We start from the raw sequence: 141,589 nt of genomic DNA on the forward strand, positions 1-141,589 counted from the left end.
CGGCGGGGCGTGAAGGGGGCCGGAGGCTGCTGGGCGACGAGGCCTCGGACCTCTGATGAGGACCGGCTTTTCCTTTTTAAAACGTGCAGATGGTGTGGATTCTGGTTTGTTTTTTTGCCAGTAGCTTTGTATCTGTTACGAGTGTACTTGTCTACAGGTAACAGAATAATGTAATCTGAGTGACTCACACAAATAGGAGTTGATTTTTCTCAGTAACAGGTGTCAGATGGTGGGCCTCGGGCACCGATCCAGTGTGGTCGAGCAAGCCCAGCCTCTGACCCGGTCCTCGTCCTGGCAGGGCAGCTCCTGCAACCAAGAGGGGGTGGGGCAGGAAGCAGAGGCGCTGAGCAAGTCTGTCCCTCTCCTGGGGAGGTAGAGCCCCACCCGCTTCCTCCCAGGCCTCATTGGTCATTTTCTTGGTCACCAGGTACCTCCCCAGTTGCAAAGGAGGCTGGGAAGGCCGGGACAGGACTGGCTGTACCAGGGTTTCCCAGTCCTGGCGCGAGCGACATTGGGCCTGCCCTGTGCACCTTGGGACGCATAGCAGCATCCCAGCCTCCCCCAGGCCAGGCTGAGGGGCTCCCCTAGTGTGACAGCCAGCGTGCCTGCAGACCTTGCCCCAGGGCCTCGCCTCCAGCAGAGAAACCCGCTCAGCCCACTCAGGATGTATCTCCTGGGCTGGGCCATCACAGCCCTGAACAGACTGGGCTTTGTTAGCAGGGGAGGGGAGGGCCAGTGTCTCACAGGGTCCCCTGTGGGGACTGGACGGGTGCTGTGCTCTCGGGATAGAACCGTTTCTCCCCTCCGCCTCCCAGCAGCCTCCCAGGAGGTTCGCCTGGAGTCACTCAGCTACCAGTGGCAGGGCCGGGCTTAGAGCGAGCCTGTGACCGGCACCCCCTGCTCCTGACCAAAGGGCGAGGCCGGCAGCACCACCTGGTCCCACCTGGTCGGACCCGCCCCAGGCCGCCAGGATCTGTCTCGCTGGGTCACCCAGGGTTCTGGCACATCTGTCGTTTGCCCTGGCACCAGTTTTGCTGGCCCGGAAACAGCACGCTGTGAACTCACACCGAGGACAGGACTCTGGTTTCTGCTGTGGGTCCCACGTGGGGCTGGCAAGGTGGAGCCTGGCTCCTGCCCGGAAGGAGGGAGGCCAGAAACCTGGGCGGTGCGGCGTGCTGATGTCTGTGCCGTCCCTGCGCCAGTGTCCGCCATGAGTGCCGCTGGGCTTCCCGTCCCAGCCTCGCCACCTCCCAGCCGCGACCTGGGGAAAGGCAGCTCACCGAGCCTCATTTCCTAATCTGAGAAGCGGGCCTCGTGGTCCCTGCCTCAGGGGGCCCTGAGGTCCGGTGGGGGCAGCGGCCGTGGCACAGGCAGCCGACCTGCCCTGTGGAGTGGAGGGGGAGCCACAGACGGCCATTTCCTGGGCAGTCTGGGCCCTGGCAGCCTAATTTCCAGCCCTGAGGCTCTGGCGGGCCCTGGGGGTAGGAACAGGACGGTGCGTCTCCCCATCTGGAGGGAGAGGAGTGCCGTCTGCCGGCCCCGAGCGCCTGGCACCGACTGTTCCAGGCCGGGGCCCTCAGTGCTTCCGAAGAGAAGGGCAGCAGGTGGCCCGCCAGCCGCCGTCTCACGTCTACAGGCACCTCCGGGGCAGTAAGCGGCACCTCCACTCCTGCTTCACGCTGTCTAAACAGAGCCTGTCAGGGTGTTGGAAAGGGGCTGCCCCCCTGGGTTCGCCCAAGGCTGGCAGGAGTCTCTCCCCCCTCCAGGCACAGCGATCGATGGGTTCAGAAGAGCCGCATTCTCAGGGCTTTTGCCGGGACGCTGTGGAGGAAGACCTATGAACCAGGAGGTTCTGTTTGATTCCTGGTCAGGGCTCGATGCCCACCCAGGCTTGGGCATGCAGGAGGCAGTCGATCAAGGGTTCTCTTTCATTGGTGCTCTTCCTCTTTCTCCCTCTCCCTTCCTCTCTAAAATCAATAAAATAAAATAAAAAAGGAGCTTCCAGCTGTGGCTGCTGAGCTGAGGGAGGAGCCGGGTGGCGGGGAGAGTGGCAGGTGGAGAGAACCTGTGTGAGAGGGACGTCCACACAGAAGGACGTAGAGTCAGCAGCTGGAGAAACCACCAGATCTGGGTGAGCCCCTGGGCTTTTATTACAAGAGCCCATGTGTCCCCCTCCCCCCTTTTCTTTGTTAATCCTCACCCGAGGATATTTGTTCCATTGAGTTTTAGAGAGTGGGAGGGAGGGGGAGAAAGATAGAGAGAGAAACATGGATGTGAGAAAGACACATCGATTGGCTGCCTCACACACATGCCCCGGCGGGTTGGGGACCAAACCTGCAACCAAGATACGTGCCTTTGACTGGAATCGAACCCAGGAACCTTCAGTCTGTGGGCCGATGCTCCAACCACTGATCCACACCAGCCATGGCCCATGCGTTAAATCAGTTCAGATGAACTTGTGGCCAAAGGAGCTAGATACGTGTTGCTCTACGTGCCCCACAGCAGCAGATGAGACAATAAGCATGAACGCCCGCAGGCCCTGCCATGCCCACTGGCAGCAAGAGGATGAGGCGGGGTCTTCCTTCCTCGCTTACTAGAATAGTAGCGATCCTGGGTACCTTTCTTTACCCCTCTGAGTCTCAACTTATTTACCTGGAAGATGAGAATTAAATGAGATGAGACTTATAAAGTTCTTGGCCTGGCGCCTGGCATGTGGTAAGAGCTTGATACAATACAACCACTGCTTGATAGCGAATGATAGTAGCGAGTGTGGTGACAGCAACCACTATACCAATAGTGTAAGTAGTCATAGCAGCAAACATGGCAATTACTAAGAGCTGCGACTCCAGCCTGCAGACGCCAGGCTTTCCCCAGGCCCTCCCTCCCCAGCCCCGGCAGTGCTGCCCGGCCAGAGAGGCTCCAAGGTGCCACCTGGGATCCTGAGTCGGAGGCCAAGGCCCCAGGTGTTAGGCCAGCAGCTGGGCCGGGCCCTGGGCGCCAGGCTGTGGCCAGCGCTCCTCCCCGCGCCAGCGGTGACAGGCCGGCAGCGCCAGCCGTCACTCCTGCCAGATCCATTCTCCTTCGGTAACAGCTCCCTGACCTCTGTGTGGGGAGCCGCAAAGGTTGCCATATTTAGCAATCAAAACTACAGGATGTGAGCAGTTACATTTGAATTTCAGGAAAACCAGTGAGTTATTAGTATAATATATCCCAAATATTAAATAGACATATTTCTACTAAAAAATGAACTCGTGGTTTACCTGACATTCATATTTCACTTGGCTGCCTGTATTTTATCCGCACCCGTGACTCCCTGGGGCCAGCGGGCCTCAGGTGTGGGCAGGTCTGAGCGATTCAAGCAGCCTCTGCAGCTGGCCGCACCGGTGGCCAAAGGCAGGCATGTGACCAGCAGCGGCCAGTGAGAGGCAGCCTGGAGCGGTGGCTGCTGGGGAGAAGGCGCTCTCCCAACTGCTGGCACCCTTGGCGTGGCCTGTGGGCTGCACTGTGAGCACAGCCTCTGGAAAGCAGAGACCGGGCAGTCTCTGGAGCTGCTGGAGCCGAGCCAGCTGCGTGGTCCCCTCCCCTGCTCTGTCCTTATAACCCTCGCGATGACTTGGGTGGTATTAAAGAAGTCCCCAGGCCGCTGCTTCGGGGACAGCTGGAAAGGGACTTCAAAGGCCACCTGCTGGGGGCCTCTCCTTGGCCAGGCCCTGCTCTCCGGCCGCAGGATGTCCTTCCGCTCCCGAGATGTGTCCGATGCTTCCACTGCCCCATCCGACGAAGAACACAGCTCCACGCGGTGTTTTCTACTTTTATTTTCTAGAATAAAACACGTGCCACCTGGCAGCCAGCCCAACCCCCGCCTGATGCTCTCCTGCTCTGCACAGCCACTGCCCTCACCGATCCCACCCCGGAGGCCAGCCACCGGGAAGGAAAGGCTGCAGGTTCTGGGGGTGGCCCGGCTCTCGAGCAGATGCCGACTGGTTGGAGGGAAGCGCCGGCCCCCGGGGAAGGTGTCCTCGGGTCTCTGGAGCCTGGCTCCAGGTTGGGGATGCGCAGAAACCAACTGAGCACACAATTCCCCACTCCCGACAGCACCGAAAGCCTATGGCGCCCTCAGCCTGGGGCTGGGACTGCTGGTCTCTCTGCAAGAGACAGACTCGACCGGACACCTGTCGGCCCTTTGGAGAGGGCACGATGGAATGAGGCCTTGGGCCCTGGTCTCGGCTCCTCAGGTCCGAGTTCTTGGGCTTCCCAGGGTGGGCAGGGGCAGGGGCAGGAGCAGGGGCAGGGGCAGGGGCAGGGGCAGGGGCAAGGCCTAGATGGCATCACCCTCACTGTCAGACTCAATGACGTCCAGTGGCTGCAGACGCAGGGAGTCATAGTTGGGGGGCGGGGTGCCCGGGATGGGCAGGGTCTGCTCATCGGGGTAGGCCCCAGGGTTGGCCGTGTCAGGCTGGAAGGCAAAGTTGGTGTGAGCCTCCACCAGCTCGGCCACGGTGGGCGGGGGGCCGGCATAGCGAGCCTGGGCCCGCCTCTGCCGCAGGCTCTTGCAGAAGGCCACCAGCCTGATGACGGTGATCCACAGGAAGTCGATGACGATCTCCGCGAACTCGATGAGGCACAGCACCGAGCCCCCCATCCAGAAGCCAAACTGGCCGCCCAGATTCGAGAGCAGCCAGACGATCTGTGGGGGGCAAGGGGCTGAGAGCCTAGCGGAGGGGGACAGGCCACAAGGCCCTGCCTGGACCCCAGCCTCCTGAGTCCTGTGAGCTGGGCGGTGACTGGGAAGGGGCAGGGGGACCATCTCAGCCCAGGGAAACAAGTGCTTAGAGACCTTCCTTCCTAACGCCTCTGTGGGCGGGGGACCCTCCTGACCAGCAGGGTGCAGGGCAGAGGGGTCAGGAGCCCAAACTCACGTTATTAGCTGCTGACTCCTCAATGGTACGATAGTTGAATTCTTGGAAGTAGATGTTGAGTTTGACAATTCCCTTCCTGCAGGAGGCAACAAGGACTGGTGCCCTTTCCCGGACACACACACACACACACACACCCGCCCAGCCCTCCGCTGCTTGAGCTTGGCACAGGCCAGTCCCATGAGTGGCCCCTCTGAGCCCGAGTCACAAAAGGCATCTCTGCCCAGCGCCCATCCTGTGGGCCCATTTCTGAACCAGCTTCCTAAGGGATACTCTGGCCCAAGATAGCCCCTGAGACCTCCCCTCTCCCACCCCCAGGGCGGCCCAGCCCACATACAGGAGATGCTGCAGAGAGTCCGCCCTAACCCTTGCCCCTGTTAGGAAACCTGGGGCAGAGAAGGGTGGCCAAATGGGCTCCGCCCTTACACCCGGTGGCCCTTGGAAAGGCTGAGCTTGCCCACGTCCAGCCCTTACTTTTCTGAACAATTTTTACTCCTCCTTGGAGGGTTAGCTCCAGCACCACCCCCCTATACAGACCTCCCTTATCTCTCCTGGCAGATGGAGGCTCCTTCCCACTGTGCTCCCACAGGGAGAAGCTCTGCTCGCATCAGTCTGTCCTCTAGATTCAGGTTTCCTGATATATGCACCTCGTGTCTTTTCTGTGCTCAGTGCATGTTTGTGTTGTATGAATGGAAAGATGGGTGGATGGATGGAGGATGGGTGAGTGGAATAATGGAAGGATGGATGATGGATGATGGATGGATGGGAGGATGGATGGAAGGATGAATGGATGGATGGATTGGTAGATGGGTAGAAGACTGGAAGGATGGAGGATGGATGGATGTATGGATGGATGGGTGGGTGGGTAGAAGACTGGAAGGATGGAGAATGGATGGATGGATGGATGGAAGGATGGATGGATGGATGGATGGATGGGTGGGTAGGAGTGTGGATGGATGGGTGGATGGAAGGATGGATGGAAGGATGGATGGATGGATGGATGGATGGATGGATGGATGGATGGAAGGATGGATGGATGGAAGGATGGATGGATGGATGGATGGAAGGATGGATGGATGGAAGGATGGATGGTTGGAAGGATGGATGGATGGATGGATGGAAGGATGGAAGGATGGATGGATGGATGGATGGATGGATGGAAGGATGGATGGATGGAAGGATGGATGGAAGGATGGATGGATGGATGGATGGATGGGTAGAAGACTGGAAGGATGGAGGGTGGATAGATGGATGGATGCGTGGATGGGTGTATGAACAGGTGGCAGAAGGAGGAACAGGCTCTCCTTTGAGAGTGGTCCACTCTGAGGCCCCTTGGCTGGCTCTCTCACTCCCAATGCTGCCTCCTCCAGGCTTACTCCCAGGTCTGAGCAGTGTGAGAAGGGGTCTGAGGAGCTGCCCTGTGTCCAGACCCCTCTCCTGAGGCCCTTTTCTGCCTACCCAGCCCTGCCCATATGCCAGGCTTACCTGCTCAAGGTGATATTGGTACTTTGGTCCCGCTCCTGAGACAAGACATGGAAAATCCAGTCCTGCAACCCAAGGAAGCAGCTGAAAAAAATGGGGCCTGCAGCACTCCCTCCCAACGAGGGGCCCTGCTTCCTGTGGCGGGGGGGGGGGGGGGGGGGGGGGGGGGGCGGCGGCACCGCTGCACCTGCTGAAGCTCCCTGGGGACATGCGTTGGGTCAGGGAGAGCGGGGAGGGAGGGAATAGTGCGCGATGTGGCTGCTGTTGTGGGGAGGAGGCACTCAGGTCTCCAGACTCTTCCCCCAGAGGCTCAGCCATCCTCTGCCGGCCTTGCCCACCTCTGGCCCCGGCACTTGCTGCCCCTCTGCCCGGTCCTGCTTCCCGGCCCTGCCCAGGGCTGGCTCAGCTTCATCCTCTGCTCCATCACCTTTTTAGGGAGCCCTTCCCTGACCGCCATCTAAAGAGGCTTTCCCCATCTCTCTCATCATCCGGCTTCCTGGCTACAATCATCACCCTACTCTGCATGGTCTTATTTTTGTGGGCTGACCCTCTGGCCAGAATGCAAGCACTGCAAGGACACAGGACTCTGTCGTGGCTCACTGCACAGTGGCTGGGAGTGGAAGAAAGGGGGGGAGGGGAGAAGAAGCTCCCTCTCCAAAGCTCCAAGCAGCCTGCAGGCCCCACCCTCTCACCTCAGAGGCCTCAGAAGGCCAGTCGGCCATGGAGATGGTCATCTTGTACTGGGTGTCACTGGAAGAGAGAAGGCATCCCCGTGGCTGTCCCGCCCGCAGCACCCGCACTGCCCTGCCCGCCGTGGACACACCTGCATCGCACTCACTTGCAGGACTCCTTGCACATCCGGATGCAGGTCTCCCTCTGGCCCAGGCTCTGGCGCAGCTGCGAGTAGCAGTAGACTGAGCAGGGAGAGGGCGGACTCTGAGCGGCCTTCCCGCTACTCTCCTCTCCCCTGGGAGCCCCGGGCTGCCCTCTACCCTCTGGGCCCTGGGCCTAAGGTCTGGGACTGGGGGGAGGCCTCTCCTCAGGGAGCAGGGGCAGGGCAGCTCCCTCTGCGATCACCTCACTCCCGTGGGGCCAGGGTGCAGGGCTGTGTAGAGGGACACAAGTCTCCCCGCTTGTTCCCACACTGCACTGGCTTCAAGAGGTGGTGGGACTCTGCCTGCCGTCGGCTCCCCCTTTGGTGTTGGGACCCTGGGCCATAAGGATCCAGTTCAGGGCTGGGCTCCTCCTCTCCTGCGGCCTCAGCTTTCAGACCTGGGAGCCCCCCCCCCCCCCCCCCCCCGCCTCCTCGCCCACACCCCACAGAGAGCCCAGGGAGCTGCCCTGACAGGACAGTGCTGAGGCTGGCGCACATGGAGGCAGGAACCAGTGCGCTAGCGCAGACCGAGCGCAGGCTGCTGTGCCAACACGCTGGCTGCTGGCACCACAGGACACAACACACCACTGCCCTTCACACGTGCGTGGGGAACACGAATAGCACACGTGTGCATGCGCCACAGTGGCACGCCAGGCTCACACGTGTGAGGGTGTGTATGTGGCACAGATAGCACACAGACGGCGTCGCTCCCAACACAGTCAAGTGTAGGAGCCGTGGGCGAAGTACGGAGGGGAGCGGTGGCCCGGGAGGGGTGCTGGGCAGGGGCTGAGCAAGCCGGGTACACTGGGTCCTGCTGAGGGCATGGACCTGCGCCTCCCTGGCATCAGAGCCTTTGTGGACAGGGCCCAGAGGGCTCGGTGCCCATGGCTGGGCCCACTCACCCCAGTCGGGGAACTCCTGGTTGTTGCAGAACTTCTGCCCCCGGGGCAGGGGGTACAGGTAGTGGCCGCAGCTGCAGTTCTGGATCATGTGGTCTTGGAAGCACGAACGAATACAGGCCTGGGGAGGGGACAGGAGGCTGCGATGACCAGTGGTGTCCCCACTGCAGCCCGCGGGACGGGCCCGGGGAGCTGGGAGTCAGGGGAGGCGTCCCCCCTGCGAAGTGGTGGTGAGGTGGCCGAGCTGCAGAGGGATGGGGCCACTCCCCGAGGTGCTGGGCCCAGAGCACAGGGGACCAGCGGCTGCTCCACATGCGGATGCTGACACTTGGCTGCAGCTCTTGTTACAGGCCCAGCGGCCTTCCGAGCCCTTTACACAGGCGGCCCAGGAGCAGGAGCAGCTCTGAGGGGACGGCGGGCTGCCTCCTGCGCTGGGGGACCGCTCAGGGGTGGCCAGCTGAGAGGGCGGGGAGCCTGGGCTGCCAGGCCCGGCGGGATGTGAAGACTCTCCAGGGTCGGCGCATTCCACCCATTGGCATCCCCTCAGAGACCCGCTGTGTCTGCAGCAGCGATTCCCGCCCTCGGAGCCTCGGTTTACTTGTGGGTGAAGCAGGGTGGCAGTCACCTGTGGGCTGAGGGGGAGGGCCGGGCCTGGCCTACTCCCTGGTCTGGAGCAGGAAATGGGGGGCAGGCGGTGAGCAGCCTGGGGGAGGAGCAGGGTGGTGAGGGGCTCTGGCTTTGGGAAGCAGGTGGTGTCTCCAGCCCCATGACGGAGCTGGGGTTGGCACAGGTGCCCGGGGTCTTTGCCAAGGTCTCTGGCCAGAGGTGCTATTGCATTGAAAGGAGCAAGAGGTTTCCTGGAAAGAGGTCTCGTGGGCGGAGCTAATGCCTCCGTGGCCTCCTACACTCTCCCTGTCTCCCGGGGGCTGCCCCTGCTGAGGGGACCAAGCCTGCTGGGCCGAGTGTGGGATGGAGGGGGCCAGCTGCACGGGCAGGCGGGCAGGTGGCCACGGGGGAGGTCAGCTTCCTGTGAGCACGCCAAAGGGAAGACCACCCCTGCTTGGAGCGCTCAGACATGGAGGCGGCACTGGGCTTCCCCCTTGCTGTGCCTCAGTTTCCTTATCTGCCAGGGCAGACTGGGCAGGGAGAGGAAGTGTCGGCCAGTGGTTACTTTTGTCACCTTTGCAAAGATTGAGTCTGTCCCCTTCACTGGGATGGGCTGGGGTCAGCCTCCTGGGCTGCAGCACGGGGGTTTAGGCCAGAGGCGGAGAGGGGCTCGCCGGTAAACTGACGAGACGTGGACTCACTCCAGCCTGAGGCTCTTAATTATCGCCGCTGCACTGGGGTTGTTGGGTGGATTAAGTGATCGAACATGGGAAGTACTTGGCAGAGTGTCGCCTAGCACACGATCAGCCTGCTATTAGCACTTAATTCACAGTGATAATAACTAAATAGCATATATAATAATTAACAACTGCTGTTAGTGTATTATTCCCTCTTGGGTGTTGAAAGAATCAAATGATGACGTAACACATGCAAAACCTTAGCTCATACACACACGGGTTCTGCTTAGGGCCCCAGAGTGAGACCCTTACAACCCAGGGCATCCCCACGGGCACCCTGCTTGCCGAGGGGGATGGCAGGGGGGCAACCTGGTGAGAACCCGGGGACTGGACAGGCTCTACAGCCCCAAGTATCACTACATCCACAGAACCACCCAACGTGCCACAAACCCCAGCACAGCCGGCCCTGCCAGGCCAGCCAGCCCAGCGGTCCCAGAGCCTTAGGCCTCGGGCCGGGTGACCGGACGGCCCAGGGCCAGGAGGCAGTGCCGCCGCTACCTGGATGGAGTAGGTGGTGTTGTAGTCACTGTAGAGGTTGCGGATGGGGACGTCGGAGCCGTTCACTGTGCACTGGCTGTAGGGCTTGCCCTTTCGCTCCAGCTTGTCCTGAGTCAGAGAGGTTGTTCGTGGGGACCCTGCTCAGCCCAGGAGGCCCCTGCACCTGCCTGCCACTCAGCAGGTGGCTCTCAGGCTCTGCAAGGGCTTGGAGAGCTGTGGCCCAGCAGCTGCCGGCAGTGCTGTCTTCCCCAGAGCGAGGCTGCCCTGGGGCCGAGCTGAGGGCAAGCAGGGGGGACCGCGAGGGAAGGCCAGGCTGGAAGAGGCCCCGGGAGTGGGGGCTAGGCGGGCGGGCTGCCACCCTCACCCCTCAGGCACCCCTGGGGCCGCGGCCGTACCACCAGCACCCCGATGGATGTCTCCGTCCCCGACATGGCGTAGATGCCCTCCTCTTTGACGAAGGGGTACGACCTTTGCTCGTGGAGCAGCAGCCGGGCGCCGGCCGTGGACGTGAGGAAGGGCACATAGTCCTCCTGGCCCAGGTCCAGGATCAGCTTCAGGCCTGTGGGGGAGGGGCCGAGGGCTGCTGCAGGGAGCCCGCCACCCACATGTCCATGCCCCCCAGCAAGGGGGCCTCCCCGGCCTGCCCAGGAGGCCGGCTCCGCTTTGTGAAAGTCCAGCCTCCTGTCTTCTCTAGGCCCATCCTAGTCCCCGCTGCCGTTCTCTCCTCCTGGGCTCCTCTTGCTCCCCCACCCACATGGCAGGCCGACCGAGGGCACCGCGGCTCCACCTCGCCTCACAGTCAGCCCGGCTCAGCCCCGTGCTCCTTCCTGGTGCCAGGCCTTCGGAATGCTGTGTCTCCCCCGCCCCCGCCCCTAGAAGACCCGCTCTCCCTGCAGGTCTCAGCCCAGGTCACTTCCTCCAGCCTTCATGGGAACATGGGATCCCACGGGCCAGGGCCGGAGCGCTTCCCATTTAGCCCTTATTCTGCTCATTAGCAAAATGGAAGTGGTGTGGCTGCCCCAGGGGTCACGGCGTGGGGTAGGGAACTGCCGGCGGAGCCCCTTGACCGGCCCACGTCCCCCCCTCTCCCCAGGAGGCCACTCTTCCTCAGGCCCCAGCTGCCTGCCCAGATCCTGCCCTTCAACGCTTGATGGCCACCTGGTCTTTCGGCCCCGCACGGTGGGAGGGTAAAGCCTCATGGGTCTGGCCCGGAGGAGCCTAGACTTACCGAACTCCACTCCGGGGTTGGACGAGGGGAGCGCTCGCTCGGCCATGCCCCAGTTGAAGATGAAGCAGTTGCCGTATTCAGGGTGGAAGAGGGAGGTGAAGTTCCTGAAAGAAACAGCAGCAGCTGGAGCGCAGCCCGCCCGGTGCCCGGTGCCCGGTGCCCGGTGCCCGGTGCCCGCCCGGCTGCTGTGCAGGCTGGCAGCCCAGGGCCCAGGCAGGGAGCGAGCGGCAGGCTGTCCCGCAGCCCCGGTGCCGAGCACAGCGAAGAGACACCCGGATGCCCTCGGAAAGAGGGGAGGGGAGTCTCGGGTGGACTTAGGCTTAGCCATGAGCGAGGAGCGTCCTTCACGCTTTCACCTCTCGCCCTGGAGGGAGCCGGCCCTGCAACACCTTGATTTCAGACCTCTGGCCTCCCCCCTGAAGAAATAAATTCTGTCGTTTAAGTCACTCTCCAGAGAGGTGGACTGGACACCTGGGCCATTCGGATAAAGAGGGAAGTGGGTGGAGCCGGGGGGCCAGGCGGGCTGTGGGTCAGCAGGGGCCAGGCGGGGCTGTGGGTCAGCAGGGGCCAGGCGGGCTGTGGGTCAGTAGGGGCCAGGCGGGCTGTGGGTCAGCAGGGGCCAGGCTGGCTGTGGGTCAGCAGGGGTCCGTGTGGGCTGTGGGTCAGCAGGGGCCAGGTGGGCTGTGGGTCAGCAGGGGCCAGGCGGGCTGTGGGTCAGCAGGGGTCCGTGTGGGCTGTGGGTCAGCAGGGGCCAGGTGGGCTGTGGGTCAGCAGGGGCCAGGCGGGCTGTGGGTCAGCAGGGGCCAGGCGGGGCTGTGGGTCAGCAGGGGCCAGGCGGGCTGTGGGTCAGTAGGGGCCAGGCGGGCTGTGGGTCAGTAGGGGCCAGGCGGGCTGTGGGTCAGCAGGGGCCAGGCGGGCTGTGGGTCAGTAGGGGCCAGGCGGGCTGTGGGTCAGCAGGGGCCAGGCGGGCTGTGGGTCAGCAGGGGCCAGGCTGGCTGTGGGTCAGCAGGGGCCAGGCGGGCTGTGGGTCAGCAGGGGTCCGTGTGGGCTGTGGGTCAGCAGGGGCCAGGTGGGCTGTGGGTCAGCAGGGGCCAGGCGGGCTGTGGGTCAGCAGGGGTCCGTGTGGGGCTGTGGAAGGAAAGAGCCCCCCACAACCAGACAGGACCCTCCACGGTCCTGTGTCAGGTCAGAGAGCTTCCTACGGAAATAATCCGACAAGAAATGTTCCCGTAAAGGTGCTCACGGAGTAGAGACAGAGTCACACGGTTCCAAAGGGTTTTGTGAAACATGTCTTTGCTATGGAACATTTCAAACATAAGAAAGTACAGAGACGCAGCCCACCCAGCGTCACAGTCGGCACCTGGCGGCTCACCTCCCGTCTGCCCGCCCCTCTCCCTCCACGTGACCCTGGAGCAGACCTCAGACATCACACTGCTATTTGTAAGCATTTCACATGCATCTCTAAAAGAAGGAACTAAAAGTCAATGCTACGATCATGTTAAAAACAACTAACAAAAATTTCTTCACATTACGAAATATTCAGTTCAAAGCCCCAGTTGTCTCATAAATGTCTCATACATTTTGTTTCTCAGTTTATTTAAATTGGGATCCACATGATGTTAACGTGATTGGCTGATACGAGTTTAAGTCTCTCTTTGAAAAAAAAATACACACACATATATGTTAATTGGCCTTAGAGAGAGAGGAAAGGAGAGGGAGAAAGAAAAACATCCATCAAACCCCCACCGGGCACGTGCCCTGACCAAACAGTGACCTCCCGGTGCAGCGACCACGCTCAGTCACCGGAGCCACCGCTATGGCTTTTAAGTGTCTCCTAACCTTGCCTTGCAATGCAGCTGTGCCGAGGGCCTGGTGGGGCCGGCCCTAGCGGAGGGCGTGACCCAGCTGGGCGGCTTCGCACCCTGAGCCAGGCTCCGGCCGGCACAGGCTGAAAGCCAGGCTTTGCCCAGCCCCACTGAGCAGGACCGAGCGTCTGTACCACTGGCCACAGACAGACGTCAACCTACGAAACCCAGGCTGTGGGGCTGAGCGAGGAAATAACCCAGTTTCTCCAACAAACCAGGGGTGAGAGAAGGAGAGGGAGCGGCCGCCGGGAGGGACACTGGGAAGAGGCCCAGGTGGGGCTGCAGCTGGAGCCTGACCCAAAGCAGCGAACGAAGAAAGAGGCATGGCGTTCGCGGGGTGAGCACCACTGACAACCGATGGTATTGAGGAATTATTGACGATTTGCTTCCGGGTGGGACAATGGTATTGTGGTTCGGTTACAGAGCCACCCTGAAGGCTAGACGCAGCCTGCGGTGCGCAGGGGGCGGGCGGGCCGGGCTCACTGGGGTCTGGGTGGCGGCCAGGCGAACTCCCATACTCCTCCGGTCCTCCTGCACCTCCTCCGTCTCCACAGAGGGTAGAAATAGCTTTACAAAGGTCTTTGGATGCTCTCATAGTTCTTTCTTATTTTATTCAAAGCAGGAGGGGCTGGGCTCGGGGCATCCGATGCCCGGAGGGTCACCTGAAGTGCGTGGTCCCATCTTCCGTTCCACACAGACACCCCCACCGCCCGCCTCCTCACAGCAGGCACCCAAGTCCCAAACCACGTCCACCGCGGACCCGCTTGCTGCAGCCGCCCCCCGCTGCACACGTGCCGTGAGGAGTGTCGTGTCTGTCTTGGCAAAGAAAGAACCTGGGGGCTGAGAGCCCGCCAGGAGCCAGCCTGCCTGAATTCATGCCCGCTCTGCCCCTGCCTGGCTGGGAGCGTGGGGAAGGCGCCTCACATCCGTGCCCGCGCTCCCCGCAGCCGGGGTAACGCAGCACCCACCCCAGGACCGAGGCGAGGCCGGATGCCGAGCATACTGCCGACGGCAGGGTCAGACACTCGGTAAATATTTGTTAGCATCGGAAACTGGCACACGTGATAGGGCATCCACAGAGATAAGCGGGCATGGTCGCCACCTAACGCCCTGGGAGGGGGCTGGGGGGTGGGTCAGGGAAGGTGAAGTCCGAGATGGGAGGCTCAACCTGGGCGTGGAAAGGGCGCCCAGGAGGGAGCCCAGCAAGGCGAAGGCCTGGAGGGCACACACAGCATTGGGCGGGCACTGTGCAGTCTGCTTCCTGCGTGGGCTCAGGGCTGTGCCACCGGAGAGGAACGGCGGTGCAAACCAGCTACAGCGGGCACTGCTCCGGAGGGCAGCCCCGCCCAGGGGCGCAGGCACACACTGCTGTTCCCAGCACAGCATCTCGGACATCCGCAGCTGGTCCTCTCCGCCCGGGCTGCGCTCCCGGTCTCCCCGCACCTGCTTGCCGACCATTTGCTGGTTGATACCCTTCCCAGAGAGGCGGCTCCTAATACTGGCCACCTCCAGCCGCAGACACAGTGGCTCTTTCCGAGCCTTTCCTGGGACAGGCCAGGCGTGCAGACAGACATCACAGGCCCCCAGGGCACCAGGAGATAGAGAATCCTGGCAGGAAGCAGTAAAACCACGCCGAGCCAGGGGTGGGGGTCAGGGGTCAGGGCAGGCTTCCCAGGGCGGAAGCTAGCTGGCCAATCCCTGATGTTGCAGCGGCGGTAGGATAACAACAGACTAATGATGGTGATGATGACCATCTATGCCAGGTCTCTCTCCAGTGAAAGGAACAGGGTCCTGAGAGCAGTGCTGGTTCCAGGCCCTGGCACCTCGTAGGGCAGACAGTAAGGAGCATAAACAGTGAATAGACACATGAACACTGGACAGGGCATGGCAAAGGGCGGAGAGAGTTTCCGTGGGCACAGAGGGTCTGTAATGAAACTGACAAGTCCAGTGATGCAGTCACCTCAGGGTGGTCTGACCATACATGCCTAGCTGGGCGCGTCCTGGTGGTGGTCACGCCCCGACACATGGCTTCTTTAGTGGAAGGTTTGCTTTGCCTGAAGCAAGCCCTGCCCACTGCTCCCGCGCACCCAGTGAGCACACCTGTGACAGACCCTCAGAGGAGCCACATCGTCTCCTTGACCATCCTGCCTTCCTCCCACCCCGTCCATGCCATCGTCCTCACGTTCCCGCCTTCATTCCAAATGCATCAGAGAAGCTGCCAGCTGCCCCTGTGCAGAGCATCTGAGCTCTTCCCAGCATTGCGGGCAGTTTGGCTCCAACAAACAAAAATTCTCTTGGGGTTTGGACGTTCTTACATGGACACGCCCAGTGACCAAAGCTGGACGAACCTGAGCGGAGGATGAATAACTTGGCCCAAATGCACACGAGCCCCACTGGGGGAATACGCCACCCACAGGCGCACACCAAGAACCGGCCAACCTGCCTCCGGGAGGGCTCCCGGGAGCACAGGTCCCCCCCCGCCCCGCCCCCACCAGGGCGGCCTGTGACTCGCCTCCACCGCACGCCGTGGGGCCGTGGGGCAGCCTGACCGCGTGAGGGCCCCTGGCGTGATGTGCCGAGGGCGCCTCGCCTGGTGTCTTCTTCCCCAACCCCCTCACCTCACAGACGCAGGGGAGCGCTGTGACCTGGCGCTCCGGTCACAGTCCTCCACCAGGACATCTGAGAAGCCGCCCGCAGCCCAGAGAGCACGGAGCGGAGCGGAGTGTGGCCTCGGGTGGAATTCGGGAACAGAAAAAGGCACCAGGAAAACCCAGCAAAATCGGAACAAAACGCTGTGTTTAGCTAGTAGCACCGCGCCGATGTCGGTTTCCCGGTTGTGACCAGTGACCGTGCTGTGTCAGACTGCGGCGGTGGAGGAAGCGGGTGAGGAGGGGAACTGACTGTCTACAAACTTGGCAACTCTCCTATGAATCCAGAACGATTCCGCAATAAACAGGTGACCTGAGATGCTTGGCTAATTCTTTCCAGGCGCCGCCAAGACGCGTGGCCTGAGACCCCGAGCGCAGGCCCTGGGTGCGGCAGCTGGGAGCTGCGGGGGCCGGCGGCCTCGCTCACCTGTAGCTGCAGGGCTCAGCCCCGAACAGGCAGGCCAGGATCAGCTGCTCGCCCGAGTAGCCCATCTTCATCAGCTCCAGGGTTGGCACCTGGGAGAAGATGTTGGTGGCCTGCAAGGTGTACCACTCTGTCACGGCCTGGGTGGCGCTGATGAATTTTCGGAAGGTGCACACGGTCCCGTTGCGGCAGCACTGCGGAGACCGAGGGTTCCTGTGGGTGCAGGGCTGCGGGCCGGCCCATCGCTGCCCCAAGGGCATGGGCCGAGAGTGCCCCGCCGGCTGTCCCTGCCCGGGCCGCATCCTGGGCCCCGGGCTGCCCCTCATCCACGGCTGCTCCGCCACAAGGACTTACACAGCCTCCACCTGCATGGCGCCTTCAGCTCGAGTGAACACACACACACCCACACCCTTACATGCACACACACAGGCACACACACACACCGGGATAGGCGCCACTTTCTGACATTCCAGCCACATGATGCCATGGTCACAACTATGCACACACATATCCCTGCTACCCCGCTCACATACGTGAGTTCCTGTGCAGACAGACACTCACGCCCTCTGACCCCCTGGCTCCTTTCCCAGCCCAGCCTGGGCTCCCAGAGACAGCGCGGAGCGGGGCCCACGAAGACCCTGGGCTGCCCCTGGGCTGAGGAGGGGCTGGCCTCTCAGCCTGAGCCTGGTGAGGCCCTCTGCTCGCCTCATCCCATGGCCGCCCTCCTCCTGACCCCGACACCGGAGGGCCTTCCATGCGGGGCCAGCCCTTCAGGCCGGCTGCGCGTGGCCTCAGCGGCTGCGCGTGGCCTCCGAGCCCCCCTGGGGAGTAATCCTCCCACTCACTCAGGCCAGGCGCCGCCTCAGGCTTTACTTTATGATCCCATTCAGTTTTCACAGCAACCCCACCACCATGAAGAACCCGCAGCCCAGAGAGGTTAATAAGGTGTGGCAGCAGCAGACCTCACCTACAGTGTATGTGTGCACACATGCAACACACACACACACACACACACACACACACACACTGGTACGGCCACCAGGGACACGCCTGCCTTGCCGATGAGGACATGGACACGGGCAGCCAGGCCACTGACCGAAAGCAGCTGGGCACTGTGTTCAAGCTGGCAGCGGGCCCTGCGAGCTTCGTGCTAGGTGCTGGTTTGTGTGGAGATGTGGGCGAGCCCTGGCCATGTGGTGGCACGGGAGGCAGTGGCCTCTCTCTGGGGAGTGTGTGCCCCGGCCTGGGTCCCCAAGCTTTAGGGGTATTATCAGAACCACCAGGGAGCTTGTTGATGTACGACTCCCGGGCTCTGTGCCAGAGCGACCAGTCAGATTCTGCAGAGTGGGGCCCGGGGTCGCACGGCACAGGCCTCGGGGCAGCTCCAGGCAGTGCAGGCGCCTCCCCGTGCAGCGGTGCTCCCGAGTCCGCTGTATGCACGGCTGCGGTCTCACACCTGCCTAATGTTTATGTCCCTGTCTCTCTGTTGTTGTTAATCCTTACCCACAGATATTTTCCCACTGATTTTTAGAGTGGAAGGGAGAGGGAGAGACAGAGAGAGAGAAACATTGATGTGAGAGAGACACATCGATTGGCTGCCTCCTGCATGCGCCCTGGCCAGGGCTGGGAATTGAGCCTGCAACCAAGGTGTGTGCCCTTGACCAGAATCGAACCTGGGATCCTTCAGTCCGAGGGCTGATGCTCTCTCTATCTACTGAGCCAAACCAGCTAGGGCTGTACCCCTATCTATTGGTAATAAGACTGAATTCGTCCTTCAGGAAGCCACCCCTCCCCTCTTGCTCCTGATGCATGTGGTCTGGCCAGGAGAGCCCACCTCCAGCCCACGTGATTGGTTTGGGGCTGAGCATGTGACCTGATGATCAGGCCCAGGACTTTTGCCGTGGTCACTGGAAAGGAGGGGTATTCTGGGGAGAGTGCTGAGCTGGGGGATGTGTGTCTGGCATGGTCTCGGCCCTCAAGTGGAGAGAGCCGACCAGAGAGTGAAGTCAACTGAGAACAGTGCAGGTGACTGCTATCAGGGTGTACACCTGAAACTTATGTACTGTTATTGAGCAATGTCACCCCAATAAATTCAACAAAACATGGTGAACCAAGACAAAACCCTGGTGACAGCATCTGAACACCTGGATCCAACCACCCCTGAACCCAATGTACCTGTGGGCTTCCTAGTACGTGAGCCAGTGAATCAGTTTCGCTTAAGCTAGTTTGAGCTGGGCCACTTGCATCCAAGATGCCTTGACTAACACACCAGCTATTTCTATGTTTAAAACAGCTTGGCGAACGCACAGAACAGGCTCCGCCTCTCCCCCAGCAAGGCCCCGGCTATTAGAGGAAAGAACGCCCACCAACCTCCCTGGGTAGGGCCCTTGGTGGACGTGGGCCTGGGCCCACTTACCAGCCTCATGGCTACTTTGCACTGCTGGGCATTGCAGGCCCTCCCGGGTGCTGGGCTGCCGCTTGCCGAGACATTGTGATTGTCTGCAAAGAGGTCGAGGACCACAGGGTGGTGGGGGTTCCGCTCGTCAATAAGGACCAGGGGCGTATGGTTCCAGAGGGTGAAGTTCAGGGCCCTGGTGGCGTTGGAAAGGGGTTGCTCGGGAGCCACGATCCTCTCCAGGACGGCTTCCATCAGTTGATCCAGGTCCTTCAGCAAATGCTTGACTTTAGAATTCCTGGGTGGGGAGAGGACTGGTCAGGGGAGCGGGGCAGCAGGAACAGCCACTGTAGCCCGGGACCCCCTCGTGCTCCAGCACAGCTGCCACCGTGTGCGAGAATGCCTTGCCCAAGCACGCACTTCTCCACCCACCTGCCCATGCATGTGCCCACTCACCCCTGTATGCGTGCACCGAGTATTTAGTGAGCACCTACTACGCGCCAGGCACTGTGAAGGTGCAGAGGACAACGCAGATCTGAGGCTGTGGGAGTTGCTGTGACTCTTCCAGCTCACCCACTGACACGGACGCTGCCTGCCCCTGGCCGTGAACTGGCCCCTGGGGCCCGCAGGAGGGGCTTGGGAAGGTGGAAGGTGCGCCGTGGCGGCGAGGGCTGCTGCTACCGCCTCGCTGTCCCCCGCTGCTGTCGAGCTGGGTGGGTCCTGGCCTGGACTGTGGTTCAAATCCACTTACTATCTGGGTGGCCTTGGGCAAATGAACCTCTCTGAGGCGCTGTTCTCTCATCTACAAACTCGGGGAAACAATATTAATCACAGAGGCTGCTGGGAGGAGCAGGGAGTGAGGCTCATGAAGCACTCGGGACAGAGCCTGGACGGAGGCTGTGTTATGTAATCACCCAGGGTCCTCCCCTATGACTACAAAGGGGTTTCCTGTAACTGCAGATGCAACCGGCGTGTGCACCCCCTTCGAGGACCTGCTTGTGGAGGAGAGTGCTCTCCGTGACTCAGCCGCGCCGGCCCTTCTTTCAGGTCTCTGAATGCACCAAACTCCGTCTCACGCTGGCCCCTGGCACATGCTGTGCCCTCCACTCGAGTGCTCTCCGCGCCCGACCAGGTTGGCTAACTGTACTCATTCCTCAGGGCATTTTTCTCTGACTGACCCGCCGCCTCTCCTCAACCCTGGCTAGGGTGGGTCCCCTTGTGTGTCCCCCTCATGGGCCTTGCCATCAAGTGCTTAAACGGTGGCAGCTCTGGATCAGATCAGGCCCGAGTTCAAATGCCACCGTTGCCCACTGTGTGTCTCTGGACAGGCTCCCTGACCTCTCTGAGTCTCCATTTCCTGGCCCGTAACTTGGGGCTCTGACAGGAGTGACCCTCGCAGTCGTGTGGATTAGAATTACATGAGTTACCCAAGAACACTCAACACACTGCCTGGCATTTCACAAGCCCTCGATGCACGGCTGCTGTACATATATATATATATTTTTATCATCACTTTATAATTATTGAACTATTATGATTAATTTAATATTTCAGGAAAAAAAGATTGATGTCTGTTTTTTTTGGTAGGCTGTGAAGAAGGCAGGGACTCCTAATCACTGATGTATTCCCAGTGCCCATAGCAGTGCCTGGCACATAGTAGGTGCGCTAAACACACATACTGAAGCAATCAGTAGGCACTGGTGTGCCTGAAGACAGGGACTGCTAGATACTTCCCAGGCTCTCTTTAAGCCTAGGATGTTTATGAATATTGACTCTTACTTGCTGCAAAGGGATGAAAGCAAATAGGGAAAGAAAGAAAGAAGGGAAGGAAAAGGAAAGCTGGGAGGAAGCGGGGAGGAGGGGGAGAAAAAGGCACAGGGAGGCGGCCTAGCGCTCCAGGGACCACCTACTGGAAGGGGCTGGCATTGCAGATGGTGACGGCGGGGAAGTCCATGGTCTTGAAGCCCACGGAGAGCGAGACGCTGACCTCCCAGCTCAGGTAGGTCCTGATGAAGACGCCCCACTGCCAGAAGACGATGGAGGCGAAGAGCAGCGTGAGCACGAACCACATGGCCTTCTTCTTGGGCCCCTCGCAGATGATGCGCTTGGGGCCGTGGGTGTTGGTGTTGTCGCAGTACCACACCAGCAGCTCCTTGTAGGTGTAGCCGGGGCCCTTCTGCAGCCGGTGCAGGCACTTGACCAGGTACTTCTTCACCTGCATCGTGGCACCTGCAGAGACACGCAGGCCGTGCAGCTAGGACACCCGCCTCGCGCCGAGGACGTCCCGGCTTGGCCACAGCACCCAACCCATGGGAGACGGGCAGCCCAGGTTGCATATGCACTCCTCCCCCCACTCCCTCCCTCCCTCCCTCCCCTTTTCCTTCCTTTTTGCCATCTCTCATCATCCATCCACTCCTCCATCCAACCAAAAAGCATTTATTGAGTGCCTACTGTATGCCAGGCACTGGATTAGTCCCTTTGGACTCACTACTGAGCAAACGAACACATTTCTGCCCTCCGGGAGTTTCCAGCCTAGCAGCCAAGTCACTTAAACCCGCAGCCTCGGGCTCACTGTCTGTAAAAGGGGGGTGGCGGAGCCTAGTTTAGAGGCCTCCCGAGAGGGTGAAGTAGGGGATCCCTGAAGAGTGCTCAGCACAGGGCCTGGCGCAGGCTAAGTGCTCCGTGTGGTTAGCTACCATCACGACAAGCTGTTAGCAAGTGGGGCGAACGCTGAGGAAATAGTCCATCAGAAATGCCTGGTTACAGGATGCGATCAGGATGCGGAGCCTGAGTTCTGAGCTCCCAGAGGCAGGAAGGGTGGCGGTTAAGAACCAGGACCCTGGCCCTGGCCGGTTTGGTTCAGTGGCTGGGGCCGACCAAAGGGTTGCAGGTTCGATTCCTTGGTTGCGGGTTCCATCCCCGTCCCACTTGGGGCTTGTGTGGGAGGCAACGAATCTCTCTCTCTCTCTCTCTCTCTCTCTCTCTCCTCCCTCTTCCACTCTCTCCAAAAATCAATGGGGGGGGGGGGGGGGGGGAATCCTCAGGTGAGGATTACGAGAATGAAGACTCTAGAGCTGAAATGTCTGGCTTTGAATTTAGCTCTGCCACTTTCCAGCTGTGACTTTGAGTAAATCATTGCTCAGTGCCTCAGTTGCCTCATCTGTACAATGGGAACAATAATATCCTCTACCTCAGAGGCTTGTTGTGCAGACAATGAAATACGGAATGTGGATCACTGTCTGGCTCCTGTCAGCTGCTGTTATTACAGCTGCTCACACACCCCAGGCTGAGGGTACCTGGAGGAGGTCACAGCAAGGTTCCCTGGGGAAGCAGAGTCAGAGGGGAGGGGACAGCAGGAGCAAAGGAGCCTGGAAGGGGAGCAGGGCCCTGTGGGCCAGCTAAGGATTTGGGTTTCAATCCCAAGAGAGCTGAACCTTTGGAGGCGTGATGCCCTCAAATCTGCCGTCTGAACAGCGCGCTGGGCTGCCTGCGGACAGGGTTGGAAGCGGGGGGGCGGGGGGGGGGGGGTCCGAGCAGGGTGCGGGCACGGGTGGCTGAGGACTGCCTGACCTTCTGATTGTTTCCCAGCTGCGTGGGGAGGCTGCTTCTTAGGGAGATTAACCAAGACCTGGGAGCAGGCAGGGGGAGCTTGTGTCCTCCTCCTCCTCCTCCTCCTCCTCCTCCTCCTCCTCCCCGGTACCGATACCGAGGGGCACCTGCGGCAGGAGCACCTGGGCCCCTCGCCCAGCTGGCTGCAGGCCGCCTCCTCATGAAGCCTTCAACTCCCTGGCTGAAATGCCCCTCGCCCTCCTCTGAGAGCCCCTGAGGTTGGGGCATGGCGGTGGGCAGCCAGGTGCCTGCTCCAGCATCCTCTCCCCTTGCTCTGGCGTCCCCGCAGGTGAACTGCCCCTCCCCCAGCCAAAGCTGGGTGAGTGGCCAGATTGACGTCCACCCCAGCTTGGACCCCTGGGACTCACTTCCGTGACTTTATGCTGGAATAACTGCGGAAGGGACTCCCTTCCAGCTAAGATGACTACGTCGGTGGTACTTGGCACCGCCTGTGGGGAGACGACCCTAGAGTAAAGCGAACACACAGGAGCCACAGGATGGAGAGAGATTTCTGACACCATTTAACACCTGGATCCAGCCATTCCATCAGATATGGGAACCAATACATTTTCTCTCTTGCTTTTGCTGATCCAAATTGGGTGTCTGTCATTTGCAACTATTAGAATCTTAAGGAAAAAGAAATTCCCCTTTTCTACCCTGTGACAGCTTCTGCCCCCGAGGCTCCTCTGATGCCCACTCCTCCACGTTCACGAAGCCACTCCGTCAGGCCCTCCGCACCCTGTAAGCCCCCGCCGATGGCCCCGCTTAACCAGGAGCCTCAGGCTCACGGCTCATCAGGCAACAGCATCTGGTTAGAATGAACAACATGCTGTTTTCCTTGGGTCTATTTTTAATGGGATCTTCTGTTTATGACGAGATACACTATGTAAAAAACAAGCACAATATTCAGTAACCAATAGCAGAGCAGACAGCAAAGACGGCGACAATGACAGGCACGCAGAAGCCGGTAGCGGCCGGGCTGGTCTCCTAACTGGTTTGGCCCCTGGGAGAGGAGCTAAGTAAGAATCAATAAATGCTACAAGGCCAGCTTTCACCTCCAAGGTGACAGATGGTCTGTGTTTGGAGTGTATACACAGCTTGTGCAGAGAGTTGTTTAAATCTGTTTACAGCTTAAACCGACCCAAAGCCGCTCAGTGGAGATGGAGTCCCTTAACCCGAGGCAGGGAGAGCGGAGGCCGCGTGCCCGAACCGTCCCAGAGGGATGCCGACATCCCGGCCCGCGCGGCCAGCGTTTCTGGCAGCAAGTTCAGAAACGGTGAATGGTGTGTGCGCCCGTTTCCGTTTTCTTCTAAGAGAAAACGTCCACTCACTGTCAGAGACAAAGGTCCCTGAGATTGGACTCAGCCCCTGGCGGAAGGGAGCTGGGAAGCCGCGGGTGTCACCAGCGATTCTGACCACACGCACCTGAGGGCTATTCATTAGGTCAGATCTGAGCCTCCGGACGACAGGTTGCATGTGGACTGCCAGGAGCTGCACTGGGTTTGCAAAAGCTCCGCCTCTCGCCCCCCCACCCCCCGCCCCGTATTAAAAAATCCCCTTTTGCCCCGGCTGGTGGCTCAGTTCGTTGGAGCGTGTCCTGTGCACCAAAAAGGCTATGGGTCCCATTCCCCGTTGGGGCATCTACGAGAGGCAACCGATCAATGTTCCTCTCTCACAGCAATGTTTCTTCCTCCCCCTTCCTCTCTCTAAAATCAATAAAAACATATCGTTGGATGAGGATTTTTTAAAAATCCCTTTTTAAAATAACAGCTTTATTAAAATGTAATTCACATATCATAGAATTCATCCATTTAAAGCGTAGAATTCAGTGGATTTTGGTATATCCACAGAATTGTTCAACCATCAATCACCACAACAAGTTTTAAACCATTTTTGTCTTCCCCCAAAAGAAACTCTATCCCTCCCTCCACCCTCCCCAACCCCAGGCAGCCACTAATGTATTTTCTGTTTCTGTAGATTCACCCATTCTGGACATTTCATATGAATGCAACCATATATTCTGTAGCCCTTTGTGAGTGGTTTCTTCCACTTCTCATAATGTTTTCAAGGCTCACCCAGGTTGTAGCCTGTAGCAGCGTTTTTTAACTGTCAAATAATATTCCCTATTATGGATAGGTCACATTTTATTTATCCATTCATCAAGTAGTGGACAGCTGGCCGTTATGCTACTATAAACATATGTGTTCAAGTTTTGGTGTGGACATGTTTTCATTTCTCTTGGGTCTATACCCCAGAGTGGACATGCCCCCTGGATCAGACGGGAGTCTCTCTCTGCCTAACCTTTCACAGAGCTTCCACAAGTGCATGAGGGTTCCAATTCCTCCACCTCTTCTTCCAGCTTTGCCATTGGCCATTAAAAAAGTTACTACAGCCATCCCAGTGGGTGTGAAGTGGTGCTTGTTCTGTTCTTTATTTGCATTTTTCTGATGACTCATGTTGTTGACCATCTTTTCATGTGTTATTGGCCAATATAGTCATTAAAGGGCCAATAAATCTTAGGAGAAATATGTATGCTGATCCTTTGCTCATGTACTTTAATTGGTCTCTTTGTCTTTTTTATTGCTAAGTTCTAAGAGTTATTTATATTTTCCATAGAAGTTCCTTATCAGATGTAGGATTTGCAAAAATGTTCTATTCTGTGGGTTATCTTTTCACTTTCTTGACAGTGTCCTTTGAAGCACAAAACTTTTTATATTTGATGAAAATCAATTTGTCTATGTTTCTTTTGTTGCTTGTGCTTTGATACTGTTTTAAGAATCGATTGCCTAATCCAAAGTCATAAAGACTTATTCCTATTATCTAATCTAAGAGTTTTAAGATTTTAGCTCTTATATTTAGGTCTTTGGTCCAGTTCGAATTAATTTTTGTATGTGGTGTGAGGTAGGGGTTCAACTTCAGTATTTTGCATGCAGATATCCACTTGTCCTAACACCAAGACTATTCTTTCCCCACGTAATTGTTTTGGCACCCTTAGTGGTTATTTTTTAAAATTATGTATATTAAAGAAAACCTAAATAAATGGCAAGATACACCACATTCATGGGTCAGCAGCCTCAATATTGTTAACATGTCAATTAACCCCAAATTAATGAATCTTAATCAAAATCCCAGCAGACTTTTTGCAGAAATCAATAAGCTGATTCTAAAATTCATATGGAAAAGCAAAATAACTAAAATAGAAAAAAAAACACACTTTGGAAAAGAAGAACAAAGTTGAAAGACATATACCATCCGAATCAAGACTTACTATAAGTTGTAATAATCAGAGCATGTGATATTGGTGTAATGATAGACCTATTGGTCAATGGAATAGGAAAGAGGGTCCAGAACGAGGTGCCAAGGTAATTAAATGTAGGAAGGACAGTCTTTTCAACAAGATGCTGAAACAAATGGATGCCATAGAAGAAAAGGTGAAATTCAACCCCTACCCCACACTATATACAAACATTAACTTAAAATGGATCAGAGACTGAAACACAAGAGCTTAAATTGTGGGCCACCTCGAAGGAGTACAGGGGAAATCTGTGCATGTTGGGGTGGGCAGCGCTGTTGAAAGCAGGTCACCAAATCATGAATCAGAAAAGGGACTTCAAAAATACAACTAAAAGACAAAATGGACATCATCCAGAACCAAAGGAAGGCTGGCTGAGTGAAAATTCTACAACTAGAAGGAAAGAGAAAAGCACACTGAGACTCAGAGGAGGTGTGGAAGTAAAGTGCAGAGGTACTGAGGCGCACGCAGAAAGGGCTGGCAACGGAGGACGCCGGTGTCTTTTTCAATCGGGAGGGAGTCACAAGTTCCCGACGGCTCTGAACTCCAGTTCTGGATGAGTCTCTGGGGACCCAGACCCATACGGGGAGAAATTGGACTGTCTGGCAGCAGGCAGAACTCGAGGGCGGCTTTCTCTCAGAGGTGCCTGCAGCGATTACCGCGGGACACTGAGACGAGACACTGAGACCCGGGGGCCTCTTAGGGCAGGGCTGTGGATCAGCCATAGCTGTTTGCTCCACCCTGTTGATTTCCTGAGACGGTGCCCTACCCAAGCTGCTAGCAGAGGCTTTTGCATATGAATGGGCTGGCCCTTTGCAATCTGAAAATTACCTAACAAACTGCAGCTGGGTCAGAGAGACCCAGAACATCCAAAAGAAGGCCCAAGGCCCCACCGCAGCTTGCATTGCTTCACAGCTGGGCCTCATCTGGGCACCTCCAAACCCCAAACAAAGAAGAGGAATCTGCAGATCTCTCCATAACTCCTGCTGGGTAGTCTCAGGCAGAGGCTAGATTAGCACCTCCTTAGAGATCCAAGAGCCAGTGTACCCAGTGGTCAGAGTGGGACCAACCAGATTACAACTCCTCAGATCCATAAGGGACACACTCAGGGGGCAGACTCAGTGAGCACCAAAGCCCCACTGAAGCAAGTCTTGCCCCAGAAGGGTGTCTCCTGCACAGAAGTTCTCCCACCGTAGACACAGCTGATTCTCACAGCCAATTGGCCTGGAGGTCAATTCCTCCCAGTGATATCTACAACAATCAATGCTTAACTACAACAAGACTGTGGACAAAGCCCACAAAGGGGTGCACCAAGAGTGTCCACCTCAGGTAATTGGGGAGGCTGAGCCACTGGGCCCTATAGGACACCTAGCACACAAAACCACTCTATCAATCCAGGGAAGCAGCCAAAATGTGGAGAAAAAGAAACAGATCACAAATGACAGAAATGGAGGAAAGCAAACTACTGGATATAGAGTTTAACACCAAGGTTATAAAGTTTTTCAAGAATTTTCTAGAAACCGCCGATAAATTTAATGAGACCCTCGAGGATATGGAAAAGGACCCACTAGAAATTAAGCATACATTGACTGAAATAAAGAATATCATACAGAGATCCAACAGCAGACCAGAGGATCCCAAGAATCAAGTCAAAGATTTGAAATACGAAGAAGCAAAAAACACCCAACTGGAAAAACAAAAAGAAAAAAGAATCCAAAAATATGAAGATAGTGTAAGGAGCCTCTGGGACAACTTCAAGCGTACCAACATCCAAATTATAGAGGTGCCAGAAGAAGAGAGAGCAAGATATTGAAAACCTATTTGAAGAAATCATGACAGAAAACTTCCCCTGCCTGGTGAGAGAAATAGACTTACAAGTCCAGGAAGCACAGAGAACCCCAAACAAAAGGAATCCAAAGAGGACCACACCAAGACACATCATAATTAAAATGCCAAGGGCAAAAGACAAAGAGAGAATCTTAAAAGCAGCAAGAAAAAAAAAGTCAGTTACCTACAAGGAAGTACCCATACAATTGTCAGCTGATTTCTCAACAGAAACTATGCAGGCCAGAAGGGAGTGGCAAGAAATATTCAAAGTGATTAATAGCAAGAACCTACAACCAAGATTACTTTACCCTGCAAAGCTATCATTCAGAATTGAAGGTCAGATAAAGAGCTTCACAGATAAGGAAAAGCTAAAGGAGTTCATCACCACCAAACCACTATTATATGAAATGCTGAAAGGTATCCTTTAAGAAGAGGAAGAAGAAAAAGGTAAAGATAAAAATTATGAACAACAAATACATATCTATCAACAAGTGAATCTAAAAATCAAGTGAATAAAAAATCTGATGAACAAAAAATACTAGAGGAATCCAAAGGCAACAAAATCTCAGACATATGCCGAAGCAATTTCTTCACTGATACAGATCCTAGGGCATTGGAAACTAAAGAGAAAATAAACAAATGGGACTATATCGAATTAAAAAGCTTCTGCACAGCAAAAGAAACCATTAACAAAACAACAAGAAAGCCCATTGCATGGGAGAACATATTCACCAATGTTATCACCGATAAGGGGTTAATCTCCAACATTTATAGGGAACTCATACAACTTAACAAAAGAAAGATAAATGATCCAATCAAAAAATGGGCAAAGGACCTAAATAGACACTTTTCAAAAGAGGGCATTCAGAAAGCCAAGAGACATATGAAAACATGCTCAAAGTCACTAATCATCTGAGAATGCAAATCAAAACAACAATGAGGTATCATCTCACACTTGTCAGGCTGGCTATCATCAACAAATCAACAAACGACAAGTGCTGGAGAGGATGTGGAGAAAAAGGAACCCTCGTGCACTGCTGGTGGGAATGCAGACTGGTGCAGCCACTATGGAAGACAGCATGGAGTTTCCTCAAAAAGTTAAAAATGGAACTCCCATTTGACCTAGTAATCCCACTTCTAGGAATATATCCCAAGAAACCAGAAACACCAATCAGAAAGGATATATGCACCCCTATGTTCATAGCAGCACAATTCACCATAGCGAAGATCTGGAAACAGCCTAAGTGCCCATCAGTAGATGAATGGATTAGAAAACTGTGGTACATCTACACAATGGAATACTATGCTGCTGTAAAAAAGAAGGAACTCTTACCATTTGCAACGGCATGGATGGAACTGGAGAGCATTATGCTAAGTGAAATAAGCCAGTCAATGAAAGAAAAATACCACATGACCTCACTCATTTATGGATAATAAAGACCATTATAAACTGATGAACAAAAATAGATACAGAGGCAGAGCAGCCGAACAGACTGTCAAACTACAGTGGGAAGGCTGGGGAGGGTTGGGGGGCGGGAGAGGGGGTAAGAGATCAACCGAAGGACTTGTATGCATGCATATAAGCATAACCAATGGACACAAGACACTGGGGGGTAGGGGAGGCCGGGGGAATGTCAAGGGGGAAAAAAGGGAGACATGTGTAATACTCTTTGTAATACTTTAAGCAATAAAACAAAATAAAAAAAATAAAAAATCTGATGAACAGAAAAAAAAAGGAAAAAAACCTATAAGGTGTACTTAGTTAAAATAAAATCTTATCTTCAAAAGACACTGTTAAGAACATGAAAGAGAAAACCCCTGGGAGAAAACATTTGTAATAACATGTCTGACAAAGAATCTGTGTGAAGAATACATAAATAGTCCTGAGAACTCAATAAGAAAGCAAGAGGCCCAACAAAAACGGACAAAAGATTTGAAAATACAGGCAGAAGATGACATGTGAATGGCCCCTAAGGACATGAGAAGATGCTTCACCTCATTCCTCACTGGGGACATGCAAATCCGAAGCACAGGGAGAGGCCACCTCCCGCCCACCAGGTGTGACGGCACCAGGGCCGGCGAGTGTGTGGAGCAATCGGAACTCTCCGACATGACTGGCAGGAACAAAAAATGGTACAGTCACTTTGGAAAACAGTTTGGCAGTTACTCATAAAGTTAAAAGGACGCTTATCATATGACCTAGCAATTCCACTTTTATTTACCCCAGAAAACTAAAAATATGCTCAACCAAAGACTTTTATATATACATTTATAGCAGCCTTATGCATTAATAATCCCAAGCTAAAAAGCCAAATGTCGACCAATAGTGAATAAATAAACAAAATGGGGCATATCCAGACCATAAAGAACTCTTTAGCGATGAAAAGGAACCGAATATTGGCACATACACAATGTGGATGGGCATTAACAGATCATTGCTGAGTAACCGAAGCTGGGCACAAAAGAATTCCTGCTCTACGATTCCATTTCTACGAAGCCCTGGAAAAGACAGACTCATCTACAGGGACAGGAGACAGGCCAGTGAGTCCCTGGGCCTGGCTGAGCAGTGGGTTGACTAGAAAGATGCATAAAGGAAGCTCTTGGAGGTGATGAAAATATTCTACATATTGAGTGAGATGTTTAATTGGGTGCAAATGTTTGTAAAAACTCATCAAACACTGTACTTAAAATGGAGGTATGTTATTGTATATAAATTATATCTGAATAAGGTTTTAACCAAATACTTAAATCCATTGCCATTTTGAAATTGAGATTTCACATTTAAAAAAAAAAATCTAGATTTTCTTCCACTTCTGAAAAAATCAGAATGACTTGACGACTGTCCCATGTGGCAATATTCTGCTGGGGCTTCGCAGCAGCTGCCCCGACACGGAGCCTGTGCGCCCATCACCCCGCATCTCCCGGTCCCCATCTTCTCACACGCAGCCCACTCTGCTCGTTCTCTATCCCCTGTGTTGGTGTATAGGGACATGTGACCTAGCGACCCCTGTCAATCACAGGTTAGATGCTTTCATTAAAATCCCCTGTACTTACTGTTGCACTGAAACCTCAGTTATCCAAGGTTATCAGGGAATAAGTGTGTGGGTAGCTGGATTTTTGTAGTTAATTGAAGGTTCGCTGGAAAATGGATGTGACTCTGGTTATTAAGAAGTCGTTCATGTTTCTGCGCTGCTAGGGCAGCTCTAGAACAGGAAGGCCGGAGCCCAGATGGCGCTCGCTGTTCCGACTGCAGGACAACGTCAGGAGAGGGGCCGGGATCTCTCGTCATTTCCATTGATAAAGGCAAATACAGTGGGGCCTTGACTTATGAGTGTCCCGACTAATGAGTTTTTTGAGATACCAGCTGTCTCTCAGCCTATTTTTTGCATTGAGTTGATAGAGTAATTTGAGTTAACGAGCTCGGTCTCAGAACGAATTAAACTTGTAAGTCAAGGCCCCACTGTATGTGCATTGTAGGCACCCAGATTCTGGTCTCTGTATGCCATTCCTGACCAAAAAAACCTAGGGCTTCTTAGAAGAATGGCTTATGCCTCTTTTAGTGCAGGAAATGTACAGGAGGAGCCTGCATGACTTGATCTTAGTAGAAAGCAGAGGAGGCACCAAGCACTCCTGGGGCCACTCGAAGGACCCCTTGAAGGGGCTCTTAGTGCCAAAGGCGGGACAATTTGAGCATCTTTACAAAAACCTGCAATAAATCGTAACATTAAATGCATAAAAAGTCTGTGAGCTCAGAATAATACTGAGAAAGGAGAACATGAATGTTACTGATCAGTAAATGTCATTAACAAAGGGGTCCCACTCCGGCTGCTTTTCCTGTATTTGGGGCACGAGCAGCTATTACGCTCAGTAAGCTGCTTCCCTTACTGCAAGGGCGGCAACGTTCAGCTCGAACCGTAGCCCAAGGCCTGTTTTTGGACAGCCCTTGAGCTAAGAATGGTTTTTATTGATTTATTTTTCTTTTATTTAAAAACATTATTTTCTTTTATTTTCCCCCATCTCCTTTTATCCGCTCCGTGAAGGGGTGTAGAGGGAGGACTGTGGCGCGACAGAGGCACATGGGGCCCGCAAAGCCGACCCTAGGCTCCTGGCCCTCCACGGGCACGTGTGCTGGCACCTGACCTGCTGCGCCTGCGGATCTGCAGTAAATAGAGAGAAGTCTTTAAAATGGGGTTTCACCTCAGTCTCTGTAAGCTTATGTTATCTCCCTCCCAGTACCTGCTAATTCAGCGTTTCCCAACATCAGCGGTTTGCGTGCCACCTTCACTGTTTTTGCTGAATCCCTACAGCACTGGTATCATTATTTACTTAACAGAAAACCTCATCTCGACTCACTTTTCTGCTTTAAAAAATTCAGCCTTGTCCTGAGTAACACTCCGAATGCTGAGCAGTGCTGTGCCTGTGAAATAGGCTTGCTATGCTAAACCACTTTTTGTAATGCCCATGAAATAGTTTCACTATGTGAAAAGGGTTCTTCTGTGTAGCACGAAGGTCACCTCGCTCACCGCCCTTCAGGGAATTCTCTGGTGATTACTTTCTACCTGGCTGACGCGTGCGCTGCCCAAAGACATGCCACCTCTGCCCAGCGTGTCCTCCTACGTCTCCCTGCCCTCCTTGGCATCCGGGGCGGCCTAGTTATGCCCATTTCACAGAGCGCTGACGAGCGCACAGCGGGACTTACCCACGACTCAGTGAGTCACAGGTGGATATGGAAACAGCCAGCAGGTCCCCTGGCTCCTGGCCACTCCTCGGGGTGAGACACCCGACCTCTTGCACGCGCTCTGGTGGGTGTCGGGGAGTCTGCAGTGTGGCAATAGAGCCGCCACCTCCGACTGTGCTCACCCAGGGCAGCGCTCACCATAAACTCAAACCCGTGGGACCGAGGGAGGCGACGAGGAAGGTGGCTCCCTCCGAGGCCTCCGGGAGGGGGGACCAGGGGCCTTATCTGAGCTGATGAGAGAAGGAGGATTCGGCCAGGGTGTGTGGTTAAGTGGAAGAAAGAAAGGGCAGATCAGCATATGCAGCCGGAACGCATTTGTGTAGACAAGAGAGATCGTTACCTCTCAGGGGAGACACCAGAAAGTGGTCATAGGAGCGGCTGGGGGCAGGCAGGGAGGAGACTTGAAAGCAAGTTACTCCTTATGCACCTTTTGTATTTTGGACCATATCAATGTTTTTTAAAAATTCGACTTATTGGTGTAACATTAGTTAATACATATCAAGGTTTAATCTGTTCATTTATTCAATCAGTCACTGTTAAGCACTGACTGTGTGCTCAGCACTGTTGTAGGCACCAAGCATCCATCGATACACAGTAAAGACATGAACCCCTGGCCGGCCAGTGTGGCTCAGTGGTAGAGCGTCGACCCAGGAACCAGGAGGTCACAGTTTGGTTCCGGGTCAGAGCACATGCCCGGGTTGTGGGCTCCATCCCCAGAAGGGGGTGTGCCGGAGGCAGCCGATTGATGATGCTTCTCCCTCGTCGATGTTTCTATTTTTTCTATCCCTCTCCCACTCGCTCTTAAAATCAATAAAAACATTAAAAAAAAAAAGATGTGAGCCCAGGCTTCAATGAGGTAATGCTTGGGAAGCGCTTTGCACAGGGCCTGCACATGGGCCAGCGGTAGCTGCTTCTACTGCTGTTGTGTCATGCAAGGAGCAGAGTCCTCCAATGGCCCCTTCTTCACCCTGGGTCGTTAGGACTGTCACTCAGGGGAGATGGCCAGCGGGAGACGTGGCTCCCAGGCTCTGCCCCTTGTGGGACTGGTCCTTCCCTGGCAAGCAAATCCCACGGTCCCAATGTCCCCAGTGGCCCCCAAGGCCCCCTGGCCGGCAATGGGCTTTCCCAGGCCACTCCTGTGAGCAGCTATCCCTACACCCGGCTCCTGGCACCGGCAGCCGTGGATGCGGCCTGTGGGTGCTGGCCTCCAAAAGAGCACTTCCTACACTTGTCCCAGCGGAAGGGAGACCGGTGAGGGGTGGAACGGAGGCCCCCCCCCTCCCCACCGCCCCGCAGGCGCCTGGCCCTGCGCATCTCTGCCAGGTGCGAGGCTGGGAGAGCGAAGCGCTGAGCTGCTGGCCGACCTGTGGAGCCCTTCCTGTGGCCCACGCCTCACGGAGGTTCATCCACGCCTCACGGAGCAGCAGCGCCCGGCCCAGATCCAGCCCTTCCTCCTGGGCTAATGCTCAGCTCCTGGGAGAGGAGTGGGGCTCCTGCTGAAGGCGCTGCATCAGCGGGGCAGGGCCCACCCCGCTCTCTCCTCTGCTACCTTCTCTAAAGCCTGGGGTGTGTGGTCGCTGCTCCGGTGCCATCAGGCGCCCTTTGTCCCCATCTTCCCTGAGAGCCGTTATGGCTGAGCTTTGCAACTGGGGTGTTGGGAGAGGATGGGAGCCCGTTAGGCCAATTGCCGGCACGGAGTACGGTCAAGGAGAGCTGAGAACTCAGTGACCAGGACAGGAGCCAGCAGGGGGCAGTGAGCGGGCGGGGCTGCCCCCATCTCCACCCCAACCGACCAGCCAGCCTCCATCCTGCCAGTGCCCCTCTGGCTGGTCCCATGGAAGATGAGGGATGGTGTCAGGGAAGTGCTCAGAGCTGCTGCTGGGGCAGCACTGGCCAAGCCCTGCGGGGAGTGGGGCAGGCGCCAGGGCCTGGGGAGCCGGCCTGCTCTCTGGGTGTGACCCGCCCGGCCCGCCTCGACAGTAGGCTCAGCCGGGAGCTCAGCGCACCACACACCCTCGCCCCTCGGGCACCACGCGAAAAGAGGGCCGCAGGGTCCCCACGAGACAGGCACTTGGAGGGATCGCTCAGCCAACACTTCTCGGTGGACTGGTGCTCCTGCTGGGGACAAGGCCTCACTCCCGGTTTCGGGCTCCATCCCTGTGGGGTGTACAGGGGGCAGCCGATGGCTGTTTCGCTTTCACATCGATGATTCTCTCTCTCCCCCCTTTCCCTTACTCTAAAAAAATCAATTAAAATAAGTCTCACTTCAAACATCAATGCTCAAGTTACGGTGAAGGTGGTGAACCGAGGCCCACAGTTGAGAGGCGTTTGCCACAAGGTTGCAGGAGTGGCGGCCTGGCCCAGCGTCCCGGTTTTGGGAACTCCGATAATGCACCTGCGCTGGCTGCTTGTTTCCCGTTCCCTTGGGACCCTTGACCAGCTCCCACCGCCAGGCGAAGGCCAAGGAGCTGCCGCTGAAGGGCCTCTGGCCTTGAGGGCAGGTCAAGGCTGGCGCTGACGGCGGCACCGGCCTTGTGCTCTTAGGGGCTAGCGCTTGGCAGCCTGCTTGATCTGGGCTGCAGCTGGGCACCAGTGATACTCTCCTGGACTCAATATCGTCCTTTCTGTTGACTCACTCTTGTTTTTACCTAAAGACCTGCTTGAGCTCTGTCCTAAGCAACGATGCCCGCAAAATCACAGGTTCCAGGTCACTAATTACGTACGTTTTCTAATACAGGCAATTACCAGTGAGATGAAGGGCTTGTCAGCGCACCATCTCCGCCTGCCACGCTGCGCGGGAGACAGAGTCAGCCGCGGTCCTCCCGCCTCCTAGACGCACCAGGTTAGACAAACACCTCGCCACCCGCGGCTCCAGGGCCGCCGCGGTGTGGACCCCTCGCCCCCAGTGCTGTGCCAGGCTGTGTGCTGACAAAACCCGTTCTGTCGGTTTTTCTACTACAGCCCAAGATTACATCAGCCTCCATCCCAGGAGGAGTCTGACACATGACCTGCCACCCAGCCCACAGCCCCTAAACCCCAGGACGGCAGGTGTGGCCAGAGCTGCCGGAAAAACCCCTTGCGTTGGAATGGCCTCTTCACGGGGCAGCAGCACCCGTCTGGCCTCTGGCCAGCAGGCCACGCCTCGGAGCAGCCGTCCTGTCGGGAGGCCAGCGGGCTCCTGCTCGTCACTTCCTTGTTCGACTGGTGGCCAAGCGCCACACGCAGGTTTGGAAGATGACCACACCTCGTGCCGATGAAACCCTCGCCGCTGTCTTCTCTGGTGGACACCGACGCCATGGCGACAGGGCGGCAGGATGCGGCCAACTGTGCGCGGGCACGTGCACGCCCGGGCCCGAGAAGGGCGGTTAACTGTTTCTGTTTAAAAAACTGGATTTGTGTGCACGGGGTTAAACAGACGGTCATACGGCTTATCTTGGTGGGGAAGGCTCTGTGGCTATTTAAAAAATGCTTTTAGTTTATCTGTGGTTTGCAATTTCCTACAACGAACAGATATTGCTAGTATGATTAAGAAGTAATAAAGGAGAAAGTTATTTTTTATATCAACACGGAAAAAAGTGAGCTTATAGCTTTATGGGAAAATGGGTTGTCAGGAAAGGTGGTTGTTAGGCACCTGAAACCGATATAATTGTATTAACCAACGTCACCCCAATTAATTCAATTAAAAAAATAAGTGTAGGGATCTTAGAATTTAGCTGCGACTTTAGGGGAAGGGGCGGGGCGATGCTGGATGGGTTGGGATCAAATGTCTACAGGGGCTTCCGGAGAAGTTCAGATTAGACTTACTCTTCAACCTGGGTTCTAGTATTTGCGACAGTTTTCCAAAACTCGTTACTTTTATAAAATGTTTAAAAGCCTCAAAGGGCGGGGGAGGCGGGGGGTGCCAAGTCAGCTCGGAAACTCGGCCTGGGCCCCTTGCAGCTGGACAGCGCTCCCCCATGGAGGCAGGTGGGCCCTTCCTTGCTCCTGGGCACAGGGTGAGCCCTAGGTGGCTTCCCATGGAGGCGCAGCCTCGGAATGCGCATTTCCTGGGTGGCTCCTGTCTCCAAACCCTTGTTGACAGAGTCTTGAAGCTGTTTGCTTCCTTGTTGCCGGGACGAGGCTGCACCGGGCTATGTGCTGTACGATTACGTTTATGTGGGGAGACAGCTCACCCCCCTGGCACAATGCCATCGCATCCTAATGGGCAGACGACTTGGGGGTGCCAACGGTGAGCACACAAGCCCACGGCCCTCCCCTCCCCGGCCATGCAAGCGGCCACTTGCCCAGGGTGGGTGGTGTGTGTTGACAGCTGGTGGGGCGGAATGCGGCCAGTTTCATGTGCTCCCTCCCGCCCTCCTTCCTGCTAAGGCTGGAGGCAACCTGAAGGGGAAAGTGCCTGCCAAGCCTCAGTGGGCGGGGAGAAGGGGTGGAGGATGGCGATGGTAACTCCACTGGGAAGAAAAGGCCGTGTCCCCACGAGAGTCAGAAAAATAAGCTCAACCTGACAAAATGGTGAGGCTCACACAATAGGTCCAGCTCCATAGCGTCTCTATTTTCCATCAGGAAACACGAATTATTCTGTTATTATTCAAAATGTGAGCTTTAGAGTCAGAGCTGAGTGGAGTCTCAGACCATCACAACGGCTCCCGCCCCCCACCCCGCGCCCCCCTTGCCCCGCCCCAGGCCTGCATTTTCAGGACGGCTGAAAGGGGATGGTGCCCGCAAAGCGCTGGGCATGGCGTGGAGTCGGTGCTGGCTGTCGTCCTTGCTGGGGAAAGGGGTGGGACAGTGCAGGTGGCCGCTGGGCGTGCACACTCACCTGCGAGGCGGCCTCAGAGAGGATGGTGCTGGCAGGGGAGGTTCCCAGCTCACAGATGAAAGCTTCGAGCCCCGCACTGCACTCCCCGAGGCCCAGCTGGCCCGGGTCACACTTCTGTCAGAAACTTTCAAGGGCACCCCTGTGTCTGCAGAATAAAGGAGAAGCCCTTAGCTGGTTCAGTGCGGCCCCAACCTGCATGTCTCCTTTTAGCCTTCTCATTCCCCTTTAAAACAGGGTAGTGCTTAAGAGCGTGGGTTTAAATCCCAGCTGTCACTCACTGTGTGACTGTGGAATGGACTTACCCTCTCTGTGCCCTGGTTTCCCCATCTGTCACGTTAGGGGAAAACAGTACCTACTTCATTTCCAGTCCCCCCCGAATGGAAGTCACCTGGTCATCCTCCTTCTCGCCCCGCCCTCGCCCTGTGGACCAACTCCTTCTATTTTATTTGCTTCCCTCTGTCTCAGATCATCGCTATTTATATCCCTCTCTAATCCGTGCTACTGGGTGGGGAGGTCCCTAGATTTCCCAATGCTTGAGTTTGGAACTTGCACACAGTAGGTGTTCAATAAGTACGCCTGGCCTTCAGGGCTGGGTGGGGGCAGGGCTGCCATTCAGCTGGTATCCGAGGTGTGGTTTCGAGGGTTGATTATGTCTGGAAACCTTTCCTGGTGGAAGGGCCTTTTACGTAAACATTCCGAATCTGATCACTGCTCTGTGTGTAGGGGTGGGGGCACCTGCTCTCCTTCCATCCACCTGCCAGTTGCAGCTCAACTGCGTCCCCCAAATTCATATGTTGAAGCCCTAACCCCCAGGACCTCAGAAGTGACTGCTCGTTGGGGTCTTTAAAGAGATGCTACAGTCAAATGGGGCCAACGGGATGGCCCGAGTCCAACCCGACCGCCTCCTCAGGAGAGAGGCCATTTGGACACCCAAAGAGACACCTGGGTGCCCTCTCAGAGGAGAGACCTTGTGAGGACACAACCAGAGGCGGCAGCTGCAGCACAGAGGCCTCAGGAGGCGCCTGGACCTTGGACTTTCAGCCCCAGACTGTGAGAGAAGTTTTTGTTGCTTAAGCCGCCAGCCCGGGTATCACAGCAGCCTGATTGACTAATGAAAGCTGTAATGAGAGACGAACCAAGAGGCTGAGCCGGGGGTGAGGAGAGCCCTCCCATGTCTAGTTTCGAGGCCAGGCGGGTCAGGAAGCCCCCCGGGCCCCGCAGAATGGTTTCTGCTCAGGGGTGAGTCTATTCTTCCTCCAGACCAACAGATTCCATGCCCTTCTGTGGAGACACACTCCATATTTAACCACCCGCCCTGCAAGTCCTTCCCCATTACCAGATTAAAGGCAATAATACATGGCATCTTAAACCTATTATTATTATTACTAGAGGCTTGGTGCATGAAATTCGTGCATGGAGAGGTCCCTCTGCCTGGCCTGCACCCTCTTGCAATCCAGGACTGCTGGCTGCTCACCGCTTGCCTGCCTGCCTGATCGTCCCTAACCACTCACCTGCCTGCCTGACCACCCCTAACTGCCTCTGCGTGCCTGCCTGATCACCCCTAACTGCCTCTGCCTGCCTGCCTGACTGCCCCTAACCGCTCTGCCTGCCTGCCTGATCACCCCTAACCGCCTCTGCCTGCCTGCCTCATCGCCCCAACCACTCACCTGCCTGTCTGATTGCCCCAACCACTCACCTGACTGCCTGATCGCCCCTAACTTTTCTGTCTGCCTGCCTGATTGCCCCTAACCACTCACCTGCCTGCCTGATCACCCCAACTACACTGCCTGCCTGCCTGATTGTCCCTAACCGCCTCTGCCTGCCTGCCTCATCACCCCAACCACTTGCCTGCCTGCCTGAATACCCCTAATCGCCTCTGCCTGCCTGCCTCATCACCCCAACCACTCGCCTGCCTGCCTGATCGCCCCTAACTACCTCTACTTGCCTGCCTGATCACACCGAACCACTTGTTTGCCTGCCTGATTGCCTCTAACCACTCTGCCTGCCTGCCTGATCACCCCTAACCACTTGCCTGTCTGCCTCATCGCCCCTAACCACTCACCTGCCTGCCTGATCACACCTAACCACACTGCCTGCCTGCCTGATTGTCCCTAACCGCCTCTGCCTGAATGAATACCCCTAACTGCCTCTGCCTGCCTGCCTCATCACCCCACCACTCGCCTGCCTGCCTGACCACCCCTAACTGCCTCTGCCTGCCTGCCTCATCGCTCCAAACCACTCGCCTGCCTGCCTAATCACCCCTAACTGCTCCCTGGGGGGTGGGGACAGCCGAGGCGAGGGGTGGTGGTGTTCTGGTGTCTGGTTGTTCTGGTCATTCCACTATTTCAGTCGCTGGGCTTTTATTATATAGGATTTGCCTTAGACAAAGAGTGAGAGTCCAAATTTTTTTGTCCAGAAGACCTTGCATTTTGCTGCGACGAGTCCAGCAACAGCTTCCCACCCCACTTGGAGTAAAACCCAAACTCCTTCCCACTGCCTGCAGGGTCTGGCTGCCCCCTCCTGCTCTGCCCTCCCCTCTGCTCCCAGTTTCCAAGATTGTTTCTTGCTGTTCCCGTGTAGAGCAGTGGCCCCTGGACCGCTGATCCCCAGCCCCTGCCACAGCTCCAGGCTGTGCATCAGGATCAAACACGCATGCGTGCGCGTGCGCGCGCACGCGCGCGCGCACACACACACACACACACACACACACACTCATGCACACATGGACGCATGCGTGCGTGCACACATTGGGCCTCGCACACAGCTGCTCTGGCTCTGCAGGTTGAGTTGGGTTTGGTGTCTCTCTCTCTATATTTTTTAAACTAGAAATCTTTTAAAAAAGTGATTATTGATTTCAAAGAGGAAGGGGGGAGAGAGAGATAGAAACATCAATGATGAGAAAGAATATTTGACCAGCTGCCTCCTGCACGCCCCCTACTGGGGATGAGCCCGAAAACAGGGCTTGTGCCCTGACTGGGAATTGAATCCTGAACTCCTGGCTCATAGGTCTATGCCAGGGGTGGGCAAACTTTTTGACTCGAGGGCCACAATGGGTTCTTAAACTGGACCGGAGGGCCGGAACAAAAGCATGGATGGAGTGTTTGTGTGAACTAATATAAATTCAAAGTAAACATCATTACATAAAAGGGTACGGTCTTTTTTTTTTTTAGTTTTATTCATTTCAAACGGGCCGGATCCAGCCCGCGGGCCGTAGTTTGCCCACGGCTGGTCTATGCTCAGCCACTGAGCCCCGCTGGCCGGGCTGTGTATATATTTTTAAACTTCAGCACAGAGTCTGGTGCATGGGCAGCACTGAGGCGCAGCACCGTAGGTCTTCATGGAGCTGCTGCTTCTTTCAAGCCTCAGCTCCAGGGCCATCTCTCCGAGGGGCCCACCCTGACCCCCAGGCCCCCAGAACTCCCTAGCCCATGGCCCTACTTATTTTCTCTGGAGACCTGACTCCATCAGAGACCATCTGATCTATTCATGTTTCCTGTCTGTCCCCTCCACCAGACTTTAAACTCCCCATGGTGTGCTCTGGCTTCTCGTCCCAGCAGCACCCCAAATCCCACAGCACACCAGAGCACCTCAGCAGCAACCCAGGGCACGCAGAGAACCCAGAGCACCCAGGGAACCCAGGGAACCCAGAGGACCCAGGGCACCCAGAGCACCCAGAGAGCCCAGAGGACCCAGGGAACCCAGGGGACCCAGAGCACCCAGGGCACCCAGGGCACCCAGAGCACCCAGGGGACCCAGAGCACCCAGGGCACCCAGGGCACCCAGAGCACCCAGGGGACCCAGAGCACCCAGAGCACCCAGGGAACCCAGGGGACCCAGAGCACCCAGGGCACCCAGAGCACCCAGGGGACCCAGGGCACCCAGGGGACCCACAGCACCCAGGGCACCCAGAGCACCCAGGGGACACAGAGCACCCAGAGGACCCAGGGGACCCAGGGCACCCAGAGCACCCAGGGGACACAGAGCACCCAGGGGACCCAGGGCACCCAGGGGACCCAGAGCACCCAGGGCACCCAGAGCACCCAGGGGACCCAGAGCACCCAGGGGACCCAGAGCACCGAGAGGACACAGAGCACCCAGGGGACCCTGGGGACCCCAGAAGCAGACCCTCTCTGTCCAGCACAGGAGCCACTGCTCACATGTGTCCACCGTCAGTGCTGGCCCCGCCACTGGGGGCTGAGCTGTGTCCTCGGTGTCAGACCTCAGAGAAGTGGTGAAAGAGATGGGCGATATGGTGAGTTCGGGGAGGTACAGTGCTGCGGGCGGCAAGGCTGTGAGTGTGCTCGGTGCCACTGAACTGTGCACTTAGAAATGGTTCGGATGGTAAATTCTGTTGTTTTTTAAACTGTGTTTACCCCAATTAAGAAATTTAAAAGGATGTGCCCACCGTAAAAAATCTGGCTGGTTTGTCTCAGTGGACAGAGCATCAGCCTGCGGACTAAGGGGTCTCGGGTTCGATTCCCTGCCAAGGGTGCGTGCCTCGCTTGCAGGTTCGTTCCGGCCCCTCTTTTGGGCACTTGTGGGAGGGACCAATGGTGTGTCTCTCTCATGACGATGTTTCTCTCTCTTTCTCTTCCCTCCTCTCCCTCCCTTCCCCTCTCCCTAAAAAAAAATCAGTGGAAAAAAGTCCCCAGGTGAGGATTAAAAAATCTCAATAACTTTTAATATTGGTGACATGCTCAAGTAATGATATTTTGAATATAGGGGTTCCATAAAATATATTATTACAATTAATTTCACCTGATTCTTTTCTCTCTCTCATACACACACACACACACACACACACACACACATATTGATTTCAGAGAGGAAGGGAGAGGGAGATAGAAACTTCAATGATGAGAGAGAATCACTGATTGGCTGCCTCCTGCACGCCCCCTACTGGGATTGTGCCCTGGGCCAGAATTAAACCCGGGACCCTCCAGTCCGCAGGCCGACGCTCTATCCACTGAGCCAAACCGGCTAGGGCTCCTTTCACTTTTTAAAAATGTAAAGTTGCTTATGTGGGTGAGACTTGGGGCTTGTGCTATATTTATATTGAATGGCACTGGCCTAGAGCCATGGCCGGTACACAGTAGGCACTTAAATAGGAGTTGAATATCAGAGTGAATACAGTGGCTGCCAAATAGGTGCGGTTCTGTCTGCCAGGCTGCACGAGAAGGGGAGGGAGTCTGCGGCAGAGCAGTTCCCATCACTAAGGAATCGTAACTAACATCTGCTCTATGCTGCTAGGAGAGCTGCTTGCTGGGCGTCCAGCCTGTGCCTGCCTCTGCACTTCCCTTGCACCCTCTCGCCTAACCCTCGTCAGTCCTGCACGGCCCCACCAACACTGCCGCCGCCCAAGGTCACCAACACTGCTGCCGCCCAAGGTCACCATGGCAGGTGGAGAGCCAGGGCTTGCCAAAGGCTGCCAGGCCTCCCCATATGCCTGCCCACCCAGTCTGTCACGTGGGGCTGCCTGGGACCGACAGTGGCAGGGGCTTCTGAGCCAAGGAAGAGGCCTGCGAGGCAGCCAGTCCTTGCCCCGAAGGCCCAGGAAGAGAATTAAGTAATTCACAATCTCTGATCAACGCAAGTTCACCCATCCAGACCCAGCCGCCAGCCCTCTCAGGTTCAAGGACTCCAGGGAACCGGTCCTGGCCTGGGAGGTCATTCTAGTTCTAGGCAGTTGTGGCGGATGGCGCTGGGCCCAGCTGACCCCGCGAGGCCCCGCCAGAGTTCCCGCAGCCCAGCGCGAGCTCTCTTCCTTCAGGGGGCGCCCTCTCCCCTCCAGGCTGTGGCTGCCGGCCTGGGTCCGCCAACACCCCATGTCTGGCTCAGATCTGCTGGAGCCGGGCCCCTGTGGTATCTAAGGGGAGCCCTCCCCGGAGGACGCCTCTGTGGGAGGACGCAGGGATCAGAACCTGCCGGAGTGGGGCAGAGCTATGCGACGCCTGGCAGGACAGCTGCGCTTTGTCTGTAAACTGTGGCTCTGAGAGTGAGGAAGCTGCTTGGACCTGGACAGAGAGACAGTTGACACCAAGAAGCCAAGAAAGCCCTGATTCCCTCGGCAACAGCTACCTGGGCATGTGAGGCCGGAGGGAATAAAGACCCCGCTGTGGGGGGCTCTCGCCGTCCCCACCCCAGGTGTGAGGCGGAGGGTGAAGCGCAGGCTGCCCAGCCTAGAGCCGAGCTTCTCAGCGCCTGGCTGCAGTGGTGGCACCGGGGGGCTTGCTGAAAGGCTAGTCCTCAGTCCCCCCAGGCCTCCGGAATCAGAAACTGCGTTTTCACAGCCCCCAGGAGACTCTGGGCCGCACGCAAGTTTGAGAACCCAGGCCGACAGCCTCACTACCAGGCACCAGCTCACCAGGTCGCATCGTCTAGCAGCTCGACCTCCTGAATCGGAACCTAGACAGCGCGGACGTGTGTGCGTGTTAGAGCTTGAGATGTGCTGGGCTAGACTTCCTTACCATGAAGTCAGGGCCCTCAAACTCAAATGCTTTCAGGGCTTTTAGCAGGTGATGCTAAAGAATGAAGCCACGGCAGGTCCAGCGGCCACTGCCACTTGGAAATAAGACCCATGGGGCCAGCTGGCAACCCTGCCCACAGGCCGGGGCAGAAAAGGCGCCTAAACTCTGGCAAGCTTGCTGAGCGTGGGACAGCCCTCCCAGGTGTGGCAGGAGGCGCACAGTAGGGACTGGGACAGGGGTTCCCAAACTCAGCGGCACAGTGGCCCTGGCTCCACCCCGGACAGTCTGACTGACTTGGTCTGGGCATCACCTGAGCATCAAGCTTTCCAAAGCCCCCGGTCCCCCAAGCAGCCTGGCCTGGCGCCACGGCTGGAGCAGGTCAGCAAACCCTTCAGTGAAGGGCCGAGCAGGGACGGTTTAGAATGTGGGCCTCATGGTCTTGGTGGCAGCTGCATGCTGCCACAGCCGTTCAAAAGCAGCCATAGCTAATATCAAGTGATGGAGCGTGGTTGTGTTTCCATAACACTGAATTTTGAACTTCATGTCATTTGCATGTATCATGAAATATTATTTTCCTCTTTTTTTTTTTTTTTTTTTTTTACCAAACATGGAAAAACATTCTTAGCTCACAGGCTGCACAAAAACAGGTGGTGGACTGAACTTGGCCTTGGGGCTGTCGGCTGCTGACCTCTGGGAATGAACCGGGGGCTGGACGCCTGCACTGCAGTTATTTTCCTGGCGTTTGCCCGCACCACCTCCCCTGCACAGTCTCCGGGACTTTAGAAGCACCTGATTATGGAAAGCCATGTTAACAAGTCCTGATCAGGTGTTGGCTTGATCTGGCTCTGGGCCAAAGACTTCAGTGTGGGCCCCCAATCATTCGGTGCCCTGGCGGGATTTCAGGGAGCCGCCTTCCAATGGGCCACTCTGAGCCCCACCGCCCCACCTGGTGATGTCACTGACCCTTACCGTGCAGTGACCGTGTAACTAGGTGGCGGACACTACGCTTAGAGCTATACCTGCATCACTGTTACTTCTCACGGGCACTCGCCAGGGAGGGAGGATTGGGATACACCCGCGTGCATTATTAAATACCCATGTTTTAGACGAGAAAACCAGGCACAGCGAGGTTAGGTGATCTGCCCAGCCGCACAGTCGAGCAGAATTGAACCCACGTCTGTCTGACTCCAGGATCTGCTCTGATAACCACGTTGCCATATTGTCTCTCAATAATCTATGTCAAGGACAATCTGGAAGAGATCGAAGATGGCGGCATAGGTGAGCACCGGAGATTGCCGCCGTAAACAGCCACTTCGAAAGTGCAGCTAAGGGTCGAAACGGACATCAACCAGAACCACAGGAAGGCTGGCTGAGGAGAGACTCTTCAACTGGAAGCAAAAACAACAGAATTCCGACGCTCAGCGGAGACGCAGTGTGGAAAATTTAAAGGCACGGCGGTGCGGTGGTGAGGTGGTGCGCGCGCAAAGCGGGCTGGCGGCTGAGGGCGCGGTTGTCGTTTTCAATCAGGAGTGAGTCTCAGACTCTGGGCTACAGATCCGGGCGAGTCTCTAGGGACCCAGACTCAAACGGGAGAAGCGGGACTGTCTGGCTACGGCCCCTCTGAGGTTTGCAGCGGTTGCTGGGACAGAGAGGCAGAACCCCTGGGGACGGACTGAGAGCGGCCATAGCTGCTCCCTCCCCCCGCCCTGTTGATCCCGCCCGCCCAAGCCCTGCGCACAGCCATTTGCCGATCGCCTCAGGCAAAGGCTGGATTAGCGCCTCCCCAGAAGACAGACGTTTTCGGCACAGCTGATTCCTACAGCCGGTCGGCCTGGTGGTCGAGTCCCTCTAGTGTTAACTACAACAATTGGGGCTTGGCTGGAACAGGACTGCGCACGGAGACCACGGGGGGGGGAGCACCAGGAAAGCGTGGAAGATGCGGAGACAGGGGAGCATGACAGAAATGGGGGATGTGGAGCTGAGAATCGCAATTTTGAGGGCTTGCCATGGATTTGTGCAGAGCCTCACGAAAACTAATGAGACCCTCGATGCTACGATAAAGAAATTAGAAAGTAAGCATACACGGACTGAAATAAAGAATATTATACCCAATGGCAGACCAGAGGAGCTCAAGAATCAAACCAAAGATTCGACAAAAAACACCCAATTGGAAAAGCAAAATGAAAAAAGAATCCGAAAGTGTGAAGATAGTGTAAGGAGCCTCTGGGACAGCTTTAAGCGGTCTAATATCAGAATTATTGGAGTGCCAGAAGATGAGAGACAGCAAGATATTGAAAACCTATTTGAAGAAATAATGGCAGAAAACTTCCCCCACCTGGAGAAAGAAATGGACTTACAGGTTCAAGAAGCGCAGAGAACCCCAAACAAAAGGAATCCAAAGAGGACCACACCAAGACACATCATCATTAAAATGCCAAGAGCAAAAGACAAAGAGAAAATCTTAAAAGCAGCAAGAGAAAGAGGCTCAATTACCTACAAGGGAATACCCATACGACTGTCAGCTGATTTCTCAACAGAAACTTTGCAGGCCAGAAGGGAATGGCAAGAAATATTCAAAGTGCTGAATACCAAGAACCTACAACCAAGATTACTTTATCCAGCAAAGCTATCATTCAGAATTGAAGGTCAGATAAAGAGCTTCACAGATAAGGAAAAGCTAAAGGAGTTCATCACCGCCAAACCAGTATTATATGAAATGCTGAAAGGTATCCTTTAAGAAGAGGAAGAAGAAGAAAAAGGTAAAGATACAAATTATGAACAACAAATATGCATCTATCAACAAATGAATCTAAGAATCAAGTGAATAAATAACCTGATGTACAGAATGAACTGGTGATTATAATAGAATCAGGGACATAGAAAGGGAATGGACTAACTATTCTTGGGGGGAAAAGGGGTGTGGGAGATGCGGGAAGTGACTGGACAAAAATCATGCACCTATGGATGAACACAGTGGGTGGGGAGTGAGGGTGGAGGGTGGGGTGGGAGCTGGAAGGAGGGGAGTTATGGGGGGAAAAAAGAGGAACAAATGTAATAATCTGAACAATAAAGATTTAAAAAAAAAATCAACAATATCTTATGCAACAATAGTTAGGTAACCTCAATATTAACCAAATAAATCTGATTACTGTTAACTGTTGTGGGCAAAAAAAAAAAAAAAAAAAAAATAATGCAATGGGGATGGGGAGGGGAATGAATGGGGGTTACATGAAACGGAGTTAGTCGTATGCTGATAAGTGTTGACATGAGTAAGCGCTACATGGGTAAGGGGTTTCATTACACTGTTCTACTTTTATGTTTTCAAAATTTTCCATAATAAAGAGTTAAAAATCAAAGTGAAAAAAAAAAAAAAAAAGGACAATCTGTAATCCATCCCCATCCCCATCCCCGGTCGCCTCAACGCCCAGGCACCACCTTCTCAAGGACAAGCCTGGGGCAGAGAGCCTCGCTGCGTCTGGAGTGGCATCCAGACCCTGCTCATCGGCCTTGAACTGCAGCCAGACCTGGGCACCCAAGATAGATTCTGTACCCTCTGCCGGAGGGGCTCGCAGAGCTGCCCCGCACGGCACAAGCCTGGGGGGCATCATTCACATCATTCACATGTATTCTGCGTGAACACCACCCTGGAGCCGTGGAGCACACAGCTGCACAGCTGTTGGTGGCAGCCCTGGGGGCTGGAGGTGGCTAGGACTGACCGTACTGCAATTCAGAAGCACATCATTGAGAGGGGGACGGCCGGAAGGAAATGGCACCGGGGATGGGGGAGGTCGGCGCTGGCAGCTTCTGGGGCCCTTTGGGTCAGGATCGGGGAGCGGCTGGCTCTTGCTGGAACCTCCTCCGTCCAGCGGAAAAGGACCCCGCTCCCCGGCCCCCCCAAACCGGGCGGATCACAGCTCCGGCTCTGAGTTCTTAGCCCTGTTCCGGCGAGAGCCGCCCTTCTCATCCCTCCGCACCCTGGCCTCTTAGGAAGAAAGAAGGGCCCTTGAGTGGTCTCCCCAGTCCTGCTGCCAGGCGCTCTGCGCTGGCCCTCAGTGCTGTGCTCATGCTGGCTGCGCAGCACCTGCCCCTGGATATTCAGAGCTGCCGGCAGCGCCCAACCAAACACCCGAGCGCTCCCCTTCACTGCCGCTCCCCTTGCCAGACTGCTCCCTTGTGTTTGTTCTGCTTTTACGGTTTGAGCCAGGCCCAGTGCTTTATATGCACCTGCTCACGTGACCCTCATCACCACCCTCTGAGGCAGGAACTGTGATCAGCCCCATTTTACAGACAAGGGCTCTGAGGTTCAGAGAAGTTATGTCACTTGCCCAAAGTCACACAGCTAGAAAGTGCCACAACAGAGTCAAATTTGGGTCTTTCAGACTTTAGAGCCCAAACTCTTAGCAGATGGCAGGGCCATGTTTTCTGGGTCTGTTTTTCCATCTGCTGGTTGGACCTTGGGTCTGGGAAATCACGTGGGTGTCCATGATATTGCTGCTGGGGATGATGGGGATGATGGGATGGCAGTGATGATGGTGATGGTGATAATGGTGATGATGGTGGTGAAGGTGGTGATGGTGATGGTGATGAAGGTGATGGTGATGATGGTGGTGAAGATGATGATGGTGGTGGTGGTGATGATGGTGATGGTGAGTGTGATGAAGGTGATGGTGGTGATGGAGGTGAAGATGATGATGGGATGGCAGTGATGATGGTGATGGTGATAATGGTGATGATGGTGGTGGTGATAATGGTGATGGTGGTGGTGGTGGTGATGGTGATGGTGGTGATGATGGTGGTGGTGGTGATGGTGGTGGTGGTGATGATGGTGATGGTGGTGATGATGGTGGTGGTGGTGATGATGGTGATGGTGGTGATGATGGTGGTGGTGGTGATGGTGATGGTGGTGGTGGTGATGATGGTGGTGGTGGTGATGATGGTGATGGTGAGTGTGATGAAGGTGATGGTGGTGATGGTGGTGAAGATGATGATGGTGGTGGAGGTGATGATGGTGATGATGATGCTGATCATGTACCTACTTGATAGGGTTATTGTGCAGATTAAATGAGATCACTCATGCAAAGCATTGATCACCATGCCCGTTCTATAGTAAGGACTCCATTAGTATTGGCTCAGCTGGGCTCCCAGTGCCCTAGGCCTCCAGAGGGGGTTCCACTGCCTTGGAGTTTGTTAAATAAACCTTCCTGTTTAAACACGGAGTGAAAGTGTGGATCAGAGACAAGGAAAGGAAAGGGTGGTGTTTTTCTCCTTTGACTCCTCCTGCTTTCGGCTAAGTCTCCATTTCCTGCCAGCCTCGGCCCCAGCCTCGGCCCCAACCTTGGCCCCAGCCTCAGATCCAGCCTCAGCCCCAGCCTTGGCCCCAGCCTTGGACCGCAGCAACGGGCCCCAGCCTCGGACCCAGGCTCTGTGGACGGCCCGCTCCCAGCCTTAGGGAGATGTGGAGGCTGGGAATCTGATCTCGGAAGGTGAGGGGCTCTGCCCACAGCCATATGCAAGCTGGGCTCTGTCCTGTCCTGTACGATTAGGGTCTTCACCTACACAGCGACTTGGCACATCTGAGGGAGTGACCTGCTGGCACCTTACAGGGGAGCCCAGGCCTCCGAGAGCCCTGTCACGGAGCGAAACTCCCCACTCCTCTCGCGGTCCCCTTTCAGATGACCCCCGCAATGAGTGGCGGGAGCAGAGTGGGCCCGGGTCGGACTGCGTGGGTTAGAACGTGTGCCCGGGGCAAGCTGCTTACCCTCGCTGAGCCCGGCTCTCATCCGAAGAATGCAGACAATGCGCAGCTGTTCCACGGAACTGTCGGAGGGAGACAGACTCGGGGAGAGCGCGCTTTCTCCGCATGTGAGCTGGGGAGGGTGTTTGTAGCCAACCTTCCCGATTGCAGGAAGAATCCCATGAAATAGCCCATCTGCCTGCCAGGCGCCTAAACGTAAACGGCCGCTGATGGTTATTATTGTTATTATTACTGTGAAGGAGAAAGCCGCGGCCCGTCAGCATTTATTTGCTGAGCTGTATCGGACGCTGAGAGAAACCGAGGCCACGCATCGCTGTGTGTGAGCAAACAAAGCAGCAGGCAGTGGCCACACCTCCTCGAAGGAAGGCGCGGTGGCAGCGAGAGGCCTTCAGTGTAGCCAACTGACCCCAAGGTTCAACAGGACACAGCTCCCCACCTCAGGCCGGGACCCCTGGGGGCCCAGTGGGCGTTCAGGAGTGGAACGGGGTGGAGAGTGGGTCTCAGGGTGGGCGCTGAGAGCTGGGGCTGGCTCACCACTTGTCTCAGCGCCCAGCCCACTGCTGGCACTCATCCATCCATCCATCCATCCATCATTCATTCATTCATTCACTCACTCACTCATACAACAAAGATTCGCTCAGCGTTGTCAGGAGGTGGTGGGGCTGCAGAGTGCAGCAGTGAGCTCAGCAGAAGGGTCCGCCTCTAGCAGTTTCCCTTCCTGGGAACTGGAGCCGCAGCCTCCGGGAAACTCCCTAAGTAACCCTACTGCTGGGGAGTGTGCCCAGGCCCCTCCAGGTTCTGTGCTTAATGCCCAGTCATCCCCTGGCCAGGGTGTCATCTGTCATCTGGTGTCGGAGGGGTTGGACGGGCTTCTGCTCCAACAGGCAGCAAGGTGCAAACCAGTGCGCTCTCCACTTGCCTGACCATCATCGCCCCGGACACACGCCAGGCCCTGACTGCAATCTTTCAACTCCCCCTGAACTCTACAGGTGGAGGTGATGGTGTCTTTCCAGCCCGGGCTCCCTCCCACGCCCCACCCTCATCCTTCCCCCAGCGGGCAAGAACATTCCGCAGTTAATCAGAGCAGTGAGGAGGGGGGCCAGGGACTGGGGGTGAGTTACCTGCGGCCAGGAGCTCAGGTGCTGTGCCCTGAGCTTGCTGATACCTCACCAGGCCCCCGAGGGAGGGACCAGCACTGTCCCCAGTCCACAGTTGGGGCTCAGAGGTTCAGCGTCCCTGTCAGTCACACAGAGCTGAGCTCCAACTCCAACCTGTCTGACTCCCAAACCGCCTGTCGAGGAAAATTACGGAATCTGGGGATTACTAATAAAACCCCTCACCTTGGCAGTAGTTCTTTGGGGACCAGACTTGTTTCCCCAGGGACCCCCTGGCCCAGTAAATGGCCCCTTCTTCCATTAAGGAGCACGGGCCCTGTGCCAGGCACACTTCTAAACATTTCACCCCTCCCCCCCTCAATGTCTAAACAGTCCTTCAAGGGAAGTTCAGGTCCACAGCCTCAGGCCCTGAAGGTTCCCGGGGCCTCTCTCACTGACCAGCTTCCCCGAAACCTCCCTCCAAATTCTCACTCCCAAGCAAACCTCGGAGAAAGGTGATCCCTCCTAAGCCGGTGGTGGCGCTCTCAGCCAGGAAAATCAACCAAGTCCTCAGCCAGAGGTGGGAGAGCCACAGCAGAATTTCAGGAATCAACTTGGGGCGAGAGGAGCTTGTTTGGGGCGGTTGCAGCCCAGCCCCTGCTCAGACCCTGATGGAGCAGATCAGACGCAGCTCCTGGAGGAGGGACCGTAGCCCTCCTTCCAGACCTCGGCTGGGGCGTGAGTCCCTGACCATCAGGAGCAAGTGAGGCTGCCTGAATGTCCTGGGGGTCTGCAATTCAGGGCCCGCGAGGCCCCAGCCTCCAAACCCTCAGTTAGGGAGGCACAGGGGAGGCGGGGGAAGTGGGGGCTGAATTCACATTCTATTATTATAACTGTGTGAGTTATAACAATATGACTCACAAGCCCACGAACCCCTCAGAGCCTCCATCTCTTACTGCCCCTATCAGCCGGGCACCCCTTACCTTACTTCAGCCTCCCCAAACCACCTCCCCAGGGAACGCCTCCAGGTTCAGCTCGGCTCCATGACTATGTCTTGTTTTCCTTACGGTAAAAAAGAAATTCCTTTTTTAAAAAACACAATTGCTAAGACTTTCAGGCTTATTTCAAGTTAATTTAACAAACATTTATTCAGAACTTGCCGTGTGCCAGGCACTGTTCTAAGCACTTGACACATTTATAACACCCCTAATGAGGCGAGAATTTGTATCACCTCGAGTTTACAGATTAAAAAAAAACACAAGCACAGAGAGGTTAAGTAATTTGCCTGCGGTCACACAGCTAAGTGACAGCCAGGATTCAATCGCCCTGTAGGATAGCAGGCTCCAGGTTAAGAATTGCCACACCTTTTGTGTATTCCCAACAGCCAAGAAATTTTTGTCTGACACTACATTTTGTAATTTACATTATGGAAACACATAGTGTTTTAATTTTGCAGATACAAAGTGATATAAAAATACAGATGATGCATTTACAAACTCCCTTGACACCTGCCTCACCTGAATCTGCTGGTCTTAATATTTGGTCCTGTGGCTATTCCAGCCTCCCTCCTCCCCTAATCCCGACTCTTAGAACAATCCCAGGACGCAGAGCAGGGCTTCGCATGGACCAAGTGACAGTCCTTGCAGGATCCCGTGCGCCAGGCGTCTCTCCCAGCCCCGCCTGCAGTGGGAATACAGGCTTAGAGAAGGGCGCACACTTGCTCAAAAGTACACACAGCTGGGAAGTGGCAGGGCCCACGACCAGACCAGACAATCTGATATCACAGCCCCTACTTTCTCTTTTTTTAAAAAAATCATCCCTGAATGTTTCCATTGTGGCAAAATATACAACATAGCATTTTCCACTTAAACCATTTTAAGTGTACTTTTCAGTGGTACTGAGCGCATTCACACTGTTGTGCAACCATCACCGCCACCCATCTCCAGAACTTCATCTTCCCCGACACAATGAAACGCCGCACCCATTAAACACGAGCCCCCGGTGCCCCCTTCCCCAGCCCCTGGTCACCTCTATTCCACCGTTTCTCTGAATCTGCCTCGTCTAGGTCCCTCATGTAAGTGGCATCACAAAATATTTGTTCTTTTGTGCCTTCCTTTTAAAAAATTTAGTTCATTTTTGAAAACATAATATGTAATCTGGGTGGTGATCTTATCTCTAACTTTATGATTGTCTTGAATAAAGCAAAAGAGGATGAGTGTGGCTAGATGATGTAGCTGTAACATAATAAACGTGTGGATGAAAAATACTGAAAGAGCACCCAATTGCATGCGGTGAAAGCAGCCCTCCTTGTCACTTCAGATCAGTAACTTCCCTCCCCAAAGGCAACCACTCTCAGCAGCTTCCAGGCTGTCCCCCAGCTTCTAATGTGCACACATAAATGTATACATTATACATGCCTGTGGAGGCCCTTTTCCACACACACAACACACACACACACACAGCACAGCTGGGAGAGGATTTCACATCTGTTCTTCAGAACCGTTGCTCTCCTGCAAGGGGCCGAGTCTCCTTCTCCCATGTGGCTGTGCCCACGGTGCCGGTTCTTCTGGTGGACGTGTGGAAGCGTGTCATTGCTTGCTCTTACATACGTGCCACCTGGTCCTGGCACGCTGCGCTCAGCCCTGGAGGTGGAAGGGCAGTGTCCCGAGGACGCCTCGAGGTTGCCGGGTTGGTGCTCCCGCCGCAGGGCTGGAGCCTGGCTTCCCCGCACGGCCGCCTGTGCCCGGGCGGCGGGAGACAGTTCCAGGTGGTTCTGAGCGTTTCTTGTTTTCATCCGTTTGTACTCAGTTTGTCTTCTTTCTAAGTGAACAGCCAAATCCTACCCTTTACTCTCTTCTTCTTCTCTTTCGGATGGGGTGGCTGGTCTTTGCCAGAGCTCTTTACCCATGGCATTGGCTCTTTGTCGTAAGAGAGGCAAATATTTGGATCCGTTTGATGTGCCTGGGTTTATGGTGCTTTTGGTTTTGGTGGTGCAGAAAACATTAATTTTCATGTCGGCAGACTAGCGACTTTGACCATGCACGTCCCCGTGGGGCTGTGCAGCTCCTCGCTCCCGACAGCTCTGAGGGGCCGGCTTCTCCCCGGAGGTCTTCTGGCAGCTGCGACTGTCCCAGCCGGACGCGCCTCCTCGCACTTGACCCGGGACCTCCTCAGTGTCCTCAGTCCAGAGCCACGGGCGCACCCCCTGCCCAGGACTAGCCTGGACACGCATCCTCATGGGAGTCAGGGGAGAAGAGGCTGCCCCAAAGCCCCAGCTGGACAGCCCCTAATAACAAGCTTTTTGCGGGGCGATGAGTCCTCAGAAATCTCAAGATGGGCGAATGGGGGCTGCAGGAGGAGGAGCCCCCGCGACCTTCCGTCTGTACGAACCGGTCCTGTGCAGCCTCCGGAGCAGGGGGCTTGGCTGAGCACAGAATTCTCCCATCCACCCGCCCTTCTAGGGAGGTGGATGCGGGCCAGAGATCGCACGTGAAGTCCTCTAGGCCAGTGACTACAATGTCAGGGAGCACGAGACCCGCCTGGAGGGCAGGTCCCGGGGCAGGTTGCTGGGCCCACCCCCACGCCTCTGCGACCTGCATGTCTAACAAGCTCAGGGTGACAGCTGACGGAAGCTGAGGCTGCTGACCCAGGGGCCACCCTCAGAGACCCCTGCCCCTCCCCCGTCTGAGGCCGGGCAGAGGTGTGAGAGGCTGAGGGGCCTCATTCCAGTCAAAATCACCACAGCGACCACTACGTCCAGGGGCTGAGCTTGGCTGTGCACGTCATTCGCGCATCTGGTGCTCACAGCCAACCTCTCAGGCGGTTCCACTGGCCCTGTCTCCACTTTACACTGAGAAAACGGAGGCTCAGAGAGGGGCCCAGCCTTAGAATCACACAGCTCTGCCACTGACCCACTGTGTGGGCTCTTGGGCAAGCCACTCACCCTCCCTGAGCCTTCGTCTAACTCGAAATTGGGGATCACAAAACCCGATTCCCAGGGGCATCTGAGGACACGGGGTGGTGATTATGAGCACCTGCACACAATAAGTGCACAAGAAATGTGCACCCCCTTTTTTATTTCAGAGAGGAAGGGAGAGGGTGAGGGAGAGAGAAACATCAATGATGAGAATCATCAATCGGCTGCCTCCTGCATGCTCCACACTGGGAATTGAGCCCAAAACCCAGGCATGTGCCCTTGACCGGAATCCAACCGTGTCCTCCTGATTCATAGGTCAACGCTCAACCACTGAGCGTCGCCGGCCGGCTGTGCATCCTTTTTCCTGCCAGAAGCCCATCATGATTTCAGCCCCTCTCTGTCTGCCCAGACACGTCTTCCTGCCTCTCCCGACACACTGGGTACCTTACCTCACCACTGCACTGGGCTGCTTGGCACCCCTAAACACGCGTCGCCTGGCCACGCCTCCAGGCCTTTGTAAAGCTTGTTATTTCTGGGTGCAAATGCCATTTTCACTCTACTGCTCCACAGAAACTCATATTCACCATTCAAAACCCACTTTAGAAGTCCCCTCCTCTTTGTAGCTTTCCTTGAAATGTCCTCTTCCTGTCCTTGGGCAGAAAAAGACCGAGGATTGCAGCCTCCGATTTGAAGAAGGAGCTCAAAGTGTCACTTTCCCTCCCTCCCTTCTTTCTTCCTTTACTTGTGTTTCCACAGCATTTTATGTGGAGCACAATTTGGAGTCCACATGATCAGGCAGCCGGCACTGCCATTATTAGCACCAGGTCCGCACTGAGCGCGGCCCATGCACCGGGCACCCTCTCAGAGGGTTGGGTTGCTGACTTACATAATGCCTACAATAACCCCTTGAGACATGCTACTTATTACCCATATTTTACATATAAGGAAACGGAGTCACAAAAATGCTAAGTAATTTGCCTGAGACCATACAACTGTGTGCCAGAGCTGGGGTGCAGAGCTGGCGGTGGTCTGGGTGCAGAGCTGGCGGTGGTCTGGGTGCTGACTTTCACACTGTGCTGCTCTTTAGGAATGAGGGGTGGGCCCGTGGGGACGAGGGCACCCTGGAGGGCGCCTGCCCATCCAAGGGGGAAGCCACATGTGGGGCCTGGAGTTGTCAGCTTTTCTGATTCTCTTTTTTCAAGAGGATCCAGAAACATGGAGTTTTATGTGACATCTCCTACTTTTTAAAATCTTGGGAGTAAGCAAAAGTTTTTAAAGGAGCATAGGCCTCATAAAAGCTCCCCACAGGTCTCCTTTGAGACGGCTACCATTTCCTGCATCTCACAGGCGGGACCCCGGCTGCGTCTCTGCAGCCTCGCTCAGCGCGGACCTACGGTAGGTGCCCTGATGCTTCTGGACTGCACGGAGCCAGGCTGGGCTCTCCACAAGCCAATCCTCACCCTCAGGGCCACTCAGCACTCAGGATTCCCTGCCTGCCCGGTGTGGACAAGGCCCCGCATGCTGGGTCTGCGCGTCACCACCCCAGGGCCATCTCTGGGCCGGCCCTGCCCAGGCCGAGGTTTCCTGCTCGCTGAGTGCCCACAGTGCTCTGCACTCCGCGTTTCTTCCTCCCACAGACCCCTCCACAGTTCCTATGTCGCCACCCGTGTCACAGATGAGAAAGCTAGGGCTGACCAGGCGTCATGACCCAGGTGTCGCCTGGGTCCGTGCCCCGGTGTCGCCAGGTCACCCTCCTGGGTCACCCGCGTCACAGATGAGAAAGCTGGGGCTGAGGCAGGGAAGGGAATTGCCCCAGCTGGGGAGGGGCGGGGCGGGGCTGGGATTGTGATCCAAGCATCTCCGATTGCAGCTTTTCTCCCCCGGCTGTCATGCCAGCCCATGTCTGATGCCCTGGCACCCACTCCAGGGCATCAGGCTCTCCTCACAGCCTGGACCGGTAGGTCTGGGTACACCAGCAGGACCCTGGACATTCCTGTCTGTGGCCACGGTGCTCAACTCCTCTGTCTGCCCTTGGGGAGTGGGGGTGACACGGGGAGCCTCTAAGGAGAAGCCCTGAACCCACCCCTATGGGGACTGCCCACTGGGGCCTGGACAGGCAGAGCTTGTGGCCTGGCTGTCTCAGGTCTTTGGGCTCAGCAGGGGCCACAGCTGGAGGGGTGTCCTTGTCCACAGCTTGACAGGTGTACATATGTGCACCTGTGCATGTGCAGTGCACACATGTATGAACATGTGCATGCGTATGTGCATAGGCCAGGTGCACACACATGCATGTGTTATGCACGTGTGCATACATGTGTGTGTGTGCAATGAGATGAGGAGACTTTGAACCCCAAATTCAGATCCTGTGAAGTTAGTTTAGGACAAAGAGCAAAGAACTCTTATTCAACCCAGAGGTATCATTTATACAAAAGGCTGAAATAAAAATAAAAACCAGTCCCTCCATTTCTGTGACCTAAACGGCCACCAGGACACATAGCAGGTGGAAGCCTCTGCAGGTTGAGATAAATAAGCCAGATTGGCGCAGCACGGACCCTCTCAAGGAAGTGCTTGCGGGTACGACGGGGAAGAACAGTCGCCAAGTGCTGTGGGTGATGGCACGGCCGCCCACACACCGCGCAGCTCACACACCAAGTCCTGGAGCTGTTCCCCTCGGGGGCAGGGGGGCGGCGGGGGGGGGGGGGCAGGTTACAGATAAAGGAGGAGGTTGGACCCAGGCATTCCTCGTGGACTCAGTCGGTGGGAAGGCTGGGACACAGGATGCCTAGGTCTGGGGGCGCCTTCACACCCCCCCTCACCTGAGGGCTCCTTGGCAGGGATGGAGTGGGGTGCTGCGAGGCTTCCCACGGACGGCAGAAGTTCTGCGTCTCCCCTGCACTTCTCCGTGCCTCAGTTTCCCGCTGCGCCACAGGGGAAGGTCCCCGCTCCACGCTGCGCGCACCCTCTGTTCCCAACTTCTCCCAGGCCCCCAAGTCACAGCGATGTGACGCTCTGAACCAGCCGTGGGCAAACTACGGCCCGCAGGCCGGATCCAGCCCGTTTGAAATGAATAAAACTAAAAAAAGAAAAAGACCGTACCCTTTTATGTAATGATATTTACTTTGAATTTATATTATTCACACAAACACTCCATCCATGCTTTTGTTCCGGCCCTCCCGTCCAGTTTAAGAACCCATTGTGGCCCTCGAGTCAAAAAGTTTGCCCACCCCTGCAACAGACCCCGCCTCCGCCCAGCCCTCCCGGGCACCCGGAGAGCACACCCGCTCCCAGCGGCTCGCCGGCGGGCTCGGGGGCTTCCCGGTTCAAAGCTGGGCAGTGGGGTCCCGCGGCTCTGCCCCTCCGCCCTCCGCCCTCCGCCCTCCGCCGCGCAGCGCTCCCCGAGACCGCGGCCAAGAAGGGGAGCCGCTCACCCCCACACATCCGCGCTTCACCCCACACACCCGCGCTTCACCCCACACATCCGCGCTTCACTCCACACACCCGCGCTTCACTCCACACACCCGCGCTTCACCCCACACACCCGCGCTTCACCCCACACATCCGCGCTTCACCCCACACACCCGCGCTTCACCCCACACATCCGCGCTTCACCCCACACATCCGCGCTCCGCCGCGCCCGGCCCGTGCCCCGGTGTCGCCTGGTCACCCTCCTGAACCACGCGCCCCGCGCCGCGCACTCGCGGGGCTCGTCTCAGCCCGCAGGGCTACCCTGCCCCGAGGCGGGGTCCCCAGTGCCCCGGCGCCCCGGCTGAGAAACTGCGGCCGGGACCGCGGAGGGCGCGGGGGGCGTGGGGTGGGGGGGCCGTCCTACCTGTCGGCCTCGCGGCGGCTGGCGGCTGGCGGCTGGCGGCGGCGGAGTGGGGCCGGAGCGCCGGGACGGGCGCAGGGCAGGCGCGGGGCGGGGAAGCCGGGAGCGCCCGCGGGCGGAGCTTGGCGGCGCCCAGGCCCGGCCACCGGCACCGGCCCGCCTCCCGGCCGCCTCCCGCCGGCCCTCTTTCCCCTCCCTCCCTCCCATTAAGCTCCGTCCCGCACGCCACATCCACGAACACCCCACACCCGCCTCGTACGCGCAGCGCACACATCCATTCTGCCTCCGCAGCCGGACACCCACGCGTGCCACAGCGATGCACACAAAGACCCTCCCCCGCGCGTCCCCAGAGACCCGGTCCCACAGTCCCCTGAGGCTCATCACAGCCGCCTGCAGCGCTCCAACCCCCGGCGAGCCCTGGAGGCGCACCCCTGTGCGACCGGACCGCGCCGTCACGCACAGCCCAGCCCAGCCCGCACAGCCTGGTCGGCAGGCAGGCGGGTGCCTCGGAACCGGCGCCTGCAGCTGACTCCCGAGAAGTGTCCCCGTGTCTCCCCCCACCCCTGAGTTGGCTCACCGCTGCTTTCCCGTGACCTCCTTCCCTCTGCCTCAGCCACCCCTCCAAGTCACTCTCAGACCCTGTCATCCCCAAAGCCCCACCTCTGTGTTAGGAACTCAGCCCTGGGCCCTCCAGAGCCCCGCCTCAGTCCCTGCTGCCGGCCCCCCTCCCCTCTGTCTCACTTCTCCCTTCCCTTTGTTAGCTTCTTCAGCTCAAGGTCCCAACGGTCCTTTCAGCCACTTTCTTGCCAGTATCTGTCACACGTGGGTTTTCATGTCCCTTGTGCAGGGAAACCCCAGCTGCCGGCCTTCTCCATCCTGCCATTGAGACTCCTTCTCACTGTTGCTGTAACAAAGGACCACAACGTACTGGCTTCACCCACATTTACTATCTCCTGTTCCGGAGACCAGAAGGCTGACACCCCAGAACCAAGAAGTAGGAGGAAGCGCCGTGCTCCTCCCGAGGCCCTGCTCCTCGCCCTCCCAGCTGTGGATCCTGCCTGCACTCCCTGGCTTGTGGCCCCTTCTTCCACCTTAAGAGCGAGCAATGTTGGGTCAAGTCCTTCTCACCTGCCGTCTCCCTGCTCCTCTCTCTCTGCTCCTCTCTCTTCGGCCTCCCTCTTCCACTTATAAAGACCCTCTGATTGCGTTTGGCTTACCCAGATAACCCAGATCATTTCTCCATGTCTAGGTTAAGGGATAACCAACCTGACTTCCACCTGCAATCTTAGTTCCCCTTAATGTGTCGACAGGCCTGGCATTGGGGGTGTCATTGGGTCTGTCTGCCTACCACACAGACACGGAGCCTGTGGGAGGCTGGGCCCTGCTGGAGAACATCAGTCACTATTTGACACTATCATCATCCTATATAATAAAAGCCCAGTGACCATAATGGCATAGTGGTCGCTTGACCAGTTGCTATGAAGTGCATTGACCACCTCTCGGTCCCTCCCCACGGGCCCGCAGGCTCCGATCACCGATCACCGGATGGCGAACAGGGAACCACGGGGAACTGGGGTGGGTGGCAGCAGGGCGGGACTGGGGACTGGCGAGCAGACAGGAGCAGGCCCTGATTGCAGGCTAGGCCTGGGGACCCTACCCGCTGGGCCTCTAGTCTATAATAAAAGCCTAATATGCTAAGTGTTCGATCATCCGGTGACCAGTCAGCTGTTCAACCAATCAAAGCGTAATATGCTAATGATATGCTAAGGCCGCTCAACCTCTCCCTATGACTTGCACTGACCCCCAGGGGGCAGACAGTTGACTAGTTGACCAGTTGCTATGATGTGCACTGACCACTGGGGGGTAGATGCTCCAACCAGTAGGTTAGCTTGCTGCTGGGGTCCGGCCAATTAGGACAGGTCAAGACAGGGCTGGACATGCCCTGGAGCCCTCCCACAGTCCCGCCCTGGCCCCAATCTTGCACCGGTGGGGTCCCTCAGCCTAGCCTGAGCCCTCTCACAATCTGGACTCCTTGAGGGATGTCAGAGAACCAGTTTTGGCCTGATCCCGCAGGCCACTCCCCTCAGGAGGGCACCAGACACAGGGCTCATGGCTGGCGAGTGCTGCTATGGCAGCACCAGCCTGTCCCAGTCGGACTGATTGGGCGCGAGCCGGTGGCAGGCACAGTGGGGCCGAGATGAGCAGGAGCGGTAGGTAGGAACTGCAGGTGGCGTTGGACTGCGGGTTTTGGCCCAATCACTGCAGGCCATCCAGAGGGATCCCACCTGTGCACAAATTCGTGTACCGGGCCGCTAGTAAATGTATAAACCTCTACAAGTAAAAAGAAGTTAATTGTCATTATTTTTAGTAGAGAACAAGAGGCCCAGTGCATGAAATTCGTGCATTGGTAGGGTCCTTAGCAGCTGCCGGCTGCCGGCGGGTACTCCCTCCCTTCCCCTGGCTGCCTGCCCCCCACTGCTGCCACTGGTCACCGCCTGCAGGGATGTATCCCCCCACTGATTGCCCCGCCCCCCACCGCTGCTGCTGGTTGCCCTGCGATTTAATCGGGCCCCCGCCTGGCTCCCTCAGTTCCTGGGAGCCAGGCGGTGGTGGGGTGATTGGATCGGCAGGGCGACCAGCCCCCGCCAGGTGACCAGTGGCTTGCACCTGTCTTGGCCTGACACCACCCACTTGCCTGCTCCACCGTCCTGCCCCGGTCCCGCTCTCACTGGGGCCCATCGGGGCCTGCAGCATTTCCATTGCTGCCCGCTGCCAGTGCCGTGTCACCAACACCCACCATGTTCTGTGCCACCCCCTGGTGGTCAGTGCACATCATAGCAAGTGGTCGAACTCCCTGCAGAACTCCCAGTCGAGGGGACAATTTGCATATTAGGCTTTTATTATATAGGATAATAAAATGTGAAATGGTTACTCAATGAAATACTATGCAGCACTGAACAAGAAACATATCCCACCTATGTATATGGATGTTCATAAACTTTAAAATCATGAGGGAAAAAAGCAAGAGGTTGGAATAATAATGAGAGCGAACACTTTTATAGTGCTTACTCTGAAATGCTGTTGTAGGCCTTTATATTAAAACTCAGAATAACCTATGGGGTAGGGATCACCCCTATTTTATTGGTGAGGAAACTGGGGCACAGAGAGGTTGAGTAACTTGCCCAAGGTCATACAACTAGGAAGCATCAGAGCCGGGATTCGAACCCCAGCGGCAGTATTCAGCCAGAGCCTCACACGCAGCCAATGAATTTGTACAGACTGAATTATTTCATGTAAAAATGTAAAGAACATAAAACAATTACATATACTATAAAAAGATTATAATTAAATATACAGGAAGGAAACCACTGAAATTCACAACAATAGTGACCCCAGAGTTTGGAAATGGAATGGGGACCAAAGGGATTCTAACATTAGCTGGAAAGTTTAGTTTATTAATTAATTTGTAAAAAGATTAAAAGCAAATATTACAAAATGCTAACATTTTGTTATGGGTTGTGAGGCTCTGAGTGATTATTGTTTCATTATTTTTTTGTATTTAAAAAATTGAACTCTGAAAAATGCTGTGGTCTCTGAACTCAGTGTTGTCGCCACATTTTTATACGCTTTCTTATTGCTCCGATTGTCTCCACTTCATTTCATGTATGTTTCTCTGTAGATTGTCCTAATGTACGAGTTTTCCAAGTTTTTGGTCTTAGGAATCCTTGGCACTTTACAAAAGGATTGAAGAACCCAGAGAGTTTTTATTTATGTGGATTACATCGACTGATGTGTATCAGAAATTTAAATATTACTTTCCATAGTAACACAAACAAAATGCCTTTATGGACAATATGTTCCAAACGAAAAGAAATTAGTGGGAAGAATGGCATTGTTCAGCGTTTTCGCATAATGTCTGGCTTCATAAGAGGCAGGCATGTTGTTTAGTGGGAATAAATAAGGGAAAGCCAGCTTGTGCAATTCTACCCACCAGCGCTTTGGTCAGTGCGAAGGTTAACGTGGCGGGGAGGCAATGAGCACCTTAGTGTTACTAGGAAAATAATTTGACCTTGTGTTGTTGTTGTTGTTGTTATTGTTCTTCTTCTTCTTCCTCTTCTTCTTCTCCTTCTCCTCCTCCTCTTCCTCCTCCTCCTCCTCCTTCTTCTTCATCCTCAACCGAGGATATGTTTCCATTGATTTTCAGAGAGAGTAGGAGAGAGAGGGAAAGACAGAGAGAAACATGCATGTGAGAGAAACACATGCATGGTTGTGTTTGCCTCCTGCATACGCCCTGACCAGGCTCCCGGGCTGGGAGGAGCCTGCAACCAAGGTATGTGCGCTTGACTGGAATGGAACCCGGGACCCTTGATCCGCAGGCTGACATTATCCACTGAGCCAAACCGGCTATTGCTCTCGTGTTCTTGAAAGGGCCTTTGGGAGCCATTCCTCCTCCCCCACAGGAGTCTGCGGGCCACACTGTGAAGACCACTGCCCTGGTAGATCCCGCGTGACCATGTGGAGTTGTTGACATTAGACTGTCACTGACCTACAAACATGGCAATTTCACATGGTTCCCCCACTGCACGCGATCCTGGAGGTTTTCCTTTTGTTCATGCACTGCTGGACACGTGCTCTTGCTGGACAATACTGGGGTGCATCTCCTCTGGGACTGTGTTGGTGTGAGCAGCTTGTACAAATGCCATGCCGTTGGTTGTGCCCTGATTTCCGAGGCGGAGGAGCGGGAGTGCTGGGGATGGGTAGGGATACGGGCTGGCCCATGTGGGGCCGAGACAGGTTAAGGTATGTGTCTTAAGTAATTGGGAACAGGAGAGGGGTGTTGTCTCAGGGTTGGCTTGGCTTCTGACAGGTCGAACTCGCTTCTTTCTGTCCTTTGACTGGACAGAAACTGTCTGGACTCTGGTCTGAAGGACATCAGCGAGAGTCCGTGTGGATCTCTGCCGAGGTGTTTGGAACATCTGGTCAAATTAAAAACACACCACACTTTTTCTAGATGAAGACACAGGGGCTGAATTACGCTCAGTCAGACCAATTAGTGTCTGGGTAGATGCATGCCTGGTTCCGGAGGTCTCCAAGTGCCACAGAGAAGTTCTCCTGGGACCATGCAGGACGATCCTTGCTTCCTTAATCAGGAGGCCTAGGGGATTCTGAGACAGGGAAGGAGATCCAAGAGCCAAGAGGGAGCCAAGCCAGCCCCTGCGATCAATGGTGTCAGAGACTGCACTTCAGAGCCGCTATTTCAATAGTACTTTGCATAAAAGAGGTGATTCTTCTTTCTTTTTTTTCATAAGCGGGGGTGGGGGGCACTGAACACCCCTTCATCCTATTTCAGGCAACTGCACCTGATTGGCTCCAGGGTCTCCGCCCCGTCCTTGCATCCCGTCCATACTTGGATCCTGGGGTGTTGATTTCATTATCACCACCTGTTCGGGGCTGATACCTAGAAATCAGCACATTATATTCTCTTAGGATATTGGTTCAAGGGAGGGGGCGTGACCCAAGTCAGGTTAACCATGACCAGTGAAACTCTGCAAGGGTGTTTTCTTGGGATGTTTTCTTTGAGGTCCTAGGGAGTCCCGCCTGCTTTGGAGTTGTTGGGCGTGGACTGCAGCTGGGAAGCGGCTGGATAGGGATGGATGCCATCCAGAAAGATGGCAGAGAAACCAGGTCCTGGTTTCACCATTTTGACCCACATCAAGACATACCTGAGACCAGCCCAACCCCTGGCCATTTGAAGTGCGTGAGATTATAAATTTCCTTTTTGCTAAGCCATCTTGGGTTGGGGTTTCTGTTGCTTGCAACCAAAAGACTCCTAACTGGTTCTGGTGAAAAGGTTATCCAAACTATCAGATCTTGACAGGCTGGAATGTCAGGCTCCAAACTAATAAGACTGAGTACTACAAGCACAGATGTGAAGTCCTGCAGTTAGGCTCAGCCCAGCCACTGCTGGGACCTGTGCCATCCCCCAGCCCCCCCCCCCTCCCCCCCGCCGCCCAGAGACAGAGAGCCTCACAGGAATGCAGCACCACCCGCAGGTCTGCAGGCCCTGGGGCACTGGGTCCTGGATTTTCAGTCTGAGCACCCCAGGCCGCAGTAAGCTTAGGTGCTCCCCTGCCACAGCATACCAGCTGAGGCCATATGTGTCCTTTTGTTATTCCTTTTTCCTCAATCTTCCCCAGGCCCTTTGCTCCTCCTTTCCTCCTCTCATTACTACAATAGATACTATTGGTCAGGCACCTGCTAACTCTCCTCCAAAGTGATCTTATGAGGTAGGTTCTATTTTTGTTCCCATTTTGCAGATGTCAAGGAACTGGGCCAACCTGTGGCAAAGCCAGATCTCCTTGAAACCAGGGTCCGTGTGCTTAAAATCCTGCTAAATAGCAGAGCCGTAAACGGGTTGTCCTGGAGTGGGGGTATGGGGGGTGTGGGAGACCTAGTTTTCGAATTTTTTTTGTGTGTGTGTGTTAGATCACACGGTGTTCCTAACAATTTTGAACCAATGTTTAAAAATGAGGAAATAGTGCCTGAAAGCCAACGTCCCGATGCCCTGGAAAATGCATAGTCAGGAGGTGTGACACACAGGGCCTCCATTCCTGCTTGGCCTGGATCTCTGGTTCCCTTGATCCCCACTCCCAGGTACCCAGTGTGGGCACACCCAGCCTGCCAGCGGGCTTCCACCCCACGGGCATTGGAGTGTGGGCCTCTGCCGCCAGTGCACCGCCACCTCTCTTGGCCTCCCCTCCACCCGGCCGGCCTGCCACAAAGGCCTCTGGCCCCTGCCAACCCTGGTAGTTTTTACTTGGTTCCCAGAAATCCAACCACAGAGCCCAGATCACACAGGGCGTAGCCAGGCTGGCGCTCAAGGCTCACCTGGTCACTCAGAGCACATACCTTTCCAATGATATCTCCCTACCAGTACCGGCAGGAAATGTAATCAGCTCCTGGGACTGGACCGGGGGAAGAAGACCTGGGAACAAACGTTGCAACTTTGCTATTGAGGTTTTCAGTTACATCCGGGAACCCTGAGAAAGGTCAGGTTATGGCTTGGAGACTTTAAAACACTTGAACATTCTTACATTCTAGTGAGAAAAGATAGACGGTAAACAAATAAAATAATCTTTTAGGTGGTAATAACTTCTACAGAGGAAAGAGAACTTTAGCCAAAGAAGAAGGAATAAAGGTTGAATTTCCAATAGGGTAGTCATTCTAGAGGAAGTGAGGAAGGTAGCCCTGTAGGTATCTGGGTGATGGAATAGCAAGTGCAAAGGCCTGAGGCAGGGAGAGTGCCTGGCATGTTTGAGGAACAGTAAGGAGCAAAAGTGAACAAGGAGTGGTGTAAATGTATCACAGCTTTTTTATCTGCTCATCTACTGACGGGCACTTGGGCTGTTTCCAGATCTTAGCTATTGTAAATAGCACTGCTATAAACACAGGAGTGCATACATTCTTTCTGATTGGTGTTTCGGGTTTCTTAGGATGTATTCCTAGAAGTGAGATTGCTGGGTCAAACAGCAGTTCCATTTTATTATTATTATTTTTTAAATTGTTGTGTTGTTGTTTTTTAATTTTAGAGAGGAAGATAGAAACATCAATGATGAAAGGGAATCATTAATCGGCTGCCTCCTGCATGCCCCACAATGGGGATTGAGCCTGAAACCTGGGCGCATGCCCTGAACAGAAATTGAACCTTAACCTCCTGGTTCTTAGGTCAACACTCAACCACTGAGCCACACCGGCTGGGCAGCAGTTCCATTTTTAATTTTTTGAGGAAATTTCATACCGTTTTCCACAGTGGCCATACCAGTTTGCATTCCCACCAGCAGTGAACTAGGGTTCCTTTTTCTCCACATCCTCACCAGCACTTGTCGTAGTTGATTTATTGATGACAGCCATTCTGACAGGCATGAGGTGATATCTCATTGTAGTTTCAATCTGCGTCTCTCTGATGATTAGTGACGTTGAGCATTTTTTCATACATCTGTTGGCTATCTGTATGGAGAAGTGTCTATTCAGGTCATTTGCCCATTTTTTTCTTTAATCCTCACCTGAGGATATTTTTTTCCATTGATCTTTATTTAATTTTATTTTTTATAGTTTAAATATATTTTTATTGATTTTAGATAGGAAGGGAGAGGGATAGAGAGATAGAAACATTAATGATGAGAAGGAATCATTGATTGGCTGCCTCCTGCATGCCCCCTACTGGGGATTGAGCCCACAACCTGAGCATGTGCCCTTGACTGGAATTGAACCTGGGACTCTTCAGTCCTCAGGCCAACGCTCTATTCACTGAGCCAAACCAGCTAGGGCTTTTCCATTTATCTTTAGAGAGAGAGTGGAAGTGAGGGAGAAGAGAGAGAATGAGAGCGAGAGAGAGAGCAAGAGTGAGAGAAACATTGATGTGAGAGAGACACATTGACTGGTTTCCTCCTGCACTTGCCCCAACTGGCGCCGGGGATTGAGTCTGCAACCAAGGTACGTGTCCTTGACCAGAATCGAACTGACACCCTTCAGTCCAAGGACCGACACTCCCAAACCGGCCTAGGCAGCCATTTTTAATTGGATTATTTGTCTTCCTTTTGTTGACTTGTATGAGCTTTTTTTTTTTTTTAAAAAAAATTCTGTATATGAGTTCTTTATATATTTTGGAAATTAACTCCTTATCAGACGCATCATTGGCAAATATGTTCTCTCACTTGAGTGGATTCCCTTTGCATTTTGAGGATCTTTTTTTTTTCTATGCAGAAGCTTTTTAATTTGATGTAGTCCCATTTGTTTATTTTTTCTTGTGTTCCTCTTGCCCTAGGAGATGTATCGGTAAAAATCCTGCTACGTAAGATGTCTGAGATTTTACTGCCTGTTTACTTCTAGGATTTTTATGGTTTTGTGACTTACATTTAAGTCTTCATTAAGAATAAGAGATTATTCTTGTGTATGGTCTAAGTTAGTGGTCCAGTTTCGTTTTTTGGCAAGTACCTGTCCAATTTTCCCAACACCATTTATTGGAGTGACTGTCTTTACTCCATTGTATGCTGTTGGCTCATTTGTCAAATATGAATTGACCATAAAAGCATGGATCTATTTCTGGACTCTCTGTTCTGTTCCATTGATCTATGTGCCTGCTCTTGTGCCAGTACCAGGCTGTTTGGATTACAATGGCTTTGTAGTATAATTTGACATCCGGTATTGTGATTCCTCCAACTTTGTTCTTTTTTTCTCAAGATCACTGAGGCTATGCAGGATCTTTTTTGGTTACGTATAAATTTTTGGAATATTTGTTCTAGTTCTGTGAAATATGCCTTTGGCATTTTAATAGGGAGTGCACTAAATCTATTTATTACTTTGGGTAGTATGGACATTTTAACGACATTAATTCTTCCAATCCATGAACATGGTATATGCTTCCACTTCTTTGTGTCTTCCTCTGTTTCTTTTTTCAATGTCCTATAGTTTTCCAAGTACAGGTCTTTTACCTTCTTGGTTAAGTTTATTCTTAGGTATCTTATTTTTCTTGTTGCAATGGTAAATGGATTTTTTTTAAGTTCTTATTTTTGAGAGTTCATTATTGATGTATAAAAATGCCACGGATTTCTGGATGTTAATTTTATCTGCTACTTTGCCGAATACATTTATTAAATCTAGTAGTTTTTTGGTGGTGTCTTTAGGGTTTTCTAAGTACAATATCATGTCATCTGTGAATAATGACAGTTTTACTTCATCCTTTCCAATTTAGATGCCTTTTATTTTTGCTTCTTCACTGATTGCTGTGGCTAGGACTTCCAGTACTATGTTGAATAAGAGTGGTGAAAGCAGATAACCCTGTCTCGTCCTGTTCTTAATGGAAACGTTTTAGTTTTTGCCCATTGAATACAATATTGGCTGTAGGTTTGTCATACGTGGACTTTATGTTGAAGTATGCTCCCTCTGTTCCCACTTTGCTGAGAGTTTTTATCAAAAATGGGTGCTAGATTTTGTTGAATGCTTTTTCTGTGTCTATTGATATGATCATGTGATTTTTATCCTTCATTTTGTTTATATGATGTACCACATTTATTGATTTGCAAATATTTTACCAGCCTTGCAACCCCAGAATAAATCCCACTTGGTCATGGTGCATGATCTTTTTAATGTTTTGCTGGATTTGGTTTGCTAATATTTTGTTGAGGATTTTAGTATCTATGTTCATTAGGAATATTGGCCTGTAATTGTCTTTCTTTGTAGTGTCTTTATCTGGTTTTGGAATTAGGATAATGCTGGCCTCATAAAAAGAGCTTGAAAATCTACCCTCTTGAATTTTTTGGAGTAGTTTGAAGATAGGATTCGTTCTTTGAATGTTTGCTAAAAACTCGCCCATGAAGCCATCCACTGCAGGGTTTTTGTTTGTTGTGAGTTTCTATTTTTATTTTTATTTTTATTACTGCTTCAATTTCATTTATTGTTATCAGCCTATTCGGGTTTTCTGATTCCTCCTGATTGAGTTTTGGAAGATTGTATGTTCCCATGAACTTGTCCATTTTGCCCAGGTTGTCTTGTTTGTTGGCATAGATATGTTCTTAGTATTTTGTCACAATCCTTTGTATTTCTTTGATATCAATTATTACTTTGCCTCTTTCATTTCTGATTTAATTTATTTGGGTCCTCTCTCTTTGTTTCTTGATGAGTCTGGCTAAAGGTTACCAATCCTGTTTTTCTTTCAAAGAACTAGCTCTTGGTTTCATTGTTCTTTTGTATTAAATTTTTTTTTTTATTTTTTATTTCCGAGTAGAAAGGAGAGGGAGAGAGAGATAGAAACATCAATGATGAGAGAGAATCATCGATTGGCTACCTCCTGCACGCCCCACACTGGGGATTGAACCTGCAACTTGGGCATATGTCCTGATCAAGAATGGAACCGTGACTTCCTGGTTCATAGGTCTATGCTCAACCACTGAGCTATGCCAGCTGGGATAGATTGCTTTCTTTTAGACTCTATGTCATTTATTTCCACTCTGATTTTTATTATTTCCTTCCTTCTACTTCCTCTGGGCTTTCTCCTCCTCTGTTCTCTTTCTAATTCTTTTAGTTGTAGGGTTAGATAGTTTATTAGAACTTTTTCTTGTTTCTTGAGGTAGGCCTTTAGTGCTATGAACTTCCCTCTCAGGATTGCTTTTGCTGTGTCCTATAGATTTTGGGTTGTTTTATTTCCAGGAAGTTTTTTTTATTTCGTCCTTAATCCTATTGGTAACCCATTCATTGTTTAATAACATGCTATTTACCCTCCATGTGTTTGTGACTGTTTTTGATTTTTTTATTGTAGTTTCTAGTTTCATGCCATTGTGATCCAAGAAGATGCTTGATATGATTTTAATCTTCTTGAACTTGTAAAGACTTATTTTGTGTTCTAAGATGTGGTCTATCTTTGAGAATGTTCCATGTGCACTTGAGAAGAACATATATTCTGCAGTGTTGGGATGAAATGTTCTATAAATATGAATTAAATCCATCTGATCTAGTGTGTCATTTAAGACTGCTGCTTCCTTGTTGATTTTTTTGTGCAGAAGATTTATCCAATGATGTCGGGGAGTGGTCAAAGTCCCTTACTATGACTGCATTGCTGTCTATCTCTCACTTAAAGTCCTCCAGGAGTTTTAAAATATGTTTAGGTGCTCCTATATTGGGTGCATATATGTTTACCAGGGTTATATCCTCTTGTTGAATTGATCCCTTTAGTATTATGTAGTGACCTTCTTTGTCTCTTTTATGGCCTTTGTTTTTGAAGTCTATTTTGTCAGATATAAGTATTGCTACTCCTGCTTTTTTAAAATTTCCATTTGCATGGGAATTTTTTTCCTTCACTTTCATCCTGTGTGAGTCTGTTGTTCAAAGGTGGGTCTCTTGTAGATAGAATATATATGTTATGTTTTCTTATCCATTCAGCTGCCCTATGTCTTTTAATTGGAACATTTAATCCATTTACATATAAGGCTATTATTGATAGGTACTAATATATTTCCATTTTTATTCTTTATGGCTATGTCCCCCCCCCCCACTCTCCCCTCCTCCTCCTCCTTCTCCTCCTCCTCCTCCTCCTCCTCCTCCTCCTCCTTCTCCTCCTCCTTGTCTAGGAAGCTGTTTATTCACCTCAATTTTGAATTATAGCCTTGCTGGATAGAGTAGTCTTGGTTTTAGATCCTTGCTTTTTATTACTTTGTATACTTCATGCCAGTCACTTCTGATCTGTAGTGTTTCTGTTGAGAAACCAGCTGACAGCCTTATGGGAGCTCCCTTGTAGGTAAGTGACTGTCTCTCTCTTGCTGCCTTTAAAATTCTCTCTTTGTCTTTAAAACTTATCATTTAAAATATGATGTGTCTTGATATGGTTCTCTTTCTGTTCATCTTTTTTAAAAAATATGTTTTTATTGATTTCAGAGAGGAAGGGAGAGGGAGAGAGAGATAGATACATAAATGATGAGAGAGAATCATTGATTGTCTGCTTCCTGCACACCCCACACTGGGGATCAAGCCCACAGCCTGGGCATGTGCCCTACCAGGAATCAAACCATGACCTTCTGGTTCATAGGTCAATGCTCAACCACTGAGTCATATCGGTCAGTTTTATGTTCATCTTGATTGGGACTCTGTGTTTCCTTCACCAGGTTAGGGAAGTTTTCTGTCATAATTTCTTCAAACAGGTTCTCTAGCCCTTGCTCACTTTTTTCTCCCTCTGGCACTCCTATGATGCAGATGTTGTTTCATTTCATGTCTCAAAGTTCCCATAAACTCTGCTCAGGCTTTTTAAGTGTTTTTTTCTTTTTCTTTTTGTTGCTCTAATTGAGTTTTATTCCTACCTTGTCAGATTTGATCCTCTGCTTCATCAAGCCTGCTTTTATTTTATTTTTATTTATTTGTAGTGTTATTGGCTGTCATTTAAAAAAATCTTTATTGTTGAAAGTATTACATATGTTCCCCCTTGCCCCCCCCCCCCCATTGACCCTCTCCAGCCCACCCCTACCCTCCCCTGCCCAAGCCTTCACCACCCTATTGTCTGTGTTCATGGGTTATGCATATATGTATACAAGGTCTTTGGTTGATTACCTCCCACCCGCCCACCCTCCCTGCCTTCCCTCTAAGATTCTGTACTCTGTCCCATGCTTCCATGCCTCTGGATCACACTCCATTCATCATTTTATTTTGTTAATTAAATTCCACATATGAGTGAGATCATGTGATACTTTTCTTTCTCTGACTGAGTTATCTCACTTAGCATGTTACTTTCCAGGTCCCTCCATGCTGTCTCAAAGGGTAAGAGGTTCTTCTTTTTTACTGCTGCATAGTATTCCATGGTATAAATGTACCACAGTTTTATTATCCACTCGTTTACTGATGGGTACTGGGGCTGTTTCCAGATCTTAGCTATTGTAAATTGTGCTGCTATGGACATATGGGTCATGCGGGCTCGAACCCCAGCATTGGGCATGTGGAAGGCAGCTAATGAATAAGTGTCTCTCATCATTGATGTTTCTATGTCTCTCTACATCTCCCTTTCTCTCTGAAATCAATAAAAAATATATATTTTAAAAAGCCATTGATTTTTGGTGTTGATTTTATATCCTGCTACATTGCCAAATTCATTTGTTAAATCCAGTAGTTTTTTTTGTTGGAGTCTTTAGGGTTTTCTATGTATAATATCTTGTTATCTGCAAATAATGAGAGTTTTACTTCCTCCTTTCCAATTTGGATGCTTTTTATTTCTTCTTCTTGTCTGAGTGCTGTAGCTAGGACTTCCAGTTCTATGTTGAATAAAAGTGGTGAAAGCGGACATCCCTGTCTTGTTCCTGTTCTTAGGGGAACTGATTTTAGTTTTCACCCATTGAGTATGATGTTCGCTGTAGATTTGTCACATATGGCCTTTATCATGTTGAGATATGCTCCCTCTATTCTCACTTTGCTGAGTGTTTTTATAAAAAATGGGTGTTGGGTTTTGTCCAATGCTTTTTCTGCATCTATTGATATGATCACGTGATTTTTGTCTTTCAGTTTGTTTATGTGATGTATCACGTTTGTTGATTTGCGAATATTGTACCAGCCTTGCATCCCTGGAATAAATCCCACTTGGTCATGATGTGTGATCTTTTAAAAATCTTGCTGGATCCAATTTGCTAATATTTTGTTGAGGATTTTACAACAAATAAAATCCTCAGGGATATTAGCCTGTAATTCTCTTTCTTTGTAATGTCTTTATCTGGTTTTGGAATTAGGATAATGCTAGCTTCATAAAAAGAGCTTGGAAGTATTCCTTCCTCTTGGATTTTTTGGAATAGATTGAGGAGTAGAGGTGTTAGTTCTTTGAATGTTTGGTAAAACTCCACTGTGAAGCCATTCTGACCTGGGCTTTTGTTTGATGGAAGTTTTTTTGATTACTGCTTCTATTTCATTAGTTGTTATTGGCCCATTCAGGTTTTTTGATTCTTCCTGATTCAGTTTTGTGAGATCGTATTTTTCTAGGAATTTTCCCATTTCATCCGCATTGTCCAGCTTGTTGTCATATAGTTATTCATAATATTTTCTTATAATCCTTTGTATTTGTGTGGTATTAGTGGTTACTTCTCCTCTTTCATTTCTGATTTTATTTATTTGAGTCATCTATTTTTGTTTCTTGATGAGTGTGGCTAATGGTTCATCAACCTTGTTTATCCTTTCAAAGAACTGGCTCTTGGTTTCATTGATTTTTTTGCATTTATTTATTTCTTTTTAGTTTCTATGTCATTTCTTTTTGCTCTAATCTTTCTTATTTACTTCCTTCTACTTACTCTGGGTTTTCTTGTTGTTCTCTTTCTAATTCTTCAAGTTGCAGGGTTAAATAGTCTATTATTAATTTTTCTTGGTCCCCCCCCCCCACCCCCCGCCCCCAGGTAGGCCTGTAGTGCTATGAATTTCATGCTCAGGACTGCTTTTGTTATGTCCCAGAGATTTTGGGTTGTTCTGTGTCCATTTTCATTTGTTTCCAGGAAGTTTTTTTATTTCTTTCTTAATCTCATTGATAACCCATTCATTGTTTAATAACATGCTCTTTAGCCTTCATGTGTTTGAATGTTTTTAGGTGTTTCTACTGTAGTTGATTTTTTAATTTCATTCCACTGTTATCTGAGGGGATGCTTGATATGATTTCAGTCTTCTTAAACTTGTAGAGATTTGTTTTGTGTCCTAACATGTGGTCTATCATTGAGAATGTTCCATATGCAATTGAGAAGAATGTATATTCTGCTGCTTTGGGGTGAAATGGTCTAGAAATGTCAATTAAATTCATCTGATCCAGTGTGTCCTTTAAAGTCACTGTTTCCTTGTTAATTTTTTTGTCTGGAAGATCTATCCAGTGAAATCAGCAGGGTATTAAAGTCCCCTACTGTGATTGTATTGTCAATCTCTCCTTTAAAGTCTTCTAGAAGTTATTTTTTTATATATATTTAGGTGCTCCTATTTGGGGTGCATATATGTTTACCAGGGTTATATCCTCTTGTTGGATTGATCCCTTTAATATTATATAGTGACCTTTGTTGTCTCTTATGATGGCCTTAATTTTTTTTTGTTGTTTGTTTGTTTTTTAAAAAAAATATATTTTATTGATTTTTTACAGAGAGGAAGGGAGAGAGATAGAGAGTTAGAAACATCGATGAGAGAGAAACATCGATCAGCTGCCTCCTGCACATCTCCCACTGGGGATGTGCCCGCAACCAATGTACATGCCCCTGACCGGAATCGAACCCGGGACCCTTCAGTCTGCAGGCTGACGCTCTATCCACTGAGCCAAACCGGTTTCAGCAGATGGCCTTCATTTTGAAGTCTATTTTGTTAGATATGAGTATTGCTACCCCCACTTTTTTTTCTTTTATATTTGCACGGAAAAATCTTTTTCCAACCCTTCACTTTCATCCTATGTGTGTCTTTTGTTATGAGGTGTTTCTCTTGTAGACAGCACATAATTGGGTCATGTTTTTGTATCCATTCAGCTCCCTTATGCCTTGATTGGAGCATTTAATCCATTTACATTTAACATGATTATTACTATTTTAAAAAAATATATATTTTATTGATTTTTTACAGAGAGGAAGGGAGAGAGATAGAGAGTTAGAAACATCAATGAGAGAGAAAGATCGATCAGCCGCCTCCTGCACATCTCCTACTGGGGATGTGCCCACAACCCAGGTACATGCCCTTGACTGGAATCGAACCTGGGACCCTTCAGTCCGCAGGCCGACACTCTATCCACTGAGCCAAACTGGTTTCGGCTAACGTTATTATTGATAGGTACTTATTTATTGCCACTTAAATTCTGTATGTCTAGGTTTCTCTGTCTTTCTTCTTCTCATTACAGCAATCCCTTTAGCATTTTTTGTAATGCTGGCTTTGTGGCGATGTCCTCCTTTAGCCTTTTTTTTTTTTGGTCTGGGAAGCTCTTTATTTGACCATCTATTTTGAATGATAGCCTTTCTGGATATAGTAATCTTGGTTTCAGATCCTTGCTTTCCATTACTTTGAGTACTTCATGCTATTTTCTTCTGGCCTTTAGAGTTTCTGATGAGAAATCAGATGACACTATATGGGAGCTCCTTTGTAGGTAACAGTTTGCTTTTCTCTTGTTGCCTTTAAGATTCTCTTTTTGTCTTTGATTTTAGCATTTTAATTAAGATGTGTCTGGGCGTGGGCCTATTTAGGTTCTTCTTGCTTGGGGTTCTCTGTGCCTCCTGAACTTGTGTGGTTTTTTTTCCTTCACCAGGTTAGGGAACTTTTTTGCCATTATTTCTTCAAACACGTTCTCTTTCCCTTTCTCCCTTTCTGCCTCTTCTGGCACATCTGCTATTCAAATATTGTTATGTTTCACATTGTCCCACAGCTCCCTTAAGCTGTCCTCTTATTTTTAAATTGTTGTTTTTTTTCTTTTTGGTTCTATGAGTGATTTTAAAAAATCTGTCTTCTAATTCACTGATTCGATCCTCAGCTCCCCCTAATCTGCTGTGCAGTTCTAATGTATTCTTTATTTGTGCTATGTCATTCTTTATTTCCATTTTCATAGATACTATATCTTTTCTCATGCTGTTGAGCATCATTACCATCATTATTTTAAACTCTATATCAGATAAATTTCTTATCTCCATTTCATTTATTCTGCTTCTGGAGAATTCTATTGTTCTTTTATTTAATTTAATTCATTTAGTCTCATAATTTTAGCTGCCTGTTTGTTTTTGTGAGTATATATCAGGTAGATCTGTTATGCCTCTCAATCTCGAGTGCAGGACAGTGTCAAATGCTGTTTCTGACTAATTAGATCAGGCAAAGACTCAACGCCTCCAGAGATCGCCTCTGCCAGCAGACTGACTAGATTCAGTCTTGAGTAGCCCTCAAGCAATCATCCATAGGTGTGGCATGAGTTTTTTCAACAGGGTGGGGAAATTGCTTCTGCCTAGAGGCTAATTGTTATTCTCAGTCTCTTAATGGTCCTCAGAAATTGCACACCATGGGGCAATGTGTTTTCCAATAGGGCAGATCAACTGTTTTTCCCCCAGACAAAACAGCCTGGATAGAAAATGTCTGAGTGAGAAAGATGACCTCTGCAGCATGAGAGAATAACTCAGCACAGAAAACTTGGCTGTCTGCCTTCTGAACTCTAACCCCAGGACCCCCAACCCTGGCTTCTGCTCACACATCTCTAGTCTACTCTGCCCTCCCTCTGCTGGAGCACAAGGTGAATGGCTGCACACAGACTTCTGTGCATTGGCTTTTTAAGAGGGTGCCTCCATTTCCAGCCACCTTTCTCTTGCAGACAGTAAGATGTTATATGGGCACCTTTCTCAGTTATGGTGCTCTCTTCTGGGAGCCAAGTTTGGGGATTAGACACCTGTAGGGAGAGGCTCTAGAGTTAAGCCTTGGATTGACCTGTGGCAGAGCCACAAACAAGTCCCAGCTTAGAGGGCAGAGCCCTCTTAGCATAATTAAGCTTGACCTTATGGCCGCCCCCTAGATCCTTCCTGGGTAACTAATGTGGGAGGTGCAGCAAAGTGCTGCCAAAAAAAGTGAAACTCACAAGAACATTGTAAGTATGCTGACCACTTGTTTTTCTCTGACTATAAAATAAAGCCTCAGCTTGCTGGCTGGATCCTTCTCTGTGGCCTCATCCAGGCACAAGAGATCCACTGAGCCCCAGCTATATTCTCTTTGCCTGTCTTTTCTTTAATCCTTCACCACCCCTCCTCAGGCTCACCGAACCCTTGGCTGTGCCGGCACGGCACAGACACCAGAGTTATCAGTGGCAACCCCCCACAGCTGAGATATCTCTCCAGAACCTCAGCTGCTGTCTGTGGGGGTCCATCCAGCCCTTTCACACCTTTGCTCTTCCTACCAATCTCTATGTGGTCTCTACTTTCTGTCCTTGGTTATCAAGGTTCTCTCCAGGTAGTCTTCAGTTGATATTCAGGATATTTTTTATATTTTAGTTATAACTCCAGTTTGGTCCTGAGAGTGTGTCTGTGTCGCATCCACTTATTCTGCCACCATTTTTCTTAGCCAAGCCTGCTTTTAATTTCTTCCTGTGTGTTCTTTTTGCTGTTGTTGTTGTTGTTAATCCTCACCTGAAGAGATTTTTTTCTATTGGTATTTAGAGAGAGTGTAAGGGAGGGAGAGATAGAGAGAGAAAAAGATAGAGAGAAAGAGAGAGAGAGACATTGATGTGAGAGAGACACATTGATTGGTTTCCTCTCACATGGTCCCCTACTGGGGCCAGGGATCTAACCTGCAACTCAGGTTTGTGCTCTTGACTAAGAATCGAACCTGGGACACTTCAATGCACAGATTCACCTTCTAACCACTGATTAACACCAGCCATGACCTTTCAGTGTATTCTTGATGTCAGATATAGTATTCTTCATTTCCAACTGGTTCTTATTCATGGCCTCTATGTCCCCCTCCCCCCACTTTTTTTAATGCTGATGTAGTTCCCACTTAGTTCCTTGTAGCTCCCACAACTTCCATGAACATCCTTATAATCATTACTCTGAACTCTATGTCTGGTATACTGCTTACCTCTGTCTCATTTAGCTCTTTTCCTGGCAATCTGCCTTTTCTTTCATTTGGGGTTATTTCTTTGTCTTCCCATTTTAGTTCCCTTTTTGTGTTTATTTCTATGTATTAGATAGAACTGCTGTGAGACCCAACCCTGACCACATCATGCGAACTGTTGTACAGGCGTGGGAAGCTGCTGCAGGTGAAAACGGCAGGGGCAGTGGCTGAGGCAGTGGTGTCCTTGTCTCTTTGGAGTCTACAGAGGCAATGCTCTCACTTCCTTGCCTCTGTCCAGTCAGGTGGTGGATGGTGTGCAGGGGTCGGGGGCTACGTTTTCCTCCGTGACTCCACTCTGAATTGTTCTTGATGAAGGACGGACTCACAGTCTTGGCACTTCAGGTGGGACAGATTTACAAGCCTGGCTCAGAGCACAGCGACCTCTTTGCCACTGCAAGTCGGACAGGCTTCCGTTGTGAACAGGCAGTCAGATCAGTGGCAGACAAACGTATGCCTGAGCCCCACCTTTGTGCCTGCCAAGCTGCAGGTAGGTTTCAGGCTACTGAAAAGGGCCCACCTCAGTGCTTTTAGTTGTATCTGACTGTAAGTTGAAAAGACTCACTCACAATAATTGTTGGAAATGGACCACAGGTTGGCAAGGACTGAAGCAGGAACCAGGGAGGGTGACCTGGTGGTGGTGAGCAGTGCTTTAGAGTGTGTAAATGTTCCTCAGGGAAAGCTGACATCATTTGCTGAGCAATCAGATGTGGGGTGTGAGAGAGTTTAGGACCAAGTCTTCCCATACAATTGGTATTTAGTCAGTCCTATTTCCTTGCGAATCTATATAAGCAAGCTGTAAAACCATGCCTGCAATATAACCTTATTTACACGAAAACCATATAAAACAATAGCATATATTTGACCGAGTACATAAGTTTATATAAATGCAGAGACACCGTTCAAGAAGGATGTACAACCGTGGCTACTTCTAGAATAAAATAGAAGAAACAGAAATAGGAGGTAGTCAAGGAGAATTTTATCCTTAGCTGAATTTTTTTTAAAGAGTATATTAGCATATTTTTTATGTAATTAGAAACTTGAAAACTCTAATAAAGAATGTTTCCACTTTTAAATAAGAATAGGAGGGGTATGATTTAATTTAGGACCAAGTCCTTCTAGACACTTGGATGGTTAGTGAATCAGGCTCACATTTGAAGCTATGTGATTGCTATCAGCGTGGAGACCCAAATACAACTCATTGAAGTCAGTGTGAACAAAGTCGAGATCAACTACATAAACAGCATATGCACCCTGAGAAGCTTTCAATCAAGCAAAGTATGTGTAAGATTTAAAAAAAATTGCTGCCAAAGTGCCCCGAAGCCACTGGTACATGCCGGGAAGGCAAATAAGAGGCCTTATTTGGCTCAGTCCAGTGAAAGAGAAAACTTTCTAGTTAGTGTGGGCCCACGGCCCACGATGGGCCAGGCAGTCTCACAGAAGTCAGCAATTATGTGGCCTTATAAATGAGTTCAATCACGTGAGCGACAATAATCATCTCAGCAACAATAGAATAGCTGCAGCAGCCACTTACACTTCTGAGGCACTTGCAGTGCCAGCTGTAGCTCTTAACATTTTAAAAAATTTTAAAAAATGTATTGATTTTAGAGAGAGGGAGGGAGGGAGAGAGAGAGAGAACATCAATTTGTTGTTCTACTTGTTTATGCATTCATTGGTTGCTTCTTGTCTGTGCTAAGCCATGCTGGGTTCAACAGCGGTGACAATTCATCAGTGGTGACAGCCTGACTCCTCATTGTAAAGTCATCTCTTCTCTTAGAACCAGAGAGTTCGCTACGGGCTGATGATTGGGCACATGTGAGTGCCCAGTCTTCCTTGAACCTTTCACCCAGTGGTTTCAGCATCCATTGATGATCATTGCCTGAGTCGATCCTTTCATTCGAGGTTGCAAAACTCTAATATTATCCAGCCTTCAACATTTATGAGCTGGCGTTCTTCTGTACAGAAGAATTTCTTTCCCCCATTGACGAGGTCAGAATAGATTATTTCCCTTTAGTTACTACATTTTTAGAGTAAAGATTTGATGGAATAGTTTCTTCCAAAGGTGACAGACTAGTTCTTTTTTTTGGAGTATTATTATGAACTCACTAATTTTAAAGTAGAGTTATAGAGTTTCATTCAATTGCATTCATTATTTTTATTTACTTCTTTTTAAAAATATATTTTTATTGATTTCAGAGAAGAAGGGAGAGGGAGAGAGAGCTAGAAACATCAATGATAAAAATCATTGACCTAAAAAAAAAAATCATTGATCTGCTGCCTCCTGCATGCCTCACACTGGGGATCGAGCCTGCAACCCGGGCATGTGCCCTGACGGGGAATCGAACTGTGACCTCCTGGTTCATAGGTCAACGCTCAACCACTGAGCCACGCTGGCTGGGCTGCCTCCATTATTTCTAAAATAAACGTTTATTTAGGAATAATTTTAGATTTATAGAAAAGTTGCAAGACAGGACAGAGAGCTCCCATATGCCCTTACTGGTTACCCTACTGACAGCATCTTACATCACCACAACCCCTCTGACAAATGAGAAACCAACATTGGTACACTACTATGAACTAAACTCCAGAGTTTATTTAGATTTTACGAGTTTTCCACTGATGTCCTTTTTCTGGTCCAAGATCCATCCCTCACTCATCCATTCTTTCATTTTGATGCTTAAAAACGACCCAACTTAACCAAAGGGGCCAGGAAGAGAAACAAGTGACGGAGGTTAAGCAAGGGGAGCCGGAAGGCTGCCTCGTGTTCCCTTGACATGACCATGACCCCAGGTAGTCTCTAATGAGCTTCTTTCTGCCCAAAAAGACGTCTCAAAGGCATCTGGATTTGACTTCTTTGTCAACATGTAAGAAGCAGTAGACTTAACTCAAAGGTCAGGACTGTCCGTTTTTCCTGAAAAGTCAGCAAGTCAGGCAACACTGAACCCGCCTTTCTGTTTGGCAGAAGTTGGCTGCAGCTTAGGATGGCTGTCCCTTTAGACAGGGTGTGCACTCTCTAGTTTGGTCCTCATATAACCAGTTAGCGCCATGCCTTTACCTAAGCTGCCTGGTTTCTGCAGGCACTGAGGTTGGTCCCTCTGGGTGAGAAACAGGCTTTGGTGTTTGCCTGCCCTTCTCGCTCCCTCCTTCCCTTCCTGCTTATGAAGTACCTTCTTGGTGCCAGGCATTCCGGGGGTAGGTGCTGGCTCCTGGCTGGGAGCCCCCTGCTGTGTTTCTAGCTTCTCCCTGATGCCCCAGGGAGGCCCCCCTCCCCCCGGGGCCCAGCAGCGACAGCAGCTTCCACTGTGGCTAAGCCCAGGCACCTTCGTCATGCCTATCTGACTTCTCGGCTGTTGGCTCCTTCCTGCAATCAGCTGCTTGTACGAGTCCCCTCTGTTGGAAAGACCTAGAACAGTTTCTGTTTTTCTGATGCGACAGCCCTGCCCCTGACCTGGTGGAGCACACGCTGCATTTGTTTGCTTTGTGACTCTTGGCAAGTTACTTACTCCTCTTTAGTCTCAGCCTGAGAAAACAGGAGAATAATGGTACTCATCTCATATATATATATATATATATATATATGGTGCTTAACTCAGTCCCTGGGACCTAAGCAATGTTCAGAAATGCTACCTATTCGTATTCAGGCTACAGGTACAAACTGAACCTGACCCCACCAGGGGACAGCTAGGGACTCTTTTTCTGTAGTTTCATGGACACACAGACAGTGTTTACTGAGCACCTACTATTGCCAACATCTTAACTTACTAATCTTGACAAATATCTTTCAGGTGCAGATAATATTCTCCCCATGTTCCGGATAAGGAAGTCAGAGCACACAGAGGTTGTGTAACTTGCTCAAGTTTTCACAACTATTACAGAAGCCGGGGCAGGATCTGAACCTGAGCGCGCTGCCTGCCGCCCAGGCCCTTTAACCTGCGCATAAACTTCCTCAATGCGCCGGGTCCATTGTCATGTCAGAAAGGGTCTCACCCTGAGTAGCTCACAGCCTAGCTGGAGAGACAGGCTCATTCATTCACCAAGCACAATGCAATGCCATACAGGTTAATCATTCTGTGGGTGCTTGTTCAGTCAATCAATCATTCATTCAGCAAGCTCCCGACGCCAATTATGTGCCAATCGCTGGTCAGGGCTAGCGAGGAGACTCATAGAGGTTTGGGGGAGCCGACCTGCCCACCTTCTCTAGCTACTGAGTGCCGAGTGGTGGGAGGGGAAGCTTCTGACATTTCTGTTTCTATTCCTCCCAAGCACAGGGCTTCACAGTCAGACATACTCGAGTTGCCTCCTGCTTCTTCATTTGTTTACTTGCTGTGTGACCTCGGGCAGATCACTAACCGCTCTGTGCTTGTTTAGACATGTAAACCGGGCCAATCATAATGCCGACCTCACAGGCTGATGCTACTGCAGAATGAGATGACGGACGCAGAGCTTTGAGAGAGCGTGCTGGGCACACAGAAAGGCTTAATTATTACCGTCACCTACAATTCCTCTGCACACTGCACTCCTTTGACAAAGTTTTGCTGGCCTAACAAACCAGATGTGTTCCTCTGGCTCTTCAACGGACAAGTCTCAGCAGGACGGAGACAGTGCTAGTAGGCACAACAGACACATGTCCGTGGGAGACGCACGTTGGCGGTTGTTCTCCAGGTCCGCCCGGGCGCTCCGCAGAGCCTGGAGCCTGCCGCCTGCCCCACCCTCCTGCCCCACCCGGCCTGCCTGGCTCCTGCCTGGCTCGGGTTCAGCCCCGCCTGGGCGCCTTTAAAGAGCTGCGACGCGATTCTCATGCAAAAGGTATGGATTTCATCCCACAAATGTGAATGTGCGACACAGAATTGTTTACTTTTCTGTAACAATGTAATTTCTGCCTCTGACCTCTTCTTCCAGAGAGCAGAAGGTTAACATCCGCCAAGCCCAGGTCTGAAAATGAACCACCTGCTGAAGATTCCCAGGTCTCCTGCATCCTCCCCGAAGCCCAGGCACACGCCCATCTGTCTGTGCGCATGACAGTCTCGCTGGGTGTTCACAGGCGTCTCCAATTCAGAGGCTGCCAAGACTGAACCCGGGGCTTCCCTCCCAGCCCCGCGCCTCCCGGAGCCTCCTCTACCCCCAGCAGATGCAGGCAACCCGTTCTTCCGGTTGGCAGACCAAAGGCATTGGGGTCATTTAAAAACAAACCTTTTTTACTGAGGTGAAATGCACATAATTAACCATTTTAAAGCGAACAATCCAGTGGCATTTAGTACCTTCCCAATATCACGCAACCACCACCTCTATCTAATGTCAAAACATTTCCATCTCCCCAAAGGAAGCACTGTTCCCATTAAGCAGCCGCTCCGCTCCCCACCCCCACACCCTGGTGACCATGAACCCACGTTCTGCTTCTGTGGCTTTCCCCGTCCTGAGTAGCTCAGATGGATGGAATCGGGCAATAGGCAGTCTTTGGGCCTGGCCTCCTCACTCAGCAAGGGGCTTTCCAGGCTCATGCAGGTTGCAGCATAGACCAGTTCTTCATCCCTTTTTATTGCCAAATACGACTCCAGCGACCTTCGTGGTGCCTCCTCTTACCCGCCACAGCCACCCAGCCAGCTTGTCCAGCGGCTGCCCCTCAAAGTATTCCCGGAACGGTTCGCTTCCCACCGTCCGCACTGCTGCCACCTGCGGCCCGTCTGCTATCGCCTCGCACCTGGGCTCTTGCCTTTCTTTACTTCTGTCCTGCAGACCCCCAGTCCCTTTCCTGCTCCAATCTTTTCTCCACAGGTGTAACGCCTACGGTACCTCCTGTCCCTTCTCTGACCAAAATTCTCCAGCGCCACGTCCCCTCGCATTCACAGTCAAAGATAAAGTCCTCAAAGTGTCCCAGAAGGTTCTATGTCTCCTGTCACTCCCCACACTTCACCTCTGCCACCACCCCCTTGCTCCGTGCTTTCTGGCCACCTGGGCTGGCACCTTTGCTCTCAGCACACATGCCCATCTCTCTGCCACCTCGGGCCTCTGTGCCAGTGCTGTCTCGGGAACATCGATTGATGGGTTTCAGCCCTGACTGTAAGTGCTCTGTGCAAGTGTCATTCCGTTGGTCATCATGCCGGCATGAAATTGTTTCTGCCCGTTCCTCACGATGCCTCAGCTCACGTTCGTCCTCCTGTGTACCTGGCAGTTTCCTGTCAGATGCCTGCATGAGCCCCACTTCCTCTGCACCCTTTCATGTGGGCATTCCACAGGGTTTTTTCCCAAGCCCTCTTTGCTTCTCTCCTTCCTCCTCTCCCTGCATGGGCTCATCAACTCTCATGACTACCTCCTCGGCCTAAATTCTTTCCTTAATCCTTAGCTGCATTTGTCATGGACTGCACGCCGTCTCTCTCTAAATGGCCCACGAGCACCACACACGCAGCAAGTCCACAGTGAAATCAATCCCAGTAAAGCAGCAGGAGTCTCCTTCTTGGCAAATGGAGTCACCAGCCATTCAGCTGTCCAGTATGGAAACCCAGCCCTGGTTCTCGATACATCTCTTGCTTGGTTGCACGTCTGACCCACCACAGTCCTGTGCAGCGCACATGCCGATATCCGGAGCTGCCTACTTCTCTCTGCAGCCACTCCTGTACTTCAGGTTGTCATCTCTTAGCAGACAGCTGGTCTTCCGGTGCCTTCTCTGGCCCCCTTCCAATCTGTTCTCCACACAGAAGCCAGAGAAGAACTTTCTAGAATACGAATTCGATCCTCAATTGATAAACCTCCCATGGCTCTGGTTACCCTGGGGATCAAGTCCTCAGCCCCTTCAGACATGCAGAATTTCTTTCTTCTCTTCAACACACCATGATTTCCAGTGTCCTTGCTCTTGCTTACCTATGCTGGTCTGCAGCCCGCCCCTCCCCACTCTCCCCTGCCGCCCTCCATCAGGTAACTCCTGGGCATCCCTCAGGTATCAGCTTAGAAACCTCCCCTCCAGGAAGTTTCCCCCCTTCTCGAGTCTGGTGCAGCACAGACTGCTATGTATCCACTGAACTCGGGCTCTTTTTCTTTTTGGGCTCAGAGCTGGACTACATTTCCCAGGCCCCCATGCAGATGGTGGGGCCATGTGACTGAGTTCTAGCCAATGGAGAGTGGGCAGAATGATGACCCTCTATTCAAGGCCTAACCAGTGAAAACCTCCCAGGTCATCTTCCATCATCTCTCTTTTCTTCCTCTGCCAGGACGCAGGGGACCCCATGGAGAGCTCTGACTCCCTAGGAGGGGGCAATGGAACCATTAGGAGGAGCCTGGGTCCCTGGATGACTGTGTGCAGCAGAGCCCCCTGTCCTTTCCCCAGCCAGCATCTATAAAGTGAGAAATTCTTTATTGTATCAAATCGCTGAGACTTGGTTTTTGTTATAACAGCGAACCTACCCTGATAAATGAATTCCCTCTCCCACCCCCATTCTCCCAAAGAGTTCTTTACCTCCCACCGCAGCACTTACGATAGAAATAGCACGGGACCGTCTCTGCACCAGACCACGCGGCTGTGCGAGGACAGGTGGTCATGCCTGTCTCACCTGGTGTAAACCAGCGTCAGGTTGGCACCTGGCTGGTCGCAGCCACTAAGTAAGTATCTGTGCAGTTGCGTTGTGGTTGCTAATGTTCTGTTCCTGAGTGTCGATTTTGATCACTTGCCCAGGTCTGGGATTCCTCCTGCCTCTCCCCAGTCCTCTCCTAACCCAGGACCTGCCTTTGAGCCAGTCCGGTAGCTGGGGCTCCCTGATGCCACAGCTCCGAGGCAGCCCCACCTCCTGGGGGACACAGCGATCGCCAGGATGTGCGGTTAGCAAAACAAGTCAGCAAACAGGGTGTGCAGTGTGCAGCCATTTGTGAAAAATTAAAAAGATAAGGGAGCTGTGGGGAGGGGTTATCCTTTACTCCTTGTACCTAATTAGGAGGCATAAGGCTGCCCGCAAAGACAGCCACACGCTAGTCCGGGCCTGTGAGCAGGGGGCCTTGCCTGGCAAAAGAGAGCTTGAAGCTGAGACTCCGTTAACGACCGTGAGAAGCAGAGGGTATCCTGGGTTACCTGGTGGCCCCAATGTCATCACCAGAGTCCTTTCCTGTAAGGGGGGGCAGGAGGATGAGAACTAGAGAAGCGGAGGTGATGTTGGGGAGCAGGCGGAGAAGGGAGTGGGGAGGGAGAGGTTGATGTAAAGATGGCGCAGGGCTGGCTTTGTCGGTGCTTGTCCAGAATCCAGATTCCTTAGCTGCAGGCCTGGGGTATGTGAGGCCAAGGGAAGAGCTGAGGACCTCACACTGTGAGAGCCCTGGGCCCTACGTCCCCAGCCTGTCTGCTTCTTCTCTCCGCCTGGCAGCCTCTGTCATTGGTGTTGTATATAATGTTCAGTTTTGAGTTGCACTTAGTGGGAGGAATAGAGAAAGGGGCTCTATCTGTCTTTCTGGAAGTCACTGGTGCCTTTTTAAGGCTTACTGGGCGATGAAGCAGCCAGAGGTAAGGATCACTGTGAAAAACTGGTGGGGGGTTTGGAGGAGGCTGATTTCAAAACAGCATGTACGATGTAATTTGAAGAACACAAATATATGTGCACCTAACGAGTCTGGGAGGGAAAATGGCAAAACGCTAACCGTGGGTGGCACTGTGATTGGAGAGTTGCCGGGGTGAAGGGCCTCCATTGCTAGTGGGATGGGGTCCTTGCGATAACTGAAGAAAAAGAATTCTCTGAGGCCTGCCCGGGAGCGTGGGTGGTTTCTATTTGTGGGAAATTACATCCCTCGGTTGGCAAAGTCCCATTTCCCTTAATCTGGGCCGGGAAAGGGGCAGCGGGGCCTTCGCAGAGCTAGAAGTGGAGCCAGTGCCGAGTTTCCGTTCTGCGGCGGAGGGGCTGGTGCAACATCAGGCTCGTAAAGGCTGTGAATCACTGTGTGGAGTCCGCCTGGCTGTGGGCCACGTGGGCGAATGCAGGGAGCGTGCCCCCTGAAATAAAGGAGCCGGGATCGCAAGAGGACCAAGAGCCAAGAGAGGGAACGCCCTTTGTCCAGGAGTTGAAGTATCAAGTCTTCCCGCCCTCGCAGTGGCCACGCCTCCACACCTGCTGCGGTCGGGGGCCCGTCCCCAGGTCTGACGGACAGGCAAGCACCGTCCCACGTCACCCAGGCCTTACCGGGCGCGCACGTAAACTGCAGCTTCCCGGGGCTCCTTCCCAGTTATTAATCAATAACCAGGTTATTCCGATGAGAGCAGTCTGACTATAAGCAATTTTTAATTGAAATGTCTTATTTGGAAATAGTTTAAGGGTCACAAGAAACGGCAAAAGTAGCACAGAGAGACCGTGTGACGAGGCTGTTCCCAGAGCCTGTGTTTTCCTGGGCCCCTGCCCGCCGCACTGGCACAAGGGAGTGCACAGCAGGAGTCTGCAGGATAGAAAGAAAAATAGTTTATTTATTATTTTTTTCAAACTGTAAGAGAAAGTTTGTTTAGAAAGTCACAGAAGTAGAAGGGAGCTGTAGGAGAGATGGGCGCAGGAAGCAGGTTACAGAGGCAGCTGCGGGGAGAGAGGGGCAGGAAAACACACGTGGGAAGGAGGTGGGGAGGCCTGGCGCCCCGGAGAGAGCCAGGGAAACGGTTCAGGATGGAGAGGCCGATGCAGAGCTGGGGCTTAGGAACTAAGGACCTGACTCCCTGGCGTGTGGATTACAGGTTACATGGGGCACATTCGCAGGTCGCTGTGCGTGAGGGGCTGTGTGGGAGCTGGCGGGCTGCCTGGCGGGAGGTGAGGTGGGTGTTTCCTCAGGGCGTGCGGACAGTCTGAGGTCTTTGCGGGTCCCTCTGTCAGGTCCTGGGAGAGTAGGCAGGGGGTCATTGCAGCGAAGGGCTCAGGAACGAAAACAGAGCTTGCTTGGGTTAAGGCAGTGGTTCTCAACCTTCTGGCCCTTTAAATACAGCTCCTCATGTTGTGACCCAACCATAAAATTATTTTCGCTGCTACTTCATAACTGTAATGATGCTACTGTTATGAATCGTCATGTAAATGTCTGATATGCAGGATGGTCTCAGGCGACCCCTGTGAAAGGGTCGTTCGACCGCCAAAGGGGTCACGACCCACAGGTTGAGAACCGCTGGGTTAAGATCTTCCGTTTCTCCTGCTAGTGGCCCAGACCGATGCCATTGGTTAGGCCCAGGCTCCTGTCTTCTGCTGCCGCGGGGGCTGCTGATTACCAGGGAAAAGGCCAGGTCTCTGAGGGGGACGGGCGGCAGGAAAGATATGATTTCTGGAGCTAGGATTTGAAACTAAAGTCATGAGGACCCTTGGTTTCAATGTCTTGCATACTATTTATTACAATGCTGTTAACCAGGGACAGACATTCTTTAGATTTCATCAGATTTTACATTATAGGCATTAGATAAAAAAAAATTCAACCAAGTAAACTTTAAAGATCTAATTGGCTTTATTGAACAATTAATGGATTGGACAGCACCCCATGTAGCATGTAAAAAGGTGCTCCCAGGGGCTGTACAGAATGGAAGTCTTTTATAGACAGAAGGAGGAAAAGCGGGGGGCTGTTCCAGGTCTAGGTCACCTACCTTTAGGGGCCGATGGGGGCTGTGGGCAGATTGCCTCAGTGCTGACCAGAAAACCCCCAGACTGCCCGGGGAGGCTGTCCATGCACTTAGCTTAGCTTAAGTCTTGGTTTGGAGATATGGGGTTTAGCACAAGTGACTCCATTTTGGCCTGCTGTCTTTTTTTTAAAAACACAATTTTTATTTTCTCTCTTTGCTTATCTGAATATATTGCCTGTATAACAACAAAAAATTTTGGAAAAAATCAACTCCTCCTTTAGCGTTGTCTGAAGTCATTCATTCCCTTTGACTCCTGAAGTCTTTCCTGTTTTCACTTCTGCATCCATCTCTCTGCCGGGCCATGAGCAGCCTCGGTGGGAAACCGGGAGAGGAGCACGTGGACAGACCTTTACTGAGTGAAACGCATTCATCCCTCAATACTTTGGACACACCGCCTCTGGGCCAGGAGTCGACGGAGAGTCAGTCTCAGAGCAGCGCTGTATTGTCTATATTTTTATTTGTTTATATTTTTTATTTTCTGTATATTATGATGCCATAACATCGTAAAAACGCTTCTGGCTGGGAGAGACAGCCCTCCTGGAGCTAGCTCCTTCTTAGAGACCTTCGATATGCAAATCAACCAACCCGAGGAGTCTGCTCTCTGGCCCCCGCACCCCAGGAAGCCTTAATCATGCCAGGACCAGAGATCCGGAGACCACCCCTGTGGCTAAGAGCCGCTGAAATTACTCACACTGGCTCACCGGGCCAGGCGCCCGCCGGCTGCGCCCCCTCCTCCTGGCCGTGCTGAGGCTCCCTGTGACTGCATCGCGGAGCACCTCCTGTTCTAGGCCCGGGATAGAGCACCTGCTGCGGCCGCACCTGCCTGACCATCTCCTCCGAGAGCCTGGAGCAAGCTTCCTCCGCAGGAGCGCACACTCCCGAGGCGCACGAGCGGGACCCGGATAAGGCTTTCACCCATCGTGAGAAACGGTAACTGCAGGGGTTCCGTGAAGACGTTTGACTTAGCACGGGGGTCAGAGAAGGTCTCCTGGAGGAAGTGACGTGTGGGTGAGATCAGAAAGGGTGAGGAGTGGGAATCAGCCAGAGGTGGGAGGGGCCCAGGCAGAGGCCTCACAGCCGGAGCCAGTCAGCGTGTGTGTGTGTGTGTGGGGGGGGGGGGGGGGGGGGGGGGGCGGGATGACCAGGCAGGAGTCGATGTAGTCTTGAGGCAGAATTTCTTCTTTGGGAAACCTCAATTTTTGCTTTTTGGGCTTTGAACGGCCTGACGCCCATTCATATTATTGAGAGTGGTCTCTGTTACTGAGAGTCGACCAATGGCAGACGCTAACCACATACCTTCCCAGACACTTAATCGAACCTCAGTGCACGTACACCCTCCCACCGCCCCCCTCCAGGAGCAGAGTGTTGGTGGAGTAACTGGTTACTGTCGCTTAACCAGGGGCACACACGGATCACCTATCACAGTGCTCGAGCTGGTGACACTGTGGGCAATGGCTGAACCCTGTGGGCCCCGGGCAGGCGTGCGGAGCACAGCAGCACGATCCAGCCGGGGACCCTGGGTGTCTGCACCCAGCTCTCACCAGCTGCTTCCTGTGGGCTGCAGGCGGGCAGGCAGTTTGAGCTCAGAGGAGGCCTTTGAGCTGGTGGTGGGAGCAGAGCAAGCGCTGGTGGTGGGAGGCGGGCAGACACAGTGAGGGGCGGGCTGAGGGTGCGGCACACCTGCCCCGGCCTCTGCCAATGGCGCACAGAGCGAGGAGAGGGGCTCGGCAGGAAGCACCGCAGGCCCTGTGAGGACTGAGGTCCTTATCAGAACCGTGGAAAGTATTACGGGGCAGTGATGACGGATCTGTGTTTCAGAAGACCTTCAGGCTGTAATGAAGACCATGAGTTGGAAAGGGGCAGAGACAAGTGGAGCCACTGCCTGGGAGGATGTTGCTGGAGCCCAGGGGGCAGATGGGCGTTTGGGAGCAGAGTGGGAAAGTGAGGATGGAGAGGAAACAGACTGTCGGGCCATTCAGGAAACCAAGGTCTCAGCTATCGATCTGGGATATTGGCAATGGGGTACAGGACGGTATTGAAGCCAGCCCCACTCCAGGACCCTTAGACTCACAGTAATACTTTCTAAAGTATATTTTGTGGATAGTTGGGGCCCCAGTGTGGATCAGTCTAGAAGTTGCCTGTACCAGTTTCATCATGAAAATGACCTTCAGATGACCTTGCTGCTCCCTGGCCTGTTTCCACGTCCTGAGATGCTTATTGCACAACCAGAAGCCTCCTGTTGAAAATACAGCTGCAGGTGCAGTGTGCGCGGCAGGGCTGTGGGACACCCCCCCCCCCCCCCCCCACCCCGCCGGGCCTCTCGGCGCGAGGGCACAGGCCCACTGCGGCTGAGAAATCAGAGACCCACACCTGCCGCCTTGAACAGGCGCCCTGAGCCCTCACACCTTAGTTGCCCCAAACATGGGGTGTTCCTTAAATCCCCACCTGCTTCTGCGTCAGGCTTTGTTTTGCCCGCTGCTCGGAACAAAGGGTGGGCTCGCTGTTCTGTCGGGAAGGGTGAGGACGGGCAGAGCAATGTCATTCTAGGACTCCCGTTGCCTGGGTTTCAGAGCCAGGGGTGAGGAGGAAGCTCGGAGGGCGGTGGCCCTGCCTGATGAAGCCTGGCTCCCCTCGCTGCCCCCCCTCCCCAGGAGGAGACCGCAGAGCGGCTGGTGAACCAGCAGACGGGGACAGAGTCCTGTGGCCCGACCACAGAAGCGACTAAAGAACCAACTTGTGCTTTACTTTCCATTGGTGTCTGAGCCCAGGTTGTAGTGCTGCCCATCTCACCCACAGCCACGGAGCTCAGCTGGTGGCGAAGGCCCAGCGGCCCCCCGGGCTGCAGGAGATGGCACAGTCAGCCACACCGTGCCCTGTGGACGTGTGGTGGGCAGGACAGTGGCTTCACGGATGCCCGCGTCCCAGCCGGGGACCCGAGGCTGCAGGCGGAATGAAGGTTGCTGATCACTGACCCGGAGATGGGGACCATCCTGGGCTTCCCGGTCAATAACAAGTTCCTTAAAGGGGAAGAGGGAGGCAGAAGAGCCAGAACCAGGGCCCGGCTCCAATAGCGCCACCAGCCAGGCATTGCGGGCCGAGGACGGAGGGCTCTGGCCAGGCGCACGGCAGCCTCAGAAGCGGAAAGGCAAGGAGACCCGAGGGTGTCCGGGGGAACGCAGCCCCGGTGACACCCGGAGACTGTTCAGGACACTGCCCTCCAGGACGCAACGGGGATACTGGGTGCCGTTCTGAAGCCACTAAGCTGGCGGTTGTGCGTTACAGCCGCTGCGGGAAGCCGAGGCGGAAAGGATGGAGCTCCCATCCGACTCCCCTCCCTTCCCCTCGCTCCCAGCACGTGTTCCACGAGAGCCACACCTCCCACGGCCCCACGCGAGGCCCCAGGCTTCGGGGACTGTGACCCGCCCACGACCTGACCGCAGCCTCCGAGGGAGCCCTGCCGGCCAAGCTGCTCCCCCCAAGCGGCTCTGGGTGCCGACCCTCGGAAACGTTCAGGTAATAATGCCTGGTTCTAGGCCTCCGTGGTTTGGGGTCACTCACAGGCTGCTCCGCACCTTCCCCGGCACCTCCATCAGCGTGGAGTCCTGGGCTCTGCTTCCTAATGACCTTGGTGCTGTGCCTGCCCCTGGGCTGCTGACGGCCCTCTGATGCCTCAAGGCCTGCACCTGCTGTCCCCACTGCCACACAGTCCCGCTGGATCTCACAGAGCTGGCGCCTTCCTATCGGCTCTCAAAACAAGCTCCTGAGGTCAGGGCCGTCCGGTTGTGGCCCCAGCACCTACCACGTGCCTGGAATGGAGAGGGTGTGGGAGGCAGAATAATGGCCCAGAGGTGCCCACACCCTAACCCCAGGACCTGTGACTGTGTGACTCACATGGCAAAGGCGATGAAATTAAATGTTCTCATCAGTGGACCTCGATATAGAGACATTATTCTACATGCTCTGGTGGAACTCATTTCTAAAATAAGGATCTCATCTCCTCTTTTAAAAAATATTTTTAAATTGATTTTAGAGAGAAAGAGAGAGGGAGATATAGAAACATCAATGATGAGCCTGGCTGGCGTGGCTCAGTGGTTGAGCGTTGACCTATGAACCAGAAGGTGATGGTTCAATGCCAAGTCAGGGCACATGCTGGGGTTGCAGCTCGATCCCCAGTGTGGGGCGTGCAGGAGGCAGCTGGTCAATGATTGTCTCTTGTCATTAATGTTTCTCTCTCTCTTCTTCTGTGAAATAAATAAAAATATTTAAAACAAACAAACATCAATGATGAGAGAGAATCATTGATTGGCTACCTTCTGCTAGGGATGAAGCCTGCAACCTGGGCATGTGCCCTGACAGGGAATCCAACTGTGACCTCCTGGTTCACAGGTCGATGCTCAACCATGGAGCCACACAGACTGGGCAAGGACCTGGTCTCGTCGCCTCTCTGCTCATGTGCCTTTAATGGTCGCCCTTGGGCTACAGGATGAGTCAAAGCTCCTTCCAGACCCTCAGCATCCTCAGCCCACGTTCCAGCCTCACCGGTCCCCACTGTGGGAGAGTCCACTTGGGTGTCCGGCTTTGCCCCAGCCTGGCTGTGCCCTTCTGTGCTGTGCATTTTCCTGTGCTGTTCCCTCTTCCAGGACTCACCTCTACACTTGGTGACACCCCAAGATTCAGCCCCTGTGTCACTTCTGGGAGACTTTCTCGAGCCATTCAGGGAGAAACTAGGGCCCACAGTAGCGTGCTGTGCTCACCTGCACCCCAACGTGGATTATCTGGACCATCTCAAGCTTCCTGCCGTCTCCAGTGCCAGGTAGATCCACTCACAGGGGAGGTGGTGTCTTAGCCATCCTTGCAGACTCTTGGGATAACAAATTTGGGGAGGAAACATCAATCCCAAAGATTAATGACTAGTCCAAGCATCCTAGTTTTTCCTTCTTTGATCTCTCCTCCTGAGAGTTAAACCTTTTAGTCACTTCTAAAAAAACACAAAAACCACACAAAACAAAACAGAAAATGATTAGGCATTATTATTATGGTCAAGAAAAGAATGCCTAATCATTTTCTATCTCATGGGAAACACAGACATCTACACAGAAGACAACAGTCTCCCACCCCGACCACCAGCAGCACGTGCCGGCCTGTCACCCAGCATAAGGAATGCTACCGTTTCTTTCCTTCTTCCTGGGTTGCCCGGCACCCAGCCAAGCTCTCTCATGGGGAGTTTCCATGATAAAGCCCATTGACAGATGGAGAAATTGAGGCTCGGGAGGGTCCGTGGGAGAGCCCAGGGCACACATTTCGTCCTGCGGGTCCATGCTGCCGGCAGGAGCAGCCAGCGGAGGGTCTCTCTCTGCTGTCTGTGCTACATCTGGGGTTTTCATCTCTGCTTACCCTAAATTCTCCTCTCTCTCAAATTAGAAGCTTAAAGAGCAATAATTTTCATTATGGGAAATGTCAAATTATACAAAAATAGTATAATAGTATGATGATCCCCTAAATACCTATCTCCCAACTGAAATACTGATCAATGTAAAAAAAAGAACAATGTACAAAAACACGGCCAATTAAAACAATGTTGTAAAATACACTGACCATAAAATCGACTATCTTAACCAGGGGTGGGCAAACTTTTTGACTCGAGGGCCACAATCGGTTCTTAAACTGGACCGGAGGGCCGGAACAAAAGCATGGATGGAATGTTTGTGTGAATAATATAAATTCAAAGTAAACATCATTACATAAAAGGGTATGGCCTTTTTTTTTTTTAGTTTTATTCATTTCAAATGGGCCGGATCCGGCCTGCGGGCCATAGTTTCCCCACGGCTGATCTTAACCATTGTTAAGTGTACCGTTCAGTAGTGCTAAAGGCATTCACTGTGCTGTGCAGCCAATCTCCCGAAAGCCACTATTATATTCTAACCAGAGGCCCGATGCACGAAGTCTGCGCAAGTGTAGGTCTTCCTTCCCCCCAGCTGCTGGCACCAGCTTCCCTCGGGCACCCGGGACCTGGGCCTCCCTCGCAGCCCCGGCTTCATCTGGAAAGTCGTCTGGAACGACATCCGGTTTAATTAGCATATTACGCTTTTATTATTATAGATGGCTTTAATATCTACACTGCCATTCATCTCTCTGTTTAGAGTTATACTACACACCACACTGCTTTGCTTGTTTTATTTTAAAGATTATTATACAGTAAAACTGCCCTGTTTTGGGTCTACAGTTCTATGAACTTCAACATCTGTATGTATGTGTGTAATCATCACCACCACTGGGATAGGAAGCACTTGGTCACCTGAAAGACTCACTTCCGCATGCCACCCATCGCTGTCCGGCCCCCCCCGCCCCCCCCCCCCCCCCCTCCGGCCACACACACACCTGTTAGGTGACAGCTGGTCTGTTCTCCATCAGCACAGTCTTGTCTGTTCCAGAATGTCCCAGGTGGAGCCACACGCCTAGTGACCTTGTGAGATGGCTTCAGTCACTCAGCACACTGTCCCTGAGACTCATCTAAGTTGTGGGTGTCCATAGTGTGCTCCCCATTATCTCTGTGTCTGTGGCACTGGGGGACTGTACCCCACACAGCTGCCATCCCAGTTTTAAGGACAGTAGGTTTATAGTGGATTTTTAAAATTCTTTTTTAAAAAATTTATCTTTATGTTGAAAGTATTGCAGATGTCTCCTTTGTTTGTGTGTTTTGCCCCCCACTGCCCCCGGCTCCACCCTGTACCCACCCCTCCCAGGCCTTCACCACCCTATTTTCTGTGTCCATGGGTTATGCATAGATGCATATAAGTTCCCTGGTTTGTCTCCCCTCCCACCCCCACCCCCGCCTTCCCTCTGAGATTTGTCAGTCTGTTCCAGGCGCCTCACAGTGGATTTTGATAAATGGTTGGTAGGTTTCAATATTGCCCATCAGTGTTGCTCCCTATCTCTTTGTTTTAACCACAGAGAGACTTGCATGTGTGATAAGACATGTTCCTGGAGGTGAACACTCGAGATGGAAAGATGTCTATTCTTTCCAACTTAATTGAGATATTTTGTAGATTTAATTGATTTCAATATTTTCCATCCACATTTTCATAGTAACATCATAAACTAAGTGATTAAAATTGTTGTTGTTAATCTCCTCCCTCTCACTGCTCACATCCCTGCCTCTCCTCTTTCAGCTGGTCTGCGCTGTGGTCTAAGACTCCCGAGGCTACGTGGTGGCCTTGGCCTCATGTAAAGACTCTGCCTCTCTCCCCGACCTTGTGAGACCTCCTGAGGAGGCAGGGAGGGGGTCTGACCAAGCGGCACGGTCCTGGGGGCCATCACCCCCTCCAGTGGCTCCAATGGCCCTTCCAGACTCAGCCACTCCTGTCCCACAGGCTGTCACCCCAGCCTCACCCCTTTCTTTCTCTCAGCAGGTCATTTCATTATTGGGTTGGTTATAATCATTATATTAACTACCATATTAGTATAATGTCTATAGTGGGGAGAAGAAGCTAGATGGAAAAGACATAAATACAGGCTTTTAATAAGAAAAGAGGGAGTTTGTGAACATAATCACACACACACACAATTTATTGACTGGTCCTTTCCAATAAACAGCTCTTGGTTTTATCAACTCGACCTATTTTCCCCTTTCCCTTCCCCAACATCTGTCACCAGGTCCATTTTCTCCTTCTGCTTTCTTTTGATTTATTTTGTTCTACTTTTCCTAATTTCTTGAGTCAAATGCACTGGTCACTCATTTTAGACTCGATTATCCTATATAATAAAAGCCTAATATGCAAATCGAACAGCAGAACGACCAGCAGAACAACTGGTCGCTATGACATGCACTGACCACCAGGAGGCAGATGCTCAATGCAGGAGCTCTCAGCCCGCAGGCCTCAGGCTGACCAAGGCAGGTGCTAGCGGGGGGGCCCCCCCTTATTGCCCCGCTGGTTGCCCCACAGACCAGCCCTGATCGCCGACCAGGCCTAGGGACCCTACCCATGCGCGAATTTCATGCACTGGGCCTCTAGTTTATTAATAAAAACATCGAGGGCTGGGCGTTTTCTTCCGAACACCAGCTTGGCAGCATTCTCCAAAGCTGTTGATGGCTTCATGGGCAAAGTCCCCTTACGTAGAAAATCATCGGTGCCACTCACACGAATTCTGGGGCAACTGCAGCCCCTAGTGGGCGGGCTGCTCCCTCCAGGGAGGTGTGGGGAGGGGATCTGGAACTGCTTTACTGCAGCCTCCTCTAGTGGTGCACCCGCTCTGCTGAGTGTCACAAGGAACAGAGACCACAGGGTATGTTCCCTGTCCTTCCCAAAGCCCATCTGTGTGTCCACCGAGTTCCCAGCAGGCACAGGAAGTGGCCTGGTCACTGGGGACGACTTCCGGTGACACGGTGCTCAGGAGTGGGGCCTGTGGTTGTGCCTGGTGTTCCTTTCAATTTGGTCTGAACTGTCCAGTATTTTTGAGTTTTGTGCTGTGATGTTGAGGCCTGTTTCAAGTTCAACAGAGATGGTAGTTTTTTCCTCTATTAACAGTTCTTTTTGTTGGGTACTGGGAAGAGGTTTTGTTTGCATTTCAGTTTTGAATCATATATTCTGTATTAGTAGAGACTCAATGCAACACAAACCTGACTCGAACTGGCTTAAGCCAGAAAGAGGGAATTTACTGAAACTAATCAACATTCACATCCAGAGGGACTGTGGATCCTCGGGTGCCTATGTGCTCAGAAAGCCTCCTCTGGCTCCATCTCCTGACTCCCGTGTGCAGCCTCCGCCGCCCAGGCCTCCCCTCCACACCCCTGGCGCCTGCCTGGCCGCGGCCTTTCAGGACCAGTCGCTGTGGGTGGGGCTGTGGCGCCGGCCACGGAACCCCTGTGTCCAGTTCAGGGCTCACATGGCCGCCCTCCTCCGAAACATCTGAATCATGGCCGGACTCACCTGGACGTTTTCCTGCCTCCTGAGCAGGACAGGCAAGCTCTCCCACCTCACACAGCTTTACAGCCTGAGTCCAGCCGCCCCACACCCTGTGTCCCAGCCCAGCAATCTACTCCCCGTTTCCAAACAAACGTGGACTTGTGCTTGGCGGCCTCTGGACACGCTGTTCTGTTTGCCTGGAATACCCTCACCCCCTTACTCATTCTCCAAGCTCCTGGGTCATGTCAGGTCAAAGCTCCTCCCTCCTCCCTGCTCCTGGCCACAGCCCCGAGGCCTCCAGGTGGGGCGGCCTGTGGCCTCGGCCCCGCTGAGCACGGCACCATTTCGCGCTTTAGGCTCGTCCCTTTGCAGCCTCACAGCCAGCACCTACTCCTTGGTGAAGGTTGCCTCCAGGCTGCCAGACCCGCTGTTCCTGCGTGCTCAGGAGAGCCCGCGATGCCTGCATGTCTCCGTGCTCAGGGGTCCTTTAATCAATGACTAGCAGGTGGGGGGAGGGACTCCCCTCCTTTCTATGGGACATCTCCAGTATGACTGTCCAGAGCTCCCTGGAGGGCTGGGTCCCCATTACCCTCTGCGTGACTGGCGTGGTCACACACTCCCACTGGGCCTCCTGCCCCACACCCTGCCCACTCCCTCCCCTCCTCCCCACCTCGGAAGCACCTCGTAATTAACCACGTCCACACGAATCCTGGGCTTAAACCCCAGTCCTGCTTCTGGGAGACCCAGCGGAGACAGAGTTGATGAATCAGCGAAGAGAAAAGCAATGAATTCAGAAATCAGCAGCTGCTCATTGGTCCCGGCTGCAGGGAGCAAACCCGAGCAGAATGGACCCCGTCTGGGCTGAGTCTTCTTAAGGAGACAAGATTTACCTGTGTAGAAAGAGCTAATGGAGACAGTGGAAGAATAAGAAGGCCGCCCTGGCCGGTGTTGCTCAGTGGATAGAGCATCCGCCTGCCAACGGAAGAATCCTGGGTTCGATTCTAGTCAAGGGCACATGCTCGGGCTGTGGGCTTAATGCCCAGTAAGGGGCGTGCAGGAGGCAGCCAATCAATGATTCCCTCTCATCATTGATGTTTCTACCTCTCTCTCCCTCTCCCTTCCCTCTGAAATCAATAAAAATATATATTTTTAAAAAGAATAAGAAGGTCTAAGGCTCTAGGGAGGAGGGGTCAATAAGGACATGTCAGAGGCGGCTCAGACTTCACGGGCAGGAGTGAGACTCAGTCCCCCTTGGAGGAAGGCTAAGAGGTCTCGCCAAGCCGGGGAATACAGCAGCAGGACAAGGTAAAATGCCCAGGGCTTACAGCCAGGATGTGAAGACTTGGAATCCATTCAAATGAGTTTGGACTTTATCTGATAAGAGGATGGGGGGCAGTTAACATTAATTTATTCATTCAACAAACATTGATTTTGTGCCTGTAACAGGTGGCACACCCTCAGTGACAAGGTGTTCTCTAGGAGGGGTGCTCCTGGCCTGGACTGCCTGTTCTGGCCACCAGAATCGTGACTACATTTGTTAGTGGATCCACCTCTAATTCCTGGCTAGTTTTTTTTTCTTACATAATTTTATCCTGTGTGTATATAGGTTTCTGATTATAAAGCAGAATGTCATCGTTGTAAAAATGCAAACGTTTGGAGAACTGTGCGTTCCAGGAAAGGGACCGTCTTCTATTCCGGGGAGAGGACAGGGCATCCTACGTGGGGCTGGGCTGGGCCTGAGTGGTCAGAATGGTCCAGATGCTCGCCAAGTCCTGAGCAGCCACAAGTTAGAGCAAGGCGAGCTGGTGGACGTGGCAGGGGACGCAGGAATGAACTTCTAAGCATTCCTTGCAGAGCCAAGAACAGGGATAGAAACCACACTTTCAGCTATCGGGGAAAGATGGGGGTGGTAGTCAGCGTGTTACGAACACTTTAAAATTGCAACTTTATTGGGAGGGAGGCTGGAGGGAAGAGGAGGTGCAGCCATAGCCGGCTGCTTTTCTTAGGAAGCTCCCAGAGCTGGCCCTACCCAGCAGGCTTCTGCTGCTCTCTCCTCAGCCAGAGCTGGGTCCTCTGGCCACCCTCTCTGCAAAGGAGGCTGGGAAGGCAAGTTATTTAGCTGCACACATTTCAAGGGAAAAGGGGGAAATGCATATTTATAGACAACTTAAAGTGTCAGGCAGAACACACAAAGTTCCACCACCACCGCACAAGTAAGCAGATAAGTAGATAAATAAATAAACAGACTATATGAAAAGTAAGAACTGTTTGTTCTTAAAATAACTCCATAAAGAGAGTGAACAGGCAAACAGCACTGGGGGAAAAAAGATGCTGACAGCCCTAGCCGGTTTGGCTCAGTAGACAGAGCGTCGGCCTGTGGACCAAAGTGTCGTGGGTTCGATTCCGGTCAGGGGCACGTACCTTGGTTGCAGGCTCCTCCCCGGCCCAGGCCCTGGTCAGGGCTTGTGCAGGAGGCAACCTATCAGTGTGCTTTTCTCACATCTATGTTTCTCTCTGACTTTCCCTCTCTCTTCCACTCTCGCTAAAAATCAATGGAAAAATATCCTCGGATGAGGATTAACAACAACAACAAAAAGATGCTGACTAAGGAGTTGCATGCAGACTGTGCAAAGGGCTACACGTCAGTAAGAAAAAGGCCGACAACCCAATAGGAAAAGAAGATGCCTGTCTGCTTGCTGTCAATCTACCTACCTTCAGTCCTTTCACAAAAGACAGCATCCAGATGGCTTATAAACGTTGGAAAATGCACTCGCCACCATCAGCTATGAGAGAAATAACCATTTAAAACCACAATTACCATTAGATACACACCCACTGGGTGGCTGCCGTGACGGTGGAGAACACACAGTGCTGACGAGGCCGTGGAGCCGCTGGGACTCCCGCGCTCTGCTGGCTGGAGGGGAACCTTATGCGGACGCTTTGCAGATCCCTTTAGCTGAACTCACGCATGCTCTGACCCAGCAATTTTGTTTTCCATACAAATACCCAGCAAAGAAAAGCATGTACATGTAAATATACATGTGTGTGCTTATTTATGTAGCAAGAGTCTTGGGCTAGAACATTCACAGCCGCAGTATGTGTAACAACCCCAAACCAGAAGCTACGAGAAGCCCGTTAATGCAGAGCGGATGAGTCAGGTATGGTGTATTCATACATACAACGCTGTCAACAGTGAGCATGAACCCCTACAAGCACACGCAACATATACGAATCGTACACCTAACCTATATACCTACTACATGTTATAGTGTACAATCTGATAGGATAGGGGCTATATTGGTGAGGAAAGGGCTGCGATGGGGAGGGGTTGTTTGTGACTGAAAGGGGGCATGAGGGGGACTTCTGGGGGTGCTGGTGATGTTCCCTTTCTATTTACTTTATTATTATTATTTTTTGAAATTGATTTCAGAGAGGAAGGGAGAGGGAGAGGGAGAGAGAGATAGAAACATCAATGATGAGAGAGAATCATTCATTGATCAGCTGCCTCCTGCATGGCCCCCACTGGCAACCCGGCACCTGACCGGGAATCAAACTGTGACCTCCTGGATCATAGGACGGGCTCAACCACAGAGCCACACCGGCTGCGAGATGTTCTCTTTCTTGGTCTGGTGCTGGGCACACAGTGTGTTCTGTATATTTATGCTACGTACGCTCTTCTGCATGCAGGCTACACGTCAATGAAGAAAACGAAAAATGTGAAAAAGCGCCAGCCACCCCGGTATGAGATTAGGGGAAGAGGCCCCTCCTGCCCTCTGCCCCGCACAGGCCTTCAGATATGCCTGTCCCTCGGGTGCGGGGCAAGGGTAACCCCTCCCCGCTGCTCCACTCTCCAGCCTGCCTCCTAGTTCACGGGAAAGAACAGACGTACACGGCAGTGACTCAACAATTTCTGTTTATCGCTGGGGTCCCACCGTCGATGCCAACAGGGGCAGGTGGGTGACATAAAGGCGTGATGGCCGGCTCTCCAGGAAGTGGCAGGGACGATGTGAGCCGGCTTGTAAAGGGGCCGTCACCGTAGCTCCAACTGCCGAATGCCACTCGGGAACGCGGGCCGATGAAGTCAGATTTTCCCATTTTGTTTTTTTTTAAGCTAGACATCCAGCCCTGGCTGGTGGGACTCAGTTGGTTGGGCTTCCGCTGTGCACTGAAGGGTTGCCTGTTCAATTCCCAGGCAGGGCTTATGCCGGGTTGTGGGCTCGATCACCTGGTGGGGGGCGTGCAGAAAGCAGCCAATCAATGTCTGGTGCTCATATCAATGTTTCTCTCTCCATCTCTCTCCCTCTCTCTTCTTTTCTGTCTAAAAATCAATAAAAAAATATTTTTTTAAAGCCAGAAATCCAGAGTGCTCTAGGAAACCTTTCTTTCAGTTTTCACATTTTGGCAATTCTTTCCAATGAAATGGGCCAATCAAAACATGCCAGTGGGCCAGGTATAGCAAGGGGCCAGTTCTGAGGGAGACCTGAGGCCCGCCCTCAGGGCAGAGCAGTGGCCTGTGGGCCCGGGCAGGTGCCTGCAGCTCATGCCGGGAGCTTGCTGATGCCTCCTGCGTCCCCATCCCCTTCGCCCCATTGGGTCACCCTCCAGAGGGCAGAGCTCTTGGGCCCTTTTTAGGGAAGACTCTGTACTCTGGCTCAGCACCTGGCTGGCTGCTGCCCTTAGCCTGAGGCTGCCACACTTCCTGAGGGAAGGGAGGGGCGGAGCCGAGTCCAGACCTCAGCCTGAAGCCACTCCTTCGTGGAAGTGGCTGCCAGTTGAGTTTCTAGGTATTCCACCAGGCCCATTACTAAGAGCAGCATTTGCCCAGGGAGTGGAAGGTCATGGGAAATCCCTTGGGAGATGCAAGTCCCTGGGAGGCATCTGACGAGGTTCCTGTCCAGTGTTGCCGAAGACTTTGGCCCAAGGATGCTTCCCGACCCTGGGACAGCGCGGCCAGGCAGTGCGAGGCTCCGAGCCGGCCTGCTCGCGGGTCTGGGGAATCCAAATGAGACCAACGAGATGCTTTTTACTCTTCAGAGTGGCACAAAGTTTGACATACCAGGCTCTCACGGAGGGGGAGGGCACCGCTGACACTGGTGGCGTCTAGGTGCCCTTCAGATGCTGGCCGTAGAGAGCAAGTTGGCGCTCTCCAGGAGAATTTGGTGTGTGTTGTCTACAAAGCTCTTTCACATGCTAAGGAAGTGTGTACAAGTTGTTCGTGGTGGCGTGGTTTGTAATGGCAGAAAGCTGGAAACAATCTAGATGCCTAGAAATAAGTGCATGGCTGAGTAAAATGTGGCCCTGATAGTCAAAATAACCGGGTCTACATGCATCAATATGGCTAGCGCCACAAAACACAATATTAAGTGATTTTTCACGATGCAGAATGATATGTGTATTGGCTCTCTATTGTGAAATATCAGATTATCCCTAAACTTTTTTTGGTTAATTCTCACCCAAGGAGATTTTTCCATTGATTTTTAGAGAAAGTGGAGGGGGGATGGAGAAAGAGAGAGAGAGAGAGAGAGAGAGAGAGAGAGAGAGAGAGAACAACATGGATGTGAGAGAGACATTGATTGGTTGCCTCCAACATGTGCCCCAACGAGGGCCAGGGATTGAACCTGCAACCCAGGTATGTGCCCTTGACTGGGATTGACCCTGTAACCCTTCGGTACATGGGCTAACATTCTAACTACTGAGCCATGCCAGCCAGGGCTATCCCCAACCTTAATAGTGTTAAACAAGCGCAAACATTTATTATCTTTATAGTTTATGTGAGTCATGGAATTAAGTGTAGCTTAGCAAGGAGGTTCTGGCTCACAGAGTGAAGATCGAGGTGTCAGCTGAGGCTGTGGTCACCCAAGGACGCCTGAGGCTGGAGAATCGCTCCGCAGGTGCCTCCCTCCGGGCTGCCAGGTGTGCGCTGATTGCTCCCCAGGTGGACCTCTCCATGGGGCTGCTTGAGCGTCCTTGCAACATGGCAGCTGACTGCCCCCTGAGAGAGCAATACAAGAGGGCGGGAGGAGGGCGCGGCCATGTCTCCTATGGTTGTTTCTGGAAGCCACACCATCACGTCTGCCTTATTCTATTCATTAGAAAGAAGTCACTAAGTTTGGCCTACATTTAAGGGAACACAAATTAGTCTCCATGTTTCAAAGGAAGAAATGTCAAAAAATTTGTGGTCAACTTCTTTTAAAAGAATATTTTTATTGATTTCAGAGGAGAAGGAAGAGGGAGAGAGAGATAGACACATCAATGATGAGAAGAAATCCTTGATTGGCTGCCTCCTGCACTCTCCCTACTGCAATTTTGTAGTCCATTTAAACACTGGTATCTGTATGGTTTGATAACATTTATGTAATTTAAAATGATACGTGGGTGTAAACATATAGGCTCAGCTAATCAGATCTTCCTACCTTGATTGCTTCAGGGATCGATGTGACACAACCTAGCCAATCAGATTCTCCCCAGCACGTGGGCTGAGAGATTCCCTCTTTGTCTTGGGGTTGCTAAGCTTTAAGACACACCTCTTGGATTGCTTGAGTCCATCGTGTCCACCAGAATGGAGAGAGCCTTTCTGAGGACTGAGGGAGAGAGACAACCCAGCGAGATCATCTGAGCCTCCGGATGAGGGCGTGTGTGAAGCCTGGATGATGTGGCTGAACGTTGCAGTTACGTAAAACAGTGAATCCCCTTTAGGTCATGCTGAGTTGGACTGGGTTCCTGTCCCTTGCCACCATAACACTCGTGACGCATAAAATAGTCATGGTGCTATTGTGTCAGTCACAGTTCTCTAGAGAGAGAAATAATAAGGAAATAGAAGTACGTAAAGAGATTTATTATAAAGCATTGGCTCAAGCATGAGGCTGAGATGTTTCACCATCTTTGTCACAAGCTGCTTATCGTTTTTCTTTATCATTTCTCTCTGAGCTTTAGCACCTTTGGGAGATATCTAATCTCTTGTTAACTGCCTTTATGGTCTATTCAATCTCAGTAAATATATTTTTTATCTCCTGAATAGTTTTATGTTCTAGGGATATTTTCTTTTTAAGAATTGTTTGAGAGCCTACCTGGTTTGGCTCAGTGGATAGAGCGTTGGCCTGGGGACTGAAGGGTCCCGGGTTCGATTCCAGTCAAGGGCACATGCCTGGGTTGCAGGCTCCATCCCCAGTGGAGGGCATGCAGGAGGCAGCCGATCAAAGATTCTCATTGATGTTTCAATCTCTCTCTCTCTCTCTCTCTCTCTCTCTCTCTCCCTTCCTCTCTGAAATCAATAAGAATATTTAAAAATGGTTTGCGAGATTAATAGCCTCTAAATATCAAGATTACAAGTCAGCAAATCTTTGCCCTTCACTTTGGCCCCTGGGCTGTGAGTGTGACCTGCGCGGGGACGTTTGCTCTCCTTCCTCCTGTCCCGGTGCTTCCAACCTGCACGCTCCGCGGACGCCGATGCCGTCATTATCCTCTATTTGCTCATTCGTGGAGAAGGAGGCCTGTGTTTGTTCAACCCCGGGTGTTAAGATGGGTTACACAGGCTGTTTAAACACTTTGGCCGACAAAGAGAGGCGGGAGCAGCGTGTGTTTACCGTACCTTCACTTTGCCCCATTTAAGAGTCAGCAACCTGTGGCGACTGGGAGGGGCCTCAGCCTCAAGCAGATGCTCTAGTGCAGTGGTTCTCAACCTTCTGGCCCTTTAAATACAGTTCCTCATGTGGTGGTGACCCCCAATTTCATTGTTACAAATTGAACATAATTAAAGCATAGTGATTAATCACAAAAACAATATGTAATTACATATGTGTTTTCCAATGGTCTTAGGTGACCCCTGTGAAAGGGTCGTTCGGACCCCAATGGGGCCGCGACCCACAGGTTGAGAACCGCTGCTCTAGTGGATTTCACTTTGGTGCCAATGGGCTCATTTTATGTCAGGTTTGTGGTAGCCGCAGACTTAACAAGCCCAGCCGGTCTCACTGGGGCCATGCTCAGGAGTGACCTGTTGGACCTAACACATCTCTTGGGATGTGCAGACCCTGGTGGACGCTTTAGCAGAATCAAGTTTTGTTCCTGCTCATCCCCACCCACTGCACCACTGCTGTCCTTGGGGTTGGCAGGGGTCACGGGAATCTTTTGGTCCCTTCCAACTCCTCCTTAAATGGGCTTCTCTCTCGACCTGGAATGAATCATGGCTTGGCCATCCCTCCCTTCCATCTGCTTAGGCTCAGTGCATCTTGAGGAAACTCCTGGATGTGTCCGGCCTGCTGTAGTGGCACCCTTCCCTTCTGTCCGTCCGTGGGGTGAGGCTTTTCCTCTTATGATGAACCTCATTCTCCCTCTGCCTCATCCTCCTTCACTTGGCTAACCAAGCCTGCCTCAGGCCTCAGCAGAAACCTCACTTCCTCCAGGAAGCGTTCCGGGAAGCCTCCGTAAGCAGACACCCTGTGTTGTGTTCTTAGAAACCCTTGTACTGTGCCCATCAGAGAACTCACCACCTGGACGCTAACTCTGTTTGCTGCTCTGTCTTCCTCTGGTCTACAGAGCATGGGCAGTGCCTTTCAGTCACTCGGAAAGTATTTATGGAGAGCCACGTATACTTATGAGACTCAGAGCGAGGCACTGGTTTTTTGGTTCTTTAATTTTTATTGATTTCAGAGAGGAAGGGAGAGGGAAAGAGAGAGAGAAACATCAATGATGAGAGAGAATCATTGATCAGCTGCCTCCTGCACACCCCCTACTGGGGATTGAGCCTGCAACCCGGGCATGTGCCCTTGACTGGAATCGAACCTGGGACCCTTCAGTCTGCAGGCCAACGCTCTATCCATTGAGGCAAACTGGCTAGGGCAACACACTGTTTTTGTCTTGGGCCCAGATGGTGGCCGGTGATCAGAAAAGGTCCAGGGAACAAGACAGGCCTAGGGGAGAGGGAGCCAAGCTCTCCTAACCTGGGCAGGTGTCCTGAGGTTGCCTGTGTGGGGACAGCCTGCCAGTGGGCGTCCGGAACTTGTTCTCAGGGCTCAGGCAAGCAGTGAGCCAGGCGGGCCATTGGGCAGCCCTCTGACGCCGCACTAACCACCGTGGTGTGTCTGCGGCCGCGTTCCCCAGGGCCTCAGTGAGCCGCTGTGCTGGAGTGTAGTGAAGTGTGTACACCCCGTATCTTGCATTAAAAAAAAAGTTACTTCAATTCTCGGAGCCTCAGTTTCCTTTTGTGTAAATGGAGGTTGTTAGGTTTAATCAAGTAATTGAATCGATACCCCTCCCCTGGGAACTGACCATTAGGCCACTTCACAATGGACATTGCCTTTTGCTTAGACCACATCCCCCTTGTTAAGACCATTATCCCTCCCCTCCGGACTTTCCCAGGATCCAGACCCGCCCAGAGAATTCTCCGCCCAGAAAAAGCCCACCCAGAGACCTTAAAAACTTCTGACTCCCTGTCCCTGGGAGCTGGCACCATTTTGGGGCTCAGCCCATCTGGTATCCAGATGACCTAATACATTCATAATCCCTCACCACTGTGGCCTCGTGCGTTCCTCCTTCGGTGACCCTAACAGGGATAAGACTAGTACTCTAGTCCCTCCTATCAACAGAGGGATATGTTTCAAGAGCCCCAGTAGATGCCTAAACCCCAGATAGTACTGCACTGTGTACTGTTTCTCCCATACATATGTACTTATGATAAAGTTTAATTTATAGATTAGGCACAATAAGAGATTAACAATAACTAATAATAAACTAGAGCAATCATAACAATGACACAGTCAATACACGGGGCAAAGACATATAAATGTATGTCCCAGGCATGGGATGGCAAGAGATTTCATCACTCAGAATGACACAATTTAAACATTACAAATTTTTTACTTCTAGAATTTTCCATTTAATATTTTAGACTGAGGATGACCCTGGATAACTGAACCCACAGGAAGTGCAATCACAGATGAGGGGCCCACTGTACTCGTGCCATAGGCCATGGTGAGGACTAGATGAGCTCACGTGTGCAACACGTCAGCCTCGTGTCTGGAATGCAGTAAGACTGTCCTCAGTGTGGATTATGATGAACCTTTGCCCCAGTTTGGAGGTTTATCTTCAGCATCTCTTAGAGCCAACAGCCACTGAAGGGCCCTTTCCTGGGCCTGTGCCGTCCCAAACCTCCCATGGCTGCATCTGCAGATGAGGCCCTGAGCTGCCATTACTCATGTAAAACATCACAACTTTCAAGAACTTCTAATCACAGTAAATCCCCTAAGACAAAAAGAGCTGCTGAGTGTCATGGAAACATCAGATAAAAGAGCTACATGGACCATGTGGAGAGCAGTGCAGGCCAAGGTGTGAGGGAGCCCCCGATGAAGATGTCTCCAGTCAAGGCTCTGGTTGAAGGCATTGGAGCCACTTTCTTTGAAGGCTGCCCGACATGTAAGGGCAGAGGCGAAGGCGGTATGAGGGGAGCTGGCGCTGAACCAGGCGTCTGAGGAAGGCGGTGGGATGGGCCAAGGTGAAGACGCGCCTCTTTCTCCAAGACCCGATGAAAAAGAACAAAGACAAGAGGACGTACAGCTGGAGCTGCCTGACAGGAGAGTTCACACCAGCCCACCTGGGTTTTCTCTGGGAGACCAGATGTGGGACTGGTGGATGACAGAGAAGACCTGGAAGCCAGAATGAGTCATCCAACCAAATCACCATGAGACAGAAGTATTTCCCAATTATCCCGGGAGCTAAAAGCCACTCAGGACGTGTTAAAAGCACGGAGCGCCTAGGTCTCTGGCCGATACCTATTCAATGAGAAATCCCAGGAAGAGCTTGATCACCTTTATATTTAGCAAGTGCCCTGCTGGCTCTCCCCCGCAGGGACGTTGGGGCGACACCGAAGTGGAGGATTGCTGAAACCTGGCTGGTCAGCAGCTTCGGCCTCACTTGGGAACTTAGACCCGCACACCTCACTCCCAACCTAAGAAGTCAGCATCTGCATTTTAAATTTGACCCCCAAGTGAGTCAGGTGCATATTGAAGTTTGAGACGTGTCAGGCGACGTCACCGACATTACCATAATGTGTACAACGGCACAGACCCGTGACTGTCCCCACTGGGGAGCCCACCGGCAGGAAGAGAGAAACCCACCTGGACTGGCCAGGGCTGATTAGTTGGAAATCTGGGGAAGACTGCGGGTCCTGCGATTCGGATTGGGTCAAGATTGGGGGTGGAGGGAGGACAGAGTAGGAAAGGTGGAGGGATGGGAGGTATGTCTATATCCAAAAGGTAGCCCTGGGAGTGGGTGGCTACAGAGGAATGGAGATGAAAGCGATTGGAATGGAGGAACTCCGGGAATTGTGAGGTCTCCTGACTGAGTGGGTCATGCCCAGTTCAAGTTCAATTTAGCACCTATTGCTCAAGGTTAGGACCTATGCTTGCTTGCTCAGCCACCATTCTCCAGGGATTCGTGTGATTTGGGCAGAACTCACCCTTTGCAGGGATGGGTATGTGAAGCAAAAACGGCCAACAAGAATACTCCATCCTCCAGCCACAGTGATTGGTTCAGAGTTGGGCATGTGACCCAAGCAGGACCAATCAGATTCCTCTGGTGAGTTTGCCTTATGAAAGCTGGGGGAAGAAGGGTCTCTGGGGGAAGACCATCTTCCCACTGTATAAGAGAAGTGGTCTAAGCATAAAGGCGAGGAGACCATGGAACTGGGGGGAAGGATGGATGGAGCCCCAACAGCTGACTGCACAACTAGGTCCGTCCATGCCTAAGGCTGGATGCATCTCATCATTTCATTTCACTGAGTCAAAATATTCTCCCTCCCTCTCCTTCGCCAGAGCCAGCCTGAGCTGGGGTAGCTGCCACAATGAAAAAAGCACAAATACAAGAACAAAACAGGGCATCGGGGCTGAAGTCTTTCAGGGGTGACAGTGGGTGAGGTGGGCAAGAATGAACAGGGCTGGTATGACCTGTGCCAGGAGCTTCGAAGGAAAAGTGAAAGAAATGACACGGAAGTGACAGAAAAGGTCAAGTGCAGGAGAGTCACGTCCACCCTGAGAAACACCTGTGGGCGAGGAGCAGCCCCCACCAATAACAAGCAGGGTTATCAGGACCAGGGACCTGCTCAGGGACTGTGCCCTGGGTTGAACCCTGATTCTGACCACAGATTGACCCCTGACCCTGCCTATGGGCTGGGCCCTCCTCTGGCCAGAGATTGACCCTTGATTCAGGTCCCATGCCAAACCCTGATCCTGTTCTTTTCTCTCTGTTCAGACTCAGCACAGAGCCTCTGGAGCAAGCTGGCCTGCTCAGGGCAGCCACGGTGTCAGCATAAGAAGGCCCACAACTGCAGAGAGGTTTCATGAGAATTTATTTGAGAAACAGAGGCTCTGCCGGGAAGTAAGATCTCCACAGACTGAGAAAAATGCTTCCCAGAGTGAGAGTTTGCAGGTGCCTTTGTGCGTCTGGAATTAGGGGGGAACTAAGGAAGATTGCATGGAGGTGGGAGAAGGCAAGGTGGGGATTACAGAATAGTTAGCAAGAATATGTGCTCTCCCGAGGGTGGCTACGCCTCCCAGGGACCTGAAAAGGAGGATCACTCTGTATTTCAAAGCTGATATACAAGAGCAGTGGACAGGGCTTGGCCACGGTGAAGACAAACCTTTCACTAAAGAAGTTGTGTCAGGGGTGTGGCTACCCACCATGACCTGCCCAGTTAGGAATTTATGATCAGATCACCTGTGAGGTGACTTTCGAAGAACCCCACTTCGTCCACAATAGTCTCCCCTTATTTCATGAACCGTGTCATCACTCGGGAGGGCCTGGAACATTATTTCAAGATCTCGAGCCTTGGTTCAGAGACCTAAATCCAGTGTTCCTTCCCTTCCCTGATGTCTCTGCCCAGGAGGGAGACGTGATGAGAAGGTTTTCTGTAAGCCTGTCTGTCCACCCCCCCACATTAAAATGGGGGCCCCCAGTGGTCCAGTTTACCCAGCCCTCAGCCAGGAAGTTTAATCAGCAACAGCAGATCTCAGGGCCAGACCTTGAGGACTTTTAGGAGTTGCAAAGTCTGAGCTGCCTTTTTAGAAAATGAAGATACAGTAGTTGTTTGTTTGTTTGTTTGTTTTTATCAGTAAGTCCTGAAGGACACAGTTCTTTGTAGCCATAATCTGCCTCGAGGGCAGCAAAGAGGGAAACGTTGCCGTGCTGGCCCAATCTTAGCCCATTCAGTTACCTGGCAAAGGTCTGATAATAAAAACGCTAAATGTTATAAAAACAACAGAAACCTAATGCTAGAACACTTTACCGAGGCTCTTTTGTGAGTCAGACTATTAGCTAAGCTTTTAGTATTTGCCTTATTTCATTTTATCCTCAAAACCAACCTTAGGCAGTGGCAATTGTTGTTAGCCCCCTTTACAGATGAGAAAACTGAGGCACAGATTGGCTAAGTAGCTTGACCAAAGCCAAACAGCTGAAAGTGTTGGGACTTGGTTTAAACCAGGTCCTAGGACCAGGTAGTCTGACTTCAGAGTTTTTGTTTGTTTGTTTTTTAAAGATATTTTTGTTGATTTCAGAGAGGAAGGGCGAGGGAGACAGAAACATCAATGATGAGAGAGAGTCATTGATTGGCTGCCTCCTGCATACACCCGCTCCTGCCCCCCAGGGATCAAGCCTGCAACCCAGGCATGTGCCCTTGACTGGGATCAAGCTCGGTACCCTTCAGTCCACAGGCTGATGCTCTGTCCACTGAGCAAAACCGGTTAGGGCCGACTTCAGAGTTTAGAAGATGGTTATTGGATGGGCGGTGCAAAGATGGTGGATGGGTTTGTGAACGGCCACATGAGTGGGCAAACACATTGGCGGTGGGTGGATGGGTGACGGGAGGCATTGAAGGAGGCAGCAGTGTGTCCTGGGGCTGGTGGGGACCAGTGATGGGCTGGCTACAGGAGAGGGGCCTCTGTCTCCCCAAAGCTCCCTCTGCTTTTCTTCTTTCTTATGTTCTTCCTGAATCGCTGTCTCGGTGCTGGCTGGGCCTCCTCTGAGCGTGAGTGAGCTCCCTCAGGGATGAAAAGGTAATGCGGTGGCGCCAGGAAGAAAGCCTGCCGTGATGGGAGGATGCTGCTCTGTTTTTCCTCCGCGCTTTCTGAATTCCCGAAGCAGGTTTCGGCCTCGTGCTGAACCAGCCCAGCCCCTCCTTCGGTGGCAGCAGCAGGACAGCGGCTCTTTGGCGACCACCTGCCCGCCTCTCCCGCACTGTAGGCGGCTCGCAGGAGAGATGCCTGCCCAGTGCCCACAGGAGCGCACACAGCAGGCCCAGTGTCCGTGCTGCGGTCAAGATCCGTGGCCAGGTGTGTCCACGCAAGCCCATGGGGTCACGTTGGTTTTGGGAATCGTTGTGAGAGAGAAGCCTGCTCTCTTGAGGGGTGGGAAGAGATGGGACACGCGTCTGGGGCTTCCAAGGTGAGTGAGGTTTTGGGCATTTGCAGACAAGATTCCTAACACAACATTTATTGCTTTTGTATGAAAACAAATGTGCGTTTCTGGTCGTGTTAGTTAAAACGAACAAAAGGCAACTGTCAGACTTCTAAGTGCACGCAGTCAGTCACAAACAGCTGTCACATCAGTCTGTCACCGCCTGCGCTTGCGGGTGGGCGGGGCGGAGGGGCCCAAGGAGGTTGACAGTCAGCTCCTGTCACCTCCGGCTCCTCCAGCTTCCAGCCGGCACAGTGAGGCGCTCAGCCTGCAGCCTGCAGCCTGCGATTAAAGCCCGTGTCCCAGGGATCCCGCTGACCGGCCTCTCCACCTGCTGGCCCTACCTCAGCGCGGCTCGGGGAGGTCTCAGCTGCCTCCGCCAATGGGGAGAGGACATTTGTTCCTCGTGCGTTTCCGGGAACACCACGCTGCTTTCAGGGTACTGTTTATATCCCCAGATCCTTATGTGATGACTACTCACCATTTTCTCTCTTTTCTGAGATTTTTCAAATTGTGCAATGCCGTGCTCTTCAGAGGAGCGCAGGAACACATCAGTGCGGTTCAAAGCAGGGAAGCAAGCCCCGTGTGCCCCTGAGGTGGGGGCTGCGTGCCTCTGAGCAGCCTCCCCCCCCCCGCCCCCCCCGCAAGCTCCCAGGGATCGCCACCATTGGTGCATCTTGCTCTTCTTTTTAGTTTCATTTCTCATTTTCCTTTGTCAACTCACTCTTTTTATTTAAACAAATTTTTTTTTAACTTTTTTTAATGAGGTAAAATTCACGCAACATAAAATTAGCCATTTTGAAGTGTCCAGTTGAGTGGCATTTCGTACACTCTCCTTCCTCTTGTCCCAAAGCGTCTTCATCCCAGACAAGACCCCATGCCCACTGAGCAGCCACTCCGCCTCCTCCCCTCTCCCTCCCCCCTGGCAACTGCTAATCTACCTTCTGTGTTTATGGACTGACTCACTGGGAGTATTCCTATCAGTGCAATCAGCAATCTGTGTCTATCGTGCAGCATAATGGCTTTGCACAGGGACAGGAGGGTCAGAGCGGGCAGGAGGAGGGCAGCCTCGTGTCCAGGCTCCTGCTCCTGCTCCAGCTGCTTCGTGAGCACAGAGGTCCCTGGGCTCCATCCTCTCTCCTCCCCTTCGCCTGCTTGGCCTCCGGTGGCCTCATCCACACCCACTGATGCGCGGCTCTGTCCAGCCCAGAGCTCCCGCTGGCAGTTCAGGCCCAGGAGCTGTTGGCGTCTTTGCCCGCTATCGCCTCCCCTGGGTGCAGCTCACAGGGGCCGGGTTGAGTCTGAGGTGTCTCTGTTACTGGGACATGTCGTGTGGGTCTGGGACTCAGGGGCCCGGGAAGGGAGTCAGAGGAGCAGGGAGGACAGAGGTGCAGAGAGTCTGAGAACAAACGTAACCCTGACCTACAAATGGCGCCATTGTCCCTTGGCGACAGTGACTCCTGGCCACAGGGCTGCCTGTCCAGGGATCTGGGAACGAAGGGTTCTCCCTGCCCCTGTGCCTGCCCATCTTGGCACAAGAGGGCCTTTCAGCTGGGCAGGCTGGACCTGCGGCCAGAGAGGACTGAGGGCACTTCCTTGGGGCAGGCGGGCTCGGCCTCTCGGAGAGCTCCCATCGGCTCTGCACCGTGGTTCGCACCTGAGAGGTGGGGCCCTCAGAACGCTCTGGGCCTCAGTTTCCTTATTTGCGAGAATACAAGTGGGTGAGCCCACGAGCTGATGTGTGCGAGGTGCTCAGCAGAAGCCGCAAACAGGGAGAGCGTGACAAATATCAGCCATTGTTATTTTTATTAGCTCCATGAACTGTCCCTAAATGCCATCACCTTCTCAGTCCTGCCCCAGTCTGGGGACGAGAGAGACCATTCCTGCTCTCCAAGAGTCCACCATTTAGTGCAGGACAGACAAAGGGACACAGAATCTATCAGGGGGTGGAAACGCCGTAATGGAGGGGCGCCAGCTCCTCGGGGCAGCAGAGGTGAGTGGGGACGTTACAGCGGTGGTGGCATGTGTACCCGGCCTGGAGGCATGGCCAGAGGGGGAGCGGCCACACTTGGCCTCCCAGGAGCATAAGCCCCGAGCTCGGGCCAGGCAGGAAGGAGTGGCTGGAGCAGGGGTCTGATTGCACGTGTCCTGGGGGACAAATGGCAGCTGCTGGCTCCAGGTGCCCATGGCCTCACCTTGGACAGAGCCAGCGGCAACCCCCTGCACCCCCCTTGCTGGCAACATTCCTACCGGTGGCATCATGCAGATGCCGTGACTGTGCGGTGGGGAGAAGGAGGAAGCTCCCTCCAGGCGGTGTCCAGGCAGGCATCCGCGGCAAGTTCCTGGTCTGCACTGGCTGCAGCCACCCAGCCTGGCATGGATGGCAGCCAGGCTGGCGCCCTCTGTAACCTGACGCTCGCCTGCATCAGTCCTGGCTTCTGAGCCCACTCCTCAAGGCACTTCAGACAGCCTGGGGTCACCGTGACCTCTTCCCCGTGGGCTGCCTGGCCTCCGTGCCGCGCCCCACCCCCCGAGGTCCAGTGAACCACCACATGGAACAGAATGGCTGTAGCCGCCACAGGCCTGGGATCAGGTTGGACCAGGTGTCCCACAGCCCCTGCTCTTTCACTAACACTCCTGCCTCCATTAGCGTCAACCTTGCTTGGGAAGCAGTCCTGCCATGCAGGCTGTGGCTGCAGGAGTTCCTTCTGCCCCATAGCGCCGTGTCCAGCCTTCCCCTCCTCCCACCGGAACTGACTCGAGCCTCACCCTCAAAAGGCACAGACACTGATTGGATGCAAAATGATGAATGTGATCACATGCCAGGCTCTGGAGTTAGCCCCAGCTCTGCAACTTCCGGCTGTGTCACCTTGAGTAATAGCCTTTCTATGCCTCTGTTTCTTCATCCATAAAATGGGATCGTCATACTTACCTTACGTGCTAACCCAGGGCCGGGAGATGTTTCCTGTCCAGGGCCAGGGAGCCCTCAGCGCTGTGACTGCACTCAGCTGTGCTTTTAGCACAGACACAGCTGCGGACAGTCTGTAAGCGAAGAGGCCTGGCTGTGTTCCAATGACATTTTATTCATGGACTGGAATCGGAAGCTTGTAGGATTTGCATGAATCACAAAATATTCTTCTTTTAATATTTTTAAAGAGAAATGGAGGATAAAACACCCAATCTTAGGTCACAGGCAAAACCAGGGTTTGGCCTGAGGGTCACGGTTTGCAGCCCGACACTGAACTCTGTAAGAGTGGGAACAGCCCCAGCACACTGTTCTTGTGCTGATATCCACCCACTCTGTGCGTAATACATGAGCTGTGTCACGTTGGAGTGTGGCTGTGGGAGGGAGTGGTGCGGGGTCTGCCTGGAGGAGGCGCAGTCTATCAGGATACAACCCTTTATGCCTCGGGCTACCACTGGACAGGCATGTCCAGCAGTGCCCTTTAACTGGCTCCTCTCTGCTTGGGAAAGGGGCCCGGGGCACTGGCTTAGCTGCCCAGAGCATGCCCCTCCCTCCCCCCGCTCCCAGAGGCCTCCTCTCACATCCCCAGGCCTCCCCCTGCACCCTCTCCCTCCTACACACTCTAGGACCCTGCCTGAGGGCTCAGGAGCCGTTGCCCCCATGTCAGTGACTAAAACAGTTCATTCACAAACAGCTCCAGGCCCGGCTAGAGCTTCCCCCTGTTGTGGGCACAGCTGGCATCGTCAGGCCCCCAGACCTAAGCTCACATCCTGGGGCCCCCACCTGGCCGGAAGCTGGGGAGTGTTTCTCAAGTTCTGGCAAAGAACTCTGCCAGGCACGACTTCCTGGGCCCCGCCCCCGCGGGGGCGCCCGTGTGTGCGGAGGGTTTGCGCTGCAGGGCCTGTCTCGGCGGGATGGCTCCCTGCACACGCCCAGGCCCCATCTTGTTATTCAAGGCAGACTTCCAGTCAAAGTCTCTGAAAAGCCCTGAGTGGGTGCAGAGGGCCCTCTGTGTGCAGGAGACGGGGCCCACGTTCTCAGACCACGGCTGGCGTCCTGGCTAGGTCTCTCTTCCTCGCTCGGCCTCAGGACTCAGCTGGCACCTGGGTGTCAGTGAGTTGGCTGGAGAAGGCCCTCTCCAAGCGCAAGGTATTGTATCTGGGAGGTGGTGTGCCAGGCACCGGAGCCTCTGGGGCTGGAGGCAAGCGCAACGCAGAGGTGAAAGTGGGCAGGTCATCGTCTATATCCAGGACCGGGTTGTCCTGGCCCCGAAGGCTGGAGGGAGCCTCAGGGCAGGCGGGTGCCTGCCTCTGGGACCACCACTTCTTGGCTCTCTGCCACTGTTGGCGGGCAATGATGGAGAGAGAGTCGATGAAGAAGACCTCGATAATCTCAATGATGCAGACTATGGAGCAGCTCATCCACAGGCCCAGCTGGCCACCGAAGTTGGACAGAAGCATCTCCACCTGCAGGAGAGGCCGAGCCACATCATCAAGACAGAGCCCACCTGAGCTGGCCACATGCAGGGACCCTGATCCCCAGGAGAGCCACTGGCTAGCCTTGACCCTGAACAGGTTGGAGGAAGAAGTGGGCAGGCTTCCTGTCCCCACTTCCTCTGCCCGCCTGGCTGGCCTGTGGTGTCCCCACTACCCCAGGCTAGAACCCCATGATCTGACTCGGTTCCTCAAGGCCAGGCAGATGGGCACATTCCCAGACCCAGGACGGGTCCCAGAAGGGAGCTACTCACACTGTTGGCAGGGCTTTCCATGATGGATCTCTGGTTCAGGTCTTTGTAGAATATCAAGAGTTTGGCCAAGTCTGTCCTGCAGAAATTCCAACAGGTGAGTTGGGTGCCTTTGCATTCTACCAGGTGACCAGCTCTTCAGCACGGCTGCCTCCCTGCTGCCCACCCCCCAGCACGGCCCAGGCTCTGAGCTCCACAGGATCTCAGGGCCACGCCCACAGTGCTCCTTCTGCACCCAGAGCACATCCAGCCAGGGCCTGGCTGCTTAGCTCGTCTGTCACTCAAGACCACTTTCCAACCTCCTGAGTCAGCCACCCAGCTGTACGCCCAGAGCACCCTGCTCTTCAGTAGGCCTTGGACATTGTGATTATTTGATTGCAATCTCGGGAGACAGGCAGGTAATGCAAATGAGTGAGGTAAGCTGCGTATAAGGTCGTTATGACAATAACCATTATAGCAGCTAATATTTATTGGATACTTCCTGTGTTGCCAAGCACTGTTATAAGAACTTTGTATGAATTAACTCATTTAATTCTTACAACCCTATGAAGTAGGATGTTTTAATCATCCCCCTTTTACAGATGTGGAAATGAAGAATGAATTGGTGAGCAACTTGCCCAAGACAACACAGCTCGTAATTGGCAGAGCCGATGTTCACACCTAGAGAGCTGACTTCAAAGGCCACACTCTTAATGGCTGTACTGAGTCGCCTCCTGCTAGAACCTACACAAGCCGGAGAGTTCACACTTATTTCAAAAGAGCAGCGATTACTAAGCTCTTTGGAGCTACGCAGGAATGGAGGTTTTCTGTTCCCAGAACTTTTTTTTTTTTTTTAAATATATTTTATTGATTTTTTACAGAGAGGAAGGGACAGAGATAGAGAGTTAGAAACATCGATGAGAGAGAAACATCGATCAGCTGCCTCCTGCACATCTCCCAATGGGGATGTGCCCGCAACCCAGATACATGCCCCCAACCGGAATCGAACCCGGGACCCTTCAGTCCGCAGGCCAACACTCTATCCACTGAGCTAAACTGGTTTCGGCTGCCAGAACTTTTGACTTTTCAGGAAAAGCTGGCATCAGTGGGTTTTGTGGAGCTAATGCAGCCTTGGGAGTCAGCGATTTCAATGCTGGCTTCACAGTGTGCACTCGCTGGGCCCAAGTCTATCTTTATCACTAGGTTGGAAGCATCCTGGGGGCAGGGGTCATGTCTGCTCAGGCGTCCTGGTACCCCAGCACTCACAAAGCACCTGGCACAAAACATTTAGGATGTGTTGGGGTCAGCCTGGCTCCTGGCTGGTGCTGGGCACTGTGGACGGGAGAGCCCAGAGCTGTCAGTCCCCATGCAGCCCCCCTGCTGCCCCCCCTTCTCTCCATCTGCTGAGGTCTCTGGGGTGAGTTTTGCTAAAGGAACCTTGGAAATGAACTTCCATGTGGAAAATTCAATGGGATTAGAAGTACAAGGCTCAGTGGAGTATTTTTCCAACTAGATCATGATATGTCAGGAACCATGAGGTAAATGTACTGGGTCAGGACCAGTGCCTTTCGCCAAGTGAAATGAAATAGAGTGTCGGATTGCATCCATAGAGATAGTCACAATTTTTATCAATTGATACGAGCACTAATCGCTCAGAACTGCTCTGGGCAATCGGAATGGGTGTGAGGGCTGCCCCCCTCTGAGAGCTGCCCGAGTGCATGTGCAGAAGGCGTGCTATGAGCTGAGATTTTGGTTGTATAGTCAATGGGCCACAGTGGACAAGTATTTTTTACTGTGTGTTGTGGGCAAAGTATTCAAGAGCCCCAGGCCTAGAGCAGGGCCTGGCTCATGGCCCAAGCCAAGAAGTATGTGTCAAATAAAGGAGCGAGTGAATGAAAAGGAGAAGGTTTGGCAACGAGGAAGCAAGTGAGGAGACCGGGTCCAGGGCAGAGGAAACAGGGAGGAGGTCAACTTACTTGTTCAGCTTTTTCTTTATTTGTTGGCCTTGGTCCCAAGTGAGAACGCGAAGCAACCAGTTCTGTGATGGAGAGAGAAAGTGTGGCCTGAGCAATGAAAGAAAGTGCCGGCCAGCCCCTCTGCCCTCCGCCCTCAGCCCCTGCCCCCGGCCAGGCCTCCCCTGGTGTTACCCCTGAGGCCAGAGGACACAGCCAGGCATCAGGCTCCTGGCTGAGGAGCTCAAGGAGGAAGAGGGGGTGGAAGAACTGACCTCAGAAACCACAGACGGCCATTGTGCCAGGCTGGTGGTCAGTGTCCACTCCTTGAAGCTAAGGGAGGAAGGCACAGAGTGAGTGTGGCTTGCCTGGCCAGCCCACCCGCTGCAGGCTGCCCACCTGCTGTTCCCCCACTGCTGGCCCCACTGCCAGGCCTCCCCCCCTGCTGCCCACCCCCCTGCTGGCCCCCCTGCTAGGCCTCCCCCCCTGCTGCCCCCCCCATGCTGGCCCCCGGCTGCCGGCCCACCCGAGGCACACTCACCTGCAGGCTTCCCGGCATACGGACTGGCAGCCCAGCTTTTCCTGGACAAAGTCCTTGTGCAGTTCATAGTAGCAGTACACTGAGGGGCAAGCAGAGGGCAGCATGAGCATCAGGGCCACAGGGCCCTTCCTGGGGGCTTCCAGGGGCGCCCTCATGGTCTCCTTGTAATTTCTCCTGCTCTTCTCTACAAACCCTGCTTCCCCAGAAGCAGATGCTGCTTTGTGATGTTAGGGACATGTGCTGGGGGTGGGGTGGCGGTCGGCAGCCCTTGATGGGTTCTGTTACTCCCTAGCTGTGTGACCTTGGGCAAGTTGCTTAACCTTTCTGAGCCTCAGTTTCCTGTTCTATGACAGGTACTATCAATAGTTCTTGCCACCTGGAATTGACACAGGTGCCAAGCTCTCAGCACGGACTGGGCTGTAGCATTTGGTCCTTAGTTGGAAAGTATCCGTTAAGCCAGGCTGGATGGCAGGAGTAAAACTCTGGTTAACATCTCTCTACCAATATCTCCCTCAGAAAAAGGCCACCAGGGCAGGGGCCCGGGGGCACCTGAGCACGAGCTGGTGCCGGGTGGCTGACGCAGCTCTGGGGCTGCAGGGCGGGCGGGCTCACTCACTCCAGTTGGGGTGCTGCTGGTAGTTGCAGTAGTTGGCTGCAGGAGGCAGGGGCTGGCTGTACTGGGCACACCCACACCTCTCCACCATCTTAGTCTGGAAGCACGAGTGGAGGCAGATCTGAAAGAGGAGACCCAGCAATTCCCTTAACCTCTCCGCACGCAGAGGCCAGGGAGTCCCCCAGCCCCGGGAGCTCCCCCTTCTTCTCTTCCCCCCTCCGCCACCCTCCCCCCGCCCCACCCCACACACATGCCTCATCTAGGGTTAGCCTCCCATGGCCATGGGAGACCACAGCCAATTGGGCCGCGGGGTCCCTGACTCCAGAGACCAAACTAGGAAATGTGCTGAGAACGTAGACTAGCAGAGAGGTGGAGAGCAGGCTGAGCTGGAGCAGGCTTGGGGTGGCCATTTTCCATATGTGAGTGCCGCCCCACAGGTAAGTGGGAAAATTGGAGCAGATGCCAAGAGACAGGCACACAGTCCCCACCTTTCCCATCTCAGGGCCAGGCCACCACACTGGATCCCTGGGGTCCTAAGCCACCACAATACCCACGAAGCTTATAACATAAAAGCTAATGGCGGGGCGTGGAGGCAGGCTACTGGGGTTCAAGTCCACACTCGCCACTTCCCCGCTGTGGGACCCCCGGCAAGTGACGGAACCTCTCTGGGGCACTGGTGTCTTCACCGCGAGCGTGGAGTGAACTGATACATTGAAGTGTTTGTACACGGCAGCCTCTCGCTAGATATGATCCAGGGGGTCATTCCAAGGAGCCTTTTTCCGTGTTTTGGTATTGAAGTCAGTTTGATGGCACTTCTGTTTCTCACAGACAGACATTCTTTGACTATCAGTCTCCTTCACTTAGAGCCCCACCCCCTCTCAGCTCAGCTCTGACGGAGCAGGAGGACAGTGCGGAGGGCGCCCGTCCTCCCATCCCGGCGGCGTGAACGCCATCGCCTCTCTGGCCCCGTGGGCGGTGGACTGCGGACTCCAAGAATGTGGGACAAGGAGTAACAGGTGATCGCACTCAAGGGCTGAAAACCCAAACACCGCTGGGGCCTGTGAGGTGGTCGGACACCAGGGGCTGGCGGGGATGTGGGGAACCACAGGACACATGTCACTCAGTGGGCAATCCCACCCACTGTTCACCCTGCAGGGTACAGGCCCCATCTTTTCTTTCAGGAGAAGCTGGGGATTTTGTTTTTTTTGTAAAATTCCCTGACCTTTAAACGCCATCCAGGCTAGAAAAACCAGGTGTGCCGCCTGGCAGGCGTCGGGGGGCTGCCCATAAGCAGCCTCGGATCCAATCCGACCTCTCCTCTGCTCGTTGAGGATGACACACTTGCCCAAGGCCATCGGCCAGTGAGGGGCCCGGTGGGGAAGCCAAGCTGGGGGCCCTCAGCCAGTGCCGCCCAGACGGCTTCGCTCCTGCGCCTCCTGCACAGGCCGTTTAGGAAGTGGGCCTGTCTCGGCTATACACTGTGTTCCGTGAAAACCTCAATGAATCAGTTAAGCTCTGGTTACAGACGGATTGAGGGGACTGGAACCAGCCAGCATCAGTTGTTCTTGAGGTGTTTAGAGGAACCCCAAGGACTCTCACCAGAGTTCCTGGTCCCAGACACACCCCAGCCTATACAGAGCTTTGCCGGCCTGGGTCCAGGCGCAGCGTGGCACGTACCTGGAGCGAGTAGGCAGCATTGTAGATGTTTTCGATGGGCACGTCGCTGCCATCCTCCGTGCACTGGCTGTACGGCTCGCCCAGCTTGAAGGACTCCGTCTACAATCACAGACCCACAGTCAGCTCTGCTCCTTGGACCCAGAGTGGGGGGGTGGGGGGGACTGCTAACAGGCCCTGGGAGCAGCAAAGGCTCTTGGTCCTTCATTTAACAACTACTTATTGAGCGCCTACTAAGCGCCGGGTGCTACTCTAGGCACCGTGGGTGAACAATCCCCTGTTCTCACAGAGTTTACACTCCAGTGGGGTAGACAGATGGTCAAAAAAGCCAATAAATAAGGTCATTTGGGTAGTGATCGATGAGATGGGTCAAGAGACTGCAGGGGTTGGGGGAATCGGGGGAGATGCCTTTAAGAAAGGGAGATGTTGGCTCCACATGGAATGGAAGAAAGAGCTAGAAGTGCCAAGAAACGGAGGAAGAAGATTAGGCAGAGGGCGCAGCGGGGCGAGGGGCCAGAGTGGCTGCCGGCAGCCGGGGCAAAGTGCTCGGTGCAGTCAGAGAGGAACACAGTGACTCAGAGTGGCAGCCAGCACTGGAGCATCCCGGCAGCAGGGCAGCGAGAAGGAGTAGGACAGCTGCATGCACTTGTCCCAGAGAAGGGCCCACGTCCCACCCTCGTGTCTTCTGGCCCCGAAATGGACTTTCCTAGACAGAGCCAAGGGGCGGCGGCAGAGGGGTGAGGCCCGGTCAGAGGGGCAGAGCGCTGCTGCTCACAGGCCGCGGTTTCCTAGGTTTGGCTCAGCTTCCTATTTGTCACTGCAAATAAACAATCCAGGCAAGCCAACCAAGGGAAGAGAGGATGCTGTCTCCCAGGAGGGAGCAGTAATGGAATGCAAATTGTGACTCCCTGATAGCCAGGGAGCAGGGGGAGGGGGAGAGAGAGAGAGAGAGAGAGAGAGAAAGAGAGGTTTTTTTTTCTTCTTCTGAGAATGGGGACGAAGGGAAAGGGGATGACAGATTTGTAGGAGGGCAGAACATCCTTTTTTTCTTTGAAGAGAGCCTGGATAGAGAGAAAGATAATTGGGGTGGGGAGTGGGGAAGGAATGAAGACGTCTGAGGCTAGAATTTCTTTCTGTTTGTATTGTAATTCATCTGCTCGCCTGATCGTCTCCCTCAATTAGTGGCAAGTACCGCAAGGGCAACCTACAGTGTTCTTTTTAAAATGTTCAATAGCAGAAGCAAAAAAAGGGCAAAGTGGCCCTCTGTCTTTCCTCTTGCCTGGGGACTCTCTCCAACAGATCAGCCCCTGATCTCAATCAACAGTCCAGGCAAGCCAACCAGGGCAGAGAGGATACTGCCTCCCAGGAGGGAGCAGTGATGGAATAAAATTGTGACGCGCGGACAGCCAGGCAGACTGCACCCACCCTGCCCTGTGCCCTGCAATCCCCCTTCTCACTGACAATAAAGGGTGGGTCTTTCCGGTCAGTACGAAGCGGACTTCATTCCTCCACTCGCTGGGGAGCAAACAGACGTGCACCCCCCCCCCGCCCCCCGCATCCCCGCCGCCTGCACAGGCCAGGGCGGGGCTGGGCACTGCGGACGGAGGTGCCAGCAGTGCTTCCCCGGGGGTCACCTGCATTCAGGGCCCCCTCTCTAAGCTTCTCCCAGCAGCAGGCTCCTTGGGCAGATGTCCTTGGAGCCCCCCAGTCCTGAGGATGTGTCAGCTGTCCTGTCCGAGAGCCTAGAACGACAGGTCTGAGCTCTACCAGCCTGGGGGCTGGCACACCGCCCGGCACTGAGGTGGGGGGTCTGTTCACTCAGGTCAGCCATGCGCAAACAGCACAGAGCGGGGCTCCTTGCACGTGGAGAACCAGCCCATGGCCCTTTCCAGGAACCGATGTGAGATACCATCTTGCGATCTGTATGCTTTCCGAGTGCTCAATGGTCCTTCACCCTGCAATGACGCTGACTACACGCAGGGCCTGGGTTAGTCAGCCTGCTTCCAAAGCAACAAGGGCAGGTGGACTCTTTAGAGAGGCACAGAGCGCTCAGCTTCTCAGAGGCTGGATGGGTGACCTGGGCCCTCCCCACTCTTATCTTCCCTTTCCCCACACCCCACCGTCCGCTTTACAGACCTGCTGATCTGTGCGGGGCGGGGAGACATTGTAGTTGTGACCTAGGGAGAGACACAAAAATGAGACTGGGCATATGTGTGTGTGAATGTGTGCAAGGTATGTGCATGCATGTGTGAGTATGCACACATGTCTGTGCGTACATGTGTATGGGTGTGAGCATGTATGTGTGCACGCACAGGTATGTGTAGGTGTGTTAAGTGTGTGTGTGCACATGCATGTGTGTGTGTGTGTTTGTGGAAAAACAGGACCGTCTTTATCAAACCAGGTCCTATCTGCTTCCTTCTGTAATCCTGGGGAGGACGGCAGCTGCATGGAACCCTTACCTCACGCCTTTAAAGGTACGTGTGGTGCCAGGGACAAGCCCGGGGGCAGCAGGATGCCCAAGATGGAAGGATGGTTGTTTAACTTCTTCCTTTTGTCTTGCTTTTATATAGCAATAAATGATAAAAGTTATTTGTGTCTGATAAAGCTTACAACGGAGAAGAAAAGCATTACTCAATATATGAGATGAGGACGATTAACTATTTGGAGGAAGTAAATTCTATCTCCACCTCAACCTCTGCAGAAAACAATTCTAGTGGGCTGAAGTATGAAATGAAATAATAAAATAACCTGAAGGGAACTCAGCTCAGGATCTGTTCTCGAGGAGGGAAAATCCTCAACAAACATGACCACTAACACAAAGATTTGAGTATGGAAACATCTGGTGTTTGTGTGTGTGAAGGAGTAGCCTGGAGAAGACCAACAGGAAACACAGACGGGGGAAGATATTCGCTACACACAGATACTTGCACACAATGAGAGCCTCTCTATACATGAAAGAGATCGATGTCTAATGCACAAAGGAAGCAGGTGTCACAAAGAAAACAAAAAGCTTCCCCAACTCCTCTTTTTCCTTACTTTTCTCTTCACATCCCTGCAGAGGAATAGTCGGTATTTACGGAGCACTTACTACATCCAAGCACTGTTCTAAGTGCTTCACACAAATCAGCTCACTGGATTCTCACCAGCCTGTGAAGTCGCATTACTATTTCACCCCCATTTTATAGGTAAAGTAACTGAGACACAGAGATTACACAACCAAAGTGGGAAGCTGGGGTTGTGTGAACCCCTGCTGCCTGGCTCTGGAGTCTGAGCACTGAATCCCTATTGTACACCCACGTGTGAAAAGAAGATGAAAATGTAGTGTGGGCTTACAATGACGGTGAAATGCCCGCCCTCCACCCCCACCCCAGGGCTGGCCCCGCAGCCCCAGGGGAGTAGTCCACCCTCACCTGCTTCCTCGTCTCCCATTCATGATTCAACCCTTTGTGCTCAGGTTTCTGTTCCGCTCCTGCCTCTCAAAATGTCTCTGGCGAAGAACACGGGTGACCTCTTCATTGCCAAACCCAGAGAACACCACCTTGTGCCCTGTACCTTGCTTGACTCTCTGCTGCATGTGGCCCTTGGCTCACACCTTCCGTGAAACGCTGTTCCTTGATTTCTCTAATACCAACCCTTTCTGGCTTCTGCTCCTACTTCTCTGCCTCTATCCCCCATTTTCTTTCTGCTCAGACCTTCAATAGCTGCATTCCGCCTCAGGCCCCGGGTGATGCGTCTAGAATGACACTGCTTCACCCAGCTTCCCTGGCCCCTGTGAAGCTCCAGGCTCAGAGCATTACTTATGGACATTTCCACCTAATTTCCCAAAGGCACAGAGCATGGGTATGTCCCGAGGGATGTGGTTATCTTCTCCCCCAACTCACCCCTCCTCTTGTAGTCCCTAACTCTGAGCCTGGCACCTCCATCCAGGTTCTGCCAAGCCAGAACCTACACACTAATCTAACTTGCCTGGCCCTTCCTGGCTGACCTTGGTTGGCAAGCGCTGTAGTTGCTCTCAAATCCATTCACTTCTGCTCATCCCCACAGCCATTGCCTTAGCTACGACGCTCATCATTTCCTTCTGTAATTATGGGAAATGTGCTGCCGCCAGGCTCCTGATTGCACTCAGCCAAGGTGCTTTTTCAAAAGGCTTCACTGCCTGCCTGGCTTGCAATCCTCTCTGTGACCACATTGTAACTGCTCTGCCCTTTGTCTGGACTACCCTTCCCTGACCGTGTTTGACCCACACTTGTCCTTCAAGACTCCATCATCTAGAACAGCGGTTCTCAACCTGTGGGTCGCGACCCCTTTGGGGGCAGAACAACCCTTTCACAGGGGTCTCCTAAGACCATCGGAAAACATATATAATTACATATTGTTTTTGTGATTAATCACTATGCTTTAATTATGTTCAATTTGTAACAATGAAAATACATCCTGCATATCAGATATTTACATTAAGATTCATAACAGTAGCAAAATTACAGTTATGAAGTAGCAACGAAAATAATTTTATGGTTGGAGGTCACCACAACATGAGGAACTGTATTAAAGGGTCGCGGCATTAGGAAGGTTGAGAACCACTGATCTAGAAAGCCTTCACCAACAGCTTCTGTCTACGCTTCCATCTACCCATTCATCCATCCATCCATAACATTTATTTGGGACCTGCTATCTTTGAAGACCTGCACCTGGGAACAAGGCAGAGAAGGTCCCTGCTGCCACAGAGCTAAGGGCCGCATTGCGAAGGTGTGCTGTCTCCGCCTCATGGAGTCAGATCTTTGAGGCAGATGTTCTGATGTGTTCATCTCTGAAAATCCCGTGCTTTGGACACACAGTCCCCCAGTGAATGAAGGAGATTTTGTTAACTCACTGCCTAAGCAGCTACTGAATCTACCAGCTTAACATGCCCATCAAACAAACAAACAAATAAAACATAAATAAGAAAGGAAGGAAATCTGGTTTGTTTAGACTTATTCTTAGTGACTCCCTGCTGACCTCTTTCTAATCCCTCTTTTTGTTGTTGTTGTAAATGCTCATAAATCATAACTAGAGCTGACTGACCCTGCTCTGTGGCTTTGGTTCTGTACATCGCAAATTAGGCGTAGCAGTAAACCCACCCATGTCTTTGTTTACCCACCACTGGTAAAGAGAATATTTGCTTAACAATGTGGTGGGTATTTCTAAGCTCGGAGCAGAAAAAAACCAGAGGGCAGAATTCCTTGGTTCTTGTAACTCCCCAGTCTGCAGATCCTGTGAGAGGCAGAAGGCAAGGAGAGGGTGGTGAAGGTAAGGGTGCACTGCAAATGCCAGGTCCTTGTCAGCAGGCAGATAAAACTGCGGGGAGGGGAGGGGTGGGCTCAACGTGTTCACTGTGCTGATCTGGGAGGCTGGTGACTTGCTGGTGAACAGGAATCAGTGACTCAGCTCCTCGAGTGGTGCCACAGCCTTTTCAAGCCACAGTTCAAGATTTGTTTCTTGGGCAATCAGCACTCACACAGCCAACTTGGTATACGATACTCCTCACGTCAGAACAAACTTCCCACAGTGGATGGAACACAGCCCCGAACAACTCGCTTCCTCAGAGCAGCACGACTCCCAGGCCACCATCCGATGGCGTCTCTTGTCCAGGGCTGCCTTTTGGTGGGACACCATGAGGCAGCGACCCCACAACTGTCCTCTGGAATATCACCTTTCCAGCTCATGGTCTTTGTTGTCTACCTTCAACATCACTTCTCAGGAAAGCAGTCCTTGAACTCCCTAAATCCCCCCATTACAAAAGGCCCTCGGTCAGGCATCCCCATGATCTGCGCCCAAGGGTCCCGCCTTTGTCCTTCTTAGCACTTATCTGTAATAATAAAAGGGTAATATGATAATTAGACTAGATGTCCTTCTTTCCAGACAAAGAGCTGCAGCGGGCGGGGACCGCAGCAGAGGCGGCAGAGGCCCCCACCCATGGTGGCGGCAGTGGTGGGAGAGGCAGGGGCCAAGGCCCTTGCACGAATTTTGTGCATCGGGCCTCTAGGGATGATTACAATGAACCACTTGTGTAATCTTTTGTTTGTTATTGGTCCTCTCTGCTGGACCCTACGTTCCAACAGGACAGGCACAGTGTCTTCCGCACTGATGTGCTCCCAATGTCTAGCACGTAGGAGGGCTCAGAAATGCTTGCTGAGTGGATAAGCAATGGGTGGGTAGATCAGCCCAATGGCCACCATGTCGCTCTCTAACCCAACATAAAGCCATCAGGGATGGCTGCGCTCAGCCTTTTGTGGCATCCTAGCTTTACTTTTGTTTGGGGAGACACACTTTGCTTCTCCTTTCTTGTGGAGCTACTCAGGTTCCTAACACTGAGGTTCCTGCGCTGGCTGCCTCTGAGAATAACCACTGGGGTTTGGGAAAAATACATGTCCTTAGGCTCATCTCTCAGAGTCTCTGACTCAGTAGATCTGAGGCTGATGATCAACCAGGTTTGGAAATCCCTGCTCTGGAGGACAAATTCGTGAGGCATGAAAGCTAAGGAGTTTAATTGGGACATTAAGGTTGGATATAAGCAAAGGTATAAAAAATGCCACTAAGGATTGTCAATTACAATGATCATTGTAATAGATATCATTTTTGTCTTGACAGATTAGCACAGATGAAAAGTTGGTTAGGAGAAACCAAGATGGCGGCATAGGTAAACACCTGAAATTGCTGCCTCGCACAACCACTTCAAAAATACAACTAAAAGACAAAATGGACATCATCCAGAACCACAGGAAGGCTGGCTGAGTGGAAATTCTACAACTAGAAGGAAAGAGAAAAGCACACTGAGACTCAGAGGAGGTGTGGAAGTAAAGTGCAGAGGTACGAAGGCTCGAGAGGAAAGGGCTGACAACTGAGGATGCGGTTGTCTTTTTCAATCGGGAGGGAGACGCAAGCTCCCGACTGCTCTGAACTCCAGTTCCGGGCGAGTCTCTGGGGACCCAGACTCATACGGAGAGAAACTGGACTGTCTGGCATTGGGCAGAACTCGAGGGCAGCTTTCTTTCAGAGGTGCTTGCAGCGATTACCACGGGACACTGAGACCCAGGGCCTCTTAGAGCAGGACTGAGGATCAGCCATAGCTGTTTGCTCCGCCCTGTTGATTCCCTGAGACACCACCCCACCCAAGCTGTGCGCAGAGGCTTTTGCATATGAATGGCCTGGCCCTTTGCAATCTAAAATTACCTAACAAACTTCAGCTGGATCAGAGAGACCCAGAACATCCAAAAGAAGGTCCAAGGCCCCACAGCAGCTTGCACTGCTTCACAGCTGGGCCTCATCTAGGCACCTCCAAACCCCAAACAAAGAAGAGGAATCTGCAGATCTCTCCATAGCTCCTGGACCAACTAGAAATTAGCTCAGGCAGAGACTAAATTAGCACCTCCTTAGAGATCCAAGAGCCAGTGTGCCCAGTGGTCAGAGTGGGACCATCCAGACTACAACTCCTCAGATCTATAAGGGACACACTCAGGGGGCAGACTCAGTGAGCACCAAAGCCCCACTGAAGCAAGTCTTGCCCCAGAAGGGTGTCTCCAGCACAGAAGTTCTCCCACTGCAGACACAGCTGACTCTCACAGCCAATTGGCCTGGAGGTCAATTCCTCCCAGTGATATCTACAACAATCAACTCTTAACTACAACAAGACTGTGCACAAAGCCCACAAAGGGGTGCACCAAGAGTGTCCACCTCAGGTAATTGGGGAGGCTGAGCCACTGGGCCCTATAGGACACCTAGCACAGAAAGCCACTCTATCAACACAGGGAAGCAGCCAAAATGCAGAGACAAAGAAACAGGTCACAAATGACAGAAATGGAGGAAAGCAAACTACTGGATATAGAGTACAAAACCATGGTTATAAGGTTTTTCAAGAATTTTCTAGAAACTGCCAATAGATTTAGTGAGAGCCTCAATAAATCTAGTGAGACTCTCGAGGATATGAAAAAGGACCAACTAGAAATTAAGCATACACTGACTGAAATAAAGAATATCATACAGAGATCCAACTGCAGACTAGAGGATCGCAAGAATTAAGTCAAAGATTTGAAATATGAAGAAGCAAAAGACACCCAACCGGAAAAGCAAAATGAAAAAAGAATCCCAAAATACGAAGATAGTGTAAGGAGCCTCTGGGACAGCTTCATGCGTACCAACATCCGAATTATGGGGGTGCCAGAAGAAGAGAGAGAGCAAGATATTGAAAACCTATTTGAAGAAATCATGACAGAAAACTTCCCCTGCCTGGTGAAAGAAATAGACTTACAAGTCCAGGAAGCGCAGAGAACCCCAAACAAAAGGAATCCAAAGAGGACCACACCAAGACACATCATAATTAAAATGCCAAGAGCAAAAGACAAAGAGAGAATCTTAAAAGCAGCAAGAGAAAAACAGTCAGTTACCTACAAGGGTGTACCCATACAATTGTCAGCTGTTTTCTCAACAGAAACTACGCAGGCCAGAAGGGAGTGGCAAGAAATATTCAAAGTGATGAATACCAAGAACCTACAACCAAGATTACTTTACCCAGCAAAGCTATCACTCAGAATTGAAGGTCAGATAAAGAGCTTCACAGATAAGAAAAAGCTAAAGGAGTTCATCACCACCAAACCAGTATTTTATGAAATGCTGAAGGGTATTCTCTAAGAAGAAGAAGAAGAAGAAGACCATTTGCAACAGCATGGATGGAACTGGAGAGCATTTTGCTAAGTGAAATAAGCCAGTCAATGAAAGAAAAATACCACATGATCTCACTCATTTATGGATAATAAAGACCAGTATAAACTGATGAAAAAAATAGATATAGAGGCAGAGCAACATTGAACAGACTGTCAAACTACAGGGGGAAAGCCGGTGAAGGTTGGGAGGGGGGGTAAGAGATCAACCGAAGGACTTGTATGCATGCATATAAGCATAACCAATGGTCACAAGACACTGGGGGGTAGGAGAGGCCGGGAGAAAATCAAGGGGGAAAAAAAGGAGACATATGTAATACTCTTTGTAATACTTTAAGCAATAAAACAAAATTAATTAAAAAATAAAGAAAAGTTGGTTAATACCCATGTTGGTGAAAGTGTGGGAAACCAGCTACTCTGACACATTGCTGGTGAGCATGTAGATAGTTTCATAGACACATGCTCTTTGACATACTTCTAGGAAGTTATCAGATAAACACACATCACATCACATAATACCACACCATTGCTTTTAGTTGTGCCTGGAAAGGACCTAATGTCTATCAAGAGGGAGTTGCTCAATAACTTCTCCCCACAATGGAATAGCTGGGTCCTAAGGAAGGATGTGGCAGGTCTATGTGTGTTGAAAAGGAACCATTGCCAAGCTATAGGGTCAAGTGGAAAATGAGGCATAACAGTATTTTGTATTTACATAAAAGGAGAAATGCTTTGCTGGTGCACATACTTGAAAACGACGATGACATCCCTGCCGGGACTCAGAAGCAGCAGTGAGAGGAAGCAGGGCTGGAGGTCAGGCATGGGAGGGAGATACGTGGGGTGTTCCTGGCTATGGGGTGGGTGTCTGTCTTTGTGTATACACTCCCTTTAAATAAGTTCTTAAGGGTCATTCTACATTGTCTGGCCACAGTGCTGTATACCTGAAACTAATATAAAATAATGTTGAGTGTAAACAGTAATAAAAAATGATCTTTTAAAAGGGTCATTCTACTAGAAAAAGAGAGAGGGAGAGAGGGGGGGAGAGAGAGGTGCACTGGCATAAAAGACGCAGGCCTGCAAAGAAGAAGCGCACTTCTCACGCTGCCCTCTGCTCCCATTGAGCGTGACCTACTCAGGGTGGGAGTTTGCAGCTCAGATGCGCTTCTGTTGACAGGTGTGAGGGTTCTCAGCACCCAATGAGGTCAGAGAAGGTCAAAGACTTGAGAGAGAAGGGGTTCTTGGTAAATGAAGTGGAACTGATACAAGTGTGATGGGCTAAATAGACATTTGTCTGACCAGTGACTTTCCATTAACCTTTAAATAGGGGTTCACATGCCTCACAGGCCTCTGGATGGCCCAGAAAGGAAGGCGTAACCTGCTCTATTTACATTACTGGCAGGTACGGAGCTAGTGTCTGATGCCTTGCATCCAACACAGGGTCCATAATTGCTGGCGTCTGTCTTTGGAACAAGGAAGGTTCCTTCCATTCTCCCCCAAACGGCATCCTGTCCTGTTCACTCGGACAGAAGATACAAAGGCAGGCTTCAGTAACCACCCGACAGCCAGTGGGGTGACCACTGGAGAACACAGGGCCACGCTGCCTTTTGAAACCAACACTCTCCCATAAGCCGCACCTCACTGGTTTCCTGGGGAAAAATCTGTGCTTCTCGCTAAGTCTACAGAAATCAGACTGTCCACTTACCAGATGCATCCCTATGGAAGTGGCCATTGCCGTCTCAATCTCCGTGCCCACGTCCTCGATGAAGGGGTATTCATCCTGCCGGTGGACAATCACCTTAGCCCCGGTGGAGGACACCAGGAAGGGGTTATATTCCTCTTCGTTTATGTACAAGATGACCTGCAGCCCTGGGAGGATAAGGCAGCTCATTGTGGTCAAAGGCTGAGAGAGCTTGCCCGGGGCAGCCTACCTCTCTCTGCTTTGGGAGCCTCACAACAAGGCCCGGGCATTCCCAACAAGTGGGAGGTGGACAGGGCTCCTCTGGAAGCTCTGCAAGGGGAGGGGTTGTGCCTCCAAGCAGGGGTTCAAAATTCTGCTGTGTGTCAGGGAACTGCTCCCCTGCCGAGACATGCCCGCCACGTGGTCCCTCAGCTGGGAGCTCTGCTGAGCACGGGGCTGCGGGGCCCGGGGAGAGCTGGGCGCCGGCGGAGGACTGGCTGCTGGCCGCTGGCCTAGCTGTCTAACCGCACCAGCAGCAGGAGGGACCTTCCTTTTATTTTTATTTATTTATTTTTTTTCATTTAAAAAAAATATATTTTATTGATTTTTTTACAGAGAGGAAGGGAGAGAGAGAGTTAGAAACATCGGTGAGAGAAACATCGATCAGCTGCCTCCTGCACACCCTCTACTGGGGATGTACCTGCAACCAAGGTACATGTCCTTGACCAGAAACGAACCTGAGACCCTTCAGTCCACAAGCCAACACTCTATCCACTGAGCCAAACCAGTTGGGTCCCAAAATTATTATTTTCATATTTTAATAATAAGGGACCTTCCTTTTAAAACCAGAAATCAGTTTGCTCGGCTGGTTTGGTTCAGTGTTTAGGGCGTCGGCCTGGGGACTGAAGGGTCATGTGTCTCGGGCATGTACGTCGGTGCAGGCTCAATCCCTGGCCCTGATCAGGGCACACGTGTGGGATGCAACCAATTGATATCTCTCTCTCCCCCTCCTCCCTCCCCTCCACTCTCTCTAAAAAAACCCAAAACACAGAAATCAGGGAAGATCAGTGTCTGAAACCCCTTGGTGGCCCCTCACCAGACAGAATGCCACAGAACAAACACCTCCAGCCTGGCTGGGGCTGGCAGGGGTTTGGTGTCGCAGTCCCCCAGCCCCCTTCCTCTCCCCCAAGAAGCTCCAAGCCCACTGGCCCTTCTGTTTTTAGCGAACATCAAGTCCTTTCCTGCTCAGGTCTGCACTGCCAGCGCCCAGGACACTCGGAGACAGCCCAGCCCGCCTTTCGGGACACACTTCGCTGAAACCAAACTGCATCCTGACCCAGCACCTCCCTCCTCCCCTTTGTGCGTGTCCTGGCACAGCACCGGCAGGATTTGTAACCGGGAGACGTCTGTGCTTGTCTGCTCATTTGTTATCTGTCTCTTTACTGAAATGCAAGTTCTCTGGAAGCAGGCAGGCGTCTCTCCCTCGCAACACTGCGTTCCTGGCGCCTGGCAGACAGCGATACTCAATACACTTTTGGTAAATGAGTGAGCGCAAGAGCAGGGCCTCCACGGGTTGAAAGAAGAGAAGGTGGGGAGTTGTTCTGACCTTTTCCTTTCGTAGAGGAACCAAAGCCCAGCCTGGGGAAGTGATTTGCTCGACTTCACACAGCCCACAGGAGCGGAGCCAGGCCTGTGCGAGCCTTTGCCCAGTTCCCAGACTGCGTCTCCCCCTGCAGCGGCGCCCTGAGCCACGGTTCCCTGCACTCGGTGAGGACCCAGAGGCACAGCAGCAAAGGCTGGGAACCTGAGCGGTATGTGCCTCCGTGAGCAGCCCTGGCCCTCCCTTCGGAGCGCACTGTGCATCAGTCCTGCTCAGTTTGCTTAGGACCTTTCCAGGCTCCTCTTTGTGGGGAAGCCCGGCCAGAGTGCTGAGCCCTGCCTCCCTCCAGACCTCGCTGGAGAGCAGTAGACAGCAGCCCTGGGGGTAGCAGCGACCACACTGGTGCCGGCCGGCGCAGGCTTTGGTTGAACAGCACCACGCTCGCAATGCAGTTAGAGTGGCGATGACAAGCACAGCTAGACGTACTGGGGGCTTCGTGTGTGTTGTAGACTGAATTGTGTCCCCCTCCCCAAATTCATACGGGGAAACCCTAACCCCAGTGTGACTGTGCCTGGAGATGGGAAGGTAATTCAGGTTAAATGAAGCCATAAGGGTGGGGCCCTGATCCCACAGGACTGGTGTCCGCACAGAAGAGGAGCAGACACCTGCAAGCTCTCTGCGTGCACAGCAAGGGCCACATGAAGGTGGCCGACCTGCAAGCCAGGAAGAGAAGCCTCCCAAAACCAAATCTGCCAGCACCTTGACCATGGACCTCCAGCCCCCAGAACTGTCAGGAAAAATGTCACCTGCTCAAGGCCCCTGAGCGGTGATCTTTTGTCATGGTGGCCCGGCCGACTGACCCAGCGTGTGCCCAGTGTTATTCTAAGCGCTTCGCACAGCCTGTCTGCTCAGTGACCTTCCCTCGGAGCTGTTACTATCGTCCCCGTTTGGGACGAGTGCAGTCACTTTACAGGGTTACACAGTGAGTGGCAGAGCTGGGTTTTGGCTCCGGAATCTGTCATCTTAGCCAAGATCAAGGTAAGTGTTTGCCTCCCTTATCTCCTGTTCAGTACATCTGGGTGTAAGTCCATCTGGAAGCTGCCTGCCTAGCGTTACTCACTCCAGCTCCGAGCTTAAACCAGAGGGGAGTCCCAGAGAAGAAACCCCAGCCATGTCGCTACTGCTCTCTCAAAGGTAAAGAGGAGATGTCACAAAGGGGGAAGATGGACACAGTGCCGCAGGGAAAGTGCCCCTGGTTTCTGACTGTGGGAGTTCCTGCACTTCTGGGAGATCCAGCGCCACGGCTGGCTGGCCTTACCGTACTCACTGCCCCCCATGGAGGTGCTGTGGATCTCATTTTCCTTATCGTTGAACGTGTAGCAATTCCCATACATTGGGTGGTGGAAAAGTGTGAAGTTCCTGTGGAGGAAGAATATGGGTCAGAGGGGCAGTGCTGGCGTCCCCCACTCTTTTGTGAACAATGGGGGACACACAGGACTCACTTTCCCCAACTTTCCTATCGGAAATGACAAACAGGCCTCTCCTCGGGCTGACACATGCTGCTTCCTGTTCCCCCTTTCAATCTTCTCGCCTCCGTCTCCATCCTGACTTGGTATTTCTTATGCCATATGTCTGTCCCAAATCCCTTTATTCTTGAAGTTCTCAGCCTCTAGACATGTTTCTATCCCAATCCCCAGTCCTAGGACATGATCCTCAGAGAAGGGTCACATCACAGACCTCCCTCCTCTCTTTCTCCCTCCCTCTCTCCCTCCCTCCTTCCCTACTTCCTCTCTCTCTTCTTCCCTCCTTCCTCCTTCCCTTCCTCTTTGCTAAATCAGTGGCTCTTGATCATTGGTATGCATGACGGTAACAGACAAGGCTGTATGTCCACCATCTGTGTCTGTTTCTATGAGCACTTCAGTGAGATTAAGGATATTTTGACTCTGCACCATCTCCACCTTCCTCACTGACTCTAGACCAGCCGTGGGCAAACTACGGCCCTCGGGCCGAATCCGGCCCGTTTGAAATGAATAAAACTAAAAAAAAAAAAGACCGTACCCTTTTATGTAATGATGTTTTTGAATTTATATTAGTTCACACAAACACTCCATCCATGCTTTTGTTCCGGCCCTCCGGTCCAGTTTAAGAACCCATTGTGGCCCTCGAGTCAAAAAGTTTGCCCACCCCTGCTCTAGAGCAAGCATGTCAAACTTGCGGCCCACCGGCCGCATATGGCCCACAATGAATATTTTTGCGGCCCAGCCAATATAAGGTATGTAAGAAACGTTTTAATAAAAATTTAATAACTTAGTTTTTACAATATCCTGTTATACATAATTATTAATAATGAACTACAACGTTCACTAATGACTGATTATTATAATCATGTTGCATTCATTTCCCTTACGAGCCTTACACGCAGGTGCACCATTTCTCTCCACTAATACCAGCAGTGAATATTTACCAGCTGATGGCCACGTCATTAGTCTTGGACTGACTTGTTTGGTGTGCGCAATAGGAAATATTTCGTTTTTTGAGAACAAGAAAAATAGGTTTATTTGTGTTATGCTTATTAATTTGTGCAGTTATTCAGTGTCTGATAAGTTAATGTTCAAGAAAAAATATTAATTTTTATTAAAATGTTCTATTATTTTATGTTAACAATGACTCATTTATTTCAGCCCTTTGTATTCAGCATGTCTCTACTGAAATAAACCTACATTTCTGTGAAAATTGAAGCTTTTGCGGTCACATACACTTCAACCTTGCTTATTTGGCCCGTGTTAGCCTTGGAGTCTGACATTCTTGTCTGGAGCCTAGCTCCTGTGTAAGCTGTTCTCCAAAGGGCTGGCCAGTGAGAAGACCACCATTCCCTTCCCAGACTTACAGCTGAGCTGCAGGCGCATGCGAGGGGCCCGGCGCTCAGCGCCACCGGCCCGGGGCTGAGAGAGCAGCCTTCCCCTCCTCACCTGGCATCACAGGACACCCCGTCAAAGAAGCAGGTAACCAGCAACTCCTCAGCAGAGTAGCTCATGTTGATCTTCTTCTCCAGAGGCACCTGCGCCATGATGTTCATGTAGTGCAGCTTGTACCACTCCTGGATGGCATTGACTCCTGAGCTGAAGGTGTACACAGCACAGTGGGACGTGCCGTTCGAACACTGCGAATAAGAGGAGACATGAGCCTGAAGCCGTCAGCCCCAGCACTGGCCCACAACTGGCCGGGAAGGGTGAGAAACTGAGACTCCAGACCAGATGCCAGCGGAATGGGTGTGGGGGGTGGGGAGGGGGTGCCTGGGCAAGGATGGGCTTCTGCTCACACCTGGGGGCTGAGGGACATCATCCTGGAGCCTCAAGGACCAAGAAGGGGTCAGTGAGGAAGGAATGACTCCCTACCCGGTGAAAAGCAGAACTAGCTTCTTCAGGGCCCCCACACATCAGGGCTTTGGCCATTATCGTTACTGAGTTCCTATTGGCTCCACAGTCTAAATTTCTGAATTGTAGCCCAGATTCTCACACTGCTTCTCTGCAGGACCTTGGGCAAGGCGCTATACACCCATTACTTCACTACAAAATGCTGACAAAAATACCATCCTTCCCCACCTCACACGGTCACTGGGAAGAGCAGCATTTAAAATATACAATATGCCCAGTCGATATGGCTCAGTGGTTGCATGTCAACCTATGAACCAGGAGGTCACGGTTCAATTCCTGGTCAGGGCACATGCCCAAGTTGTGGGCTCGATCCCCAGTGGGGAGGCATGCAGGAGGCAGCCAATCAATGATTCTCTCTTATCATTGATGTTTCTATCTCTCTCTCCCTCTCTCTTCCTCTCTGAAATCAATAAAAACATAAGTATTAAAAAATACAATAATGAGAGCTTTATAGGGAAATTGTGGTACAACCCAGATGCTGTCATCATGCAGGGCTTAAACACGCTCCTAAAAGACAGACACCAAAGGGTTGATTTGGGCATCAAGGAGAACCTTGTGGGCATCTTATGGAAGAACCCAGGAAGACTTGAAAAGTCTCAGTGATTAAGAGAGAAGGCCACTTTTTCAGGGCCTGGGACTGGAGTCAGGAGGTCTCACCATCAGCACTCAAGGCTAGAAGGTATAGAAGTAGCTCTCAGCCTGTGGCGGTGGCTGGGGCATGCAGAGGACGGTGGCGATTGAGTTTGCCCAGGAAGGTAAGTGATGAATCTCATTTTTGGTGAAGGGCTACTTTTTCTGAGCCCCTCAAATGGGACTAAGAAGGAGAGATGAGGTGCTTGCCCCCCACGAAGGCAAGCAATGCAGGGAACACTGGGTGTTTCTGCTGTTTATTTTCTTCTTTCTGGTGTCCGTGCCCCAATTTTGCTGTGGTGGAGTTTCCGTTCCCCCTGTGGGTACAGTCTTGTGAGGCTGTCTATCAAGGTCCCCGCCCTCTGTGAGCCAGCAGGTGATCGAAGCTTGGCCAATCAGCTATCCCAAGAGGGGCTGGGACACCATCTTCATGGATGAATTACGAAGACTAAAACTACTTGAAGCTTATGTAACCCAGCAGCAGTATCCGACATGACGTTCCATCATTTCTTGTCACCAAGAGCCCTGGATCTTCCCTAATTTCTGTCCTTAGGCGAACTACTGGTCACCTAAGACATTTGCTTTCTGCTTAAGATGGTGCATCCATTTTAGTTGTCTGTAGCCCGTTCACCCTCACTGGGTGCGCTTCCTCCAGTGGGGCCGTGGGGCTAAAGGCAAAGGAGACACCGCCCTGGACCACTACCTGCAGCCCACCCCCTGCGTGTACCAGGAGCGTGTACTCACCAGCTGGAATCCCACCATCTCCTTGGACTCTTGGACGTGCATGACGTCCGCTGCCTTATGAATGATGCTCCCACTGACTTTACGCTTCTGCCCCGTGAGGAAGTCTGTGGCCTTGCTGGTCTCACCCTCATTGAAGACCATCAGTGGGATCAGGTGGAGGAACTTGGGCTGGGGGCCCTCCCACGCCGAAGAACTCCCGGGCTCGGCCTCCCGGCGTTTGCGAGACTCGATCTCTGAGAAGCCGTACAGGGTCTTCAAGGCCGCTCTGGTCTCCTGTTCCAAGTCGGCTAGAAGGGGCTTCACGGCGCTGTACCTGCCAAGGTGGAGAGGGAGTCAGAGAGAGCCGAAGCCCCTCTGGCACAAGGCTGGCACTTCCCATGCTGCTTTTCATCCACACGTGCCAGCCTTGTGCCCACTGCTCCTGACCATTGGCCAAGGAGACCAGGCCTTTCACAATTTGCCCCGTCCCAAGTGACCACTGGCCTGAGTGAATGGGGACAGCTCTGTGGACCCTTGTGTGGCTTCACCTCTGCCGCCACTGTCTGCTTGCTCTCGGGGTGTGTTGATGAGTTTGCCTCAACCAGCATTTCTGGAGTGGTGACTGTAGGTGCCTCCCATAAACCAGCCACTGATAGGTGAGGGTGTACCCAGGGGGCAGGCTCCAGCTCCACCTGGCACACTTGCCCTTGCCCTTGCCCTCTGATTCTCCTCCAGTCAGTGCTGGGAAGGAAGAGGTGTAACTGTTGCCTTGACAACCCAAGAACACAGAAGAATGATACAGGACTCAAGTGACTGAAACATGACACCACCCTTCACAGCACCAAATGATCCTGGCCTCCTTCCCTCCACCCTCCTCCTCGTTCTGTGCATAGTAATGGAGCCAGTCACCTGGGTTCCAGTTCCCTACCCTGGTTCTGGATGTGTCAGCTTGGACAAGTCACTGAGCCTTTCCATGTCTCATTCCCCCAACTCTAACATGGGGTTAGTAGGCAGAGTCCATGAGTTTATTAAGCCTATTTAACTAAATGGCCACTATTCTTATTTGTATTGGTGTTAATTGTATTTGTTAGCTTTTCACTCTTCTAGTACAATATCAGTTCCATTAGGACAAAGACTGTGTTTGGGTTGCTCAGTCCTATGCCCCACATCCTACCACAATTTGTAGAAGATTAGGGAACAAGTAATGAACAGAAGGAAGAAAGAAGGGAGGGAGGGAAGCAGGAAAAAAAGTAAGAAAGGGGGTGGAGAAAGAAAAAAAGAAAAGAAGACTTTGAGGTGGAGAATGAGTCTTAGACCCGATGTTGGTTTTGACCTTTGCCATCTACTCATAGATGACCCTGGCCCAGGTAGCTCCCTTTGAGAACCTTCCTGCCTTGCTCCCCTTCTCCCCGCGCCTCATCTGCTCGGACAAATTCTTCCGGATTCTGATCTGCCTCACAGATCAGTTTTCAAGAATCCCAAGAAGGACACCGGTGACCCATTTAAAACAGATCCCGTGGCAGACGACAGAGCAGTACCGAGGCCTGATTCTGCCCAGAGCCCAGTGACCTCAAACAGTGGGCTGGGTTCTCTCAGGTGAGAATTTGGGGCAGCTGAGATGCTGCCGGAAGTCACCAGGGTGCAACTTCTGAGTCAGCCATGAGCTCACATCTGGGGAGAGTGACGGCGTGAGCTCAGAGAGCTCAGGGGACATGGCTAAGCTGAGCCGTGTGCGTGCAGGTGTGTATGTGCGTGTGTGTGTGCGCGCATGTGCATGCATGTGTGTGTGTCTAGGGTGGGATAGCTCATCCCAGATCCAGCCCCCAAGCAAAACTGATCCTCGCAGCCTCCCCCAGGCGTTCCCTGAGCCAGCCCATCCTCAGAAGCAGCTGATGGTGCAGATTAGAGGCTGGGAGAGGGCAATTTGCCAACGTTGGCAATGAGTTCAAGTTTCCACAGAGCATGTCTGCAGGCTGGAGGGTCCCCTCCAGGAGGGCCTGACCCCCCGCCGGGCCCTATCCTGCCTCTTACTTGTAAGGGTTGATGTTGCAGATGGTGACTGCAGGGAAATCCAGCTTCTGGAAGTGGATTTTGATGGAGACAGAGACAGTGTAGAAGGAGAGCACGAGCAGGGCACACTGCCAGAAGATCAGCGCCACCGCGGTCAGCGTGAACACGATCCAGAGCAGGCGGCGGAGGCGGCCGCGGGACACCACGATGCGGCGGCAGCCGTGGGTGTTGGTCTTCAGACAGTACCACCGCATCAGCTCCTTAATGGTGGGCGCCTGAGGCCCCCTCACGGGCAGGTTCTTCTTGATTTTGGCTTTGATCTTCTCTCCGGGAGCCATGGCGAGGATGGCACGTGGACAAGCAGGCAGGCTGGAGGGGCAGAGAAGAAGGGCAGGTGAGCTCACACCCGCCGGCCCACTGGCGTGTCCCTGGAGGTGCCCACGTGCCCTGAGGCCGCCTCCCCTCGTCCCTCTGTGGGCTGGACAGCCTGCGCTGAGGCCTTGGCCCCTCTCCAGGATGGTTGTGTTTTGGGCACCACAGCTGCCAAAGAGCTGCCTTCCCTACCTGCGCCCCGGCCCAGGGTGTGGGGTGGGGAGGGTTCACAGGACAGGTTTGAAGAAACTTTCACCTGGTGCTCGAGGCAGGAGCCCTCGGAGCCACGGAGCCACGGGTCAGCCCTGCAGCGCCTGCCATGCTTTCTAGGATTGCCCCCTGCGCCGTGTTGCCTCTGGGAGGGCAGCCGTCCTAGCTCATCCTGCCCCCTGGTGCCCAGCGCAGGGGCTGGCGCCGAGCAAGCACCTGCCACTGATTCTGACAGATTAACTCTCCCAAGAGAACTTCCCGACATCCCCTTAGATCATGTTCAGCCCTTCCTGCCAGATCCGCCCGCCCTGCCGCCGTTTTACTGAAAGTGGACAGTTTTTGTTTCGTTTCTGCTTCATTTCTTCCCTTTACAGCCCAGCTCTTGGTGTCTCTAAGGCGCTACTATAACAATACCTACAACCATTGGCCACTTAGTATCTGCCAGGGGCTGTGCCCCATGCCTTGATTCTAAGATAGAATACACATTGATTTCGTAACAGCTTCGTTTGGGGGAGAGTGTTGGAATGCAAATTACCACATTCATCTATGTCCATGATGCATCTCAATTACAGAAACTTCACGATGTGAAATAACTTTCCTTTGAGAAATGGATAACACACACACACACACACACACATATATATACCTATATATATGTATATATATATATATATATATATATCTAGAGTCACCTCATAATTATAATATATGTAGTATCATAAGTCTTAGAAATATATAGTCTTTCTCGATATATACACATAATCTATGTATATTTCATCTCATGTTTTAACAATCCCATAAGTAGGTTTACAGATACTATTATTATCTCCATGTTACAGAGGAGGAAATGAGTAACTTGCACAAGGTCGCACAGGCAGTTGAGGAGAGGAGCTGGATTAGAACCAGAGTATATGCCTGCGAAGGGCCGGGGTTGTGCTGGGTGCTGCCTCCACCCACGGCAGTGAATTAGCAGCTCCTGGGGCTAAAGTGAGAAGGAAAGAGAAGGGATCCTGAACTATTTGATTTCCAGTCACTGGGCAGGTAATGTGATCACAGCCCACCGGTGTGAAGGAGGAGAGCATGTGGACATGCCGTCCCCTGTGACTGCTGTAGGGGCAGAGGCACTGAGGACGCACTCTAGGATATACAGGGTGGTCCCAGGCTACCCACGGGCCTGTGTCTTCGGCAAGGACCTTCCTTTCCCCATCAAATTCTTCAGGCAGGATTCTGGGCTTGAGTTATTTCTCCCCACTAAACCCATGGGATATTGTCCAAAGTTTAGAGCTAGGGCAAACCTTGGAGGCATTCATACTTATGATGCTAGAGGGTTTCAGGGCTATGCTGTGAAGCAAGCATGTCAAACTTGCAGCCCGCAGGCCTCATGCCTCGCTTATTTGGCCCGTGTTAGCCTTTGAATTGGACATGCTTGATGTAAAGGAATTAGAGTGCTGGGGGTGGGGCGAGAGGTCCAGGGCAGACAGACCACACCGAACCCTCCACTGACAGACCTGGTCCTGCTGGGAGGAGGAAGACCTCGGACCCTAATAATGATGCTCTTAGACTCTCGGCAAAGGGAACAGAGTTTATTTTGTCATTTAATAAAATACTGCCCATCCCACCTCCTCTCTCACTAAAATCCAAAGGCAAAAATGTTAGTAACAGTTTGTTTTTAAAACCTAGATATAAAAATCGAAAGAAAAAACCCCTTAAGTAGAGGTTCCTTTTCCTGCCACCGAAAAGGTTTTCGGCTCTGCCAATGTTCACCAGAAACTGTGGTTCCGAAAGCTCCCGTCTCCAACCCTTCTTC

The 141,589-nt window shown here is 52.5% G+C and overlaps 2 protein-coding genes and 1 long non-coding RNA gene across 4 annotated transcripts in view; 1 reads left to right on the top strand and 2 right to left on the bottom strand.

Annotated features, from left to right (window-relative positions):
- Positions 1-3,797: 3,797 nt before the first annotated feature.
- SCNN1B (sodium channel epithelial 1 subunit beta) lies at positions 3,798-57,935 on the bottom strand. Of its 2 annotated transcripts, XM_070413680.1 has the most exons (14): positions 51,157-51,235; positions 36,858-37,002; positions 20,483-20,801; positions 18,594-18,870; positions 16,181-16,371; positions 11,241-11,344; positions 10,408-10,571; positions 10,013-10,120; positions 8,175-8,292; positions 7,237-7,312; positions 7,091-7,148; positions 6,402-6,463; positions 4,920-4,995; positions 3,798-4,687 (listed from the first exon to the last, which is right to left on the bottom strand). In XM_070413680.1, the coding sequence occupies exons 3-14, from the start codon at positions 20,791-20,793 to the stop codon at positions 4,319-4,321; spliced, it is 1,914 nt and encodes a 637-aa protein (XP_070269781.1). In that variant the 5' UTR covers positions 20,794-20,801; positions 36,858-37,002; positions 51,157-51,235; the 3' UTR covers positions 3,798-4,318. The 2 variants fall into 2 exon arrangements, with proteins under 2 accessions (XP_070269781.1, XP_070269782.1); XM_070413681.1 differs by lacking the exons at positions 36,858-37,002; positions 51,157-51,235 and adding an exon at positions 57,919-57,935.
- A 54,821-nt stretch (positions 57,936-112,756) lies between these two features.
- The window catches only part of SCNN1G (sodium channel epithelial 1 subunit gamma), a 30,273-nt gene continuing 1,440 nt past the window's right edge, over positions 112,757-141,589 (bottom strand). The window contains exons 2-13 of the mRNA XM_070413688.1: positions 139,222-139,569; positions 137,212-137,524; positions 135,373-135,563; positions 133,722-133,822; positions 130,828-130,991; positions 120,439-120,537; positions 118,765-118,882; positions 118,149-118,227; positions 117,883-117,940; positions 117,632-117,693; positions 115,680-115,755; positions 112,757-115,398 (exon numbers count right to left, since the gene is read on the bottom strand). Of these exons, the coding sequence (XP_070269789.1) occupies positions 115,018-115,398; positions 115,680-115,755; positions 117,632-117,693; positions 117,883-117,940; positions 118,149-118,227; positions 118,765-118,882; positions 120,439-120,537; positions 130,828-130,991; positions 133,722-133,822; positions 135,373-135,563; positions 137,212-137,524; positions 139,222-139,538 (1,959 nt within the window). The 5' untranslated portion in view covers positions 139,539-139,569 and the 3' untranslated portion in view covers positions 112,757-115,017. The remainder of the gene's footprint in view (positions 115,399-115,679; positions 115,756-117,631; positions 117,694-117,882; positions 117,941-118,148; positions 118,228-118,764; positions 118,883-120,438; positions 120,538-130,827; positions 130,992-133,721; positions 133,823-135,372; positions 135,564-137,211; positions 137,525-139,221; positions 139,570-141,589) is intronic.
- On the top strand, positions 135,014-138,390 carry LOC139009392 (uncharacterized). Its single transcript, XR_011471305.1, has 3 exons — positions 135,014-135,632; positions 136,466-136,592; positions 136,841-138,390. It is a non-coding gene; the product is annotated as an uncharacterized lncRNA (long non-coding RNA).

Source organism: Myotis yumanensis, unplaced genomic scaffold, assembly GCF_028538775.1.
Source record: "Myotis yumanensis isolate MYYU_CA2020_CCGP unplaced genomic scaffold, mMyoYum1.0.hap1 SCAF_4, whole genome shotgun sequence".
In the NCBI taxonomy this organism is placed as follows: Eukaryota; Metazoa; Chordata; class Mammalia; order Chiroptera; family Vespertilionidae; genus Myotis; species Myotis yumanensis.

Bases quoted from the DNA above. Each gene is read 5' to 3' on its own strand.
- SCNN1B (XM_070413681.1), bottom strand. From the start codon at position 20,793: ATGCAGGTGAAGAAGTACCTGGTCAAGTGCCTGCACCGGCTGCAGAAG. The intron at 18,871-20,482 runs GTAGGTGGTCCC...CTCCCCACCCAG, and splicing joins TGCAATGCCAGCCCCTTCCA to GAATTCTAAAGTCAAGCATT. The intron at 8,293-10,012 runs GTAGCGGCGGCA...TCCCCTCCCCAG, and splicing joins ACACCACCTACTCCATCCAG to GCCTGTATTCGTTCGTGCTT.